At 38.3% G+C, this 144,179-nt stretch overlaps 1 protein-coding gene and 1 long non-coding RNA gene across 3 annotated transcripts; one reads left to right on the top strand and one right to left on the bottom strand.

Moving 5' to 3' along the window:
• Window positions 1-40,772: 40,772 nt before the first annotated feature.
• LOC125752530 (uncharacterized) lies at window positions 40,773-57,172 on the bottom strand. The gene is made up of 3 exons (XR_007402283.1): window positions 56,880-57,172; window positions 43,681-44,048; window positions 40,773-40,908 (listed from the first exon to the last, which is right to left on the bottom strand). It is a non-coding gene; the product is annotated as an uncharacterized LOC125752530 (long non-coding RNA).
• A 6,680-nt stretch (window positions 57,173-63,852) lies between these two features.
• On the top strand, window positions 63,853-94,850 carry LOC112654589 (glycophorin-A). Of its 2 annotated transcripts, none has more exons than XM_025439161.2 (7): window positions 63,853-63,979; window positions 68,158-68,208; window positions 84,499-84,594; window positions 87,046-87,084; window positions 88,746-88,831; window positions 90,266-90,340; window positions 93,608-94,850. In XM_025439161.2, exons 1-6 carry the CDS (start codon window positions 63,943-63,945, stop codon window positions 90,323-90,325), a joined length of 369 nt encoding a protein of 122 aa, XP_025294946.1. In that variant the 5' UTR covers window positions 63,853-63,942; the 3' UTR covers window positions 90,326-90,340; window positions 93,608-94,850. The 2 variants fall into 2 exon arrangements, with proteins under 2 accessions (XP_025294946.1, XP_025294945.1); XM_025439160.2 differs by having other exon boundaries at window positions 68,158-68,229.
• Window positions 94,851-144,179: the final 49,329 nt, after the last annotated feature.

Raw genomic sequence — 144,179 nt, 5'->3', positions numbered from 1 at the left:
CTTTCCCTTCGTTTCACATTTAAAGTACATTTGTTTTCTATTATGAAATAGTTTGTAAAAAGCACCAAACCAGAAACTTAACTGTCAACAAAATGTTTTCACCTTAGTCCAGCACTGTTCGCTAGAACATGTTTCACAGGCAATCGTACCTATGATTTTCAGAGACTATAAAGAAGTGCCACCACCCCTCTAATGTCATCTAAGCCTTCTGTGAAGGAAGTAGACAAAGTAATATAAGATCTACAAGAACCTGTGATAAACTGAGGACACAGACATCACCAAACAAGTCCTTAAAGTAGCCAACAGTGGTAAGGAGAACATATATTGGATACACTCTTGACCCCAAATGTTGTTGCACTGTTTGGAACTAACTAATATTACCAAATATAGCCTAATCATTTTTTAGCAAAAAGAGGATGAATATGAATAATGGTATGGGTAAAGCAGTTTCTTATTTCAAAATGGGTTTTTACCTCAGGACTCTGAGGTGGTTCAGAGAAGACAGATCAGTGTGTTCAACATGAGCCCTTGGAGCAAGTCCACAGGGCATAGTGAAGATGGTGCCCTGAAAAGCACTCAGAACCAGGAAGAGAGTAGGAAGACCTGAGGTCCACTCTCACTGATTACTCTGTGCTCCTGGATAGGTTATTTAACCTCTCTGAGTATCATACAGTTGGGTTTCAGATACAGAATATAAATGAAAGTGCATGGTAGCAATAGGAATATTATGTCAATCAAGAAATTTTGTCCTTGAAGAGCAACCTGTAAGTGTTCTCAAAGATGTGTAGTTTTATCCTAGATAGTTAAATCTGATCCTTTAAGAATTAGAAAGATAATCTAGAACATAACTTGAATTTTCGTTAGCACGATTGTCAGCAAAAGTGTTTAATTTGAAATTTTGCAAGATATACATGTACTTTTTGGAATTTAATTTTCTGGGAAGAAAACACACAATTGAAACTTATAGTAACATAACAGACATTTAGAATAAAAATGGAACTTAGGGAGCGCCTGGATGGCTCAGTGGTTGAGTGTCTCCCTTCGGCTCAAGGTGTGATCCTGGGGTCCTGGGATCGAGGCCCACATTGGGCTCCCTGCATGGAGCCTGCTTCTCCCTCTGCCTATGTCTCTGTCTCTCTCTGTGTATCTCTCATGAATAAATAAATAAAATATTTCTAAAAAATAGAACTTAAGTGATGAATGAAAAAATAATGAGAAATAAAAAGAAACCAAATAATCATTAAATATCGGCTACATATGGAGTCAAAAAGATTGCTGCCATTTTTATGTTTATAAATTAGGCAAATCAATATAAACCTTCTAGCTTTGTTTCTATCTCTGTGAGAATTCACTCTCATGAAAAGTGCTTAGTGCAGTAGCTACTACATAGTAAACATAGTAAACGTTCAATAAATTATTGAATATTGCTATTATTATCATTATCCTTATTGCTAGTTTGTGCAGGTTTAAACAATAAGTGCTCCGTGAGTTTTGACTGACCATGATGATTACCAGTGCACTATAATAGGATCTACATAAACATAAAGTTGAATACTGGTATTACCAAAATGGCAAGCTGACCTAGCAGAAAGAAGAGTATTAAAAGATCAAATAATAGGAGCACCTTGAGTAGAAGGCAGAAAAGAAAAAAGTAGGAAAAAAACTGAAAGTGGACTGAGTCCAATCAGTTTAGATGAAGTAAGAACTTTCAAAAATATCTGTAGTTAAACCTTTCAAAATTTGATTCTATATATTCCTTATGAAAATAGGACCTTAAATTCCCACTACCATTAATATCAGAAATCTTTAAATTTAGAATTTTTATTTTATTTTATAAAATGTTTGTATGTAGGGAGAAAGTCATTTTTAATGCAGTGGTTTATCATTTATGATCAATACTATAGAAGAAAGAAACAAACAGGAGAATTTACACCAGTTAATAAAGAATTCAAAATTGAACTTTAAATAAATATAAGTAATATTTTAGAGAGGAAAGGGAAGATATTACCTTGATCTAAGAAGGAAGAATTAAGTTACAAAAGTGAAAATATAATTGTTAAATTAGTAATTTAAAAACATGATAGACCAGATGAGTAGCATCATGGATGTATATGAAAAACAAATTGCCAACTAGAACATCAAGTTGAAGAAAAATAAACCAAGAAGCAATGATAATCAAATAAATTACTTGAACTAAATATTGTCTAAGTAAGAATTGATAGTGTAAAAAGGGAAAACCAACAGGGTTTGAAGAAGGGAGCAGAAAATAAGGGAAAAAGATAAACATGCTAGGAATGTTCAAACAGAAATTTATTGTACTGTGGTTCTGAAGGCCTGAAATTCATAATCAAAATGCCTGCAGGGCCATGCTTCCCTTGAAATCTTCAGGGGAGAATCTTTTCTTGCCTCTTCCTAACCTCTGATGGTTTGCTAACAATCATTGGCATTCTTTGACATGCACCTGCAGAGCTTTAATTTTTGCATGTCATCACACAGATCTTCATGTATCTGTTTCCTCTTTTTACAAGGACACCAGTTACAGTTTGAGTTACGGGCTCTCTATTCCAGTGTGATCTCATCTTAAGTGATTATACCTGCAATGACCCTACTTCCAAAAAGGTTATATTCTAAGGTACTGGAGTTAGGAGTCCAACATATCTTGCTCAGGGACACAATTTAATCCATAACACATACCATATTCATGGAATGGAAGAGTCAATATTGTTAAGAACAATTTTCCCAGGATGCCTGGGTGGCTCAGTGGTTGAGCATCTGCCTCCAGCTCAGGGTGTGATCCTGGGGTCCTGGGATCAAGTCCTGCATTGGGCTCCCTGCATGGAGCCTGCTTCTCCCTCTGCCTGTGTCTCTGCCTCTGTGTGTCTCTCATGAGACATAAATAAATAAAATTTTAAAAAAGGACGTTTTCTCTAAATTGATCTATAGATCTAATGCAATCCTAATCAAAATTGAAGTAGCCTTTAAAAAAAAAAAAAAAGGGGGGGATCCCTGGGTGGCGCAGCGGTTTGGCGCCTGCCTTTGGCCCAGGGCACGATCCTAGAGACCCGGGATCGAATCCCATATCAGGCTCCCGGTGCATGGAGCATGTTTCTCCCTCTGCCTGTGTCTCTGCCTCTCTCTCTCTCTCTCTCTGTGACTATCATAAATAAATAAAAAAAAATAAAAATAAAAATAAAAATAAAATAAAAGAAAGAGACAACTTGAATCTAATATAGAAATGCAAAGGAACTAGAATTTACAAACAATATTGAAAAAGAATAGTCAGATGATCTATACTGCATGGTTTCTAAACCTAGGATAAAGCTGCAGTAATCAAGACAACATGGTATTGATGAAAGGAGAGACAAGTAGACCAACAGAATAGAATAGAGAGCATAGAAATGTATCTAATAAATATTGGATGAAATTATTTTTGGTAAGGCTACCAAGGCAATTCAATGAAAATGGTAAATTTCAACAAATGGTACTGGAGCACCTGTATATTTACATGGAAAAGTAACTTTATCCTTTCCTCATATCATACACAAAATTAATTCCAAAAGGATCAGAAACTTAAGTGTAAGAGCTAGAACTGTAATGGAAATTATTTTCATAGCCTTGGGAATCAGTGAAAATTTCTTAAAAAGAATACAAAAAGCACTAAATATACAAGATAAAATTGTTAAATTTGAGCTCATCAAAATTTAAAACTTTTGGTTATCAAAAGAAACAACAGAAACCAGGGAGAAAATATTTACAACACATGTCTGACAGAAGACTTGTATGCAGAATATACAAAAATTAAACTCAACAATAAAAACAGAAAAGAACCCTCACTTTTTTAAAAAATGGGAAAAATAAAGTCTTCTTTATTTATTCTTTAAATTTTTTGAGTATGGTTGACACACAATCTTACATTACTTTCAGATATACAACATAGTGGTTCTAGAAGTTTATACATTATGCTGTGCTCACCACAAGTGTAGCTACTATCTGTCACCATACAACACTATTACAATGTCATTGATCTTATTACTTATGCTACACCTTTTATTCCTATACTTATTCATTCCATAACTAGAAGCCTATATATCTGCCATTTCCCTTCACCCATAATAAAGTCTTTCCTAAAAAGGGTGAAAGGAGAGACACTAACAAAAAAGATACACAAATAGATAATAAGTGTATGAAAATAGGAGCAACATCATTTCCTGTCAGAAAACTATAAATTCAAATGACAAGATCACATTTTACATCACGTAGTAGCAAGTTGAAAACAACTGGCAATACTAAATTTTACTGAATATGCAGACCATCTAGAGCTCTTATATATTGCTGGTTTGGGGAGTAAAATATTAAAACTTCTTTGTAAAACTGTTTGCCAGTTTCTTGAGCAGTGAAACATACATCTATCCCATGACCCAGCATTCTACTCATAGTTGTTTATCAAGAAAAATGAAAACATATGTCCATAGAAAACCTTCTAAATAAAATAAATTTTCATACCTGCCTTATTCATAACTGAAAAACTGTATGCCAGGTGTCTATCAACAGGGGAATTAATAAACTGTGGAATGTTCATATTATGGAATATTAGTTAGCAACAAAAGGAATGGACTACTTAGTGTTCAATAAATATTAAATCTCAAAACAAAAATTCTGAGAAAAATAAGCCAGGACAAAAAATATATGTGGTGTATGATTCTGTTTATATGAAGTTCTAAAATAAGTAATGGAGAGCAATCAATAATGATAAAAAACAGAATCATGGTTTCTTCTGCAAGAGCACAATGGAAATTTCTGAAATGATAGAACCGTTCTATATCTTGATAGGATATAGGTTACCTTTCTATATTCAAATTGGATCCAACTCTTAAGTTCCAGACACTTCACTGTAGGTAAATTATACCTTAGTTTTTAAAAAATAAAGTAGGGCTGGAAAAAAAACATAAAATGATTCTGATACTACAAAAGATCATTGGTGACCATAGGCAGAATAGTTTCTGGAACACATTAACAAAGCATTTTTTCCTAGACTGTGGCTTTAGTGAAAGCTGAGAGCACAAAGAGCTGAGATAACAGGATGGATACTGTTAAAATGCTGATGGGCAGAAGAGAAGATAAGGGGATTCTTTGGCATAAGATCCTGCCAAATTTGTCAAAAAGCATCATGGAATGGAATTGGAAGAGGGTGACATTCCCTCCCTGCCTGCTGAACAATTTTGATCTGGAGGAGAATTTATCGGCAGCAGAGGCTTCATGATGGTTACCATCACCATCACAGCAATTCTTATAATCTCAGTGTCAATCTTCCATGTCTTGAGTACATCTGTTTTTTTCAAAGTCTAGCCTTCCAAGAACAGGATTTCTCTGAACAAATGGGATCATAGCTCCAACAGAGAATTTCAGGGACAACCTACCCTGACACCAATCCCATAGTGAGGTCTGGCACTCTTGGTAGACAGGTAAAGTGAGAACTTAGGTACTTCAACTGGTGATCTCTGTAGGCCTAGAGAATAGGGTTGAGTCTGAAGGGAATGAGATGAAATGCATACATCGAAAAGAATCCCAGGAGATTATGAAAGAAGTAGCTTTCCTTTCTATTTGTTTTCCTTTCTTTTCTCCATCAATTCCCAAATCCTGTCACCAGTCTGAGTCAGCATTATCCACCACTCCCCATTCCAATGACAACTAATGTTATGTTGTGGTAAGACTCAGGCTTGCAGCACTGATGGGAGCAGTGGGGTGAGGATTCGGGTTAGATATTCTGATGGGGGAAGAGGACTGATAAGGGCAGGAGTCGCACACAGAGAAATGGGGTAAGGAGAAGAAACTATGATAACAACAGGTAGTAGCTTGAGATTTTTCCTTTCTTCCCCTTCCCCTTTTCTACTGTTATTTCCCATATGATTCCATTATTTTCCCCAAGCTTTCTCGGTTAAGGCACAGCAGGAGCAAGAACTGGGCCAAAAAGAGCAGGAGTCTGAGTCTGGGGCAGAAACCTGAGAGTAATATTAGTGGGGCCCCTCTGGCCATGGGCCTATTTTAGAGCAGGGTAGGTGGCAGGTGAGAGACCAAGAGAAAAACATGAGGCAAAAGAGTGGCAGACAAAAAGAAGGTATCACAGAAGCCACCTCTGGGATTCCATTGGAAAAGTGAGCCCTTAGCTGAGGTATGGACATGATAGGGCATATACGTGTATGTAATATATGTACATGGTGATTCTAACATAGTATTCATGAGATGGGGTATTCTTGTATAGGTAGGCAGCAATAAATATTTTGATTATTTTTGTTTTTCTCTTTTTACACACAATAGAAGAGCTCTCAGAGACTGATTGGCATTAGGTCACATAGCTTGGATATGGCTTGGCATCTTTTAAAATAGATCTATGTCTTTTGGGTTTAAGACTAAGCCAATTTTAATGGTTGAGATTTCATATTCAATAGAGTTTTACCTTAAATAATTTGCAAATAATTTTTTAACTTAATGAGAATATAGTTTCCAATTGCTTTATAAACTTATGCAAGCTCTCTCTCTCTCTCCCTCCTTCCCCTTCCATCTCCCCTTCCCCTCATAACTCCTTCTTTCATTACTATCTGTAAATAATAATAATTGTACATATTTGTGTTAATGGACAGCAGAGAGAAGGATCAATATTTTTAACTCTATAAGAAAAATATTACAGTCATTTAGTCTTCTTTTCATAATTTTGTTCTTCATTTACATTGTCTACATATCTATGGTATCATGATCAGGATTTTTACCTACCACCGTATTGTGAGTTTCCTGGGGGCAGGAACTTTACTTTCATCTTCTAATTCATCCCTCTATGCCCAGCACCTCACTCATTCTTGAGTGGTATTCCTGAAATGGACAATGCAAGATTTGCAAGGAAAGATGCATTCAAAAGAAGAAAAGAATGATATTTGTAGTCACTAGGGAAATGATACAAATCAAAATGATGATGGGATACCACTAATATGCCCCTATCTATATTACTAGATAGGCTAAATACTTCTAATACACCTGTTAGGGATGCTAAAAGGAAGAATACTGATGGTACCTAGAGCAGACAAGGGGAGTATAGAATTTCTGGATAATATGGTCGGAATGCATAATGTACCGCCATTCGGGAAAACAATTTGGCAGTTTCTCATAAATTTAAACATACACTTCTCATATCACCCTGCAATCCAACTCCTACATATTTACTCAACGAAATGAAAATTTGTGTTCAAAAACCCATATATGGATAACTATGGCAGCTCTATTCATAATAGCTAAAATGTGGAAATTACTCAAATGTCCATACAATGGAATACTATTCAGCAGTAAAAAAAGCAAATCAGTGGTACAGGCAAAAACTTGAATGAATTTCCAGGTATTTTATGAGTGAAAGAGCCAGTCTCAAAAAAGTACACACTACATCATTCCATTTGTGTGACATTCTCAAAAAGACAAAATTATATGACAGAGAATAGATCAGTGGTGGCCAGGGTTGGGTAAGGAGGTGGGTGTAACTATAAAGACAACATGAGGAGGATTTGGGAGTAATGGAACTGCTCTGGATCCCTTTGTGTTGATGGTTACACAATCTATACAATGTGTTAAAATTCATAGAACTTTAAACCAAAAATAAAAGTTAATTTTACTATATGTTAATAAAAAATTATTTTAAAAAAATAAATACAAAACCCCAAAGAAATGTAAAGCATTCATAACTAAATCTGGAAATGTAAGCTAAACACCTCCAACCAAACTTCAACCCCTGAGGAACTGCTCTATACAGGAAGGTCACAAATCATATTGCATCTCTTCTGCTCACAACAAACCTAGAAATGTACCCTGATGTGTAATTTGAAAGTTTCCACTGCGTCTGTATGTTAGTCTCTGTGAGTAGAGGGCTTGATAATGAGCACTAATTCTTAGATACTTGTAAAGGCCCCCGATAAAGCCTAATCAAAAAGAGGACTGACATTACCCAACTGGTAATATCCACATTTTATTTTCACGTGGATAGCCATCCCACACAGGCCATATTACTCACTGGGATTTTGTTTTCTTTCTTCCTGTGGACCTAAAGTCGAGATTACAATGTCTGTGTGAATTAATATGTTTATCTTTGTGAGCTGTGTGTGCCTGAGCCTGTGTGGTGTCTGGGGTGTGTATGCACGCTCCAGATAACTAGATAAATCCATCATTCTGCACTGATAACTGTCTTGGGACATTTTTAAGGAGTCGAGGCCTGAAGTGTCAAAGCTGACACTGCACCATCCTGCTGTAGGAAGTCACTCCTCATCCACCCCCTGCCAATGAGGCTAAACTGCTCTACTCCAATTTCAGAAACTATGGATGTTCTTCTGGGGACACTGTGTCTTCCGCAGTGCTAGATAAAGAGAGAGGAATGAGTCATCAGACAACAATATCCTTGTGGGAGAGGTGCGGATGTTTCCTTAAGAAGAGTCCAGGAGGGATCCCTGGGTGGCGCAGCGGTTTGGCTCTTGCCTTTGGCCCAGGGCGCAATCCTGGAGACCCAGGATCGAATCCCACATCGGGCTCCCGGTGCATGGAGCCTGCTTCTCCCTCTGCCTGTGTCTCTGCCTCTCTCTCTCTCTCTCTCTCTCTCTCTGTGACTATCATAAATAAATAAAAATTAAAAAAAAAAAAAAAAAAAAGAAGAGTCCAGGAACATCTGGGCCAAGTCTGAAGGACTGGCACTGAGAATCAGGGTTTGTCCACAAGGGCATACTTGATGTGCATTCTCTTCTCATGGAAAAGAGCTATCAGCCAACTTATAAACCATGTAGCTTTGCGTTTACATCCTGTGTCTTTGTTTCCCCTAGTGGACCTCAGCCCTTCGTTGAAGTCTGGGATCCCCTCTTATGTTAGCATTGCGTGGCAAGGGAAAACAGACACAAGAGTGGACAGTGAGAGAATACGTGTACAACTCCACATGTCCCCTTGCACCAATACCATGAAGAGAAGGAGTGCAGGATGGCAGGTGGCCCTCCTATGGTTGTGAGGTAAGTGGTGGCCCTTGGCAAAGCCAGAAGCATAGACAGTTTTGAGTGGCTGTCTCCAGGAGTAGACTTGAGACACAACTCTTTCATTTTCTAAAATTGCAAAGCCGCATTTCTCAAAGGGTTGTCTACAGACCTGTGGACTCATATTTTAAGTGCAGTTTCCTAGGCCCTACTTCAGATACCTTGTATCAGAATATCTGGAGGTGGAACAGAGAAATCTGTTTTAAAATCTAGTTCCCAGGCAATTCTCATGCAGCATCAATTCTGAGATTTTTATCCTCAAGGTGAAAGCATGTGGGTAATCTGACCTTTGGCCACCTTTCCTCCCTACCTTTCTTCCTTACTTTGTCTCCTCTTCCTCTTCCTCCTTCTTCTCTTCCCCTCTTTCCTTTTTCTCCCCATACTCATTCTTATTATTATTACTATCATTGTCTTTACCAGAGGAATGAGGGGGTAGGGATTTTTCTACAATGGGCTAATTTACGTAATGAGTCAAAGTTTTAAAACAAACTATGAAAAGTGGTATTACCTAGGACCTCCTCCCCCCTTTAATTAGGGATGAAAAGTTGCTGTGTTGCATGCTTTCAAAAGAGAATACCATTTGTATAATTAGGGGTGCTGCCTCCAGTAAGCTGCCATGGTGGAAGAATCATTTTATACAAAGTCTTAGAGAAAATATCTTGCCTGGTGAAGAAGTCCGCATTAGTTATGTGAACCCAATAAGTGTATCTGTCAGCAAGAAGAGCAGTAATAATTCTGTTTACATGTATTTTTATTTGCCATAATTTTCAAAAATTAAGTTTTGTGCCCTATATTGTCATAATACTGAATATTTCACAAACTAGAATATTTCCTAAACATTTTGGATTGGTGATACCACTTTTTTAAAAAACATTGTAAAACCCATCTTCACTCTTCTCTTAGTGACTCAGGTTATGAACTTCAACAATATTCATGGTAATTTTACTACATTTTAAAGTCTAACGTTTTATCTTTTTCCATGCTTAAAATGTACCCCTTAGTCTCAACAGGGAAAAAGTAATAAAAATATGAAAGAGTTGAACACAGACAGAGAGGAAAAGTGCATCTCTTCTAAATGTGCAGTAGTTCCCAAAGTCAAGTTCAAAATTGCTCATTATTATATGTTTCATTCATAAGAATATGATTCATCCATTATGTTCAGTTCTCTCAGAAACCTAGTGTACTAGAGAAAACTTTTCAAAATCACTTTGAGAGAAATTCCTGTGCTTTAAAATAATATCATTATAGATTTAAAACTTAATGGGTTAGGGAATATTAGAGACATTTGTTTTATTTTAAAATTACATCCGGACATCTTATAACTTTGACATATTTATTGACTACCTCCTATGTGCTCCACAAAAGTATTCAGTGAGTGGGCAATATTTTTTAGACAATTAAAAACACCTGCATATATTGAATGCCAGGCACTTGACATAAAATAACTCTTTGACATTACATCCTAACATTGTATTTACTTCCATTTTACAGATAGGAATACTGACAGTCAAAGAAGTTAAACAGCTTGCCCAAGCTCCCATACCGAGGGTGTGAAGCAACTGAGAATCCTGCTCAGGTGTCTGTATTACCCCAAAGCCTTAACCCACATTTGTCCAACTGCAAAGCCTGTGCATTTTAGGGCTTGTCTGCTTTTAAGATTACTCCCAGGCCTTGTATGCTACGATTTTACTCAGCCCAGGGTATATATTTTTTTAAATTTTTTTTAAGATTTTATTTTTTATTTATTCATGAGAGAGAAAGAGAAGGAGAGGCAGAGACACAGGCAGAGGGAAAAGCAAGCTCCATGCAGGGAGCCTGACGTGGGACTCGATCCTGGGACTCCAGGATCACCCAGGGCATATTTTGAATTTGTGTTTTTTTTCCTAACAAATTCCTGCCATCAGCTGGTTGTCTTTAACTTGCCTTTTCATATGAAATACCAAATAATGAAAAATAATCAGTTAATTAAAGATTCCAGACTCATTGATCAACTTTTTAAGCATACTAAATAATAAAATAATTCACATGGGCTGGGGGTAGGAAGTGGGGTAAAAGCAGAAACAAATAACATTTGTTTAAAGCACCAATTGCTTTTGTTTCAACCCAGCAATGTTGGATTTTAAACCACAGTATGGCTCTTTTGTCTGTTTAGGCTTTTCTTGGTAACTTTTTCCAAAAGTTTAATTCTGTTGATTTTGTTTGGTTTTATGTTTTTTGTTCTACAAAACATAAGATTGACTAGTTCCGCTGGAGGTACGCTTTTGCCATAAGGCTATGTAAAAATAATTTACTAATTATTTTTTTATTGGTTTTATGTCTATTCAAGCCTTTTAAATTGTAAGGTTTAGGAGATCTAAAAAAGTTACATATTTTTGCATGAAGGATAAATTCTTGCAATAGGAAAAAGAATGTTATCCCACTGAGGTATGGAATATAGGAAAGAGAGGTTATGGGGAAAACTCTGAGTCAGTAAGCTGCTCCAAGATGGTAAACAATTTCAAAATGGTGTCAGCAAATCAAGTGAGGCAGCTTAATGTTTCTTTTTAACTAGAAAAGTCTCATAATCCCAAACAATATGTCTCAATAGATCTATGAATGTCACCAGTTTCATAATTTTTTTAAAAAAAACAATGTGTTCTGGTGTTCATTTCTTTTTTACTATCTGTGTTTATGTCTCATTAGGCCATACAGGAAATCCGCTACTTGTTTATATTGCTGTGCCTTGGGAAAAGACAAAGAGACAACATTTTTTTCTAAAGCTATTTCACATTTTTTCAGCCTCTTACTATAACTCCCCCAAAATTATCTTTGCGAAGTTTTTTTAAAGTTCTGTCACTTCAAAAGACTAGTCATTGACTCAATTTGAATCTCTTGTTAAAAATTGAATGGAAGGAACCAGAGCCATGTTGAGGAGTTTCACTTAATTTTGTAATAATTTTGGAAAATGTTTTCCCTCTACCCTTTATTCAGGAGAAGACCTACAGCTGGATTTCAGCAGAAATAAAGTAAAAGCAAGAACAAATAACTTTTGTGATTAATTAGATGCTTATTAAGCATCTTTCATCTAACACTCTGTCTTTCCCTTTCTGTAGTCCAGACTTCTCTTCTTTTCTCATTCCTTTAAAACACCACTTCCTGTCTCCTCCCTAATTTGCCTCTACTTGACAGTAGCCATGTTAGCCTTTCACCAAACCTAATACACAGCCATATTCGGTACATGTATACATGTTTTTATGCATTTCTACATTTATACCTTTTTAAAAATTTTTCATTTACTTTTGCACTTGACCCCTTTTAATGTATTTTAAACTTGAGGAAGAGAGAAACTTTGTCTTTCTTGACCTTAAAAACTTGTCTATGCAAGGTATTTTCTTCATCCGTTACTGATTGATTACTAAAGAAAAAAAACCACTCCATATTCTTCAAATAACAGAAGTTAAGCAAGAAAAAGAACATCCATCTTATCAGAAAAGACTATAGTCACCTTTAGTCACTTGATTGAATCCTTATTTTTAACATGTTAGGTACATATTAGGGGAGTCTTCCAAGTGAGAAGTTGTGTGTAATGGGAGCTTATGTAACATAAATCCTGCTAAAACTTAGCTAGATTGTTCACCTCAAGATGGATAATGTGTTAGCAATATAATAGAGGGATTTTGTGCCATGTAAACCAAAAATGCAGAATGCAAACCATTGCACCCACAAGATAGGTTTGTTTTATCTGAGCTTGGAAGAAAACGACCTATGAAAACAAACCAATTTGTTTCCAATCCAAATTATCAACTGGAGATATTCTTCAACAAATACCAGAAACAGATGTGAATGCCTTTTCTCCATGACTGCAAGCCAGTAAATGATTTCTTGCCATTTTATCCCTTTATGATAAAACCTCAAGCTCCCATCCACACCAGGAGAGAGGAAAACCCCAGAAGAAATATAATACTATTTGGGTCTTTTTTTTTTTTTTCATCTTCCCTGTAGATATTGGATGTGTTACTAGTCTCCTGACTGTGGATTTTATACTGACAATGTTTTTAGGATATTTCCTCATTAGAACATATTTTCTTCAGTCTGCAAAAGGAACTTGCTTTCTGAGTTTGGGGAGATGACATTAAGCATCTTTCTGCTTTTAAAAGGGAATGGGCTTCTGTAGGAATGATTTGATGTTTCAAAATGACTGAATTTTCTTCTGAGAATGATTTATTGTTCTGGAGTTTGTATTTTCCAAGAGAAGCTAGGGTACTAGCTTTTGAACCCTTGGAAGCATGAGTTCAAATTTGGCCCATAGTACACAGCAAGCAACAACGTTTGGCTTGGTCTCAAACTATTCCCTTGGTTTCTACATCATCATACCCCACGCACAACTCAATGCCATTAACACAACTGAAAACATCTGCTGGACAAAAATCCCAGATTTGGGAAGAAAGGATAGCCAAATACTCCTAATACCTCACTATTAGAAAACCAAAACTTACCACTGATGTTCGAAAGCAAAGTTAGGAAACTATTTGAGATTCAGATAGATTATAGGACCCTGGCCAAGGGGTTCTAGAATTCTTTATACAAATCTGGATTTTTTTTAAATGGTAATATTCTCTTATGCTTACAACTATTTGCCCACTTGGGTGGGCCTTCTCGAAAGCTAAATTTGTGGAGCCATATCTCCTCAAATAGCACATAGGTTGTAGGTTTCAAATTGGTGCAAAACTTCTTAGGTCCTTAGAAACATGAACACAACAGATGTTCTGGAATGTAGAAAAGTGTTGTATTTAAAAACACCAGAGGATAGAATGATTACAGTTTAAAACTACATGAACTCATTTTTCAAAAACTTTCTTATCTTGTTTTTAGAACCCATTTTCCCCCACATTCCCCATCCTTAAAAAAAAAAAAAAAGAGAGAGAGACAAACACAGAAAAAAGATTAAAAACTTTGGGTAACACTGGGGAGCGAACTGGGGGTGGTGTAAGGGGAGGAGGGCGGGGGATGGGGGTGAATGGGTGACGGGCACTGAGGGGGGCACTTGACGGGATGAGCACTGGGTGTTATTCTGTATGTTGGCAAATTGAACACCAATAAAAAATAAATTTATTATTAAAAAAAAAACAGAATAAGGCAAAACAGAAAAAAAAAGTAGCAGATGGAGGGCATTTAAATTAAATATTAAACCAATAATCATTCCCTAAGAGAGTATATTTTTGAAGTTTGACATTTGCCTTAAGTATGAAGTCCATCATTTTATGGCAGCTTATGAAGGTACTTCAACTCTCAGCTACGTTGCTCATAATTATGCCTATTTTATGGACTATTTCACTTTATATTGCCTTAAAAATCCTATGATAAAAATGTATTCTACTTTATGTGACAAAGAATAGTCAAAAGAAAACAATGGTCATCTCTTTTAAGAAAATGTTCTTACATGATTACATAAGAACAAGTGTACATGGATGTGTGTTTAGGACCAAGGGTAAAGTAGAAAAGAGGAGAGTTCAAATTTGTCAAGCAGTATCCCCCAAAGGGATATATATATATAAAAATCTTTATTAGGACATCAAAGGGATAAGTTGTTGTATTTGAGGGACAAGCTCTGAGCAGAGATCATAGCAAGAAATGGTGGAAAGATGCCCTCATACTGCACCTGTGGGCCAACTTCTTCCTAGTTGGCATAATTGCAGCGTCTGACAGCCGCATCTTTTTCATAGACACAGTTCAGTCTGGAATCTGTTTGGGAGCAGAGAGCAAAAGTCATTCTGTATCAATATCTGTCCCTCGGTGCAAACAAAGTAGAAGAAACAGATATGGAGTTACTGAAGCAAGCTAGTCTATTAAAGGGCCTCCCAACACATTCCCACAGTTCCCCGGCAAGCCCACAGATGACACTAAGCCAGGCCCAAAATTGACTGTTGCTGGGTCCTGGGATGCAAAAGGAAGGGCAGGCTGGTGATCACAGACTAAAATTGAATAGTGGGCACATCCTGGCATCCTGGCAAAACTCTCATCATAAAATCCAAGGAATTTTAGAGCCAAGCAATAGAAAATTACCTATTCTTATCTTCTAACTTTTTGCTCAAGGACATAACAGTGGAGAAGGGACAGAGTCAGCTGCAGAATCTAGTCCCTAACTCCCCATTCAGTGCTATTTCCTCTGCCTTGTGCTTGTGTGATTTAGTGGACACTGAATAGGTCAAGCCAATGGCAGGGCTGGTTTAGCCTCTGGCTAGTGCAGGGTGGCCCCACGTGGCTCTGTTTCGAGTAAGTGAATGGCCCACAGCCCTAAATGTCTCATCTGCCTACTTCGGTTTTCTTTGTATGGTATTGGAATGTGTCTGATTTCCATACCTTTAGGAAGCTGATAAAAACTGTAGTTTAAAAAAGAAAAATATATAGTGAAAGCTGAGTAAAGAAAAAGCCATTTGACAAAAATGGCTTCTCAGAAATCAATTTGTTGGATTTTGAGTTTCCTAAGTAATCTTTAAGTACTTTAAGTTGGGCCCAAGTCAGCTTCAGACAGTTTTCAGCTCCTTGTTATAAAGTGATTATGTCATGTAACATTTCTCTGAGTACTCTATAATAACTCTTATTTATTCCACACTGACGACCAAGGCAACAACCAATAGATTTATACCCCACCAAATGTAAGAAAAGTGAAAAGAAGGCTTAAATGATCTCTTTCCTTGATTAGGTAAGTCACAGACTGATAACTGTGGAAGAATTTTTAAAAATTTCCTTAGTCTATAATGACATTTTCACTAGAATGAGGCAAAGTAAGAAACATAGTGAATTTCTGCAAAAAGTTAAATTTCCCCTGATTTCACTCATCTTACTCCCAGAAGCAAAATGTCATTTCCTCTATGAAAATGTGAAAATAGTAGATAGTAGGCTTGTTTTTAATGTTATACTTGGCAAAATTAAATACTAATATTTCCGTTTATTAGTAATTTCGATTACCTGATCTTCCATTTCCATGATTAGTAATTTTGATTACCTGATCTTCCATTTCCTTACTAATAAGCACATTAATAACAATTTCCCTATCAATCTCATAAAGGTGTTGTATCAATTAAAATGATGACTATAAAAATAATGTAAATGAATTTAAGTTTTTAATATTTAGTTGTCAATTACTATCATTGTGGCAACCAATTAACTGTGTACTATTAGGAGGAGGAAGCGATGGAAACATTCTAGTTGAGATGAATAGAAATATATTCTGTTGGAATTTTTAATGGGGTGGGTATTTCAGTTAAACTTCATCTGGAAAAGCATCATGGAGGCTCTGCAATCTGGGAATGTTTTGGCTTTGTCTCTAGAGGTAGAAGGGCTTGTGCTTCTCTATTGACCAGAAACTCAAGTGTAACGACAAAAGAAAGAAATAAGCAAACTTACTGCAAAGAATGGTGAAGGACTTCCCAGCTGAAGGAAGAAATCCAATATGGGGAGAAGTGGGAGATAAATTTCAATACATTAGGTGAAACCAATTGAAGATGGGCAATAAAAGCCAAACTCGGGCATTGGCACTTGCCATGAAAAACATGAGTCATTGACAATTCTTCTGTCAGAGGGGACAGGAGTGGCATATGGAAGTGATGCTTATGCACATAATTATCATATAGGACATAGGGTCTCCTACAGTATGAGTGTAAGCAAAGAAACTGTGGAGGTCTCTTGGGGTCTCGCCTTTAGGAGACTGGGTGGGAAACACATACAGCAAAAGTGTGAGAGGGCAGATCTAAGAATTAACAAACTCAGGAATATAAAGGGAGGAGGGAATTTCAAAAAAAGGTTAGATCATAATTTCAATTGTGTGAGGATTTTTTAAAAGCCACTAGAAATTCTGTAGCTTTTTCAGTATACAAATTCTCTGTCATACACAAGTCAAACTAACCAACTCTTGATATTCAACAACTTCTATGTATTTTGGTAATAAACATATTCCCCAAAATATCATGTATTTACTCAGGTGAAAAAATACACAAACATTGCTAGTACCTTTCTCACCTGAAGAGTATTTAGAAAAGATACATAAATGAAAGACTAAATTATAATTATCCTGAGTCTTTTCATCTCATTTAATCCTTTTTCTTTCAAGTAATGTAATGAGCAATAGCAGGTATACCAGCAAAACTACCAAGTTGGAAAACAGAAGACCTGAGTTCCTGCCTTAATTCTGCCACTAATTAGCTAAAAGGGAAAAAGTCATTTCATCTTTCCATGTTAGTTTCCTCCTTTTAAAATTATGAGGTTAAAATATGTTAATCTCTAAGGTTTTTTTTTTAAATTATGGGGTTAAACAAGTTAACCTCCAAGATTTGTTTTTCAGTCTTAACATTTCCCGACTGTAATTTCTTAGTCCTGTGACACTGTAGTGAGTTGTTGACTACCTAGTCTAGACAGTTATAGATAAAAGTATTTTGGGCAAAAGGAAATGAAGCTGTCTATAATAATGTGAGAAACAGGGTCTTTTTTTTTTTTTTTTAGTTTTATATAGAGCTATTTTTACAGACTGGTTTCAACATTATTCAGGAGATGAAACCCATGGAATTCACTATTCTAAATAAAATACAGTGCTAAATCTCATTTGAATCTGTGGAGACAGATGATAAAGGAAAGAAAGAATATTTAAAACAAAATAAAGTACAATTTGTAAAACCTAACTGTCGTGAAAGCTAAAGAGTTCTTGCTGCCACAAATTCTGTTTACAGAATATCTTTCCATTAGGGATATATACATATAGGCATGTGTGCACACACATATATACACACAGATGGGCAGAAATTGAACAGAGTCAAAGTGTATGTGTTTGTGTGTTGTGAGAGAGTGTGATATGAGTGTATCATAGAAAATAAAGTCAAACAGAGTACCCTTCGTCCCTTGAGATACGAAGCCTATCAAACTTCTGAATAAAGAGAGAATTATGTACACCAAAGATTTCATTCTACTCAGAAAAATAAAGTCAGTTGTTTACATATAGAAGGTATTAGAGTTTTGGGGTCCAATTTCAAATTGATGGCTACCCTTGTTTTTAATATATTTCCCAAATTTAGGTTCATTGAAAACATATCTAATGCTTTTTAGCTCATGGGAAATTGTTCTAGGAATGTGACTTAATCAAAAGATCAGAGATTATAGTTGATCATAAACTAAATTAGAAGATGTATTTCTGTTGTTATTTGGTTGGTTGTTTTGGTTATTTAAAGAAAATATATCACATTGAAATGCTTAATCTAAACCACAGTTTGTAGGAACTAAAAGGTAAATATCAAAATAGATTTATCACATTATTTTCAAGACCCTGGATACAGTTCTAGACTGTTCACTTTAAACTAATGGTGGTGACTTAGATTGGATTCGGAGAATTGCTGCAGGTATCTATGAGAAAGAGAAAAAAAACAGATTGGTTAGCCAAGGCCTTCCACTCTTCAGCTGTGGCACACTGAGAGTGCCACAGGTCATAGATGCTCCAGAATATCAATGATCCCTGCGTTGTGGGTTGGGCCTGGGGCCTTCAGTAGGTGGGATGCAGCCTCAAACAAACCTATCCACCCATCCCAATGTGCTGTACAAATATTGCCATTTTCTATGTGTTCTATCCACAGAGGATAGGGAAGTACTGGTTTAATCTCTACATGAGAAATACACAGTACAACCTACAGGCCCATGTTCAGAAGACAAGCACAAAGTATCAGTCAAATAAACATTTGTTCTCACTCTTTCTTAACATCTGAACATCCTGAACATTATTGACATCATGTAAATATACATTTGTATTAGCTCCTAGGTCCCCACAGACACTAAGTGTCACATAGTAAATAATGGGGCCAACCGCTTTCATCACTTCATAGTGCAGAACAATAAGCCTATCTTCCAAACGGCTTTTGCAAATCTATGAAAAGATATCAAATTAAGCAGGGTCTTATAGAACTACCATAAAGTATCCTATGTAATAGGAGTTGTTGAGATGTGCCACACTTACTCCAGGAAAGCTATGACTCAGAATCCATACATGCTTGCACACCTTGTCAGCTAATAACTGGAACCCTGATAGGGACTTGCAGGAGGAGTAGTTAGGAGGGTGAAGATCTGAGTTGTTTTCTAGTTGCAAGCTAGTATACTGAGAATGTAGAGCACTTATTAATAATGATTACATTACAAGAGCACATTTTCCATTTCTACATCAGAAAGATTTATGAAGCTGTGTGGTCATGCCTTGTAGCTGATGTTTCCAATACAGAATAATCTAATTTCCTAGTGCAAATCACACTGATGTGACCTAGAGACATTTCTGTTGTGTCACAACAGCATTTAATTTGAACTGAAATTAGCCAGAATTACACCATGTTCCTGGCAAACAGTATGATCCAAAAATATCACCATAGTAACATGTGTATTCTATCAACAAGTCCCCTTTCATTATGTTTAAGGTCTCATTCTATCAATAATTCTGAAATGCATGAAAAAATCATTTTGGAACACCATCCTGTTGCTAGAAGCTATCTGTAACCCAATTTAAATGACATATAGGATTTAAAAAATAGATTTCCCTTTACTTCAAGAAACATTTATGTGCTCATTAGGCCAGATCAACTTTGCAGATGTAGTGAGAGCTTCCAGAGATGTTTTATATGACCAAGTGCTGAAATTCATTTTCTCTTTACTGTTTCTTTCATCACCTTCTAAGAAATTGTATTTTCATTCCAAGGAGTTAGGTCTCAACCGACCACGGAAAAGTAATTTTTAAAAGTTTGTTTCTTTTTTTTAATAATAAATTTATTTTTATTGGTGTTCAATTTGCCAACATACAGAATAACACCCAGTGCTTAACCCGTCAAGTGCCCCCCTCAGTGCCCATCACCCATTCACCCCCACCTCCCACCCTCCTTCCCTTCCACCACCCCTAGTTCGTTTCCCAGAGTTAGGAGTCTTCATGTTCTGTCTCCCTTTCTGATATTTCCTACCCATTTCTTCTCCCTTCCCTTCTATTCCCTTTCACTATTATTTATATTCCCCAAATGAATGAGACCATATAATGTTTGTCCTTCTCCGATTGACTTATTTCACTCAGCATAATACCCTCCAGTTCCATCCACATCGAAGCGAATGGTGGGTATTTGTCATTTCTAACGGCTGAGTGATATTCCATTGTATACATAAACCACATCTTCTTTATCCATCATCTTTCGATGGACACCAAGGCTCCTTCTACAGTTTGGCTATTGTGGACATTGCTGCTAGAAACATCGGGGTGCAGGTGTCCCGGCATTTCACTGCATCTGTATCTTTGGGGTAAATCCCCAACAGTGCAATTGCTGGGTCCTAGGGCAAGTCTATTTTTAACTCTTTGAGGAACCTCCACACAGTTTTCCAGAGTGGCTGCACCAGTTCACATTCCCACCAACAGTGCAGGAGCGTTCCCTTTTCTCCGCATCCTCTCCAACATTTGTGGTTTCCTGCCTTGTTAATTTTCCCCATTCTCACTGGTGTGAGGTGGTATCTCATTGTGGTTTTGATTTGTATTTCCCTGATGGCAAGTGATGCAGAGCATTTTCTCATGTGCGTGTTGGCCATGTCTATGTCTTCCTCTGGGAGATTTCTGTTCATGTCTTTTGCCCATTTCATGATTGGATTGTTTGTTTCTTTGCTGTTGAGTTTAAGAAGTTCTTTATAAATCTTGGAAACTAGCCCTTTATCTGATACGTCATTTGCAAATATCTTCTCCCATTCTGTAGGTTGTCTTTTAGTTTTGTTGACTGTATCCTTTGCTGTGCAAAAGCTTCTTATCTTGATGAAGTCCCAATAGTTCATTTTTGCTTTTGTTTCTTTTGCCTTCATGGATGTATCTTGCAAGAAGTTACTAAAAAACAAAAAACAACAAAAGAAAGAAGTTACTGTGGCCGAGTTCAAAAAGGGTGTTGCCTGTGTTCTCCTCTAGGATTTTGATAGCCACATGCAGAAGAATGAAACTAGACCACTCTCTTTCACCATACAGAAAGATAAACTCAAAATGGATGAAAGATCTAAACGTGAGACAAGATTTGTTTCTTTAAGCTAAGAGAAATCATAGAGGAAACACTGATAGTTCATATTCTCAAAGAGACTTTAGTTCTCACTTCAGCAATTGAAAGAGAAATCCCTTTTGATTATATATCTATGAAACAGTTAGATTTGGCCCTTCATGGGTTTAAAGCACTTCATTCCCACCCTTCATCGGCTTGGTTTGTTAAATGTTTATAGAAGTAATAATTTGTTCAGAGACACATTAGAAAAATGGTAATTACATTTATTACAGTGTCCCAGGTTGATGTGTGGGTGAAGGAATGAGGGAAAAGATAGAAAAAGAAAGAGGGGAAAACATTTCAATGCCATTGATTGCTACCAATGGGCATTGTAAAGTATAACAACTGAATTTTAAAGAAAAGAAAGGCTGATTTTCCTGAAAAAGGAGTAAGAGTTGTATAATGCCAAACACCAATGTTTGTGCATGAAAAATAAATGATGATGATAGAGGATGGGAAAGCATTTTTAAAAAATGTTTGAAAATAATTTCAAGAGACTGAGAAAGGAATGGTCACAAAAATCCTCGGTAAAGGTTTGAAATGCACTCATCTGTGGTAGTGGTCTATCATGTGCAGATCATGTGTGAACACTTTAGTTCTTCTGTGTATAATAAGCTTCAGCTTGATACCATTAAGAATGAAAAAAGGATTGTTTTGTATGGAAAGATTGCATTTGATTAATCATGCTCAGGATGCAGCATAGGAACAATGAACTTTTCAAGGATATTGGCTTTATCTTTATGTTTTGTCACCGTCAGGAGATTAATGATCTAGAAAGCAAAGCATTACATGTAAAGTCATTTATTTTTCAGTTTGACTTGAACTCCTTGACCGTATTGCAGCTCTATGTTGGCATTTTCACTTATCACAACATTGTGAGCTCGATGGCCTCATTTGAAATAACTTTTTGTTTGTTTCTCTCTGTGTTTGTTATCTTTCTGGTTGCTTGTATCTCATTCCATTAAGTTTATAGCAATGAGGACAGTGACCCATATTTTATTTCCTTTAGTAGAGTTCTTCTTTATTCTTCGATAAACAGTCATTCATAACTTGTGGGAAATTTTGACATAGAGAGACAGGATCGTTTTTTGTTTAAACTATGACAACAGAAAGACTTTCTTGGGTATAGTGTTTAATTAATAACTATGTTGCACTAAGTACTATGCACCTCAGTAGATAGACATACATGAGCAAAATAGGCATGATCTCTGCTCACCAAGACAGATGCCAATAAACACCAGCAACATTTCTAATGATAAATGTTGGCAAGTGTCATAAACAAAGGGTGAGGCTCTTAGGATAAAAAGATGGGACATAAGTGGGAAGCTAGGAAAGATTCCCCTAAAGCTTAATCCAATCATTGAAGGTTAGTCAAAGGTAGTCAAAGAAAGAGCACAAATGGTAGCTGGTGGAAGAGAGTGTGTGGGGAAGGTGAGATAGGGATCTGTACTGAAAGTCTTAGAGGGGACCAGTTCAAGAGATGAGTTCTGCAGGCATTGATAAGTTTAAATTTTATTCTAAGAGGGGCATGGAATTATTGGAGAATAGCAAGAGTGACATAATGTGACATATTTTCAAAAATCACACTGGCTACCCTGAAAAGTGAATTAGAAAGAAGCATGAGTAGGGCAGCACAGGTGTCTCAGCAGTTTAGCGCTGCCTTTAGCCCAGGGCATGATCCTGGAGCCCCAGGATCAAGTCCCACGTCAGGCTCCCTGCATGGAGCCTGCTTCTCCCTCTGCCTGTGTCTCTGCCTCTTTCTCGGTGTGTCTCTCATGAATAAATAAATAAAATCTTAAAAAAAAAAAAAAAGAAGCATGAATAAAGACAAGAAAACTGAGCGAGAAGACTTCAGTCCAAGCAAGATACTATGAATGGCAGTGAAGACAGGGTAAAGTAAATATATTTGAAATATATTCGAAATATATTTTGGGGTAAATCAACAGGACTTGCTGAGACAACAAATCTTGGAAGAAAAAAGATCAAAGATTACTCTCAGATTTCTTGCAGTGGTAGGCAGCCTCCATGATGGCCAGCAAGTTTCCCTACCTCCTGATATTCACACTCTTGTGTGATTCCCTCCTACGTTGTGTCAGTCTGTGTGATCAGTAAAATAAGTAGAAGCAATGTCATGTGGCTTAGAAGGCAAAGTCATAAAAGACATTGTAGCTTCTGCTTCTCTCGAATCACCTGATTTAGTGGAAGCAATCCCACAAAGAGGCCCATGTGGCAGGAAATTGAGGCTTCCTGCTAACAGCCATTAAGGGATTCAGGTTTCTTGCTAAAATTCACGAGAGGGGAACAGTTCAGGAGCGAGTCTTCCAGGTCTAATAGAATCTTCAACTGACGGTAGCCCCAGCCAACATAATAACTGCAGTTTCATGACAGACCCAAAGCCAGACCCACCGAGCTGAGCTGCTCTGGCACTCCTCACCCACAGAACCTGTGAGATAACAAATTGTTTTTCTCAACCACTGAATTTTGTGGTAATTTGTCACACTGAAAAAGATAAATAATGCATTTGCTTAAGCAAAGGTTGCTAGTATTTGCTAAGGTGATAAAGCTAGGAAAGGAATAGACCTGTAGGGAAAGATAAAGAGTTGGTTTTAAACATGTAGAAATGTGTGTGCCTTAAAATATTCTATAGCTGATAATATGTAGAGTACAGAATAAATGAATGTGGAATTCAGAAGTGTAATCTGAGAGAATGATATAAATTTGGGAATAATAAGCTTACAGATGATAATTACAATCACAAGAAGAGATGTGATCACCTAGAAAGAGTAAGATTTATTAAGGGAGAAGAGGATCCAGGAACCTAAATATTAGTTATCTATATTTTTGTACCTCTTTTTATCTCTTTAGTCCATTTGATCTCCCTCTTATTCTGGCCACTGGCATGGTAGACCGATTCCATGAGCGTTTCTATCTCTTCACAGGTGCAAGCTGACAAGGTCTCTTAATCAGCCCACACTGGAGCTTCTCTGCTGTGCTGCCTAAGGACACTCTCAGGAATAATTCAGTACCCATGCAAGTGTCCTCTGGAAGTCAGCAACAGTTATTGTCCATGGCATCTCCAATGGGAGACCAAGAGGTAATAGACAAATGCTTCTCCTCCTCCCTGGGTAGACAGTTCTGAGATGAATTTCATAAGGCTCCTCAAAAGTTCCTGTAAGATATCAGACTAATTTCCCAAAGTGGAGGCCAATTCATCTTTGCATTGGTTTTCCTTCTTTTTCTATTATACTCTCCAATCTCTCAATCTTGCTTCCTAGAATCACCACCCAAATAAATGATCTGCCTGCAGGCTTTTATCTCCTTTCTGGGAAATCCAGTCTGTCTGGTAAGAAAGGACCATCTGAGCCAGTTCAGTAGATGTTAAAGTAGAAGCCCAAATGGCAGAGGAAAACCAGAAGATGAGTGCCATGAATACCAAGAGAAAAGGGGGGCTCTGCTGTATTGAATGGTACTTGGAGGACAGTCAAACAAAGAAAGTTGCAAAACACTTTACTTTTCATCAAATTTTCACATCATCTGGCCTTCGTGGCAGCCTCATGAGGTAGATAAGATACATGTTCTTTTTCTCAAGGTCCAGGTAAGATGAAAAAAAAGCTCAGCGATATATCCAAACTATTGTGTTAAGGGCTCACATGTTCTGACTCTAGTATATATATGTCACAAATCATTGCTTATACTGTGGTTGCCGGAAACCAACTTCACTGAGTATTGAGTAAACTCCATAATTTATAAGAATTTAATTGCAGACATATGTTGGCAATCTATAAATAGTTCAAATTCTAAAAGTTCTCTGAAAATTTTATATTGTAGAAAATTGGAGACTTTTTAAAGGGACTTAATTCTGACAAAATAATCATAAGGTGTTATAAACTGCAACTATTTTATAGCTACTAAAAAATCACCTATAAAAATTGTAGGAAAGTAAAAGGAAACACTTTTCATATTCTTACTGAAGACTGAGGCACGTCGTCCTGAGATTTATTTCAACAATCCATTATTTGAGAAAATCCTTAAGCTAAGTAACGGAGTGGAATAACTTGAAAATTTGGATTATACTTGCTCACATAGTTGTTGAGATTTGAGGATGCAGGGTAAATGATACCCCTTTTCCCTGTCTGAGTCCTGAAGAATTGCCTGAATTCTGAATATTGAAAGAGCAATCAGTCAGTCAGAGATGAAAAATACCAACTTTATGTAATAGCTAGATTAGAGGACATGGCTTAAATAGCAGCCCTGGGTGTTTTTTGTTTTGTTTTGTTTCCTTTCAAAACTCAAACCACCATGAATGTTGGTCTTGTGAAAATATGTTAACACAATACCCAGAATTGCTGCATTGGCCTGTTTAGGTAGGGAAGAAAAGAGGAAATCCCCTGTATGTACAGGCTTTTTTTTTTTTTTAATTTTTTTTTATTTTATTTATGATAGTCACAGAGAGAGAGAGAGAGAGAGGCGCATAGACACAGGCAGAAGGAGAAGCAGGCTCCATGCAGGGAGCCCGACGTGGGACTCGATCCCGGGTCTCCAGGATCGCGCCCTGGGCCAAAGGCAGGCGCCAAACCGCTGCGCCACCCAGGGATCCCTGTACAGGCTTTTAATAGATTTATCTTCTGCATGAAGAAATGTTACACCAGTCAGAGAGAGGAATGGCCAAGGAAGAACAGTGTGTAAGGAGTGAGGCTAGGAACCAGGCGTGTTACTCTATTGAATAGCATTTCCTCCAGACTAACCTAATGACATCTAAGTATTCCAGGCTGGTCCTGGTCACCTAGATCTCCATCCTGCAGTGAGAGGATTGGGTTAGAAGGGAACATAGGGCAGGATAGGGATAAGAGGGCATAAAGAATACTATCTAGCCTCTAAAGGAAGTACAGTTTGGATGCACACAATTGCAAATGTAGAAACACAGACAAGATGATCTGGGAACCTCCTGGGGAGTACATATTTCATCTCTTACCAGCTGGCTAACCAGCAAGCCGAGTGTCCCAGCTTCACTTCCTTCATGTCAATAAACATTGCTGGAACATGCTTACATCCAATACTTTTTGATACTACAAAACACATCAGCTTTAATAAAATTAGGTTTGTAAAGCTCATCTTTCAGGCAATCATTTCTGATATTCCAAAACAGGCACTGATTTAATCCCTGCTCAATCTTTGATTTTCAGTACAAGAACTTTTTTGTTTGTTTGTTTTTAAAAAGAAGTCAAGTCTTTTACCTGGGAAATACTAGAACAATAATTGAAATAAAATCATGGGGGAAAAAAATCTAATCTTCACTTTTTAAAATTAACAGTAAAGCCCATGATGATTGAAGGTAGTGTTGTTTTATCCATGCCATAAAACATAAGCCGAGCAAAATATTTCTTCCTATAGAATTTATAGGGCTGTCTCTTAAATATCTTAAGCAAAATTCAAATGTAGTAGTGATTGTCATCTTTGAGGCTACCAACATATTCAAGCTCCCCAAATTACTAATAACATTTAGTATATGCATAATAGTTTTACCTTTCCTTTCTCTGGCTACATTCCAAGGCAACAGATATACACTTATGAAGATGATTTAGTTAAAAGACTAGAAGGAAATACATAGCTGGATGCCTAAAGGCAATTGAAGAAAAATGTCAGGATAAATCTTTAAACCAGGAAAAATTGTGATTATTGTTGAAAATCTGTTTTCTGCCTTTTTAATTTCAATACTCAGTAATATCATCCAGGTATCTCAAGTCCACCATCATTCATCGATGAAAGAAAGGATTTCATAAATCTGTTTTAATTAACTACATTGTATTTATACAAAAAACTTTCTATATACATAAACACATCCAAAGAGTTGTTTTTTAACCAGTGATGGTTGAGGTGTGCTGCTCTCACTGCCCTTTATTATCTATTTTTATCCCCCTCCCCTTTTTTTTTCATCAGGGCTACATCCTGATAGCTGTTTTCTTGTACCTGACAGAAAAAAGCTATGTCTTTTAAGGCCTTACAGTTGCTAGATCCAATTAATAATTAGGAGTCAACAATGATGAGCAAGAATGTTTTCTTTACACCAGTGTGAAGAATACTTCATGTATAAACAAAGTAATTTTTTCTGAATGCTTTATCTGACAGCTTGCCTGCAATTTCAATCCAGGGTCCTGCAGAGTGTTTAATGACTGAGGACCCGCTAAAGACTTAGCTCTGTCCTTCATGGTTGGCATGCCCTGGGATCGTGACATGATGTAGGTAACAGTGTGGGCTCATTGTGGGCTCACAATTCCTGCATTGTGTGGGCTCACAATTCCTGCTTTCCAAAAACTGACTTATTCTTTATTTTCTCAGCACACATGTACAAGATTCCAATCTGAGCCCTAGCAATAGGATATTATATCTTATTCTTGTTTCAAGTCAATCAAGAACTCTATTCACTTTTACTACCTAGTAAGTACATACCCTACATTTGGCTTAGTTCTGAAGGAGATTGGAAAACCCTTTCCAACAGAGCCCCTGACTTTTAAAAAATCTACAATCCAGTTTAGGGGAAAAGACCCTTTTAGTATCACTAAATCACTATACTTTTGTATATATTTTCTTGATATTAATATTAATTGCTTAAAGTTATTAGACTCTGTACTAAGAGTACATACTGTACCTTATTTAACATTCATACTAACCTCTGAGAGAGGTTTCATGATTATCCCCATTTTATAGATGAGCAACTTGTATGAACAATGAGCCTTTTTGGTTAAAAAGACTTAACTCTCGAGGACACAGTACTGAGCCTGTCAGAGGGGTCACTTGGCCCTTGAATGTGTGGAGAGGTGGGAGAGAAAGAGGTCAGGGGTAGGCAGGGTCTGACATGCCAAGCCTATATTCTCTGGATCCCCATGGTGTGGCCAGTGAGATCCTGATGTGGTATCTTGTGAGAACCTAGTAAGCTGGTTGTTCACTTAACCAATGAAATAGAGGGATGTAATCCTAGGTGACAACCATTTAAAATCATGACTTTATCTCTCTCAACTTTGCAGGTTTTTCAATACAGAAGATAGGCTTTCCCAAGCCCCAGTAAAGTGGACCATTTTCTTAAACTTTTCTGGGAGAAATTGCAATGGAGAATCACAGGGCTACAAGCCAGTTTCTTCTTTTTTTTATCATCACTGACCTGAGTACCTTGAATGTTTGCTAATTCTCTCTCTTACACTGTTAGAGGCATTAAAAGGTTTAAAAGCCTTTTATGTTGCAGAATCTTATCTCTAAACTTTCCTTTAGAAAGCTACAGCTGGCTTTGCAAAGAAACATTCCCATCACTCTGAGGTTTTTCACTTATTATATAATGCAAAATTAGTGAGATCACTTAAACTAAAGCATTTAATCCACTAATCCCAGTTATGCTCCTCTGAGCATGTTCAGGATTTAAGAAGATATTTGTTCATTGCAAGGGATTATTCCTTATGTCCTGTGCTTGTTTGTAGACTGGGCTTTAGAGATGCCAAGGCAGGTGGGGTTCATGAGATAAGCCTACCACAATACTAGAGATCCGTGGTAGGAGCTCCAGAGTCAAAGATGCTTATATTTGGGTGGCACTGGCAGTGGGTGCCCTTTCATTAGACACAGCCAGATTTACTGACAAATTCTGGAAAGTGCGATAGGAGAAAGAGAGAGTCCCAGTCTGAGGAGTCACAGGACATGCAGGCCATTCCTAGCCTAGTGACTCAGTATTTGACCAGGGACAAGTAGCTTAACTGTACTCAGACTCTTCAACCTTCAAATCAGATGAAAATAGCAATTAACTTGTTTTAGTGCCTTAGGCATCCCATCTAATAAGCTAGTTTCTTTCCCACTTAGAGAAAGGAAGAGACTTGTCCAAGGTCAAGAATTCCTTAATGTTCAGGCAAAGAGGGGTTCGCAGGATTCCTGTTTTGCAGCCTGGTGCCCTGTTTACTGTACTGTTACCATGGCACCACTGCCAGCCCAGGGAAAAGTTTTGAAGCAGTGGAAGTTTGATTTTGTCGAGTATTCAGCTTGCCATTTTACAGAGTTATAGACCAATGTTTCTTTTTAAGGCAAATGTTAAAAATATATAAATAAGCTGTTTCAGGCTTGTAAGGAAGCTTCGTAAACTTGAATTTCATTCTTTAGAAGTTGACTCAGGCTGGATTTTATGCAAACTCCTTTCCTAACTCAAAAGAAAAATGGCTTCCAAATGTTAGTTTCCTGACACCTGTACTTCACACTGGCCCAGAGGTCCTGGGATTTCAAAATCCATTCAGCTCTGAAGCAGAGAACAGTACCCTAAATATAAAAAGCTGACATAAGGTTTTCAAAGGCCATTTGTCCATTTATCTATAAATCTGTTTGTAAGTCAAGGTTGTCTTGATAGATTTAAACACATAGCTATTAGAGTATTTCCAAGTAGGAGTATGGATCTATCTTTCATATCTTTAAAATCAAGTTAACTTTTCTTTCTCTTCTTTGCTGCTCTAGGATCTAGCAGGCATCATTTTCCAAGAGTCTGGGGTTGTCTACATTACAATCTATAGAGGAGGTTCACTCCTGTTGGTAATTTCCACAAGCTGGCAGGCAACTTCTTGGCCACTTGGCTACCTACACTGGCTGCCTTGCCTCTGACCTGATATAAAATCCAATCAGCAGCATTGTCAACACACTCACTCTTTCAGTCCTCAAAACAATGTCTGACCATTTCTTGAATGAATATTAGGCTCACAGGTACTTGCCATTGATATCAATCCTTTAGCTCATACTTCAAATTTTCCATTTTTTCTCTGTAGTAAATATGATCAGTTGCATTTTACTCTCTGCTTCTTCCTGCATACAGAATCTTACCTGACCCCCAGGAATAGCCCCTGTATCTCCTAGGAAGCTGATTCCTTGCCTCACCCCTGCCGTCCCAGTTTCAAGAATGGAACTGAGTAGTATTTTCAAACTCGCCAATTGATGTGACTGATTCAGAAATAGGGGTGGACAAAAAGCACAGAAAAAGTATGAGCCAAGTAACTACATTATAGGGTAGCTCAAAGCTCAAGTTGAACTGCATGACTACTGGCAACATCTACACTGTTGATACTAACTTAACATCATCTTTCTCTGGAAAGGCTTTTGGCTCAAAAGGTCCTAAGAAGAGGCTGCTGTATACAGTTCTTAGCCTTTCTGTGAGCTTTCATGGGGAATTCAAAGGATTTTTTTACCCTCGGATAACTCACTTTGCTCCAAAGGCTTATATCTCGTATCTGTGGGGTAAAGAAGATGAAAAGTAAGCTATTTGATTGTATATGGTATGAGATTAGCAGGAGGGGTTACACTATAGATTCTGATATGCCTTAAAGGGTAGGGGTTCCTATGTCTTAAAATTGCTGGAATATTCCTATATATTGTGTCCGTTAAATTGAAGAAAATATTTTAAAAATTAATTGTAGAAAACAAAACAATAAATGAGAGAAGGGGAGAAAAAACTATATATATATATATGTATATATATATATACAGCAAAATTATTAGTAGTAAAATATCAGAGAAGAGCAATAATATTTTTGTTTTGCTTTGTTGCATGTTTGCTGGAATAGCATTTAAATGTTAAACATATGGAATAAAAAATAAATAATGACAATATTAACTGGCTCCTTCCGTCCCCCTCCCACGGCCCTCCCCAGTATTTTCCTCATCCCTTTGGTCCTTCACCACTTCAGGTAGTTAGGTTTATCTGTAGATCTTTTTACCTCAGGGAAGGAATGTGACAACAAAAGGCAGTGTTCTTTCTTTCTGCCTCTTTCTGGCTTTTGAGTTTCAAAACACTCAGGCTCTTAATGAATGGAAAGAACTCAGGTGTGGATAAAATATTTTAGACAAGACAGCATGAGTCAGAGCAAATATTCCTCATCCCTTATGTTCCCATCCCACCCAGGGCCTCAGACTATGACAAAATCCTCAGGTTGAAAGGGAAAATGAACATCAGAGATAAGAGACAAGTTGGGTGGTTTTCAAATTTGGCTCCAAAATTCCTTGACATCCTCCTCCCATGGAGAGATGGTCTAGGTCTCCTTGCCTTGAATCTGCATGGGCTTTTAATTTCTACAACCAGTAGAGTATGGCAGAAGTACCTTGTGTGACTTGTAAGGCTGGGCCATAAGGCAGCTTCTACCTTACTTTCTAGAACAAGGGTTCTCAGTGCCAAAAACTGCCATGTAAGAATCCTCGCTAAAACTTGAGGCCACCATGCTCTGAGGAAGCCAAGCCACATAGAAAGGCCGTGGTAGGAGCTCCAGTCAGCAGTCCTAGTCTCAAGCTTTCCCCACTCAGCTCCAGACAAGTGAGTGAATGCATCTTCAGATGACTCCAGTCCCCAGTCTTTGAGTCTCCCCAGCTGAAGACCAGGTGTGGCAGAGCAGAGCCAGCATGCCTGCTGTGCCTGGTCTCAATTCTCAACCCACCCAATTCTCTGAGATTATAAGAAGTTATTTAAGATGCTAAATTTTAAGCTGATTTATTATGAAGCAATAGTAGCTGGAATAGAAGAGATTGTTTTGCTGTCTCTGAGAAATTTCTCATGAAAGATAAAGGTCTCAGATGTCTGTAGAACCTGGGAGCAAAAAAGACTTGTGTCCATCTCTGGGCACAGCCTCAGGAAGACAGAAGTCTCCAGTGAAGAAACACTGCAGTATGTCTAGGCACAAAAGGCTAGAGATAGGCTCATAGAGTTGTCCTCTTCTCTGTGGCACAGGTTCCCGAGAGGGACCTCTATATATCCACAAACAGCATGGAGTTAAGAGAGTGAACTGCTAGACCTTTCACAGCCTGAAGACATATGCCAGAGGAGCCTGGGTACCCTTTGTACTAGGTTAGCCCTGCAAAGCCTATACACAATTCTGAAGTAAAGAGGTAGCCAAAAAGTTACTGACCACTTTTTTCTTTTGTCATCCTGTACAATGGAGGTATAAGGCAGAAATTATGTTCAATTTTAGAAAAATTAAGAAAATAATCTTACTTATACACTCAAGTGTGTGTACTGAGATACATTCTCTCCTTGTGCCTGCTGGAGTCACCTTCTTGTCCCACCAAAATGCTGCATTGGGTTCATCTTCCAATGTCACCAATTGTTTGACCACCGATATTCTGAGTACCCTGATAAAGTATATTCTCTGATCCAACATTGTCAATTTATTCCTAACTCCTTGGCATAGACTTTTATCATCACCTGGCACTACCTATGTGTGCAGCCCATTTCGCAGTACTGTCTACTAAAACCTCAGTATGATTAGGCTCTTCTGAACTCCCACACAGGCCATATTCTTTCTGATTTCCATCTTTTTTCATGTACTCTTACTTTCCCTTTCTAGACTGTCCTTTCTCCTTTTCCACAACCAAGTCATGTACTCGTGGCACTCCTAACAAAATCCTCTCATCTTCCGACAGCCAGCACCAAAATTACCTTATTTGTGTAAGTTTTGCCATGAGGCCCAGGCTAAGCAGAGTTAGCCATTCCCTTTTTGAGTGCCCCCGTAGCATTGTTCTCATGCTTTGGTTCTAATGCTTCTCATAAGAGTATTGTAATTATTTATATGCCTCTCTCTTAGAATTCTGAGCTCGCTAAGAGCAATGTACTCATCAAGCGTGGCGTAGTGATTGTTAAGCTGCTAGCTCCTAGGGAATCACGTTTCTCCATAGCCATAATCTTGTGCAATGTGCAAATTGACTCTAAGCCTGGCTATATGATTTGTTTGGGGCAATAGAACACTGGTAAACATGATTCATGCAGAGGCTTTAAAGGTGCTTAGAAAGTGAGGCTTGCCTTACCTCTCAAAGAAGTCCAGGCTAGCATGCTGGAAGCATGGCTGAGCAAAGAGCCAGCACCAACTCTAGACTCATGAGAGAAGCCCATTGGTACTGGTCAGCTTCTAACTGACTTACAAACTGACCGTGAACCCTTGAGTAAGCCTAGCAGTGCCTTGAGGAAAACAGATGATCCATCCTAGTTGACCATGTTCAAACTGCTAACACACAGAATGCTTCTGTTCTAAGCCACTAAATTTGGAGGGTGTTTGTTATATAGGAAAACTTACAGTTAACTAACTGCTCTAATAAGCAGTTAGAGCATCTTAGTGGCCTAATGCAATGAAATTTATTTCTTGTTTAATCACATGCAAATGTAGATTGACAGGAATGGGAAGAATCTACGTACTACATAGCCAGGAACCCAGGCTCCTGTCTTCTTGTGATTCCTCTCTCTCTATTCCAGGCCCTTTGAGTCCTCTTCATTTATGTAGCAGATGAAAAGAGAGATAGAGGTGAGAATCACACATGGGATATATTTATGGGGAAGGTCTAAAAGAGGCACATGACACTTCCATTGCATTCTGTTGGTAGGAACATGGTAAAGGAGACTGGAAAATGCAATCTAGCTGTGTGTCCCAAAAGAAGAGGAGAACACAAATACTGGTAAGGATCAATGGTTACTGCCATAGGCAGAAATGTCTTATTCTACTTTCTATGTTCCTCAGTGCCTAGCACAATACTTGGCTAATAATAAATACTTCATAAATACTTATGGAACGAATGAATGAAATATTCAGTGATGTTGTAGTGCCTTATTTAGGATAAGATCTGAGAATTATGCATGAAGGAACATCTGTCTCATCCAGGCTCCTAAATCTTTGAAGCACTAATTTTATGACTGAGTACTCATCGATTTAAAAGCCAAGCCAAGAAATAGATGTTGATGTTGTACTGTGGCTGGCTTCCTAATACTGAGATGATGACATAATAGTTATTTTCTTATCCTGGAGTTTGTATGAATATCAAATCTAAAAGAACACATTGAAAGTTTATTGACAGTTAAATCTCCGAATAAGAATTTAAGGAGGGCACCATGTTGTGATGAGCACTGGGTGTTATACTATATATTGGCAAATTGAATTTAAATTAAAAAAAAAAAGTTCTCTGATTCCTCAAGTCTGTGTGTGTGCGTGTGTGTGTGTGTATAACATTAGCATTCTATTCAACTGAGCTACCAGTAACTTAAGCACTTTTAATGAAATATATTACAAGTAATATAGTTAGAATATTTATACAACATAATTTTCACTGAAATGTATGATCCCATATAAGCACAAGGATTTGAAAAGCCAAAAGGTCTTGAGTTCTAGTCTTCATTCTGTTATTATGTCTTATGTTCCTTTAGTTTCCTACCAGCTGTAAAATCCTAGAATTCTCTAATTCTTCATTATTAAGTATATTTTGAAAGTGCTCTTCATTTTTCTCTACACATAAGTGAAAACAAATATAGACCAAGCTTCTTTATTCAAACTCCAAAGAATAGTCTCTTTCCTGTTTTATTTTACTTGATAAATGAGAATATGAGTAAATAAACGATAAGATGTAAACTCTAAATACCAAGCATTCAGGTAAAGAAGATTAAATGGGCTCCAGGCAACATTTAACAGAGAGTCAGGGCAGCTACTCAGCCATGAGGTAGGGCATGAGGGGTAACCGGTAACCTTCCTTTTCTCCTTAACATCATCTTCAATGCTTGTCAATTATGATTGATTAATGCATTGTAAGGCATGATCTTTCTAAGCATCATATTTTGAAATGCACAAAAGATAGTTTGAACAAACTGTTATCATCTTGGCCTGACAGAGCATTTTTAGATTATCAAGTACGTTAGTAGGAACTTTAGAGAAAGGGATAGCAAGTAGGAAAGTTTTAGACAGGAGGAGTAGTGGGGGGTCCGCCTGGCAAGTCAGGACCCTGAAGGGCCCCTCCAGAGAGCAGAGGGAAGATGCCGGGCACCCGACAATGGTACCAGGAGCCCCATGCTGCTGGCTATGCCATCCCCCAGAGGAAATTAACAATAAGGACTGCTGCAGTAAGTAGACGGGCCACACAGATCACAGGGAGCCTACCTGGACAAGTGGGAGGAAGAATAGGGAAGCAATGTTCTTGGTTTTAAGGCACTGTGGAATAGAGATCAGAAAAGAAACAAAGAGTGGAACAACAGTGAGTGCGAGGGCTAAGACTTATTAATCGATTCACTTGTTCATTAGTGCATATCCAAACTTTTTTTTTCCAATATTGCTCTTAACTGTTGTAAGACTCTCAGCGTAATTTCAGCCTGTACTTATGATGTTAATTTGTCAATTCAATGAGGGCAAAGTAACCCAGGTAATTCAAGGAAAAGAATAAAGTCCAGCATGGATATGTAGTTTAAGTTTTTACCTTTGATTGGCTACTCTGATCCCGTTAGTGGCAGTGATAATCTGCTCCTAAAAACTTTTGATATTTGGAACTGTTTTGATAATACTGGTATCACTCTGAAATTAGAGTCTGTCCCTCATTTCCTCACAACTTAATTCCCTTTCAAAAGAACTCTACAGAACAGATTAACGGTACATTGTTCTCCTGTAATTCTCTGGTTACTCTCACAGAGTCAGGATAAATTGGAAGAGAAGAAATGCAAACCAGCTTGAGGCAGCACTGCCCAATTTGATCAAAATGAAATGCAACCATCGTGGGTTCGAGTTTGGTGGTCCAAAACATTGGAATGTTTCAAAGACATCTAAAATGCAATGCCAGTGTTGTTTTATTTGGTTTGGGGTTTGCTATCCCTTTATGTTAAACAGGAGTTTGGAAAAATTGCACAAAAGACTCACTGTCTATTTTCATGGATGCCTACATACTAAGTAGCCAGTGTTACTGATAAAGGAAAACATCAAATAGACATAGACAAAGTCTCCACTCACCTACCTCATGAGGTCAGAGGAGGAAGCTGAGGATAAATCACATCTGATCTTTATTTAGCACACTACCTCATGGTAGCAATTTCTATCTGAGGAACTAGATTCTGACTCTTCAAACTGCATATAAAACAGACACTCACCTGGAACCTCCTGCAGCAACCCATGTAATAGCTGTGTTGAGGTCTTTGTGCATCAGGATGGCTCTCTTTGAGGCTGGACCAAGGGTTGAATTTCACACCATCCAGATCTTCTTCAGGAAGATACAGGTACTAGATACCGTCTTCGAACCCTGGAAAAGTATTATACTAGAAACCAAGTTTGGAAGAGGGGAAGTGAAGTTCAGGAACCAGAACGGCAATTATATCTTTGTGATTCACCAAAACATATTCTTCCAATATACTAGTTTAAATGTTTTATTTTGTTTGTTTAGCCCAGATAGCAAAATACAGTCTTGTCAGTCAAGACAGACTTCAAACTGCCTGCGCCCGTTAGAAACGTTTCATTAATAACATGTGTTTACCATTGAGAGAAGTCGACTTTGTGTGCTCAGATTTTGTTTGTCAGTCATTCATTGGAACCCCACTGTTAATAGCATACAATGGTTTGTGGTTATGCCACAATTTAACCCAGGTTTAAAAATACAAACTAGAGCCCTGGTGGTCTAGAAGGAACAGGGAATGAGTGAAGGTATTGGCTCAACCTGCTTTGTGGGCTGGTGGCTTGGAATGCTTTACAAACTAATCAAATTTATTGACTATGATCCTGAGGAAAAAAATATCACATGCTGGGGTGTGCATCCTGGTTTGACTGCAGTTTGGTGAGGTTCTGAATGTCTGAAGGGGGAAACGAGGCAACTACTTGGCATTCCTTTCTCCAAAGAAAAATTAGAAACAGATATCACAAAATATGAGATTCTCTTTTTCAACAGTCTAATTAGAAAAAGAGATTTTCTTTTATAGTTTTAATTCCACTGTATGTCGAGGATAAGTAAACAGAATTAATATTGCACTAGGCTGAATAGGCAGTGAAAATTCTATTAATTCAGTAGTTTGAACAGCAAGTGTTCTAAATGCAGCACATGAAAAAGAGTCAGTTTTGCCTGTAATATCAGTTTACCTTTGTAGGGCTGACCGAAAGTTAGCTGGGATTGAACACTGCTAACTGTACATGCACTTCTGGCAGATATATAATCAGAGAGAAAAAAATTACATTTTGTACAGATATGTGTGTAAAATCTCATTTAGAATACAACAAAACATAGCTGTCTCAGTAATGGATAGAAAATATCTTCATATTTAATAAACCGCCCATTATGTAGAAGTGAACTGAACAATAAGTAGTTGCTATATGATGTTTATGAAACCTCGTAGTCATGGAAATAACACCATGATCCTAAACATTTGTGAAATCTTATATGTGCTTAAAACCAATTTTCCAGTTATTTGTAGTGTATGCTTTTAAAAATGTTGTATTTCAAAATAAAACAAGATCACATTTAGAGAAAAAGTAACCCATAAAAAAATTGTGTTAGCCTGTCCTTAAGTTATCTCTTTACACATTCCTAGAGGAGAGATTTGATACCTTAAAACTTTTTCATGGTTTGAGGGGTTTTTTTCCTTTCTTTTCATCATTTTTTGTTAACAGAAAGAACATACCTGGAGAGACAATATCCATCTTCCAAGTTCTGAGTACATAAAAAATGAAGAATAAGAGACAACATCTGTTAAATGCACACTTTATGTTTTCAAAAGTTGAAGTTGACGTTCACTTAGTCCACAAATATAAGTTGGGCATGTGGCAATATGCCAGGGATAATGAAGGACAGAAAGCTGAATAAAACTGGATCTACCTCGCAGGACCTGGTGTTCTGGCAAAGTACACAAATGCCCAATGGTCCTTAAATCCTTTGGTATTGGAGAGAGTAGTGTTTCGATCTCATTTTTACTTGCATATGATTATTGGAGGTATTTCCTTTGACACTTTGGGTGTTTGTTTTTGCCAGGACTTTGTATATAACAAAATTTTCCTGTAATTGATCTGATGGAAATATAAAAAGGGCACAAATAGGTGGTTCAGTGGTTAAGCATCTGCCTTTGGCTGGGGTCATCATCCTGGGGTCCTGGGATCGAGTCCCACATCGGGCTCCCTGTGTGGAGCCTGCTTATCCCTCTGCCTATGTCTCTGCTTCTCTCTGTGCCTCTCATGAATAAATAAATAAAATATTTTCTTTAAAAAGGGCACAAATAGTATTTAGGGTAAATGGCCCTTTCTCCAGGGAATGGTGGGGAGGCAGCACACATAGACAATAAACCTGCCGAGCGGTCCATGATATCCGGACTGAAGGAAAAAATTCTAGAAACTATGTCCTCTGCTTAAACTCTGACCAGACCATAATACAGTCGGCTTTAATTCTAAATTTTAGTTGGTCCACTATAAAACAGCATTTGAAGTTGTAAAATGTTTAATAATATGACAAGAATTTATTTTGTCTTATGAGGAAAATAATCATGTCACTAAATCACTTTACAGCCAAGAGTTTTAAAAAATATCCCTTATTTATAAGATTTCACATAGTAAATTCCATTTTTCTAGGGAATATGTCCACTAATTTATGTTATTGCATAGAGAGCTGTAATTTGCTTTATTTGTTTTTCTCCAGCATGAATCTTATGCTGGATTTGAACCAGTTCTAGACATTAAGATAACACTATAATACTATTTCATGTACTGATTTTCCTTAATTAAAAATATCACTGATTACAGAATCCTACAACTCAGGTCCTAAGAAGAGTCTCAGAGGTAAATCTTTGACTTAAAATTTGTCAATTTGTTGGGACGCTTGGATGGCTCAGCAGTTGAGCATCTGCTTTTGGCTCAGGATGTGATCCTGGAGTTCTGGGATCAAGTCCCACGTCTGGCTCCTGCACGGAGCCTGCTTCTCCCTCTGCCTATGTCTCTGCCCCACTCTGTGTCTCTCATGAATAAATAAATAAAATATTTTTTAAAAATTGTCAATTTAATACTAAATGTGGCTAGTATCAAGTTAACAGTGAAAACTATATAGTGCCCTTTACCGTTCTAATCATCTTTGCTAAGATTTTCATTGTTTAAATCTTCAGATGGGAATCCTTGAGTAGTAGTATGATTTCAAAAACCTCCCCTTTATTCTAATTACCCCTATGAACAGCTACTGCTTTTCCAACATAATGGCTGGAAAGAGCAAGTTGCAGAAAGATGTGAATTTTTGTGAGTTTGATACACAGTCTAACAGTGCTGTGAATCCTAACCCCAATTCTACACATGGAATCTAATCATCTCTTTTCAAGTCTTAGTATAGTATCATTTTTGCTTAATAGTTTTGCCTAATTAAAAATAAGAACTTCTGTTCATCAAAATATAACATTAAGAGACCAATAGGGCAACTCACAGAGTGGATAAAGATATTTAGAAATATATATCACAAAGGACTATTATCTAGAGCATACAAAGAACTCCTACAAACCAATAAGAAAAATGTGGACAGCTGAATAGAGAAATGAGCTAAAATTTAAAGAGGTACTTTATAAAAGAGTCTATCCCAATGGCCAATAAACATAGGGAAAAATCCTCAAGTTCATTAGTCATCAAGAAAATGCTGATTTAACTTCAATATAATGCCATTAAATGACTAAAACAATAAAGATAAAAAATATCCAAGTATTGACAAAGATATGAAGTAACTCAAATCTTTATCCACTGCTGGTAGTGGTGTAAATTAGCTAGTAAAACTGTTCAGTAGTATCAGTTAATTCTTTTAGGAATATATACATATCTTTTTCAACAAAAATACATGCTTGGATTTACCAAAAGACTTAACTGGAGTGTTCATAGCAACACTATTTGTAATAGCTCCAAACCAAACTGGATACTATCCAGATGTCTATTAGCAGTAGAGTATACAAATAAATTGCGGCATATTTACTCAATGGAATTTTGTACAGCCATGAGCATGAATGGTCTGCAAGTACATGCAACAATAGGGTAAATCTTGCAAAAAAAAATATTCAGCAAAATAAGTCAGGCAAAAAAGAGTACCTACTGTATGATTCCATTTGTATAAATTACAAAAAAAGGCAAAACTAATCTGTGCTGCTAGAAGTCAGGATAGTGGCTCATCTTATGATTGGAAAGAAGCATCTGAGGGGTTCCACAGTGTTGGTTCTGTTGGCTTGGTTTTGTTCTTAGGTTCTAGTTTCAGAAGTCTTTTCAGTTTGTGAAAAATTCATCAAGGATACACTTAAGATAAATACACATTTCAATATATGTATTTCATATCAATAAGAAGTTTTTAAAATAGCTTTGCCCCTTCAGTTTACATTGCTTAAGAAAAGAGATGTGCTCTATCTTCTGTATTATCAAAGTAATAATCATGAAAGATGCGCCTGCTGACTGACAAAATTAAGCATATGGATTCCCAGTTCATTTTTTCTTTAAAAATTTTCCTTCCTTCCTTGTTTCCATTTATTTACTTATTTATTTACTTAATGAAAGAGCTACATTAAACAAATTTTGTCTAATTCTGAAAGGAATATTGTGCCAACTTACCCACCTAGATTAGTCTGATAATAAGTCATTCATAAACCAGCTGCCATTTCAAACCAGGGAGGAAGCGAAGGTTGATGCTTGTGGTGAGGAAGATGACAAAGCAGCAGCAGAATTGGTATGAATATTTTCTTCCTGCCTGCCAACTTTATAAGGAGACAAGGAGAACACCCTTTTCCCATAAAGAGCCTTTGCCACAGTAACACAGGGAATCTACCAAATTAATGCTTTCTTTCTCAATGGACCTATTTGATCTGCACAAAGGTAAGTAATAATTCATTTACTGAAAGGCAAGCCATGAATTTTATAAAATTAATAGACTTCTTTTCAAGGTTTATAACACAAGTAACAGCAAAACAAATTATGTAGAGTAACTACGACACTATATTTATTTACGTGACAACTGGAGTCCTGGGGGTATCCCAAACAGCTGAGTCCAGTGACCTCAATCACATTTCAGGGAAAGGCATTCATACATCCTTAATCCTGGAAAGCATGAGACATAATATCATCAAGACAAGAGTCAATTTGACCTGATGAGAGAATTCTAACTACCTAAGAAAATCTTTATCCACAAATTCTTCTCACTTGGCTCTTTTCTGGATAAAAAGGGACCTGTTTGTACATCAAAACAACAACAACAACAACAACAAAAAACAGCAAAAGAGTTGTACTGATTGCTTTTACAAGATTATACTGAAACTTAGAAAAATAAAGTATCTCTGACATTTCTTTTAGTCCAAAACATCTGCAAACCTATTTCAAAATTTCCACCAAATCCATATCACCTAAAATTTTACTGAGCTATTCACAAATATAGGTAACAGATATTTAAGCAAACCCTAAATTTGCAGAGACTTAATCTAATGGAAGTTTATTTACAATTATTCGAAATGTCTGTTACTCCTAAGGATAGCAGGTGATTTTCCTCCACGTGGTGATTCAGAGACCTGAACTTTTTCCATCTTTTGGGTCCACCACCCTTGGGATCTTATCACTATCATCTTCACTGAGTTGGAGGGAAGGAAAAAAATGTAAAAATGTAGAAGGCATACTTGCTGCTCAAAAAGCCAACTCTGAAACAACCTCTTTTCATATTCTATCATTGAAGACTAATTGTGTGGCTGCCTCAAGGTTCAGGGAGAGGGTTTAGGGAACTAGCTTTAGCTAACCAGTCACCTCAGAGCCATATGCCTCAATGTGGAAGGAGAAATGTGGGTTCTGCTGAACGTGTGGCCATCTGTGCCACAATTGTCTTCCCCTCCACTGGTAGTAAATTTTGCAGTTCAACAAGGTGATGAGTAAATTGAGGCTTGATATTTCAGTTATATATGGAAGGGGAAATGGAGGGAGGGTAGAAGTTAGAATTAGAGATTTGAGGCTAGTCATGATTTTTTCCCTCTGCTTATGGAATATTCATAGCAACACTTAACTGATTCATTGACCAAACAAGTACATATAGAAATGAACAAAACAAAGTGCTTGACTCCATGAAGCATACATACATTTCAATATGAGTAAAAAAATAAACAACTATGCAAATAGATAATATCACATACAGACGAGTTCTGTGAAGAAAAGTAGGGAGGAAAAGGTGATTGCAAATAACAGAAGTCACATATTCAGTGGTGAGGTCAAGGAACATCTCTCTAGGGAGGTAATAGCTGAGTGGAGAACAGAATGAAGTGAAGGAGGGACTTATTAGGACACCTGGAGGGAAAAGTAGAGTCCTCAGGTAAAAGCAAGCCATCCAAAGAAGGGCAGAGTAGCTGATTCCGTCTTGGCAGTGCTACTAGGCCAATTCATGCAACTCATGCAGGGCTGATGAGGAAAGAGGCACTGGGGAATAGAAAGAGATGGGACTTTCCAGAGAAGTCATGGAAAAAGACATGATTCAAAACTGAAGTCTGCCACTCACAGCTGGTATGAGTTTTGGCAATTCATTAATATAATTGACCTCTGATTTTCTCATTTGCAAAACGTGGATAACTCTCTCTTTGAATTGTTAGGTTTACATGAAGTAATATACATAAATCACTACTGCTATGCAGTACCGCAAACATTAGCTAAATATTAATTACTCCTCCTTTATACCTAGTCCTGGGGGTGGCAAATGGGAAATAATCTCTTTTTTCTTTTCCATTCCTCTTCAAACTGCCCAACTTTCATGCTTTGTCCATCTCATGAGTTCTGACATCTTTTTCTCATCTCAGAGAACTGGCTTTGCTTCACAATGATGATAAGGAGGAAAGAGTGACTAATCATTCTAAAAGGAGATGGACATTGAGAGAGTCATCCACCCAACTGTGGTCCCATCCCTAATAATTCATGCCATGTATATATATATATATATTCAAGGATTTGGTTGGGAGAAGCCAAAAGTTCATGGCTATTCAGCACAGTTTGAAGGTCAAACTTCTAAGTAGGCCTCTTTCCTATCTTATTCTATCTCTGCTCATTACTCATTCATTTAATTTAATTTCTGGGGCAAGCTGTTGTCCTTTGGAAAGGTGTTGAGGAAAGATGAGGTCAGTGGCTTTGTTGTTGTTGTTGTTGTTTTCTTCCCAGATTCACCTTTATGGTTTCTCCATCTGCCTTGTGACTTGAACATGGCCAAGAAATTTCTGCATTCCTTGGTAGACAAATTTGGTTTGGTTTAGCACAAATACATATTTAAAAGCCCTACTGTGCTTCTCTTGGAACAGATCTGTATTAGTCCACAAGCTACAGTATGAACTACTTTGTGTGCATTGCTTTACGTACCATTTTGAGAGTATGGTCCCCATTCTTTCAGAATGCATTTATCATCACAGTGTATACATGTACTTCTGAATTTGTCTTTTTGACTTAGTCAGTTGATGGTAATATCCTTAAAGCATTCCTCCCTCTCTAGTAAGTCCTCAACTCCCTGGGGAAACACTCAATGCTTCCCATCTTCAGAGAAGCACCTAGTCACTCTCAAGAGTGCACTATACCACAGGTTATTAAATATTTACTTATGTACACTTGTAGTCACCTACATCCTAGAGTTTTGGTTGAAATCCCCTTTCCAGAGTGGTAGCGGCTTTATCATATGCATAGTACTTTGAGAACTGTTTATAGAGCTCCTTTGACTAGAGTTTACAATCACTCATTTATTTTACTTGCTTGGAGTCAAATCAGGTCTTCCTTTTCCTTGAAACTATCTGTCCTATCTCCAGGCCTAGTGTATCTCAAACACAGAAATGTTTTAGTAATTTCATTTTTAAAAACACTCACCAATTGAAACACCAAATTGCAAAATCAGGGCCTCAGTGAGACAAACAGAATATCCAAGAGTGTCATCATAATAAGGTTATTTGGATGATGAAAATTTGAAAGAGTGCTAGAACATCTCTGGCCTCTGTAACACCAAGAGATCATTCTCATTTAAAAAAAAAAAAAGTGAAGCTGTTTCCTAGACAACAGGTTACGCTTGTAGCCTGGAAAACCCTGCCCAGCTGCCTTCCTCTGTCTTCTCTCTCACTCTGCCAGCTCCCTTCAAGTTTTACCGCTTCTCTCAGCATCCTGCTTCAAGTAAATCCTGCAAAGATGCTTTTGGGAACATCTGCACTCTCTCATGCGGGAAGACAAGCAGAGCAGATATCCTGCAGAAGGAAATACCAGTAAACATTAAAACACCAGGAAAGACATTGTTGGGGTATCTGCAGAAACTTCTCAGGACAAACTAAGTCCACAAATATGCCCCACTTCATGTAGTGAGCTATTGAAACTCTGTAAATGCTTCAGAAAACTTCTGTATTGCTTTTTATATCTCCAAATGCCAACCTCTGATGTGTTGGGGCAGGGCCTAGATTTCATGGTGCAAATAAAAAATAAACATTTGTACCAACTTTTCTTTCCAAAAACACCTTCAGATTCCTCATGAATCTTGGACTGTAGTACAGTTGACTAAGAAAGCACTGTGCCTTGCACTTACAAGGTATTTAATAAATATCTGCGAAAAATCAATGAATTTTAGAATTAGAAGTTTCCTTAGAGACTCTCTAGACCAGGCACATAGTACCTTTGGTAAAGTGGGCCACCCGAAAAGCAAAAGCATCTTAATAGTCACCAACCAAGGAGCCTAGTTATTATATTTGAATCTCTACAAAATACTCCAAAAAATACTTGGACCTGTTTAAAAAGAAATCAAAGTATAATCTTTCTATCCTAAGATTAACTAATTGAACTAAACTTAGAATACTTCAGTATATTGTCTGGTAAATGACTTGAGTTTTATTAGAACATCTTCGAGTCAATATAAAACTAATTAGTATTAAAAGCTCAATATATTTTCTGAGTTTTTTGGCTTGGCATTTTGAACTGTATCTTTTATAGCACCAAATGTTCTTGATGTATACTGCTGTATATTTGATTGCTTTTTATTTTTAATGTTATTTCAGAGAACTAGATCTTAATATCTATTTGCATTGGTTATATCTGATGATTCAACCATCCAAGGCAAACACATTAGCTTTCCCTTCATACTTACTCTCTGTTGTTTTTTTTTTTTTTCCCCCTCATTCCAGGGAATAGCTCCACCCCCTCACAGTCTACTCTAGAAACCCAAGAGTCATCTTCAGACTCTCCCATCTGGGCGCCTGGGTGGCTCAGTTGGTTAAGCCTCTGCCCTTGGCTCAGGTCATGATTCCAGGGTCCTAGGGTTGAGTCTGCATTAGGTTTCTTCTCCCTGTCCTTCTACCTGATACTCCCCCTGTTTATGTAGTCTTTCTTTCTCTTTGTCAAATAAATAAGTAAAATCTTTAAAAATAAAAAACATTCTTCCATGTCACCCCTTACATGCACTCCACCCCTTATCTTTAAGGGATTGATTCCCTTCTCTATTCCAGCCCCACTGCTACTTGCCTTAGCACAAATTTTGTTCAATCTCCCAGACTGTATCCCTGTCTTGATTTTCAATCTTCTCTTACCCATGGCTCTCTGTTGCCATGATGGGCTTGCTACTTACTCTTGGAAACACTAATGATAATTTGATTTTATTGAGCTGTAATCATGTACTTTTATCTTCTATGACTGCTTTACTGAACACTGTAATGCTAATATTTTTTGAACAAAGACTGTAATTGTTTTCATGAGAAAACAAATACCTGGACAAATTATACCTACCCATTGTGAAAAGTCATGGCTTTTAACGACCAATTCAATGAACCATCCAAGAGGATTTAGGGATTGTAGATGCAAATCTTGGCAGTATCAAGAGAAAATCTGCCTGAGGAAAAATCATCCCTTCCTCTGCCTCTCTTGGAACATTCACTCTAGTTGGGGTTTTGTTTGGCCTTCCTTTAGGAAATCCCCTCACCCTTCCAGGTAGACTTCACAATACACTTGGCACAGGCTGTCAGACTAGGGGCAACCTCAGGCAGCCCCAGAGTTAAGTGTAGATGATGAAGAAAAATAACAGAGTGAAGATGATGCATCATTTTCCCCTTGGCTATCAACAGTTACCTACTTTGGAGCATTTTGGTATTCAGAGGAAAAAAGTTGGTAATTGTTCCAAATAATAAAGTTAATTTTTTGTTAATTATTATAAAATTTTTCTTGGGGAAAAAAATGAATGCCGTCTTGAATTTGGATTATCTGGTAAAATTACCATATCAATTCTGGGCCATCAATTTTGTCAGCTGAAGTAACCAAAAAGAACTAAGATCAAGTAGGAGTTTGAATGTATTTTATATATATTTATAGGAATATAGCATTTTTAATGTAGCTCCTCTAGCTGACTTGTATAAAATAAAATAAAATATTTTTTATTTTAGCCTTATTTTAGCCAAAGCTAAAAGTAAATAATATGTTTTAAGTTCTCTGGGCACAATACATGATTTCCAAAGTTCAAGGGACACATCCCTTGTTGAGGCTGTTTCTACTTAGTCTAATGTCACTATTATTTGAAGAGACATTGAAAGAACATATTAGAATATGATTCCCATTTTGTTTGGTTCTTGTTATCTAAGCAGTCATTTTTCACTCTCAGTTAAAATTAGCACAGAACATTCTTCAGGACAGCCCCTGCATTCCTAACATATTTCCACAAAGGGCCCTTGGTTGGAGGCCCCTATCTTCATGATGGAGTATTTTATTAATAATATTATTCGTAGTCATAGCTACTTATTTGCTGAATACGGTACTAAAATTTTTAAACACACTTTCTCATTTAATCTGCAAGCCAATGCTGCAACATATCATTATTATCTCCATCTTCTAGATGAAGAAATTGAAGCTTGTAGTTTGAACAAGTTGACCAAAGTCACAAAGTAAGGGGCAGGAACAGGCTAGTTTAACACTAAAGCAAGTTCTCTCAGCCTATTTGCTGTTTCTTCTCTTCTGACTCATTGCCTTGTAATTTCATATCAAGATTGACTTATGACCTTGATTCTTCTAAGATATCTTCTAAGACTTTGCACAAGTCACTGTACATTAGGACCCTGATTTATGAAGAAACATCCCCGCAGAGAATTAACCTGGATTTAACGAATTCCAATTGCTTCCTGCTCAGAGGAGAAAAGTCTGTATATATTCTGTGTTCTAGTGACTTACATATTCAGTTTCTATTTTTAATGTCCCCTCAGAAGTACACAGTAATATTTCTTGAAGAGCACTAAATTCTCAGGGTCTATCCTTCAAGTGGCATTAGCTTTTACCAGGATGGACTTAGGACTTCGTCTGCACAATTTAAATTTTTCCTATACACAGGTGGGAACTTCCAGAATAGCTTCTTCCTCAACAGTATACTTTCAGGCTTTTCCAGGCCTATTTACTGATATGTATTTACTTGTAGGTGTCAAATAGACATTTCTTTCAAAATAAACTACATTTTAAAATGGTTTTCCATTCTTTTTTTTAATAAAGATTTTATTTATTTATTCATTCACGAGAGACACACACACAGAGAGGCAGAGACACAGGCAGAGGGATAAGCAGGCTCCATGCAGGGAGCCCGACATGGGACTCGATCCTGGATCTCCAGGATCACACCCTGGACTGAAAGCGGCGCTAAACTGCTGAGCCACCCGGACTGCCCATGTTTTCCATTCTTTAAAGTAATTAGGAACACAGGCCACATTTAATCATCCACAAAGTAGATTGTTCTGCTTTCTTCCTGATTTCCTTCTTTTCTTTCTTTCTCTTGCCCTCCCCCCCCCACCCTATGTATTTTCTTATTTACCTTTGGAGCATTTTGGTGTTCATAAGAAAGATGACAGCTATTCCAAAAAAATAAGGTTAGTTCTTTGTTAAATCAGTTATGATTTTTATTGGGAGAAAATGTAGATTCTAAAATTTAGTTTTGGATTATTTGTTAGAATATAGAATATTTGTCCAGTCTAGGCAGTATATTTATGCCTGAAGTTGTCCAAAAGAAGCAGGTACATATCAAATACAGCTTTAAAAAAAACCATTAACAATGATTGACATTGGATTAGCATTTTGTAGGTTACAAAGCACTTTCACAAATATTAAGCTATTTAATCCTACAACAACTTTCTGTGGAAGGGAACACATTTTTATTAAGCATTTACTACAATCTAGACATTATGTTAACGCTTTACATTGAGATTCTCCTTGTCTTCACAATAGTCTTCTAAGGCATGTATTATCTCCATTTTGCAGATGATAAATTGATATGGAAAGAAGTTAAACTTTTTAGTATCACAAAGCTTTAGGATCAAGCTAAGAGCACTGAGATCCAAAATCCAGTGCCTGGCCACATGCTATTCCAGATATCATAGCCTACTAAAGTGGCTTCCAGTGTCATCTCAAAGAACACAGTCAAAGCCATGAGAGACTTAGCATCTACCATATATCTCATTCTACAGCAATGGTTTTCATCCAGGAGAATGGGTAGAGAGGCTTACACATTTTTACCTACATCACCATTATATCTCTAGATTCCCTTCTTTAAAGTTTCTTCCCTAAGTTTCCTCATTATAGACAAGTGAATAAATTCCTTTCTGTTTTTCCTCCTGATGTCCATGGGAAGGTAAAGAGTTGATATAGGAATGAGACCTCTTGTCTCCAGATATATGAAGAGTATATTCCACTCCAAAATGTTCCTCAAACCCACGGGTAATTCAATTGTACCAAGTTCTTAAGTGCATCACTGTTCAGAATACATGTCCAATAACAATTCTGGTTTGTATTTTGACAGAATTAGACTTGCTCAAAAGAGAATTAACTCTTCCAGATGACCCGAATGATAACTCACACTCTTTGCTACTTGCTGGAAAAGCTCCAACATAGTAACAAGAAATGCCCCCCGGACACTGCTAAGAATCTGGAATAATATAAACGTGCTGGTTCTCTTTAATAGAGGAAAGTTCCACTTTGCAGATTTAGACAAAAGAGAATGACTACGTAAGCAAAGCATCACAGAAGAGAGAAATGGTACCTGGGTCGGCTAAATTTCAAAATCTCTCAAAAAAAGAAATTTTCTCCCTAATACTTTCTAAGACAAATTTTATAAACAAAACAACTGATTCTACTTTTGTGCAAATGATCACTTCATACACATACACACACATATGCATACATATGTACCCGTGTGATTGTATATATGTACTTCATTATTAAATAAAATTACTGTATCATAATGAGAAAAAATAGTCCCATAAATCTGAAGCATAATAAGAGTAAAACAAAATTAATGAGTGCTCTGGATCACTTAATAAATACAAATGCAAACCTGGATGTCTAGTAGACTTTAGAATACATAGTCTGTGAAATTCCATAAAGAAGCAAGCTTTCAGGTATGAGATCTACAATATTAGAATCCCTATATAAATATTTCCTTTAGGTTAACAGCTATTTCTTGGTAATGATTTTCAGGACATCATTAACTACTATCTGTAGATAGAACTAAATTTTCCCCTGAATCCTACAACAGGTTCCCAAAAACATGTTTTCCAATGTGTCTCTGAAGACATAACAGAAAAATGTGACTTCTATTTACAGCTTAATAAATAATGTAATGATATGAAGTGTTTTACGTACAGCGATGTGCTACTTTAAACAAAGTGGTGAAAATATATAACTGTGTCTAGTTGTTTTCACTTCTTTTAAAGGTTTAGATTTCCCTTGCCTGCCTGTCGGATTGAACTTAAAAAAAAAAAAAAAAAAACTTATGAAATGTGGGAACCTTGGATACCTCAAAGTTAACCAAGATCAAACGCAAATGAAGTCCACCGAATAAGGAACAAGCCTGAATGCAAAATGTATCACGTTGATATTGGCTTGAAGTCTCTTAGTTTATGGTTGTACCAAAGCCTTAACCTTGGATTTGTCAGGTATCTGAGCACTGAGAGTTCTTATAGAAAAGAATGGTTTGCTTAGTTTCTCTGGGAGGCTAATTCAAACACAGACTCATCAACATGACCAGGTAACTAATTTCACTATTGGTAACTGAAACACTGAAAATATGAGAGGCTTCTCATCTATTGCATTTCTGTCCTTTGTTTGTAACTCCTGACAAACATACACCTTCCATATGCCACATCTTGCTTAATTACAGAAACCTCATTTTTAAAATATGAATTACGGGGGCATGCTAAGCACATTGAAAGTGGTTGTTATATCTTCCGCTGCTTGATGCACCTTCTGGAATGAGACAGTTTCTTTCAATGTTTGCAAGATTCCAATCAAGCTTTTAAATCTTCCCCAGTTCTCCATAATCTTAGGGTCTCAGGATTTAGGCTTATGTTGAATTTAAAAAGTGCAGAATTATTGATGTGCAAAAAAGTAGTGTGGTCTGTAATTCAAAAGATGCAATGGGTGTTCTTGAATGTTCTGCTTCATTAAAGCCCTCATACACCACACATGTTACCAGTAAAGGTACAACGTTTTTTCCTTGAAATGGTCCATGCTGTTTCATTTGAAACGATGTGTGCTGCTGCTGGGTGTTCTGTGGTTCTGTCTCAACAACATTGCTCAGAACTCACATTCAGCAGGTATCAGCCAATAGGCCCTTTGGTATCAGAGGAGGAAATAAATCACATTCTACAGAAACACCCATCTGTTTTGAATAGTCCCATAGATAGATGACTCTCTGTTTCAGGGAATATTTAATGTTAGAAAAAACTAGTCCAAACAGTTTACTCTCCTTAAGACTAGGCAGCAAGAGGCCTTCCAGTAAATGCTTCAAAAACTGCGTAACAGGAGAGGCCAGAAACATCCCTCTGTGACTCAGGAAAAGAAAAAATTTTACTAATAATCTTTGTGACTTTGGTGACCTCTAGTGATCAAAATGGGAACAAACCCCCAGGGTTCCCCCCCCCCTTTAGAAGAGAAGGATCTTCTTAAATCAGAAATTATAGATTTGTTTTGTAATTTTTCTAGTCATTATTTAAATAAATTAACTGTAACTAATTTTTATTATTAGCAAAGAGCAGTGTATTCTCATAGTAGAATATTTCAGATGCAAAAAGAAAAAAAATCCCATTATTTGAGAATATATTCTTTGCAGTCCTGTTTCTATGCATTCACATACAGGTTCCCAGCAACATACAAAAGTAAGTAATTCTCCACAAAGGATCATATGGGACATTTATTTTGCAACTTATATTTTTAACAATAAATTGTGACTTTCTTTCCATGCCATTAAATATCCTTCTATGATAATTTTTTTTGCCCATTTAATATTTCATAATAATGGATTTAAACATTTCTCTACTACTGGCTATTTAGGTTGTTTTACATTTTTTCTCCTGTCCTTGGGGCTAATTCTTTGGGCTCCACCAGCATTATAGCATCAAAATAAAGTCTCAGAAATGACATCTCTGGTTCAACAAATGTGCCACACGGAATGGTTTTCAATTCATAGTGTCAAATTGCCAAATAATTCTAAGAAAAAAAACAGTCACCTAGACACGATCAAAGTGTCATCCACAGGGAACATGTGGTAAACTGGAAACTCTCTGGCAGTCTACGTGCAGAGCCACCACACAAGCATTCCTTAAAGCTTGTGGCTAAAAAGGGAAGCAAGAGAAATGCTGTACGAGGGCTACATAATAGCACTTGTTCGGTAATGTGAGCTTATGCCACTTGAGGAAAGGAACATGCAGATTTTCAGGTTCTGAGGAATTCCGTTTTGTAAACACATATAGACGTATGGTTCCCACATCAGTGAAAAACCCTAATTGTTCTTAAGTTACTTATTTACTAGCTATCGACGAAAAATTCTACATGGAAAATTGTTGCTAAAGGCTTAATTTTTTCAATGTTTTTTTGCATTCATAGAGTAAATACACAGTTAAATAATGCCCAGGTAAAGTTTGCAGTATAAGGGAAAGCAAGGAGAAGAGGAATTCTGGACATCTGCTTTCGCAATTAGCTGAGTAAGGGTAGCACATTCTGAAATACTTTCTGAATGTATAAATTAAATTTCCTGGCTATACTGCTTTATGAGTTTACATTGTCAAAGAGATGTACCGTATTCAGCAACTACTCTGCACACTCCCTCTCCATCCCAGGAGGATGCATTAGAATCTCACAGGACTGTCACTTTTAAAAACTGTGTTCATATACTTTTAATTTCTCAATACTAATTACAGAAAGTAAAAATCAATAAAATCTCCTGGGTTAATTAAAAATGAGGAAGGATAGAAGGGATGAGTGGCATGACCTAAAAAAATTGAGAGACACTGCCTCAGAGCAACGTACATAAACCAGTCTTTGTGGCAGAAGTATCATTTGGTTAAGTTGAAGGACATGTATTAAGATCTAACCAACTTGCCCTTGCTTTCAAGCCATCCTTTCAAGGCACTGCTGGTCTCCCAGTAGCTACCAATAGCATGTTGGCTTTTTCCCAAGATTGAATAACAAAAGTAGAAACACCTCCTCCACAGCACTGGGGCTTCATGGGCTGTCTTCTCAGTCTTCAGCCTTCTCCCCACATGAAGATACAGATGCCACAAACATGACAGTGCTTTGATTAAAAGATGCCCAGCTATATTGGGACATGCTAGGGTCCTGGGGCATAGCATAGCCTCAGATTCCAAATTTCTAATGTGTGCCTTCTATTTGCCAATACTGGCAAGTAATGAAGCCAAAAATTAAAATTGGGGGAAAAAAGGTGAATAAAAAGAGTAGCTCAGAGGATCCAGGAGAAAGGTATTATAGGACAGTTTCTCCTGGGTCTGGATAGGAAGAACCAGCTCAAGCGATATTCTCTGCTTGAGTCTCTCTACTCAAAATACCATGTGGAATGCACACAGTTACCTCTTCGACCCTGCTCACCCAAGGCAAAGACTCTATAGAGAGCCAAAGTAGTTGTTCTTTACTGAATAGTACATGTCATCAAAGTGAGACATTTACTTTGTACTTTAATGTTCTCCCCAGATAAGCAATGATGTCAACTAGGTGTCTCATTGACAGTCTTGTACCTTTTAAGGAATAATGTTTATTTCTAGGTTTTAATTTTTAATTAGTTATGGCATCTTGCAGAATCATTATAATCTATAAAATTTAAACACAGAGATCTCTAAATCACCACGGAAGCTATTGCAGGACCGCATTCCTGTAATCTTGTTTTCTTTCTTATGACACAGTATTTTCTTGTATATTCTTTCAAGCTATGTCTAGCATCAGTCACAGTTTTTATACTGAAGGCATTAGGAACATTCCATATGACTCATTTATTAAATCATACCAGCTAATAGAATGTGAGTCTAGTAACATAGTAATTAGCTGTGTGTTTGAAAATGCCTTCTCCTATCATTTCTTGTTCCAAGAGTTTTTGTCCTATAAAGCCAGACATCGAAATTTTCCAGTAATTTCTTCTTCCCTCTTCTGTCCAGGATCTGAACAGAATGTCTGAATAAAAAGGATGCCGGCCTTCTGTACTGTCACATTCTATGAGGGAAAAAACCAGCCCTGGCTCTTTGGCTGAACCACATAAATGAGAAACAGATTTGTGCAATATGAGCTTGCTCCAAGCCACAGAAGGCCAGCACCATCCTTTGGCATATTTTTAAGGCTATAGGGTAATTGAATCCCTTCTACACTAGACAGATAGTTAAAAAAAAAAAAAAACACAAAAACAAAAACAAAACCCTTCTTGTCTGGAAGAGACAGTGCAGGCTCACATCTCACTTATGGGAGTGTCAAGGCAGGACTAAGGGGCCTATATGGATATGGCCAGAACATCCCAGCAGTTCAATGGAGCTCAGGACACTTTTGTTGATGTTCACCCAAGAACACCATCATTAGTAGAGCTTAACCTCTAACTTCTACTTTTCAGTGTTTCTCAATAAAATATTCTCCAGAGGGGAACCAGATGGTTGTATCAGGTGTCCATGTGTGAGCTAATCAGCTATGGTCAAAATTAGTGGTCACGTAATAAAATATATGTCATCTGTGGGCCTGCCTCTGAAGGGAAGAAAGTCTCCCCAAGAAAAGGGTTGAATTCTTGGGCAGAAACATGTCTTCTGTAAGGTTTCAGCTGGATGTTCTAGAAATCTGGAACTTATTTGACAATATAGCTTGGGCCACCTCCATGACTCCAGTTCCTGAGGGGGAAGGCTTAGCGATATTCTAGGACCTGACCACTCAGCTAAAGACTGTATGAACTTTCCCTTGTCTCCTGTCCAGTAGTAGTTCCTTCTCTCTATAGGCTGACAGCTCTGCACCTTTGTCTCCATTCCAGATTCCTCTTCTGAGTGCCAAATTTAATCATCCATTTCCTCCTTTACCTCTCCATTTCCTCCTTGGCTCCTTGATCTTCTAGAGAAATATCAATCTCAGCATAACCAAATGAAACTCATGATCTTCCTTCACAAACCTGGTTTTGAAACCTGGTTTGCTTGTAGAATCCCCTAGAAAGCTTGAAAGCACGTGTGGCCTGCCTCTCATTCCCCTCATCCAGTTAAATACAAGAGCATTCAATATTGAGTTCTAAATTGTTGTTGAATAATTTCAACTAACTCCTCAAAACACCTGACTTTTCTGTCCTTCAGTTTCTGCTAAGGCCTTCTTACTCTTCTTGGCAGCGGAGTTGTCTCCCTAGCAGCTGTTTTCCATCCTGAGGAAGTATGGCACCTTACTGCTGCACAGCCTGCCATGGCCTAGCAATTGTCCATGGTATGAAACTTCAAATTCTAACATGGTTGATGATCTCACTGACCACCATCTTTAGCCATACCTCTTGCCATTCTCACCTCTCACTCTCTATTCCCTGGCCATAATGAGTCCAGTCCACTCATCTGAACAGTATGCACCTGTCTCAGGGCACAGAGAAGTCTCTATTTAAAATATCTTTACCTGCCCTTGCATGCAAATAAGGAACAATGCCCTAATTTTAGTATTTGATCTCTCCCTGTCCTTCTAGACCATGCTAACTGACCTTACATTCTATGGTCCAGTAAAACAGGAGGGAATATAGTTTACAGAATATAAACCTGGCCCTTGGTGACAGACTGCTTGGATTCAAATCCTGACTCCACCACATTCTAGGGGAATGGTAGTTAATTCATAGAATCATGATGAGGATTAATAAATTACCCACTAGAAGTAATTAGTAAAACACTTGATCCTTGGTTAGTATTCAGTAACTTTTCATTAATGTCATGGATTTATCAGACAAAGCCAACAGAGTAACAGTATAATAGGTATCCCATGGTTTTGTAACCTGAAAATAAATGCATTATTTGTGGTTAGACTGACCCCAAATAGAAGCTCATTTACAGAAGCTCTTCTGTATTTATGACTACAGCAAGCCCCACAGTTTCTGTCCTCTGACTCTAAGAATGTAGTCAAGAAAAAAACAAAATAGGAGGGATATTGGGATGAATAATCCCAGAATTTTATCAAATACCACCAGTTTCTTTGGGTTAGTTTTTTAAGTTTATAAAAAATTGGAAGTCCATTACAAAAATGACTCTTGGCTATTTGCTCATTGACATTTGAAACATGTGATCCAACTACTCTTCCACATTCCGCATTTTGGGGAGAAAGGTGAGAACATCATCGAACATTCTGCTATTGGTGTTCTAATTCTCTGCAGATATGAGAGATAACAGGGAGTTACATAGTTTCATAGAGGGAATTTTTTCTTTCCCTGGTAGAGGTGGGGGGGCCAGGGGTGTGCCTTCTCCTATCTGTTGATTTCTTCCATGGGAAGATTAATAAGCTGCAAGCAGAAGGACACTATAGGGAGGAAAAACCATCAGAGATTTTGGTGGTTGATCAGTGCTGGCATAACAGGTTGGGGACTAGAGGAGCCCCAACCACAAAGCCTGTTTCTCCCTCAGCACACCGCAGAAATCTAGAATGGTACAGTAGTCTGGGGAGCTACATTGGAAAAAACAGAACAAACTACTGCCAGAGGGAAGTGCCTCCAACAAACCATAATGAATCTCTTCCTTGGGACATCTTCATTGAAACTGTATAGATGGGAAGCTGAAAAGCTTGGCTTTTTATATGTCCTACATTAAAAAAAAAATTATTAGGCATGCAAAGAGATAGGAAAATGTACCAAAAAATTATTTTTAAAAACAAAAGCTTATAGTTATATAACACTGTGAATATACTTAAGTATGCCATTCAAAAGTAAGCTTAAAAATTGTTAAAATGATAAATTTTATGTGACACATATTTCACCATAATAAAAATAACTAAGATAAAAGCTGAACTACATCTGTCCAGATTTTAGAGTCAGCAGACAAGAACACTAGAATAACTATGATTAGTTATGTTCAAGAAATCAAAGTAAAAGTTACATAGAACAGATGAAAATAAGCAGAATTTTAGCTGAGAATGGGAACTTACATCAAGAATCAAATGCACATTCTGAATTTAAAATGTAATATCAGAATCAAAGAACTCATAGGTTTTTTTTTAAAAAAAGATTTTATTTATTTATTTTAGAGAGAGGGAAAGAAAGCACAAATAGAGGAAAGGGCAGAAGAGGAGGGAGAAAGAGAATCCCAAGCAGACTCCCCTGAGCATGGAGCTGGTTGTGGGGCTCGGTCTGACAACCCTGAGACCATGACCTGAGTGAAACCAAGAGTCAGATGCTTGACTGACTGAGCCACCCATGCACCCATCATGATATACATTTAACAGCATAAATGGCAGGCTTATTAAAGGTCATTAGATAATATCCAAACTAAAGCACATAAGAAAAAAAAAGGAATGAGGAAAAAAATATGTAAAATGAGTGATAGTTAAAAAAAAAAAATCTAACGTATACTTAACCAGAATCCCAGAGGGGAAAGTGAGAAACAATAATTGAAAATATTTGAAGGAACAATGGTCAAGATGTTCCAAAACTGCTAAAAATGTCCATTCACAAATTTATGAAGCTCAGATTCCCTTTCCCCCAATTACATGCAGACATATAATAACCAAAATCCTAAAAATATAAGACAAAGAGAAAAATCTTAAAAGCAGCTGGAAGACAAAAGCACACATTATCCTCAGTGAATTACCTTGGGAATAGATGATCTTTTCAATAAGGTGTGCAGAGTCAATTGGGTAACTATAATGACATAGAAGAAACATCTCCTTAGCAACCTGGGTGAATCTCTTAGACTTCATGATAAGCAGGGAAAAATCCAGACATGAAAGAGTATAACTGGATAATATGTCATTTGATTCATATGAAATTCAAGAATTGACAAAAACAATCAATGATGTTAGAAGTTAGAGTAGTGGTTACCTCAGTGAGCAGGATAGGGACCGGGAAGGAGAAAGAGAGAAATCACTGGGAATGTTGGAAAGTTCTATATACTCATCTGTGAGGTGGTTTCACACACACACACACACACACACACACACACACGTACGTATGTGTGTATATATATATAACGGATCCATCATGTTGCACACTTAAATTTTGTGTATGTTATATCTCAGTAAAAAATAAATAAGAAATTACTATATATTTGTCTTTTATCTTTTGCTGATACACTTCCCCCAGTATTTCTTTATGTAGTGAATGAGGGCCAAATTCACGTACACAGAGGTAAGGGGCAGAATGAATTGACATCCTAGACACTGAAAAGCATAAACATGCACATTTGTGTGTATGTCCTTAGAATTTCAGTTTTGCAAACCACTGTGATGCTGTTTCTCAATTCCAGACCACTATTTATGCTATTTTCTTTGCCTAAAATGTGCTTTCTTCTCCCTTGACCTGGTTACGCATCCTCTATGTCTATTTGCTTCATCTGGAAAGTCTTTCCAGAACCCGATGTTTGAGTTAGAATTTTTATTATTGAAATATGATTTACATACAATGCTATATTAGTTTCAGGTGATACATTATCCAGTGCTCACCACAATAAGTGTAGTCACCATCTGTCACCATATATTATTACAATATTTTTTAGGTGTTATTTATTCACTTGAGAGAGAGAGAAAGAGAGAGCATGAGTGGGGGGGAGGGACAGAGGGACAAGCAGACTTCCCACTGAGTACTGAGCCCAACATGGGGCTTGATCCCACAACCCTGAGATAATGACCTGAGCAGAAATCAAGAGTCAGATGCTTAATCAACTGAGCCACCCAGGCGCCCCTATTATTACAATATTATTGACTATGTTTCCTATGATGTACTTTTCATCTCTGTGAGTTACTTATTCTATAACTGGATTTTGGCACATATTAATGCCCTTCATTTTGAGTCTGGAGCCTCTCTTTGTGTTCCTATGGTGCCCTTTGCTCACTATTATGTACTCTGGTGCTTCAGAATATGATTGCCTTCTTACTTATCTGCCCCCCAGGTGAGCTGGAAGTTCCTGAAGAGGAACCTGAGTTACTGATCATTGTATTTCTGGCACTTGATACAGTGCCTGGTAGGTGCTCACTAATCATTTGTTGAATGGTTGATCAGATGCAGAGCCAACTGGACCTGTCAAGCCTCCATGGAAAGATCATGCCTGATACCAGATTCCAGTGGGATGGCTCAATGGAAGTGGAAACAGCCTGGAGCACTTGTTCATGGCATACTCCTCATGTTGAGATGAGAATTTCTGACCTCGTGGGCATTTACCCAGCACGCCTCCAACACACAGCATATTATCTCATGGTTGTAAAGAAAGGAAATGGGACCTGGGTTAAATCTAAAAGGCTCTAGACAGGTGTCCTAACTAAACTGGATTTATAAATTCAGATGCAGACCGGAGCTGGGCCCAGAGTATAAGTAGATATGGTCAATTAAAATTATTGTCCTCAATGATTACTGCCCTTCTTGAAAGTGTGTTATATATCCTCACCATTACCGTATGACTTGCAGAACTTCCCTTTGGAGGAAGTATATTTCCTGGCCCCACTGATGTCAGCTTGGCCTGTGATATGCTTTGGCTGAAAACTGTGGGCAAAAGTGGCATGTTCCATGTGTGAGCAGAAGAGTTAAAAGCCATTGCCCTGGGGCAACCTGGGTGACTCAGTGGTTGAGCATCTGCCTTCAGCTCAGGGCGTGACTCCAGGGGGCCTGGGATCGAGTCCCCCATCGGGCTCCCTGCATGGAGCTTGCTTCTCTCTCTGCCTGTGTCTTTGCCTCTCTCTCTCTGTGGCTCTCATGAATACATAAATCTTTAAAAGAAACAAAGAAACAAACAACAACAACAACACATTGCCATCCTGTTTGGCCATTTTTCTCTCCCCTCTGCACCAAGAACAGCATATTCCAAGTTGGGGCTGCTCCTTCAGTCTCCATCATGGAAACCCTAGCTTTTCAACAGACAAAAAGTAACGTGAGTAGGAAATGAACCAGCACTGCTGAAGACACTGAGGTTTCGACATTCCTCCAGATTATAACGTAGTCTAAGCTGACTGCTGCAAGCTGGTGAAAGGAGGAGGCTAACTCAAGAAAGACTATCAGTCCCAAGGGACAGCCAGTCCTCCCTCAACTCCAGGGGATCCTGGCTATTTGGGAACACAAGCTCACTCTTGACAAATGTTTGATGTCTGATGTTTAAGAGGGGACAGACTTTTAAGTAAATCCTCTGCTAATAAATGCCTAATATGTACAATAAATCATTTTCATTAAAAAATTAGTAAATCCTTTCCCTATTTTTTATTTTTTTTTTAAGATTTTATTTATTTATTTGAGAGACAGAGCGGGCCTGGGTGCCGGGCCGTGTGGGAGGAGGGGCAGAGGGAGAAGAAGAAGCAGAGTCTCCGCTGAGCAGGGAGCCCACGGGGCCACCGGGCCTGGATCTCAGGACTCTGGGCTCATGACCTGAACTGAAGGTAGACATGAAACCACCTGAGTCACCCAGACACCCCCCTTTCCTGATTTTCAGTTAAAATACACCTCCTCCTAAATAGTGGCAACTAAATCAATATGCTTAAAATCAAATTAAGGAATACATTTTCAATCTCTTATCTGCCCCTTTATTTTCTCATGTATAAAGCAAGAATGATAAGACCCGTATCCCCTGCGTTTTTGAAAGTTCGTCTTGCAACTTGGCTTTTACAAGGGCCCTATGGTAGAACCTGTTTCCAGGAACCACAAGAAATCTGAAAAGCATTTTTGCTTTTAGGAAAAAAGACAAGTGGAACTAGTATTGGGTGTGTGTTTGGCAGCTGACAGCTGTGGAGGCCGCAGAACCCGGAGCAGCCGGAGCAGCCCTGCGAGCTCCCCACGGGGACCGCACGCAGCCCGAGCTGTGTCTGTGAGCTCCAGGGCTTTATCTCAACTTGTTTTGTGCATCCGATAGCAAGATGTGTTCTAAGGTATTAGAAAAGTCTGAGAGAGGTTTTTTGGGGGGGGATTCTGGAAATGCTCAGATATATTTCTATATAAATTAATGGTAATTGCTTCTTTGGTTATTTCTTTGGTTTAGATATATTTCTATATAAATTAATGGTTTGCTTCTTTGGCCATTTTGATCTACGAAAAGTTTCACAAAAACACTCTACTTTTGGATAGCAGGGGAAACCTGACCCTGTTGTGCCTCTCTAATACGGTTATTTTGAGGATCAGATTCGTGGAATTTGTGTTTACTTAATTTTGAAATGCTAAGACAATGAAAGAAGGTCAGGGAAAGAAGTTAAACCATTCTGGCAAAGTAGGCTACGGCTTCCTAGGGTGACTAATGAGGAGCCCATTAGCGCAAGCCCGGTCGCCCCTTCCCATCCTCTTGGGTTCTCCGTGTGAAATAAATACAGTAGACCTCGCCACAGACAGCTTAGACCCGCGTGCAACCAGCTTGAGGAATAACAGTCTGATCCTGAGATAGCTGGGACAGAAGTCATTGGCAAAAAGGCATACTTCCCCATGGTGAATCAAGTTGGGGCTAGACTGGTAGATCCAAACTGATTTTCCTCCTTTGCCCATTGTAATCCATCCTTCTTCTGGACTAGTGGCAATGATGAAAAAATAGCCCAAAGCCATACAGTACCTCTCAGCAGTTGAGTGTCTGCCTTCAGCCCAGGGCATGATCCTGGAGTCCCGGGATCGAGTCCCACATGGGGCTCCCTGCATGGAGCCTGCTTCTCCCTCTGCCTGTGTCTCTGCTTCTCTGTATCTCTGTGTCGCTCATGAATAAATAAATAAATAAATAAAATCTTTTTTAGAAATTGAAATAAGCTTCCTATGTTTGATTAAATGTCCCGAAAGTTTTTGTTTTACTTTAGGCGTTGACTCAAAATTCTCAAAAGATAGGTAAATTTGTCTGGCACATTTGCATGATGTATCTCACAGGTGGGGTTTTACGGCGATCTGGAATACGTGTTTCAGTAAGAATGTAAAGAAAATTGGGGAAATGCGTGGAAGGGAGAAGTATAATCTGATGCATGTTTTTTTCTGTTGCTTTTTCAGGTCTTAACATTTTCCTCTCCATTATGCAGACATGCCACAAGAGGTCACTATGCAGTCCTGCTTCCAGGCACCTCGGGTGTTAGGCCTGGGCTCACCTCCACTCTCTGTCCTGAGAACACTCCTGGTTTTGCCTGTCCTTAATCCGGTCAGGTGGAGTCAACAAGTCTGCCTGAAGGATGCTACAAATCAATTTCCAAGATCAATTCCCGCTCTTCACATTAGTAAGAGCGAGCAAGTCCTTCCCGGTGACCAAGAGCGAAGCATCCACTCTGCCCTGCGGCCTCACGGTCACGCAAGGGCGGTCTGGGTCTTCCAGGGGCCAGCACTGGCGATGGCTCACCGACTGCCCGTCAGCTTCTGCAGGCTGTCCTGTCGGATGCTGGAGGTGGAACAAGGGAGACAAGACTTAGAAATACGATGAGATAGTCACGCAGGACAACAAATGAACTAGTGCTGAGTTTACAAGAGCTCCAAGAGTGGATAATCAAGGGATTATCTAGGAAAGCAGGAGGTCACATTAAGAAAAGTGTTCTCGGAGGCCAATCAGTCCACGCTGAAGAAGGCACGGATTTTAGACTGATTTTCCTTTTCTCTTTCCGCCTTAGTGAGAGATTTCCATGTTGGGGGTAACCTGAATCTACCACACTGCATAGGAGATAGGTAGATAGATAGGGGAGAGAGCACTGGAAAGATCTGCCTCTGCTCCCCAAGATTGCCTGAGAGAAATCGCTTCTCTCTGCAGTGCAATATGCATTTATCATTTATTGATTTGACAAATATTTTTTGTCAGCTGTGCTCCCAGAACCCAGTGGTAAATAAGATAGCCTCAAGCAGAGCATGCACGTTTAGAATTTATAGTCCACTGAGGACACAAAGATGACTGTAGTGCACTATGGTAAGTCCCATGACTTACAGGGTACGATATGAGTACACAGCAGGGACCCCTGACCAAGACTTAGGAAGTCATGGAAGACTTCCTGGAGGAAATACTCTTAAATTGAGATCCTAAGCAGAATAGAAATAGATCATGTAAGAAGATAGTAAGTATGTTCCGGGCAGAGGTAACAAGTACAGAAGAAAAAAAAATCAAACAGGATTTTATTTTTGTATATACAGTTTTGGATCTTGCCATTTTCTATCTTTATTCTGAGTCTCCATATCAACTGTTTTCGAAACATGATTTTATTTTTTTTGAAAACATGATTCTAGTACCTGACTAGTAATCCATTGTGAGGGTAGTGACTAATCTATTTACCTATTTTCAAAGGGAAATAGCATTTTTAAAGGTCATGCTAATTGTTCTCTCCTTAAAAATATGAAATCATGTGAAATAATCTTTATTGCTTAGATTAATATCCAAAATAAATCTCCTTTATTTGACTACCTGTTGAAAACAATTTCTGCAACCCAACCTGATATCCATCCATAGCAAATACTAAATTTGAGCAAGTTATTGGTTTCCTAAATATTGGTTACATTTTAACTATTTGTAAACTTTGCTGTAATTGTTTACATAAATTGGCCATGTCTTCCGAGAGCCTCCAAGATTCCAGGGCTTTAACTCTCTTGCACTGTTCCTCAGAGCCCCCTGTTTGGGATGTAAGCTGACATTTATCTCCATCTTTTCCCCAGTAAGGGTGTTGTCCTCCCCCACCCCCACCCCCGCCCCCTCCATGGCTCCATTTTCTGAGGCTGCAAACCATTAGTTTCATAAATAGTTTTTTAAACCACATTTTGGGTAAAAGTATACATAAAGTTTATTTGACAAGTTGCTGACTTAGCAAGTTGATTTTCTGGGGCAAGCAGGAAAGATCGTCACGATTCTAAGAGGAAGATTTAGGTAGAGTACCAAATCACCTTCTTTTGAGCTGTTTCAGATTTAATTCAGATTGTGGGGTGTTTTTTTTTTTTCTGCATCCCTTTAAAATGGGTCTTCCTCAAGCTGCCATACTCCTCATTTTAATCTGCTTTACAACAAGGTCTCAGGGGCATCTGTTTTTATTTGTGAGTGTTCGCATTTATTGTGCTGGCCCTCACTTGTGCTTGCTGAGGGAGGTGTAATTTGGAGGGGAATGATGCTCTGACTGCAGCCATGTGGGCACTAGCTGTTCAGCTGAAACGCTGTTTTGAATTAAAATTGTCTTGTGTCTCATGTATTCTCCTATCACTGTGTGACTTGTCAGGAGTTTGAAAGTTCTATCAAACCTCAGAGCTCTCAACGGTAATGTAAGTTCTCCAATACATTCATTTCACACCTAAGAAGTCACTTTCATCCTGGCCCGCAAGAATCTCTGCATGAAGAATGAGGAGCTATCTGGCTCCCACACAGCTACTCCGGCCTGAATCAGGACCCCAGCCTCAGGCCTCAAAGGCAAAGGCCCAGTTTTGATTTGTCCTATTGGATAGATCCTGAAGACCACTGCCTTGCAATGCCCACTTAAGCAAAGGAAGTTTAACACGTAGCAGCAGCCGGTTGCCTGCAGTAAAGATTTTACTTAACACTTTAATAATGCCAGGTAGCTACCCATGTATCTTCACTGACAAATGTTTGACAAATGTGCATAATTTAAAATACCTCCCAGGCCTATCAACTGCTGCCTCAAAAATGTGTGTCTGAAAGATAACAGCACCCGGGCTGGGGCCTTGGACCGCCACAGCAGCCCGTCCTTGGTGGGTTACAGGCACTGAGTTTTGAGTTTTGAGAGCCAGCTCCTCATCTCAGGATGTATGAAAAAATAGTAATTGTATTACTACTCTCAGGTAAGTGGATTTTTTTTTAGCATCATGCTGTTATAGAGGATATTAAATTATAGATTAAAATATAAACTGCCTGCTTTTAGTTCTTACTTAAACAAATAACTAAGTGAATAGTATTTCAGATCCCAGTCTGGTGGATGGATCTTTATTGGGCCTGAGCTGGTAGGGTGGAAGGAATTGGATTGAGGTGGTTGGTAATCATGGCTGGATCACAATTTTCTAGTATGAAAAGCATGCTTCAGTGCTAAGCCTAGCTGGAGGGAAAAGAATTGCATTAAATATTATGAGAAATATCTCTGTGTGAATAAATTTGTTGCCTTGTCTTCAACTTCTAAATGGTTATTTGGTCCTCGGGTTTCAAAAAGTTTTATGAAAAATTCGAATTTCCTCCACCTGCCAAAAGAGTCCAAGCTACAAGAAGGAACTCTGAATTCATGGGGGGAGTTGTTTCCCACTCTGGGGTCTGTTACTGAGGTATGATTAGAGGAAAAAGAGAAAGCAATGCTTATTGGTTTATTGGCTTATTATGTGGTTTGGGAAGAAATCAAAATATCAAAATCAATTCATTACAATAAATAAATAACATGGAGTATTATTATTTTTTATTTTTTTATTTTGAGAGAGAGAGCGAGCAGGCAGGGAGGGGCAGAGGGAAAGGGAGAGAAAGAATCCTGAGCGTTCCATGCTCAGTGCTGAGGCCAATGAGGGGTTCCATCTCACGATCTCTGAGATCATGACATGGAATATTGTTAAGTTGTATTAAATTAGCAATATTTTTGGCCTCTTCCTGAGAGTAATATAGTCAATGTCTTCTCAAATGCAGTGTTTATGTGCTAAAAATATTAGTAGTGCCTGGCACAGAGGTAAAGAGCAGGCAGTTACTTGAAATGTCTCAAATTGGAGCACATGTCAAGGACCTCTGTAGGAGACATGGAAGGGATCTAGCATTTTCCAAGATATAATTAGAGGATCAAATAGTGTAATGGTGGGATGCCTGGGTGGCTCAGCGGTTGAGCATCTACCTTCAGCTCAGGTCATGATCCCAGGGTCCTGGGATCGAGTCCCGCATTGGGCTCCCTACAGGGAGCCTGCTTCTCCCTCTGCCTGTGTCTCTGCCTCTCTCTGTGTGTCTCTCATGAATAAATAAAATCTTTTTAAAAAATAGTTTAATGGCTAAAACGTAAGCATGAGGAACAGACGGAACTAGCTCAAACCTTCTTCCACACCTGAAAGGCTGGGGAATATTAAGGCAAAGGATCCTCTCTTTGCTTCAGTGTCTTCATCTGTAAAATGTGCATGATGTTGGTACCTGCCTGCTAGGAATGGAGACTAAACAAAGTCATAGCAAATTAATAAATAACTTAGCTATGAGAGTAATGATTGATTAGAGAGCAAATCTGGGGACGGGATGATGATTTCTGAGTGTTTTCAGGAAAACAGAAAACTAACACAATTGCTCTCATTTGTTCTCAAGTCATAAAGCCTAAGGACATTTAGCTTGAAGAAGAGGAAACAAGCAGAGGGGATGTGGTAATATTTAAATGTAGCCCCATACTTGGAGAGCTATTACACAGAAGAGAGAAGAGGTATTCTCTGTGTTGTTCAGAGGGCAGAGGGGGCCTACTCCATCAAACTGGATGCATTGTTCCTTTTTTTTTTTTTTTTTTTTTTTGCGGTGGTGGTGGGGTGGGATATTTGGAAAAGTTTCCTGGTAAAGAAAGAACTTCTTCAGGTCTACAACTGCTCAAGCAATAGTGTACTAAGACCTTTGATGACACTTCCTGAGAGCTCATCAAGGCCACGTGATCCCAAAGACCCCCTTGGCCATCAGTGCCAGTGCTGCTACCATCTTTGCCTTTTCTGAAACCTCTGAAGAAATTCTCTGGATGTGACTACTTTATAGAATAATGGAAGGTGTTTGAGCAGGATCCTGCCCCCACTCCCCACTCCTTATCAGTTGAGATGAAGAAACTGGAAAGTGAGAGGCTAATTCAACATCTTTGGTTAGGGAGGGAGAAAAAAAGAGGTTATTTTTCTTTCTCAAGGAATCTTAAGGGTAAAACCAATATTTGAGTCTTTCAAAAATACATTTTATTTAAGTTCAGTTTGCCAGCATGTAGTATAACACCCAGTGCTCATCCCATCAAGTGCCCTCCTTAGTGCCTGTCACCCAGTTACCCCAACCCCCATGCCGATATTTCTAATTCTAAATTTATCAGATGTCATCCTCCAAATGGAAAGCCAGTTCTCGTGAAATTATGGGATTCCTAGTCCCTGAATTCAAGTGTTCTTTTGGCATTTCTGTGCCAGGGGCTGGATGCTGAGGCCACAGCAGACCAGTGAGCTCCACAGGAGCCACTCAGGGTGGGTGGGGGCACCCCACAGTGGGAGGGATCACCAACACTCCACCCAATACGTAAATTACTCACACAAGAACAATGATAAATACCACACAGAAAATTAAACCAGGAAAGGTGATACACATAATGCAGAAGGCTAACTTGCAAAAGGGTAGCAGGAAATTTTTGTCAGAGCAAGTGACATTTATGCTGAGAACTGACCCCCCCCCCCCACCAAAAAAAAAAGGCAACTTAAGAAATCTGGGGGGAAGGCATGGAAGGAAAAGGGAAGGGCAAGGACAAAAACTCTGACATGGGAGAAAACTTAAGTGTGTTCAAAACCTTTCTTTGAAAATCAAATTCTGACACTAAGAAGGATTTGAGAATATGATATTGCAACACTCCCACCAGCAAATAATGTCATCAACCGGGATCCTCTAAAAGTTCCCTGATTTTACTTTAAAATATTTGCAAAAGTTTGTATTCTAGGCCATAATATACTAATTTAATTGTAAGATCCAAAGGGGCAGGTATTATGGCTGTTTTCTTCATTAGGGTATCTCCAGAATCTAGCACAACTCTCGACATGTAGTAAGATATTGGTTGAATAACAAGGAAGCAGGTAAAGGGAGGGAAGGAAAGGAGAAGGAGAAGGGAGGGAGAGAGGAGAAGAAAAGAAGGAATATTCATTGTCATTTGCTTAGAAAAAATGAGAGCTCCATGGAGATAAACCCGGATACCCTGAGCCTCTTACTACAAACTGCAGGTGTAGCAGTTTGAAAAGCACATGCTTAGAGTGACTAAGTAAAGAAACAAGGCATCTCCTTTTTCTTCAACAATCCAAGAACTTTCCTCCTTATGCCTATTGAATAAAATACAGAGTAGATAGTACCTAAACTCCCTTCCATCTCTAACATTCAGTGACTTCTCAAAGCTCAGCCTGAGATGGCCTGTAGTAGAGTTCCCAAACCTATGAATCTCATTAGCTTGGTGTGAAACTGGGTTTTTTAAAAAATATTTTTATTTATTTATTCATGAGAGATACAGAGAGAGAGAGAGAGAGGCAGAGACACAGGCAGAGGGAGAAGCAGGCTCCATGCAAGGAGCCTGATGTGGGACTCGATCCCAGGTCTCTAGGATCATGCCATGGGCTGAAGGTGGCACTAAACCGCTGAGCCACCTGGGCTTCCCTGAAACTGGGTTTTTAGAAAGAAATGGGCACCCCACTATGAACACCTGGGGAAAGATCTCTAAGAGAAGGGAAAGAAGAGATGGTACCTCAAAATTGACAGACACTTGGGGTGCCTGGGTAGCACAGTTGGTGAAGTGTCCCACTCTTGGTTTTGGCTCAGGTTGTGGAGCTCCAGGTCAGGCTCTTCACTCAGCAAGAAATCTGCTTGAGATTCTCTTCCTCTTCCTGCCTCTCTTGCTCGTGTTCTCTCTCTCTCTCAAGTAAATAAATAAACTTAAAAAAAAAAAAAAAACTGGCACATACTAATTTTAAATTGGGAACCAGATTTAACACTCCTGTGATGAATTTCTTTTTACTTTGGTTTATAGAGAATTCTTGAAAACATTTATCTTAAAAAGAAAAGAGGTCCCTGGGTGGCCCAGTGGTTGAACATCTACCTTTTGCTCAAATCGTGATCCTAGGGTCCTGGGATCAAGTCCCACATCGGGATCCCTGCAGGGAGCCTGCTTCTCCCTCTGCCTTTGTCTCTACCTCTCTCTCTCTGTGCCTCTCATGAATATATAAATAAAATCTTTTTTTTTTTAAAGAAAATATCTACAAACCAATTTGGGAAGCACATTTTAAGCAATTTCTCCAACTTGTTTTTATAGGTTATATTTCTACTCAAGATGTCACTGAAATCATTCCTCATGAAATATCAAGTAAGTTACCGACACAAGCAGGTATGTAATAGATTTCCAGCCATTATCAACATTTCTGCATATTTAATAAGTACCTGTCTGTGTGGTCTTCTATGAGACATGACCTAGGTTGAAACTAACACAAAAGTCCTGAGGAGAAACATCCCAAGGTTATTTCTGCGTGTTGGGATTGTAGGTGACTTTTTTAAATTGTTTTCTAAGGCTTTTTAAATTTTCTGCAAAGAGAATCAATAAAATGTAATTAGGAAAAGTTAAAAAAAAAATAAAAGTAAACTGAACAAATAACCTCTGCTTTCTAAGGCCTCTATCATGAAACGATGCTGACAAATATTAGCAGGAAAACCAAGATCCTGGCAGATGCATTTCTTTTTCTTTTTTTTTAATAAATTTATTTTTTATTGGTGTTCAATTTGTCAACATATAGAATAACACCCAGTGCTCATCCCGTCAAGTGCCCACCTCAGTGCCCATCACCCAGTCACCCCCACCCCCCGCCCACCTCCCCATCCACCACCCCTAGTACATTTCCCAGAGTTAGGAGTCTCTCATGTTCTGTCTCCCTTTCTGATATTTCCCACTTATTTTTTCTCCTTTCCCCTTTATTCCTTTCACTATTTTTTATAGTCTCCAAATGAATGAGACCACATAATGTTTGTCCTTCTCCGATTGACTTATTTCGCTCAGCATAATACCCTCCAGTTCCATCCATGTGGAAGCAAATGGTGGGTATTCGTCGTTTCTAATGGCTGAGGAATATTCCATTGTATACATAGACCACATCTTCTTTATCCATTCCTGCCAGATGCATTTCATTGTGGTTATTACTCCTCAAATAAACTTGGCTACAATGCCTAGTGAAACTGATTTCAGAGATCTGGTAGTGAAAAAAAGCAAGAATTATTGGTGAACAGATGAAATAAACCATCGTTGATAATTTTCCCATTTTCCATTATTTATAAGGTTTGTGTTTTCTGTTATGATACACAATTCATACACATGTGCTGTGACACACAACTCTGTTATGATACACAACCCAAGTTGCCAGCTGCCACGTTCCAGCAGCTGAGAGTACCAGAAAAGTGGCAGCATATAGAACCTTAGAGCACTTTGTTCGCTAAGAGACTTCTATCCCTCATGGGAGTCATGGAGTGTTCTGGCCCATGTCTGTCTCGGAAAAGTACGTGACTGTAAAATCATCGTAAGCCCCAAACTATAAAACACTGCACATTCTTCTTTCAGTCCCTGAGCTCGATACCAGCCTCCAAAGCAAAAGTGCAGGAGGAGATTCTACCCTCTTCCAGCTGGAGTCTCATTTCCCTTGGCATTTTAGAATCAGACCACATTTAGCAAGTGGCTTTTAAAGATCCAAGCAAAGTGCCGGGTTTCTCTCTGAGGTGTGCATAACCAACCGGTGGAGGTGTTAAGTGTAAGCGATTAACTAGGTACTGCAGGAAAAACAAACTTGCTTGATGTAGGGAAGAAGAGTTTAGATCCCTGGTAGTAAATGGAGAATGAGTCAAGTTAAGGGTTTTCTGCTAAGCTATGTTTCTTCTAATCCAATATGAGAACCAGACTTCTTTGTGACTGACATTAGTCTTTTGTAGTATTAGCCTCCTGTGGCCCTAACTTGTTACTGTGCCTTCAAAGTCTCCATACAAATAGCAATCACAGGTCTACTTTCACTGCCTCTGACCCTAGGTACTGTGAGTCCAGTGATACAAAATATTTACTCAGTGCTACAAAGAGTTTTCCACTCGACAAAAACCATAGGTAAAGAGAAGACAAGGGTCAGGGCCTATATTTAACTTTTCACATATTTATTAGATGAAAGATAAGAATTGGAAAATATTAGTGGCTCAGACTGAACACTTTCTATACAGGCACCATGCTAAGCCCCTTACATGGATTTTATTCTGACAATAACCATGGAATAGATATTATCCTCATTGTGCAGATGAAAAAACAGAGGTTCAGAGAGTTTTAAAAACTTGCCTCAGAGGGGCACCTGGGTGGCTCAGTTGGTTAAGCATCCATACTCTTGATTTTGGCCCAGGTCATGATCTCAGAGTCATGAGCTTGAGCCCGGCGTTGGGCTCTGTGATCAGCAAAGAGTCCGCATGTCTCTCTCTCTGCTCCTCCTGTCCTGCCTTCCGCTTTCTCTCTCTCTCAAGTAAATAAATAAAATATTTTTAAAGTGCCTAAAGACATATAGTGAGCAGGAAAACTGGATGCAATTCCAGGAGGTTTGACTGTAGAGCCCTCAGCCTTAACCAACATGTTCTACTTCTTTTCTCAAGAGAAGAGAACAATCATTCCAAATCTGCTATCTAGAGAGAAGCACTGTTGACATTTTGGTACAAATATTCCAGAAATTTTTTTCTAGGTATGTTTATAAACATATACTTTAAAAAGTTACTCTACGCAGTATTCTGAAACCTGAAAGAGCATATTTTCCATTTTAGTAAATAGCTCTTATAAAACTTCTTAATGGCTTCACAATATTACATCTGATGCATAATCAGAGTTTATTTAACCTATGCCACATTTCAAATACTTTAGGTCATTTCTACTTTCCGGCCTTTTGTTTGTTGTTTCAAGTTTTTATTTAAATTCTAGTTAGTTGGGACACCTAGGTGGCTCAGCAGTTGAACATCTGCCTTTGGCTCAGGTCATGACCCCAGAGTCCCGGGATCCAGTCCCACATCAGGCTTTCTGAAGGGAGCCTGCTTCTCCCTCTGCCTATGTCTCTGCCTCTCTCTGTGTCTCTCATGAATAATTAAATCTTTAAAAAACAAAACAAAAAAACAACACAAACTTCTGGCTTCGGTTCAAGGCAAACCAGCTTGTTGCAGACCAAGCCTCCTGTCCATAATAAGTAGAGAAGCTGAGCAAATGTAAGGCATCTAGGGAGGGCATCACAGCCTACCATGACAGCAGGCTCTGCCGATGCGGGACTCGATCCCGGGATTCCAGGATCATGCCCTGAGCCAAAGGCAGATGCTCAACCACTGAGCCACCCGGGTGCCCCTGAAACCAGAAGTTTTTGTTTATTCTTCCAGATGAATTTCAGAATCCTTTGGGAAAGTCATCCTTACAGCAGCATAAAAATACTCCTACGTTATTTGGTAAGAATAAAATGAATGATGGAATTAAATGAATAAATTGGCTCATAGCAAATAAAAAATTTTGCAATTATAAATCTCTGAATTTGGAACATATCATGTTTTTCCACTGAGTCCTATCTTATGTCCTCCAAAGAGTTTGAAAAGAATTCTGAAAGAAACTTTAGATAAATACACGTGTCTCCTTTTTGGAGAGGTATTTTACATGTTCTGTTACTGTCTTTTTTTTTTTTTTTTTAGTATTTTATTTATCATTCATGAGAAACACAGAGAGAGGGAGAGAGAGAGAGAGAGAGGCAGAGACACAGGCAGAGGGAGAAGCAGGCCCCATGCAGGGAACCCGACTTGGGACTTGATCCCGGGTCTCTAGGATCACACCCTGGGCCGAAGGCGGTGCTAAACCGCTGAGCCACCTGGGCTACCCCTAATTTTTTTTTTATTGTGGAGATATACATGTAACAAATTTCACCATTTGCACCATTTTAAAATATGCAACTAGGTGGTATTTAGTACATTCACCATGTCGTAAACCCATAGTGTCAATCTAATCACAGAACATTTTCATAACACTAAAAGAAAATACCAGATCATTAAACTCTCATTTCCTCTCCCACCAGCCCTTGGCAACCATTAATTTACTTTCTGTTTCTACCAGTTTTCCTATTCTGAATATTTCATATGAATGTAATCATCCAACCCATGGCCCTTTATGTCTGGCTTTCCTCACTTAGTATGCCAAGTGCTTTCATCCATGTTGTAGCAAGTGTCAGTATTTCATTCTCTTTTATAAATGTTGCATGGATATACCACATTTTATTTATTCATTCATCAATTGATGGACATTGGGTCATTTCTACTTGTTTGGCTTTTGTAAAAAGTGCTATTATAAATAAAGATTTCTGTACTTTTTTTTTGAACTCCTGTTTTCAATTCTCTTTTGAGGTTACCTAAGGATTAGAAATTTGGTGTCTTGTGGTGTTTTATGTATAACTTATTGAGGAGATGCCATACTTTTTTCCACAGAAGCTGCCCTATTTTATAGTCCCTCCAGGAGTGTATGAGGGCTCCAATCTCTACATCTTCGGCCAAACTTGTTATTTTCTAGTGGATGTGAAGTCGTATCTCATTGTGGGTTTGATCTGCATTTCCTCAGTGACTGATGGTATTTAGCGTCTTTTCATGTTGGCCATTTGTATGTCCTTTTTTGAGAAATGTCTACTTGAGTGCTTTGCCCATCTTTAAATTGGGCTGTTTGAGTTTTTGTTACATTGTAATGGTTCTTTATATACTCTGGATACTAGCCTCTTAGTAGACAGATGATTTGCAAATATTTTCTCCCACCCTGTGGATTATCTTTTTACTCTCCTAAGAGCATCCTTTGATACACAAAAGTTTGTAATTTTGATGAAGTCCAATTTATCTATTTTTAAAAATTTTTTTGCAGGTGCTTTTCGCATCATATTTTAAAAAAGAAAACCACTGACTGCAAATCCAAGGTCATAAAGACTTACTCTCATGTTTCCTTCTAAAGGTTTTATAGTTTAACTCATATATTTATGTCTTTGGCCCATTTTTTTTATTTGATTTTTTTAGATGATGTAAGATAAGAATCCGACTTCATTCTTTCACATTAGCTTACTAGCTGTCCCAGCACGGTTTGTTGAAGAGACTATTCTTTCTCCATTTGATGGCCTCGGCACTGTTGTTGAAAATCAATTGATATATGTATGGGTTTACTTCTAGACTCTTGATTCTATTCCATTGATTCTCTGAGCAGCAGCATACTGTTTTGATTACCGTTGCATTGTAGTAAGTTTTGAAATTTTGAAGTGTAAGTCCTCCACTTCTGTTCAAGATTAGTTTGGTTATTTGTGGTTCCTAGCAATTCCATATTTAAGAGCAGCTTTTCTGTTTGTGTGAAATTTAGACATATTTTAATTAAATGTCATTTAATTCAGTCAATAATTTTTAAGATAGAGACAATTATTATCCCCATTTTACAAAAGATGAAACAAAGGTATAGAGAGATTAATCCAGCTGCCCAAGGACTCAGCTAGTAGTTAGGGAAATTAGTTTGAACCCATGCAGGCTGGCTCTAGAATCCGTGCCCTTAATCAATACATTAAATTGCCTAATTTGTCTCTTTCAGAGCAATAGTCCAGGTTTGACTCTTCCTCACTCTTGCAACGTTGTCACTCAGTGCTCTGCTTGTGCTTTCACTAAAGTGGAGACTGTAATGAAGGCTGATGGTCTTCTGGTGCAGTTAAAGAACTTGAATTGTGTGGCTATAATATTAGCCTTTTGTTCCTTTTAATCTGGGCTAGATAAGTCTTTTATCTCAGGATCTCCCTTTCATGATTATCACTTCAAATGAAATAAAATAATCCCAAAGTATTAAACATGAATACAGTACATGGGTTGAAGGCAACTGGAAAGATGAATCATGGCAGTGAAGTTGCATCCTGCTAGGAGAAACACTGCACAGATATGTCTCTTGTGTCCTCTCTGAACTACTCTGTCAGGTACAGATCTGAAAAGCATCCTGACAGGCAATTCAGCAATGTCACTTCAAAATGAGTGTATAGGAATATAGGAACACACAATCACTTGTGGTTGCAAGCCAGATGTTTTTCAGGTCCGGTTAGTGTTTATATTTTTGCTTCATTGACCTATCACAAAACTGTTAAAACTTTCCACTAATATTGTAATTCTGTCAATTTCTTCTTTTGTTCTGTATATCTTGTTGTTATAGTTTTGGGATATAATGGCCCATATTTACCTAAAAGTCCTTGTGCAATATATCCTTTAATGGTATAAATTAATCCTCCATGTCTTTTTAATTGTCTTTGCTTTTAATTGTACTTTTTCTAATTTTAAAATTTCGATTCCTGTTTTTACTTGTCTAATATACCTTTGCATTTATTTTTTTACACATCTTGCATTCTTTTATTTGTGTCCCTTGTGATCTAGCATACATGCATTGGAGTCTTTTTTCCCTTCTATTTTGACTCAATTTAAAAGTCTTTTTAGTTTAGGCTGGAAATTTAATTTATATGCATTTATGGATTCACAACTCACATTAGTATCTTTTGTTGTCTTTTCCATACTTTCTTTTTTTAATGATTTATTTCTGATGTTTTGACCTATATGCTATGGTCAGTTTGCCTTTATTCTCTGATATGTTTTGAAGGTATATAGCCTATTTGTAATTATCCTGTTAGCTAACTTTATGTGCTTAATGAATTCTCTCTCAGAGCTCTCTAATCATTTTAATGGCACAGTACACATAGAAACTCTGCTTTAATGGACCTTAGAAAATCTGGATAATATTGTTCTATGGTGGAGTCAACTACCCCGTCAACAGCTCATTTGTGCCTTGAATGGATTTCAGTTGTGTCATGGGCTGTTGATTCTCTTAGCCCCTCTGGGGGCCAGGTGTTCAAGTAGAGTATAGCAAGGCATATTAATCTACAGATGTATTCAAATGTGGTTAAGACATAGTGAATGTACATTGCAACTCACTCTACACAAATGCATAAACATATATGAATTAAAATTCCACAAAATAATAACTGTCCTTATTATGTGTGATGCACTGTCTTCTGTTTCATATAATTTAATATTTTAATGCCAGTAACGACACAATGAGTTGATTTTAAGGCTGATTACTGTAGGAATTCACTATCTTGACTAAATGTTGGAATCATCTAAGAGGCTGTCTTAAAAAAATAGTGATGTTGGGTTCTATAGCCAGAGATTCTAAATGCATTAATGTAAGCACCAGCAAACTACAGCCTGTGAGCCAAATCCAACCCACTACCTGGTTTTGTACAACCTTCAACCTTCAAGGTAACAATGGTTTTTGCTTTTTAGGTGTTTTAAAAAATCAAAAGAATAATATTTTGTGTCAAGCAAATATTAGATGAAATTAAAATGTTAGTATCCATGAGTAATTATTGGAACAAATCCATACTCATTTATGCTTTGGCTTATGTATTGTCTATGGCTGCTTTTGTACTGTAATGACATCATGAAAGATTTGTAACAGAGACTAACCATGATGCCTGCAAAGCCTAAATATTTATTCTGTATTCTTTGTCCTTTTACAGAAAGTCTGCCAAGGGATATCATTCTGCAATTTGAAAACTAAGTTTTAGACTAAAGAACAATAAGTTCTTGTGGGGTTTCTTGGAACTGCTCCCAGCTGGCCGTGGACACAGGGTGTGAGGCTCCAGGCCTACTACCCATGTTTCCATCCAAGCCATTCTGCTTTCTCTGTTCCACACTTACCCTCGGAAAATGCATAACTTTAAATCAAATGTGGGGGAGAGGGGCTTTTCTAAGACAAAACCACAAGAAATATCATCATTTAATATGGCAAATGGTGTACGTTTTTATTTCTCAAGCAAATCAGGCTAATATCTAGTTGTTTTTCTGAATTTGTTCAAGCTCTAGATAAGGGTGATGCAAGAACCTTAGAAAATGTAAGAGGGGCATCTGGGTGGGTCAGTTGGTTAAACGTCTGCCTTCGGCTCAGCTCAGAACGTGATCCCAGAGTCCTGGGATCCACCCCTCACTGGGGCTGAGCATCAGCTGAGCAGGGAGCCTACTTTTCTCTCACCTCTCTGTCTACCTGCAATATGCTCTCTCTCTCTCTGTCAAATAAATAACTAAAATTATTTTTTTAAGAAAATGTAATAAGAGATCTTAAAACTCTGGAAAATGAAGTTTCTACGTGTGACTTTAGTCTGGAGCAGTGGCTCTCACTGCTGGCAGCCCCCTGGAATCTCATATCTGTGTATCACAGATGATTGATTCTAATATGCAGTCAGGACTGAGAATACTGAACTAGTTTCTATTGTTGCCATTTGTCATTGTTCAAGCAGGGGCAGTGGTGTGAGAGCTTTGAGATAAAATTTTCACTTTTCATTAGAATTTTTCTAACCCAGTCTAACCTTTTTAAGCTCAAACCTAATGTGTGGAGGAGCTACCAAAATGCCAATGCCTTAAAGCTGGCACACTTGAAGTATGTGAAGTCCTCTTCTGTCCTGAGAATTTGAAATAGGCAATGGTAATTGGATTGGAAGATGCTTGGCTCAAAAAGATGATATTTCAGCTAGAAAATTGTTGCTTAACAGAAACACCTGTCTTTCCATAATGTGGCTACATTCTATTCTATACACTCTACACTTCTATGTTAGGGGTATGCCCCTCCCACCTCAGTTATGCACAAGGTAAATTATTATTTTTGTATTCTTCAGTTAGCCCTGATTTGCCATAAATGAAGGTTTGCTTCAGAGTTGTTACATAATTTTTTGAGAATTTAATCTCTGAGAACAATTTATTTGGTGGTCTCTTTTCTTTTTATTCTGCATAGATCATGGTAGACCTTCACAGATGGTTCTGCAGTCAAATAGATCTGAATTCAAAACCCAGCTCTGCTATTATTCAACTATCTTAGGCAAGCTAGGCAATGTTTCTGATCTTTGTTTTTCTCCTCTACAAATAATGACTAATATATAATAATATGTGCTCAGGTAATTGCTTTGAAGATAGCAAAAAAGGGTACCCAGAATGTGGTAAATACACAATGCGCTAAATATGAATATTATTATATCGGCCATATAAATATCCAGGGACTAGTGAGGTTCCTTAGAGGATATCTGTTCCATTACTCTCGTGTTAGAAGCAAGAAACCGAGGCCCAGATGAGTTCAGTGACATAATCATATCATCAACTAGTTAGTGGCAGCAGCTACATCAATCATATCAGACTGAAATCTGATCTCCTTTCTCACTAAGATAATAGACATAAATATCTCTTGCTTTCTTTCTGTCTGGGCCGAAGAAAACACAATGGCTGAGATTATAGGCTGATTTTTCTTTCCATCCCTGCTGCCTGCCTCACCAATAACTTGGAACAGTAAGGATGGCCAGAAGCTGGGCCATCCAGAACCAGGCTATCATGTTCAAGGTCCCTTGAGGAAAGCTGTTGTTATCCTAGTCCACAGCAGCTTCAAGGCAGACTCAGTGAGGAGCTCTTATTCTATCAAGTTAAGGAAGGTGGAAATATGATTACCTAGCTGCATGGGAACTGCCAGAGGATGCCACTCTGTAAATGAACAGAAACTGGGTCTTTGCATTGACACTTCTCCCACTAACTGCACCAGTTACCAGGCTGCTTCCTTCTTTAAGAGCTGTCTATCAGAGAGTTCAAACAAAATATTGAGGGCTATCCAAAACACTAGGCTCAGATGTTATCACAACAACCACTTTATTCTTTAGAAAGCTCAATTTTTCTAAATCATAAGGGCTATTTTAGCCTACTAAACCCTTCCAAAAAAGAAAAATGAATGACAATGGACAGGATGAACATCTAATTATATTATTATAACTCGAGCCAGATTGAGTTTGTTAATGCTTTGGTTCAAGAGCAAAACCAAATACTTCCTTTAAAATATTGCTTCACAGCAATAGTCTTCTCCAAATATTTTTTGGAGCACACAGATCCCCCATGTATACATTCACTCTGTATAAAACAATAGGGCCTGACAGAAAAGATACTGAGTTGGAAGTCAAGAGATGTGAATTTTTGTCCCTATTTTACCACAAATGAGCTGTGTAGAACTTCCAGAGATAAATTTATCAATCAGTTTTTATGGTCATTACAATGCCAAAATAAAAACTACAGCACTTAGAGAATTTAGTTTTCTGACTTGGAAACTACTTACGGGCATTTCATATGCAGGGTGTGGCCTTGTTAGAGTTTGTTCTTGCAAGATAAGACTTCTATCAAATGCAAGTCAGAAAGGAACCAAATCCAAACCAGCAGCTGCAAGAGCTGGCTTTATCACATCATGACAGGAGTTCAGCTACCTGAAGCTTGGGCATTAAGCAAGACTATAGAATATTTGTCCAAAATTGCACTTTGTTATTTTTTTTTAAGATTTTATTTATTTGAGAGAGTGTGTGAGAGAGCACAAGTGGTGGAGAGGGAGAAGCAGGCTGCCCATCAAGCAGGGAGCCTGATACAGGGCTGGATCCCAGGACCCTGGGATCATGACCTGAGGTGAAGGCAGATGCTTAACCAACTGAGCCACCCAGGTGACCCTGGATGTGTTCTTCCTAAAAGAAGTGAACAGATTTAAAAAAATGACCCTCATGTGAATGTTACTAGAACAGAAAATAGTTTCTCATAGTGACTATATCAAGAGATCACTGAAAGCTAAGAGATATAATTAGTTCAATAAATTAGTATGAAAAAATCAAAATGAAGAATATATGACTATTTTAAAACTCCTAGCCCCTGGGATCCCAGAATCTCAAGGAATTTAATTGTTTTTTGTGTGTGTGCACAATGCACCCCAATGTTCACCAACTAATATGCTAAAACATCCAAGAAATCTTGCTGACAAGATTTGACCAGGCACAGATCTGGAAATGGATATATTATTGGAAATCAGCAGAATTAGGTCACCATTCTGTTCCTTACCAGCTGTGTTAAATTACGCTTATCAGTTAATTTTTATGATATCAAATTCTTATCTGTAAAGTAAGGAACTTGGATTATATGTTCCAAAAGACCTTGTAATAGGTACGCCTGGGTGGCCCAGTGATTGAGCATCTGCCTTCCACTCAGGGTGTGATCTCACATCTGGGGATTGTGTTCCACATCGGTCTCCCAGCAGGGAACCTGCTTCTCCCTCTGCCTGTGTCTCTGCCTCTCTCTCTGTGTCTCTCATGAATAAATAACTAGAGCCTTAAAAAAAAAAACAAAAAAAACCTTATAATATAAAGTATAAAAGCACATTCTGAATTAAAGAGGACAGTATTTAAGTTGACCTTTAATTTGCAAATGATGCAATAGGATTTGTTGAAACCTAATTTAGCTATAGAAATCTAGAGGCCCAGAGCACGGGAGAAAAAAGAGAGAGACATTTCTCATAACCCTAAGAGGTGTAGGCAACTCACATCTGTTATTTAATGATTACAGATTTGCTCGGATACTTTTACCTCGTCAACCCAACTAAAGATTCTATTGTAAAAAACCCTACTTAAAATCCCTGTATTCACAGAAATTTTGCTGCTTTGCATCACTGCATATGTCCACAGATATCTCTTAGCTGGTTGGGGCTCAGGGAATGTGGGAGAGCTACACAGACTTAAGGGGCTCTTAATGTTAAATGTAAGCATCAAAACATTCCTTGGTGGTTTTTAGGGGTATCGTGGGATTTTGGTTTCCTTACCCTGAATTTTGAAAGTAGCCTAAGCACCTGAGAATGTACAAAGAGATACTTCTTTTGTCTCTCGTAAGTGACATTTTTCAACCAGCGGCTAGTATATTTAATTTGAACTGATTGATAAAATTCTTCAGATTGTCTTATGTGAATTTGTCTTAGAATAACCAGCAAGTTCTTTAAAACTTAACTGAATTCCTAGAAAATAGAAAACGTATGTGAGTGAGCAGAGCTATTGTTCCTTCAAGCCGACTTTTTTTTTCCTTTGGGAACTGTGTATTTTAGTAAGAGATGTCTAAGCCCTCCTCACACTGCTAAGCAAGCACAGGTATTAACTACTATTGAAATACTTATATTTTTATTTTATTTTATGCAATTTTTGAAAATTACCTCAAGGACTTTGTTTCTCTAAACAATGTGTTGTCTTCAATGTTTGATATTCCTGAGTTCTGACTAGTTGGGAGCCTTGAGCTTCAGTCTCTGCTTCTTTAGAACAAAATTTCCATTAAATGCTCGCTTCCTCTGAGAAATAGCTGTTGGAGAAGCTGGACACCTATTTGGTAGAGGTTGAAAATGGTTTTGATAAAGTTCAAAACTTAATTTAATGCGCTCTGTCTCTCTAATCATCTTCTCAATTTTTATACAAAAAAAGTTATATATACTTTACTTCTACATTTAAAATACTTTTTTCTCCTTCTCTGCCTTTGTTTAAAATTCAAAGCCCTAAAGTACCAGTTTTGTTTTGTCTTTTAAGATTTATTTATTCAGGAGAGACAGAGAGAGAGAGGCAGAGACACAGGCAGAGGGAGAAGCAGGGAGCCGGATGTGGGACTCTGGACCCCGGGATCACACCCTGGGCCACGGCAGACACTCAACCGCTGAGCCACCCAGGTGCCCCTAAAGTACCAATTTTAAGAGATGTTAGATCCTATTGCTGGATCTTTGTTATATATATATATATATATTTACAATTTTCTAGTCTGTGAAGCTCTCAGAGTATAGGTCTTCTCCTCCAGAAGCAACACCAAGTAGTGATAAGGACCCTGTGGGAGGAGGAGTGTCTGGTTTACAAAGGGACTGCTTATCTTGGCCACTGCAGAACACAAGATGGGGTCCTCTTATGATAAGTTCTAGGCATGCTGTTTTTCCCCACATCATCCAACCCACCATTGACAGTGATCTCCCCAAAATGAAAATTTGGTTCAGATCTTTCTTGTCTCTCCACTGGTTTAAGGATAAAGTCTGACTTCCCTGCCAGGGCCCAGGGAACATGGCATTCCACCACCTCTTCAGCTGTTTCCCTTGCTCACTGCATTGCTCTCTCCACATCTTACTCTGCAGCCCCATAGATGCTTGCAGTTCCCTCAATGATGTCTCAGATTCCAGGGCATTGCTGGCACTGCTGACTGCACCTAAATGTCCACACAGTCGAAATCCTACAGTTCTTACAAGATGAGTTCAAAGAACACCTCCATGAGGTCTTTCCACCTCCTCTTCCTCCCCATAGAACTGACCACAGCCTTTTTTGTGTGCCACATCACCACCACACTAAAATACCTTATGAGACTTAGATCAAATTGTTGTGTCTCTTTACTAAGTTGGAATTTCCCTGCAGGGAAATTTATTATCTATCTATTTATTATCTATCTATCTATCATCTATCTATCTATCTACCTACCTATCATGTTCTTTGTACATAGCACAAAGTAGGCATGCAAAAACACTTTTGTGAACTAATGAATAAATGAATGAATACCCAAAGTTCCCAGTAACCACCAGAGCCCTTGGAAGACATATCTGGATTCCAAACAGTCAATCATAAGATTTCATTGAGCCTTTCTCACACCATGCCAAACACTGGGGACTTGGTGGAGTTTGTGGTCTAAGTAGGGGAGATAAGAAAGAGCCTCCAAAAGGAAATGGTATTGGGCTAAGACCTGAAAAGCAGACAGTTAGGCAAGATGGGAGTGGGAGGGGATGCTTCAGGCAAAGAGAAGAGGAGGAACAAAGGTGTGGACATGGGAAAGAGTGTGGTGCATTTGAGGAAACAAGAGGTGTCTAGTGTGGCTGGAGCCTGGAGAGAGAAAGTTGAGGGGCGAGCAATGAGATGAGGAGGTGGGGGGGGGGGGCGGGGGCTGGATCACGCAGGGTCTTATAGGTGTTCAGAAGGAGGAGGGGCATCAACCCATAGACTGAGCACCTCCCTAACTGACCCCTGCTAATCCCAATTCAGGCTGTCCCTGATGACCTGCAGAAGAGTTAGGAAGCCTGGAGGAGGGCATATTTGTGTTCACAAAGTTCCTCAGTGGCTTTGGTTACATTTTTAACATTTTAACTCTTTAACACTTAAAAACTTTGGTGTGGTTTGCTTTGCTTTTCAGTTTAAGTTTGTTGTTGTTGTTGTTGTTGTTGATGTTGTTTTCCAGTCTTAAAAGTGTGTGTGTACATGTTACTGAAATGTTGAAAATATTTTGTTAGTCTTCTATGAATGTGTGATTTTCAAATATGCTTGAACTCATTCTGTACATGCCACTTTGCCATATGGCTTGTTTAATTCATTGTTTTCATTTTAGATGTAATCTGGAAATTCATTCAGTTGTTTCTCTTAAGAAATTAGCTAAAAATTTATAACTATTAGTATTTGACTGAATACCTCTTATGTACAAAGCACTGTTCTAATGCTGAGGAGATTCAAAAGGAGCTAGCTCTGGGAACTAGCAGCCCCAGAAACAAATTTTATGTCTCAAAAGAGTCCATTTGGTATCCTAAAGTGATTATAGGTTTATGCCCTACCTGTAAATAATTACACTGAACTGAAAGATGGAAAGGAGATGTAACATTAACTAAGAAATATAGATTATTTTTGTTCATTAGTTATCCCTTTTGATATTTTTTACATACTTTCATTGATTCTTAATAAAAAATTCCTTTCTTTACTTTTGATTTTAATATTTGCCAAAACTTAAAATTTCTATTATCAATTTATTTTTTAAAGTAGTTCTTCTTATATTATCTTTGAAATCTCACAACTGAGTGTTGAAGATGAGCTTAGAGATATATGTTATTTTTCATGCTATTTAGTTAATTTGTGTAGCAATTGCTTAAATACATGTGATGAATCAGGTAGTAGGACCAAGTCGAGGAACAAGATGAAAACAGAATTTATAAGAGAGGAGAAAACATTGCAGAGTTTGAGGACAATGATTTCTGCCTGCACAATTTATATGTAAGGATGAGTTGGCAGCTGATAGAAAGAGGCAGGTCTTGGTACTTGATCCTCGAGTAGGTTGACTAGAAATGTCAAGGACATTTTCAATTCTTTGTGGATTCTCCAGGAAACATCAAACATTTAGCTGAAGAGCCAAGGTGACAGTCTCTTTGAGTAATGTCTGCAGGTGCTCTTCCACCCCCTCTTCCTCATACCTGCACACCACTTCCCTCACTAGAATGTCTCAAAGGAATGAGCAGAAATACATCCTCAGAGTTTAGCTCACTGATGGTCATCTAAGATGATTTACAACTCTCAAAAGCATAAAAATAACATAAATGCATGAAGTCAGAGATTGATAACTAAACTATGGTACATTTATATAATGGAATACTATGCAGCCATTAAAAATCTTGTCATAGGAGAATATTCAACAACATAGGGCACATGTCTATAGCATATATATAAAATACTATGTACATATTTATATATACTTAAACACAATGATCCTATATTTGGATGCAACAGCTTAAAGTTCAGATGGCTATACATCAATATGTTTAAAGTATCCATCTCTGGGTGGTTTTATTCCCAACTTTTCTTTATTGAATCTAGATTACTTTTTTTAAAAAAATATTTTATTTATTTACTTGCGATAGAGAGAAAGAGAGAGCTTGAGAGAGCAAGGTAAGTGGGGAGGGACAAAGAGAGAGGGAGAAACAGACTCTCCACAGAGCAAGGAGCCAGACACAGGGCTCGATCTCAAGACCCTGAGATTATGACCTGAGCCAAAGGCAGATGCTTAACAGACTGAGCCACCTAGTTGCCCCAGGTTACTCTTGTAATTTAAAAAATCCTATTTAACTTATAAAAATTTTATAAAATAATTCATAAATTTTATATTCATAAAATTTAAAAATGCAAGCATAATTGTGTAACTATAAAAATCAATTTACAATGTAATGAGATTTTAAAAGGATATATGAGAATACCTACCTTATATTCATGTTTGTGTGCCTATATGTTTATTCTAAAGAATAACCATGGCCTAGAACCCAATGTATCACTTGGTTGTCTGGATCCCCAGCCAGTAATCTTAGAATGGAGCTATCATTTCCCACCATTCCATTACAATACTAAAATGCTATTTTTGAAAAAGAAAAAAGAAGTATGGGTGGGGAACTTTAGAAATGACTCATCCTCTATCAAGTGAGAAGAAAATTGAATTTAGTTCATGTCTCTGTTTTAATCTTTACCAGTGAAATAGAATGGTACCAAGGAGGTGGAGACAGGAAGACATGGGGCAGAACCTACGTCCTACATAATTGTCATGGGTCTCTTCCTTTCTTTAACACTGACAATTATCCAAAGTTATGGAAAATGCCATGCAAAAGCAGCTTCCAGCCTCTCCTTCTTTTATAAGAATGATAATAATAACCAACATGCATGTAATGCCCATTAGGTGCCAAGTACTCTACTAGCGTGTGTCTGTATATGTACACACCTGCACAAAACTAGTTCAGTCCTTACAATGACATTTTGAGGCAGATTTCATTATTTTAAACATGAGGGAATTAAGATATACTTTTCTGTGAGCCCTTGCTATGTAGAAATTCTGGATCTGCTACTGGAAGGGACATGGGATAAATTTGCATTATGATATGCTCTAGAATCCACTCATTCAACTCATTGCTGTTTTTTTTTTCAACTTCTGTTTTATACAGGTTTCATTTCCACAGAAGACCCATCATTCAACACTCCTAGTACAAGACAAGACCCTTCAGGCACTATGTACCAACATCTCCCAGATGGGGGACAAAGTTAGCTCACCAATTTTTTTTATTCAAGTATAAATAACATACAGTATATTAGTTTTGGATGTACAATATAATGATCACAAGAAATGTACTTGTAATCCCCTTCACCTATCTCACTACTGGTGGAAACGCAAGCTGGTGCAGCCACTGTGAAAAACAGTATGGAGTTTCCTCAAAAAATTAAAAATAGAAATACCACATGACCCAGTAATTCCACTACTGAATATTTTCCCAAAGAAAATGAAAACACTAATTTGAAAATATATATATGCATCCCTATGTTCACTAGAGCATTATTTACAGTAGCCAAGATATGGAAACAGCCCAAGTGTCCATCCATAGATGAATGGATTAAGGAGGATATGGTACATATACACAATGGAATGTTACTCAGCCATAAAAAAGAGTGAAATCTTGCCTTTTGCAACAATGTGGATGGATCTAGAGAGTATAATGCTAAGTGAGATAAGTCAGAGAAAAACAAATACCATATGATTTCACTCATATATGGAATTTAAGAAACAAAGAAAAAAGAAACAAAAAAACACAGGGTTTATTCATGTTTTAAAATAGTTGCTTCTGAGTGCACTGTTATGATGCAACTCTATTTAATTGAACCTGTCACTGGTGAAACTCTGACCAACACTAAGAAACACCGCTAAGTGGATGCAATCCTTACTCCAAGGGAATTCTCACTTCTGGAATATCTCACAGAAATAATACTGTGGGATAAAGCAACTAAAACCATCTAGCAGAGTGTATAATTACTGAAAGTGACCATGAAATGGTGGGCCAGATAGAAGGGATCTTATTGTACAGTGGTGATGAGGGCCTTGGGTCAAACCATGCAGGGCTCAGCTGTCCCACCTGCTAACGCTGAGGTAGTTTCTGCAAGGGCTTTCTATCTTCTTCATTTTAAAATGGGCCCATAATATTCATCTTATGATGAATGACCTCTAGAGGTCAAATAAGAAGCTGTATGCAAAATTGCTCCACCCCGAGCCTGACATATCATAACTGCCTGCTAAATGAGAACTCTAAGCCACGCTGGGTATTAAGAGAAGTGCAGTCAGGCTACATTCACTGTCTCTATTTTTCTCAGGAAACCATGACTTCACAAGAGCTGGTTGAAAGTAGGAAGGGAGTGTCTCTTGTAGGGGGGGTTAGGCAGGATACTCCAGATTTTTTTTTTTTTTTTAACTCAGAAAATACCTAGAGTGACTGCAGGATCATTAGTTAATAGAAACATAGAGAAAATGCTCTGGGATAAATGGAAGCAGCAGATTTTAAGAACAGAGACCAGGGGAGGAAAATTAGGTTAAGTGCTTGGAACTAATTATTAGGCTTCTGCATTCAATGAAACAATCTAATTTTCAAAGTGACTTCAATGTGAAGCCAATATGATGGTGTCCAACCAGAAAACATTTAAAAGTCAAATACAGACACACAATGCTATATGCCCTGAATTTTAGAAATAATGGCTAGCATGGTGGGGCATTGCAAGTGTTTTCATGCATTACCTAATTTTATCCTCACAGGAACCCAAAGAGATAGGTACTATAATCTTTGTCTGCCTAAGAAATTACTAAATCACAGAGAAATTAAGTAATGTGTCCAAGGCCCATAACTAGTAAGAGAGATTCTTATGAATGAAAACCCACCTATCTTGCTCCAGAGCTCATACACTAACCACAACCATCAACTGCCATGAAGAAAGAGAAGATAAGCCCCAATTAAACTTTAAACATAACCTCTAAAGAATGACCAAATATAACCAAGTCCTTGACTACATGATACCATGTGGTATAATATGTTATATTCAAGAAGACTGTAAGGCTGTAGTAGTCTTACTACTTCATGACATAAAGGGGTATTGGTGACTGCAGAGAAAGAAATGTAATCAGATTAATGCTAGTGGTGCATTAAGGTACATTAAGGCAACAACACTAGAAACCTCTGCAGATAGAGAATCCAGACAAAAGCTCAGAAGAGACACAATAAGGATTTGGCTTCAGATGGTGGCTCTGGCATAAGTCTGGAAAAATTGATACCAACATAACTCTGTTGGCTTTGGACTGAAGTTCATGTGGGGTGATGGCTTATTGTGTCCCCTTTCTTCTCCATTTTTACACCTATTTTTAAATGCACTGCTTTTTTGTAGAAGTCAATAAGTGGTTCTTCCAGTACTTTCTCATACCCTTTCCTTCATTTAAGGAGATGGTTTGCTAATTTCTGCCCATGAATATTTGTTGAATAGTTCAAAGTAGATAGTGGAATTACTAGTGTTAAGATTGACACAGTTCTTCATGAGTTTTACTAGCTAACTACTTAAATTGAACAGTAGCTCCCGAAACACAGTTAAAAAGAGACCCACTAAACAATCTAATTCCAATATGGAAGTTTAAAGACATACCTTATGTATTCTGACTTTATTTTGAAATTTTGTCTTTTTAGAAGCAAGACAACAACTTGTCCACATTTTCTCTGAACCAGGTAAGTTAATATTTGACATAGAATAACAATAATTTCATCTTAAATTATACATTGCTATTCCCAATGTCTAAGAAAATAAGAAGCATCAATTTTTATCTTTTTTATTTTTAAAAGATTTTATTTATTTATTTCAAAGAGAGAGAGGAGAGCAACAGAGGGGAGGGAAAGGAAGAGCAAAAGAATGCCAAGATGACTTTGTGCTAAATATGGAGCACAATGTGGGGCCCAATCTCACACCCCCTAGATCTTGGCCTGAATCGGAATTAAGAGTCAGATATCTAACTGAATGAGCCACTCAGGTGCCCCCAAAAGCATCAATTTTTAAAACAGAATAGGGTATATTATTAACTTTCATGATATAAGATTGTAAAGGCAAGCAAAATACGCTCTTTTTAAAATTGAAATATGCATTTCTTATTTTCCTAAATATTTTGGAACTAGCAGTACATAATGCGATAATACTTTTTCTTTTAATTTAGGTTTTTTTAGCTTTATAAGCAACACAGTTACTTGAGAAAAGTTTCGTCGGAACTTATAAAACAATTGAACTTCCTTCTTTCCTACTTGTAAAGAAAGCAAGAAGCTTAAAATCATCTGATTAATTGGCACATGTCAAGAATAAATATGAACCATTTATATCTCAATTCTGATTCATTTTGGTCCTTATGCTACCACTTTGGGGTTATTCTCCCAGCCCTCTGTGCCTGGAGGACTGTCACTCCTCTTCTTTGGTGCTGCTGTGGATCAGGCTTTAGTTGATTTATGAGCTCATTTACTATTTGGCCTTTCTAAGTCTCCCTTCACAGTTGGCTTGTGTCCATACTTCACACAAGAAAAATGGGTTGTAGAACCGAATTACTAGCTCATGAGTTACAGCTACATGGACAGGAAGGTTGGGTAATATTAGTGGCAGGAAAAGCTACTTTTACTTTTTAAAAATCAGTAATAAGTATTTTAAACATAAATTAGCCAAATAAATGTGCCATTTTACTTGTATGTCTTGCCTTCAGTTCTATTGACTTCATTTGAAAGCACGACAAATATGCACAAATAGGCAAGACTACTTCTAACTTAAATTTTGTTTCATTTTCAACATGTAAAACTTAAGAAATATTTTAGTATACATCCAGTATAGTCTATATTGTATATTACATTAGAACTACACTTATTAGTATACACAAGTCATAAAATATTAGTGTATATTATATTTAGTTTATTTCCTCCAAAACTTTCCAACAAGATTCAATATCTGTCCAATATCCTTTTGTACATCAAGACATTATTTTCTCTCATAGTTTTGAAACCATGAAAGAGTGTGTGGTTTTTTTCCATATCGAGGTAGAATGTCCACATGGCTCTTATCCATAATTATGCCTGTGAGGTCCTGTAAAGAACAATGGGAGTGAGTTGGAACTCTGGAGTCTTGGTTGTCATTAGATGTGTGACCTTGGACAAGACGTTAGTGCTCCAAGTTCCAGTCTCCCATGTGGTTATGAAAAATCTATTTTTTTAAATATATAATATACATAAAAGAATATTAATGTATTTCCTATAAAAAGACAAAGTGATATTACCCTGATTTTAATTGTTTTATTTTTCAGTTGATATGTGGTAGTTTATTTCACACTTTGGTAATTTTCTGTTCTCTTTTTCTCCCATAGTGATAATAGGGATTATTTATGCAGTAATGCTTGGTATCATTATAACTATCCTCTCAATTGCCTTCTGTATTGGCCAACTGACAAAGGTGAGAATTCAGTTTTTAATTTTGCTGTAAGTGCTTGTTTGAACAACTCTATTCCTCTGAGTTCAATTAAACTCAAAGAGAAGCAAAACTGCATAAAACTCCCATCTTTTTCAACTGGACACATAAAAGTCACTGGGTTATTCAGGTGGAAGTAGTTTTTTTGCATTTGCCCTATGAAGGAACTCAAAATATAAAGGTCTCCCCCACTTTGCAACGAAAAAATTTTCAAAGTTTTTGTCTCATTTGATTTAATGTAATTTGGTGGATATAGACGAAACAATCAAATTTCTAATTATAGTATGTATTTTAACTTGTGTGTGCAAAATATTTAAACTAACATGATGTATTTACATATGTTTAAAACTTTTGCTTTTTTTCATTCTCATATTTCCTGGTACAAATTTTTCAAACCCCACCCATGTGTTTTCCAGCATGAGTGGTTTTTTTCATCACTAAAGCTAACTTTAAATCCATATGATACAACATTCCAAAACATGTAACGTTTACTATAACTTTCTATCTAAGATGTTTAAGACACAACACTTGTGTGTATATTTCTGATGCTATAATTAGAACTATAATCCTAGATCATTAAGTACCTGGTCACCAAAGAATGCTTGAGTTCTCGTTTATTCTCTGTTCTTGATCTCTCTTTGTGATCTCCACACCCTAACCTCTATATATGTAGTCTTTTAGAAAAGGCTTATGTAGAAGGGTAACAACGTTGCAATGACAAGTGTATAACAACAACTTCCATTGGGTGACTTCTATCATGATCCAAACTTTTTTTTTTTATGATCCAAACTTATGATTATCATCACTCTATGTAAATGTATCTTCTCTAAAGAATACTTCTTAATAAAAGTGATTGAGAGTGCCTGTTGTGACACGAGGGATGTACAAACGTGAATGTAAGATGACTCCTCTTGTCTGTGGTATAAATACTAGGGGAAAATAATCTCCTTGTGATTGGGCATATATGGCAAAACGAGTTGTCTTCTCTCTTGACTGATGCTCTAAAATAAAAAAAGTCAACAAAATACTTAGTTGGGAAAATTCAGAGAAAATCTTCTATAAATACATAGAAAAATTGGATCATGATCAATATGCTAAGACATCTTGCCTCTTTTTAAAAAAACTTTCCATTTTAGCTTTTCATTACAGCAGGGAAATATGAAAGTCAGTGTTTGGGGGTAACAATTTACCTATGAAAATATCAAATACTATTTCAAAATACAAATACAAGTGTAAATCAAAGTTTGTAAATATCTATGAAATTGTGCATTTTTCCAAAAGTAACCTTTGCAAAGCATATTTTCATCAAAAGAAAACAAATGTTAGCCAAAAAAAAGTTTTTTGAACTTGAGGCATTTTTTATAAGGTTTTAAGTTTTGAAAATTGTGGCATTAATATTCTTCTGGATTTTACTCATAGAAAAGTTCACTTCCTGCCCAAGTTGCATCTCCAGAAGATGTAGACCCTGAGGTTCTGTAGAAACAAGAAATCCAGGTTGGTGCTAATATTCTTTATGCCTTTTGTCTTTTGGGGAGGGAAATAAATTAGTTACTACTTTCCGAGTTGGGAGGGGTATGCCCAATTAGGATTCTTTTATATTCTATTTCATCAACGCTACCTCTGTAAAGAATTTTTATGTGAACATTTGTCTTTGGCATAGTGAAATTATCCCTTAGGCACAAAGTATCTTTTTAAAAAAAGTGAAGCAAATACTGTAACTAAAAGCAAAGTTAAATTCTTTTGTATACTTCCTATTTTCTAAACTGCAAAGTTTTTATAAGAGACCTTACAGTAGGCATAGTTGAATAGCCCCTTATCTGCAGCTAGACCTGAACTTGCATCCATATTTCAACACTTACTAGCTGTGTAACCAGGCGCAAGCTACTAATATGGAGATAATGATAGTTAATGTGGTGATAATTTAATATGAACATAATGATAATGTCGACCTCATGGAATTTCATGAGGATGAAATGAGCTACAGCAAGTAAAACAGTTGCAATAGTTCTTGGCCATAGTGCTCACGCCTGTTAGCTCTAATAAATAATGCAGGCTCCATGCCCAAATGACCTTCTCTGCACGACTGGCTAGTCACCTGGCCCTCTGTTTTCATTTCTACCTGCAGGTGCTAGGTAGATACACAACATTTGGAAAACTGCAGGTCAATTTTGTTCACACAGAATAGTTTTAACTTCCACAGTGGTTTTTTAAAAGAGCATTCATTACCAACTTAGAAAAATAGGAGATTTTTACATTAAAAAACACACAAATATTAGTACTACCTCACAGAAAAAAAAAAAAAAAAAGTAAACCCTAACAACCCTGTACCAGCATGAGAGTAATTCGTAAAAGCTGAGTAGTGGTCGCTCCCTCAGCTATTGGTTTAAATACCAAGTCAATTTTATTGATTTCATTCATTATGCCTCTTGTACAACCTCGATAATTAAGCATATAGTTCCTATTAGATGTCACCTGAAGCATAAGCCCAAGTGATGTCTATTTTGGGAGATGTCCACCAAGAACAAATCTCTGTGAAATGGGCTTTAAGGCTCAAGCAAAAATGACCTGACTCCTCCTTCTACAAAGTCAATTAGGATTTTTCCATAATTATAAAAAATCATGAAGGGGCACCTGGGTACCTCAGTCGGTTGAGCCTCTGACTCTTGGTTTTTGGCTCAGATCATGATCTCAGGGTTGTGGGATTGACCCTGAGGCAGGCTCTGCACTCAGCAGGGAGTCTGTTTGAGATTCTCTCTTTCCCCTTCCTTCCCTTTGCCCCTCTCCCTGTCTTATAAATAAATAAATAAATAAATAAATAAATAAATAAATAAATAAATACTTTTAAAAAGTCATGATAGAACTGAAGACCTGTAAATTTTTGGATTCTAGTTTTAACCTAGGACTAAGCACTTATCTTCAAAAGACTTGCTAGGTTTCCTAGACTTTGGAATGAGGAAGGAAAGTTTTAAAATTCATTCTAGCTACATAACCTACAGGCAGGACTTGCATCATTAAGTTATCTTATGGATTGTTCTTAAAGCTTAACCATGATTGTTACCTAAGTACTTAGTCCCAGGAAAGTCATGCTTTATAGAGTAAATCGCATATGCAAGGTTCTCAGCAAAATGAATTAAAAAAAACAATTTGTTGATACTTAACAAAATTTTGAGTCATGTGCCAGATTCATTTCACTTACTAAGGCTATCTTGTCATAGGACTTGTAGGTGGAACTAATGTCTGTATTTTTAACCTATATTATGCATTATTTTTAAAAAAGAATGAAAAAAAAAAGAATGTTTTTATGCTGTTTCTAAAATGGAGCGATTGCCACCCAAACCCATGAACATTACGCAGGGCAAGACAAGGCAGTTCCGGGCAGATGGACAACATGACAGAAAGCACAGGAGACGACCAAATATGCTGTACCCAGGGAATTATGTGCATTTCTATATATTAGCAAGATTAATGCTTTGGTTCTGAGTTCATGCCTCAAATATATGGAAAGAGAGGAGAAAGTCAAATGAACCAAATTTCAGACTTTTATTTCCCCATATTTGCACAAGTGAAGTTATTAAATGTGTCTTAGTAAGTTAGTGACATGGGTTATAAAATCTGATCTATCTTACAGGAAATATAGGGAAATATATAAAATTATTTAAAAATACTCTAGTCCTATTTTCATAGCATACTTCTATGAAGAAATGTACAAGTCCAAGACAACAAGAGACAGAGAAACCATGTCACCTCAACGAGAACTAGAAATGTTAGGGTGTAAAGTAGTAATTACTTTAACCACCGTGAACTTGCACATAGTTTATGCCTGATAGGAAGTGAGACTAAATGGATATGAGTGAGCTGCCCATGGTGGTGGCCAGAGGTGATTCTTTTTTTTTTTTATATTTATTTATTTATTCATGAGAGACACAGAGAGAGAAATAGAGGAAGAGACACAGGCAGAGGGAAAAGCAGGCTCCATGCAGGGAGCCTGACGTGGGACTCGATCCTGGGTCTACAGGATCACACCCTGGGCTGAAGGCAGCACTAAACCAGTGAGCTACCAGGGCTGCCCCAGAGGTGATTCTATAGCTCATTTCTCACAGGAGAATGTTTGGGATACAAAGATCCCGTGATACCCAAATAGAAGAAACTGTGGAAAACACTCCATTTTCACAAGGGCAAAGACTCTTCTCCTCCTTTTAACTCACTCTGCAGGAGTAATATAAATCCAACTTTCTAGCCAAGAAAGGTTGAGGGTCAGATTTGATGAAAGAAACCAACCCAGCACCCTTTTCCCACTGCTAGAGAGGAATTTAGCAGTGTGGTGCTGTACAGACTTCTTATTGCTTATGTCCAAAGAACAAAGTTATTCCCAAGAAAGATTGTAGACTAGGGAGGTTGCCTTGGTTCAAAGACACATATGTAATTCAACTCACTTATCAGTTGCTGCCTTCCCACTATATTCAGCCCCTATACAAGTTCTGTGTTAGTTTCTCATCTCTTTAGAAATTAGGAACAGAATTACTATGTTTGTGACTTACCAAAGGCTTTTAGAATAGGTTTTCTAAGAAATTCTCTTTTTCTTCACATATTATTCTCTAATAGTGCTAAACTGAAAGAAAATTCCTTTCATTTCCTAATAATTATATTCAAGGACACCTCCGTGAGAATGTAGAATTCGAAATTAAGAACACATTAATTTCCTATTGTGCTTAAATATGTCTCATACCACTGCTTCTTTTCCCCTCTATAATCCTTCTGCAGAAAAGTAATTCATGAGAATCTGCTCATCAAGCCAAATTTTGGAAGAAGTCAAAGACACAACACTTCAGCCAAATGAAAAATGAACGTGTGAATTACGTACTCTAATATATTGTATTCCTCTCCTAAGTGGTATAACTTGAGGATGAAAATTTCATCATGAGGAGTCCAGTGACTTAATAATGGAAAATGCCTCTGCTCATCCCAAAATGAAGAATAATTATTTCCTTTCATGCTTGCTTTTGTGTGTTAGCATTATTTTTATAATTAATTGATTTGGAATTCTGCTCCCCAAACTTCACCTGGCTTTGTCCGCAGTTCTTTACAACTGACTTATTCTGTTATTGTATTTCAATGATTGTGCTGTCAAAGGAAAGGCTTGTAACATCTAGATGAAATCTAAGTTCTCATTCCAAAGTTTGGAGACTTGTCATTGTTTTAAATATATTTAGGGGACTTGCAATCCTAATATTTCCTTCCATTGCAAGGTAGGGTATTACACTGATGATGATGATATTTTAGTCACATTAATAAACCTTGTGCTTGGAGATTCCCTGCACACATGTGTAAACACATACATTATAGGTATAGATATATAAAATGACACTCACTTTCATCCTCAAGCCACAAATCAACACAAAAAAAATTTTCCCATTTTAAGAAGTGACATGTTACACATGTGTAAATGATCTATTTAAAAGAATTTGGGTGACAGTCCGGTGTTAACTCTTTCAGGGCACTGACTGATGGGTTGTGTTCCACTGGAAGAGTTATTTATGTAAGAGATCATGGCATCCTGACAAAGAAAAGAATTAATGACTTTTCCTTGAAAAGTTAATAACTCTGTAAGTGCAAACTTAATAACTTTATAAATGCAATAAGATGTGCAAACTTGACAAGCAGGTGAATATTTTAATAGGTTGTTCTGTGCTCTCAATTGAATTATTTAATACATCCAGTCCTATTTTCTCTTTAATAAAGCTTTGAAAAGCAGGCTAAATAATCCAAAAGAAATTTCTAGGCATGAAATTAAGGCTTTGTAACCATAGAACTATCACTCATTTATAGTAAAACTTAAAAAGTCATATAAAAACAAAGGAGTACCCTCCTGCAATGCTGTATTTCCGAATTACTAAAAATCCTTGTGGCTTTTCATTGTGTGATAATCAAGTAAATAATATTATGTACATATTTGGGCCTAGCAGCTTAAATTTTTTTAAAATAAAGTACAAAATCTAAATCTTAACCTTCTTGTTTGTTCTGAGAGTGTTCTTGTGTTGAATTGACTATTTAACTGAAAATAAGAATATATATTATTAAAGTAGTTTAACTGTATTATTGGGTTAATCAAGTGAATTACTCAAGCACCAAGGCAACTTTAAATGTACTTTTTTCATAAAAATAAAATGTTGAACCAAGAGAGAACAGGGAATGAGGCTTGTCTCTAAAGAAATTTGCAAGTCAAAGACAATAGACCAGAGTGGCTGTCCCATCTCAACAAGAGTAAGAGAATTCAGAGAATAATTAAAGTATGAATTGCTTTAACCTCTTGGAACTTTTCCAGTTAATTTCTCTATACTTCCATCTATGGACTTTTCACATTTGAACTTAATGATTGTAGAAAGAAATCACCTTTACTCTCTTTATATTTTTATAATTAAATCAGCCTAAGATTATAGATTAGAGTAAGGAAATTAGTAAGATTGTAGTAAGGAAATCTTACCTTGGAGGCCAACGTGAATGGTTCATGTTGAATTTCTTAAAATTGAGACTGAAGTCAGGGTGATTAGAAAATTTTATCCTGAGGCCAGAGTGTTTGCTTGTCGGTGTAAGCAGAGGGTCTACATGAGGGGGAAAGAATGGAGAAAGGTGAGAAATGCATGAGGGAGGACCATAGGGAGCCAAGGAATGACATGGAGGAAGGGATATTTTAGTATATTAATATACAGTAATAGATCAAGAGCCTTCTGTCTTAATTTAAGTATTTGTCTTATCAAATGTAGCACATTTCTCATAAATGTGAGCAAAGCAAGAGCACAATGTCATCCAAACAAAAATCAATACAAAATTCTACCCAGTATCACGCACAGGCCTGTTACTGTGTCAACCGGTACCTATCTAATGAGTATATTGTGCCCTCAGCTGTGTTCAGCTATAATATGTACACTGACAACTAACCAATAACCCACTTCCAGCTTCGAGATTGAAACATGTAGTCTGAATCCTCACAGCCCTCATGCATATTGTCCTGCATTTACTATGATCTGAATCCTATCCCCTACTTAACTATGAGTCCTCAGGAGTAGGGATTTTAATTCATTTTTGCAACTCCTATGAGGCTTCACAAAACATGCTCTTATCTCATGATGCCTTTCTTAATATTTAAAATGACGCTATTCATAATGGTATAAAGGCTTAGTCTGGACTGGTATAGAAAGAGAATCAATTTTGGATTCAGATCAAACCCTTACTTGTTTATCCATATAACTTCAGTTTCCTTATCTGTAATGTGAGTATAAAACTAACTACATCCCAAAAAGGCCTTGACATTCATGTGAAATGAGGTGTATAGGGAGTGCCCCAAACCAGGCAGGTGCTTTATATAGGACAGCTCTGATTAACATCATCTGTGACAAACTCTTCCTTACTACCAGCAAAGCAGCATAGAATTTTGTGGCCAATCCACTTTAACTGCCCTGTGGAAATATTTAGCCTTTAAAGGCTGTTCCTGTATTACTTTTTGCCATCTTGCTTTTTTGTTGTGCAAAACAGGAAAGCTAGTATTTCTTATCTTTCATTGCTGGAATATTACAATGTGTTTTCCCTGATTAGATGCATGAAATGACATCAGCTGCCTTTTAAGATGTCAGTTTGTCATTAGTAACTTTAAAATATTCTTGAAAATAAAATAAAATATTCCTTGAGATTAAATGGAAAAAGTTTGTTTTGAAGACAATAGATTTAGAGAAATTGGATCTCAGTGATAAAAGGAAGTAATATACTAATTTTCATCATTTTAAAAACATCCAACACTCTCTCACTCACTGTAGGGATTTTTAATTGGAAAAAAACACCTTTCCCTCTCATACATCTGACTTGCTTTCTTTCCCTTCTTAGAGAATTAGTTGGAAAGCATATAGAGATTCAGAATGTTATGAAAAACATTCTTGTCATTTGTGCTTAACAGCTAATAATAGAACCAACCTATAAATTAAGTACCGCATAACTTTTAAGTGTCAGTTACAGTGTATATACTTTACCTCAAAGTAAAAATTTCCTCAAAGTAAGAAGTCACTATACTTTGGATATTAAATGATTAAACTGACAGAAGCATAGCCATTCTTCTCAGAATTACTGATTCTAGGGGTACCAAGTGGCTCAAGTGGTTAAGTGTCTGCTTTCAGCTCAGTCATGATCTCAGGGTCCTGAGATCAAGTCCCTGCTCAGTGGGGAGTCTGCTTCTCCCTCTGCCCCTCTCCTCACTGCTTGTGTTCTCTCTCTCTCTTTTTTTGGTATGAGACACATACCAAAAAAAAAATGTACTGATTCTATTGACTTTTAAACCCAGAAAGTTTTGATCATTTTGACATACTCTCTTCAAAAAGAGAATTCTCTTCTCTAATTCCGTGTGCTTCCTGGATTCATAAACCTTCCTAAACTGTCTCTTCTCCCTAAGTGACCTGTTTGTGATTATAACAATGATTTGTTTCATTTTGCTGCATAAATGTGAACACTGGCAGTATATATCTTAGATTTTAAGGTCTTAGCAGAATCAAGATTGAATTTTTTTCCTTTTTTATTACCACAGCATCATAGTACAATTTTGTATTCAATAAACATTTTACCATTTAAATTTATTTTAAACACAAACTTCATGGATAATGATATGTTAACATTTATTGAGCATTTACCATGTGCCATGTGTTTTAAACATTTAGTGTGATCTTCACAAAACCCTTGAGATAGACACTAGTTTATTCTTAAAAATGTAGAAAACAGTATGTTTACTCCTAACTAGAAAAAAAAAATACAGGTGCATAAATTAATAAGTTCAGGAAAAAAGTGCAGCAATATTCAATAATGTCTTTTTTCTTGTTGTCAAGAGGCACTAATTTAAAATGAGGTGGTACCAACATCGCAGGATCCTGTTGAGTATCTGTAAGCTAGAGCTCTATGTTAAAACTGAATACCAGCAACATCTTGATGTCGCATCATTGTCCATATCTCAGGAAACATGTTTTTGGGTGTGCTCAAAATGTGCTGTGACTTGGCAAAAATCATCCTTGAAAGTTGAAGGATAAATGTTTCAAAGAAACTGCAAAACAGAAAAATTCATGAGTAAAATAACCTGGTCTGTATACTTCAAAAGGAATGTGATCCTATTTTTTGAATGTGCTATGGTCTTAACTATTTTTTTCATATTAGGAGATCTATCAGTTTGGTGCAGTGTGAGGTGCAGGTGATCTTCTGTGAGCTCAACAAATTTTACATCATTTAAATCCTTGTTTGAAAGACTCAGGCACTTCTCCCTCTTAGAAACCCAAGGAAGCAGTAGCAGAGTGTCATCCCAACAATGGAATGCTGAATATCATGCATCTGTTTTCCTCTCAAACTAAGTCTACTAGAGGATAGTGTTTATTCCCAGATATCTGAGAGCCACCTCATTCCTCAGTGCCCTTGGTTCCCACAGGGGCTTATGAAGAACACCCAAAAGAATCCACCTCTCTCTTATTGGGCCATTTGAGCAAAAGGTACGGGAGTGATATTATCCATTTATGCTAACATATAACAGTTCTTTTTCACTTCTAAAGCTAAGCACAATCTTCTATGTAATGATAACCATGAAATGATTTTTTAAAAAAATATCTGATAGTTTGTTTTGATCTTCTCACTTCAGGGTTATTACAAAGCTTCCAATATATAGCAGTCCAAGTTCCCAGTCTTCTTCCCTTATTCATGTTCAATCCAGCTATACAGCATGACCTCTCATATCATGTGATTTACTCTTCTCTTGCTTGCAGGGTGTACTGTGAGAATCTCAAGGGCAATACAGAGGGTCATCACATCATAACTCTCTACTGGGCTCAAAATAGAGCCCACCACAATGATATATTATTCATACAGTAACTCTTCTTGAAATAAAAACTAAGGTAGACCAAGGGGTGACTGGGTGGCTTAGTTGGTTAAGTATCTGACTCTTGTTTTCAGCTCAAACATGACCTCAGAGTCATGAGATTGAGCCCCATGTCAGGCACCGTGCTGGCTGTGGAGACTGTTTAAGATTCTCTCTCTTCCTCTTCCCTCCTACATGCCCCCATGCATGTCTACTCTTTCTCTCTTTCTTTATTTAAAAAAAAATTTTTAAGCTAGGACAAAGAGTTCATGTATTTTTTCAAGTTTTCTGTAGACATACTTGGAAGTGAGAATGGTACTGTGTTTCCTGGTAGTTGGAAAAAAGTTTCTTAAAGTGACCAATACAGATTTTTGGATTTATAAGAATGGCTTTTCCCACAATTCTCTACTTGTATTGGAAAATGGACTTGAACTCTTTCATCTCGTTGCTGACCACTTGGATAGCCTTATTCTTGTGAGAGATAACTTCTCTGTATCCTCAGGACCTGATGTGATCATGATTCTAAACCTACCCACACTGTTTGATGCCATCCATTTGAGTCTGAATATTGTCATTGCCTGAAACTACTGCTACATTATCTAACCCACCGGATTGCATGTGGCTTTAATTCAGTCACACTGCCACACTTAATTGCAAGGAAGTCTGGCAAAAGTCAAGTCCTGTGCCCAGGAATAAAGGTATGCTAAGACCCAAAATGCAATGATGCTAACACATAGCAGTCTATTTTTTTGTTCGGATAATGGTGCAGAAATACTCCAGGTCAGTGGAGAATAAAGATTATCTTTTGCATAGTCATTTATGGATCTAAGCTGATAGCATCTTTGCCATTGTCAACACATGGTTTCCAAAGTTTCCCTGGACATCACTATTCCAGAAAAGAGAAAAATAGTAAGTAGGAGCACACATGAGAGGTTTGATCCATCCTTCCCGTGAATCAAGAACTAAAAGGAGGTGGGTAGGTAATGGCCATTTCTCAACTTGCATTCTATTAACATTCTATAGTATTCAGTCACACTGCCACACTTAATTGCAAAGAAGTCTGGCAGAAGTCAAGTCCTGTGCCCAGTAATAAAGGTAGAATGGATTTTACTTGCTAGCTGCCAGTCCCTGCCATGACTCATGCCTCTAGTCATGACATATTCATGTATAGTCTTATTTTCACACATATATCACATTCTTCTCCCCTCTGTTACTGCACATAGCTCAAAGCCCAGGACCTCTTGGTAATGTCCAGTTTTCTCATCGGGTTGATATGTAGTCCCCGATGGTCAGACAATCAAAAAAATAAGAAGGCAAGTTTTCTGCCCACTGCTATACCCAATACATAGTGGCAGAGATAGGCTATCTGCAATAAAAATTACCATCCAAAAAAGAGACGAATATGAAACACACATCAGTCATTGGTCCATGGCACGGTGAGAATCTGCTGGCAAACATTGTGAAGATTCCTGCCCAGGATATTGAAGTGTCTGCTGTTCTCTGTGGGAGTGCACTTTGCTTTTGGCTTTGCCCTTTGTATGTTCTTCTTGGTCATTAAATCACTTGGCTACATTTGAAGCAAGTGCTGAGCAGTGTGCCAGCTTGTGAGCTATTCAAATTTGATAACACATTTTCTAATGGTGCTAGGGTTGTTTTATAGAGAAATAGCCACAAGCTTTTTCAAGCCAGGCTCACACTTACTTTGGAGACAAGGAATCCCTTAGATAATTAAGTGACTTCTAGTCAATTTGTGTTTAATCAGTTATTTCCAAGACAAAACTATAAATTTTTTCATTTATTTGTGTACTTGCATTAATCCTTGCCTCTAACTGAGTGACAGCTCCTTTGGGGCATCTTAAATAATGGGCTATGATAAAAAGCAATATTCTCGATGTGATCTCAGCCCAGGGCTGAGTTCTTTTAGTTAATGAGAAGCATTGATGTCTTTTTCCTCTAAGTCTCTTTTCAGTCTTATTTGTCCTATTGTTTTAGGTCTGGAAGCATTTGCTTTCCCCAACACTCTGAGATTCTTAATTTCTTCTTGAAAATCAGCCAATTCTTTCCTAAACTCACTTTTTGTTATAATACTGTTAAAAGCAAATAACAATGAGCAAACACTAAAACTTGGGTTCTTTCTAACCATTCTCCCATACTCTAGATGCAGAAGGCATGTATCCCTTCCAAGGTATCATAGATACCACTCACCAATCATAGCATCAATAGTCCACTTTCCTGAAGGAATATCTCATTCTCCTGACAGTCAGATACTAAACCAATGCCATCATTTCAGGGTTTTGCTATGGTAGCATCTCTATTTCTGTATTCGACAAGCTAAATGCTATAAAGGTAAGGCCAAAATTTTAGGGCTCAGCACAATTAAAGTTGGTAATTTTGTTCATATAACTGTCCATTGTGAATTGGGAAGGGGAAAGGGAGTGATTTCTGCTCTGCACAGCTATTTAGGGTTCTAAGCTTATAGTTCCTCTTATTCTGCAAAGTCATCTTCCCAATTACCTAGCAGAGGGGGAAAGAATGAAGGATCATTCACATGAGGTTTTCTAGGCCAGACTGGCAAGTGGTATAACTGGTAACCTTCACTTACATGCGATTGGCCAGAATAGTTGCATGATTGCAACTAAAGATCATACAGAAGCTAAGATTTGTTGTTTTAGCCTCTATCTTCAGTAATATGTTACACAGGGGCAGTGATAGTTGGCATCCTTCTTTCTTTTTCTTAAAGGGAATATGTCTGAGCTGGTATGTCCATCAAGAGTAATGTTTTCTTGTAAGTTTCTTTTAATCCATAAACATTATAGTTTAAGAAAGCTCTTTCCTAGTTGCTAGGGGATATTTTTTCATCATTAGTTATTTAATCCTATCAAGTGCTTTTTCTTTCCTGCAGCTATGGAGAATTTGTAAATTTAAATCTTTCTTACTCTTATAATTATTTCTTGAGTATGGCTGCACCTGATTTCAAGCCCAGGTTTTTTTTTTTTTTCCCTACAAAAGGATTTGGCAACTACTCATTAGAAGCTTCTGTGTAACATGGAAATGAAATTATGCATAGAAATGATCGTAATAAAGAAGAAATCATGGGGCACAACACCAGTGAAGTACCACAGTGTTCTGGGATTTGAGATGGAGGAGAAAGAGCATGTACAGCTGCAGGTTTAAAGAAAGACCAAAGGAATTGGAGATGAGAAGTAGATGACCAGAGTCAGAAAAACATAAAGCCTAAAAGTAGGGGTTAAGTTTGGGAGAGCAGGCTGGGGGTGGATCACAAAGTACACCTGATGAACCCTAATGCAAATCCACCTCTCTAGGTCATGTCAAAGTAGACTTTTCATTCAAAATGGTACCATGAGCATGCGACTCTATATTTTCTCTTTTCTAAGACTCCATATATTAATAGTAAAGGGTAAGAAACAAAATTGAAAGAACAGAAGAAAGAATAATAACAACAGATGAATATTTCAGTAAAGATCTAGAAAACTGAAAACAAATGAAATAGTTAACTGATGAATTAGAAAGGAAGAGGAAATGTGATTTGTGCAATAGAATCCCTCCCGCCCCCTGCCAAAACTGAATAAGCTACCTGATGATTTGTTATTTTCAGTACATTTTAAAGATTTTAAACACAGTAGGATAAGTGTGAAGAAATGAAGGTGTGAACAAAGCCAAGAGCAGAGACCCTGCAGAAGGGGGAGGGAGACTTCAGCCTGCATTTTCACTCCATGGTTGTCCAGACACAAGTGAAATAATATGTGAGAGATGGCAAAGGAACGTGGCAGAAAAGCTGATTTAGTCAAGTACCCCAGGTGCCTGGCTGCTGAAATGGCACTGTGATTAAAACAAACAAAAGAGCAAGTTTATTATTCTGTGAGCTCCTTGAGGGCAGGGACTGAGTTTATTTCAAATATTTTGTCTCTAGGGAGGGTTTTTGAAAGACTTCCATTGGTATGAAATGATCTCAATTATAATTCACTTGCCTGGAGCTGAGAGCCCTCCCTTGATAGTAAAGGGAGAGACAGGCATAGGGTAGGAACACACAGAGGAGGCCCTGCCTTCCAAATGATTTCTGGAGAGTGAGTACCTGTCATCTCAAGGACAGGGCAGATCCTGGGTCAGAAATCTCAAAAGGGCCATATGATGCTCTCATGCCTATGACATTAAGTTAAGATCAAAGGGTCTCGTGTTACAATGTGTAGTCCTCCCCCTCCCCATCCTTCACACCAGACACACCATGACAGTCTTGCTCTGGGAGTGAGGGTGAGGGATATCTGAGGTTTCATTTCTCCTGTCCCAAAAGAGACAGGATATGGCAGGGCCCTGGCCATGTGCCACATGCCTTCCCTTGGTAGATGGCAAAAAGACTGTCACAGGGATCCCTGGGTGGCGCAGCGGTTAGGCGCCTGCCTTTGGCCCAGGGCGCGATCCTGGAGACCCAGGATCGAATCCCACATTGGGGGCTCCCGGTGCATGGAGCCTTCTTCTCCCTCTGCCTGTGTCTCTGCCTCTCTCTCTCTCTGTGTGACTATCATAAATAAATAAAAATTAAAAAAAAAAAAAAAAGACTGTCACAAATTTGTTGCTCAGTATCAGCATTTGAATAAACATATAACATGAACTCCCAAAGTGACTGCTCTGAATGTGTAAATTCTAGCATATTTTGGAAATCTCAGAACATTCCCTGACAGTCACATTATGCTGAAATCAGTTGGATTTAATGGCAAGGAATAGGGTCTGTTGAGCATTTGAAAGATTACAAATGGGTCCTATTGTAATTGCTCATTGTGTGTGTATATGTCAATGGTGGTGACCACCCATAGGGGTGTATTTACATCTAATTTTAAGGTTTTCTTCTATTTTACATTTGCCCAACTTCCAAATTTTCTAATAAGCCTGTATTATATCTTTAAAGAAAAAATACAAAAAAATTTACTTTTTCTAAGTTAAAAGAAAAAAATCATGACCAGACAATTGCTAACCCATATTTCCCTAATAGATAGACTGCATTAGTCTACTTGGGATTTTACTTATAAATGATAAAAACAGTCCTCCAGATCTGTGAGTTCCTGGACTGTGATGCTTGCATGCCCAACACATTCCAGTGGCTGTTTAATTGTGATTTACAGAAAAATGTGACTGTCAGTTCAAATTAGAGAAAAAAACTTCAGTCCTGCAATGGGTCTCCCAAAAGCTCTTCAGTTGAGATGGGTTTGGAAATAGAACTTGAGATGATCAACAGGTGCTTAGTGGTTTCTGGTTTTTGGAGATTTGGCCTTGAAATTATCTGCCCCTTAGAGTCATTCTTAGAATTGAACTTTTTTTTTTTTTTTAAGATTTAATTTATTTATTCATGAGAGACACACACAGAAAGAGAGAGAGAGAGAGGCAGACACACAGGCAGAGGGAGAAGCAGGCTCCATGCAGGGAGCCCAATGTGGGACTTGATCCTGGGTGTCCAGGACCACACCCTGGACTGAAGGCCGTGCTAAACCGTTGAGCCACCCGGGGCTGTCCCTAGAATTGATCTTATACTCTGGCCCATCACTTCACAATGAGAAACATACAATTTCTCAAACTTCCCTCTTTCCAAGTCTTATGACTAGAGTTCAACCTAAGTTCACATTATCAGTTGATGAACATCACTCAGTGGAGCTTATTAACTGGGATTATTGTCTCAGTTAGGGTCTCTTCCAGTTGGTTTTGCCAAATGCTGTCAGTGCATCATATATTAGGAGAACATGTTGTTTTAGCCTCTACCTCAGTTACTCATAGAATGTCCTTGACCCTTCTCATGGTTCTTCTCTCATGTGGCTAGTGTTATTTGTAATAAATGTGCTCTTAGGAAAGCTAATAAAGTAATTTTTAGACCGTTTATCAACTGAAGTTGAGTAATTATTTACAACATTGCCAACCATGTGAAAATAATTTCCATTCTCATATGAAAGATAATATTAAATCAAAAGCAATCAGTTTAATGTAAGTCTTACTTAACCTAAATCAATTAAATTCTTTCTAGGCCTACTAAAGTGCAAAAGTGCTGAACATTTTAATTTTCTCAGATCAAAGTATCTCCATCCCTGAGTATTTTGAAATGAAGGAAAAGGAGTGCTGAAAAGTGACCAACACCATTTATTCTTACTACAAAGAATGGATGAGATTGTCAGGAACATAGTGAGAACCCACATTTTATCTCTCTACCTCTATTCTTATTTCCTACCCACCGCCACCACCACAAAGCAATCAGAGTAATTTTTCTAAAAACATAAGACATACATAAAACATAAACATCTAAAAAATAAAAATAAAAAAAATAAAAAAAAACATAAACATCTACTTCCCCTATTTAAAAGTCTCCGAATGGTTTCCCATCCCATCCAACGGGGATTCCCAGAGTAAAATCCCCACTCTTCAGCATGCTCTTCATGGATCTCACCTGTCCTTAAGCCCAATATTTTTTTTTTAAGATTTTATTTATTTATTCATGAAAGACAGAGAGAGAGAAAAAGAGAGAGAGAGAGGCAGAGACACAGGCAGAGGGAGAAGCAGACTCCACGGAGGGAGCCCAACATGGGACTTGATCCCCGGTCTCCAGGATCACACTCTGGGCTGAAGACAGTGCTAAACCACTGAGCAATCCAGGCTGCAGCCAATCTTACCTCTTCCCCCCCACACCCTCTCTAAATCTCTACTTTTTCATAGGCTTTAGCCACTGACTTTTCCTCCTAAAACTCTAATATACTATGCTTCTTCCTTTCTTGTTCTTTTTCTGCTCCTTGTCTCCTATCTTTGCTTGCTTACCTCCTTCATATTCCTGTCTCACACCTTCAGAACAGATTATTGATGGTTTTACTTTTGTCTGCATTGTTTATTACTATATCCTCAAAGCTGGGAGTAGTGCGTGGACAGAAAAACAATAAAATTTTGTTGAATGAAATAAGTCTCTGCTGCCTACTCAAGGCAAAGCAGCTTCTTCTCTCCTTCCTCCATTAAATTCTATCTCATTTTTTCCCTTTATTTTCTTCATAGCACTCAACTTCTGGGACTATCCTCTTTGTTTGTATATCTGGATATTGGCAGGTCCCAATTCAATAGTAAACAATATTTAATCTTTTATTCACTTTTGATGTATGGCATATACATTTCCTATTACTTCCAGAAATCTAAGAGAGACAATAAAATCTCTAGTCTCTTTTGTTATTAAAACTATTTCTTTTTTTATAATAAATTTATTTTTTATTGGTGTTCAATTTACCAACATACAGAATAACACCCAGTAATCATCCCGTCAAGCACCCCACTCAGTGCCTGTCACCCATTCACCCCCACCCTCGCCCTCCTCCCCTTCCACCACCCCTAGTTCGTTTCCCAGAGTTAGGAGTCTTTATGTTCTGTCTCCCTCTCTGATATTTCTCACACATTTCTTCTCCCTTCCCTTATATTCCCTTTCACTATTATTTATATTCCCCAAATGAATGAGAACATACACTGTTTGTCCTTCTCCGATTGACTTACTTCACTCAGCATAATACCCTCCAGTTCCATCGACGTTGAAGCAAATGGTGGGTATTTGTCGTTTCTAATGGCTGAGTAATATTCCATTGTATACATAAACCACATCTTCTTTATCCATTCATCTTTCGATGGACACCGAGGCTCCTTCCACAGTTTGGCTATTGTGGACATTACTGCTAGAAACATCGGGGTGCAGGTGTCCTGGCGTTTCATTGCATCTGTATCTTTGGGGTAAATCCCCAGCAGTGCAATTGCTGGGTCATAGGGCAGGTCTATTTTTAACTCTTTGAGGAACCTCCACACAGTTTTCCAGAGTGGCTGCACCAGTTCACATTCCCACCAACAGTGCAGGAGGGTTCCCTTTTCTCCACATCCTCTCCAACATTTGTGGTTTCCTGCCTTGTTAATTTTCCCCATTCTCACTGGTGTGAGGTGGTATCTCATTGTGGTTTTGATTTGTATTTCCCTGATGGCAAGTGATGCGGAGCATTTTCTCATGTGCGTGTTGGCCATGTCTATGTCTTCCTCTGTGAGATTTCTGTTCATGTCTTTTGCCCATTTCATGATTGGATTGTTTGTTTCTTTGGTGTTGAGTTTAAGAAGTTCTTTATAGATCTTGGAAACTACCCCTTACCTGATACGTCATTTGCAAATATCTTCTCCCATTCTGTAGGTTGTCTTTTAGTTTTGTTGACTGTTTCTTTTGCGTGCAGAAGCTTTTAATCTTTTTTTTTTTTACGTTTTTAAAAAATAAATTTATTTTTTATTGGTGTTCAACTTGCCAACATATAGAATATCACCCAGTTCTCATCCCGTCAAGTGCCCACCTCAGTGCCTGTCACCCAGTCACCCCCACCTCCTGCCCACCTCCCCTTCCACCACCACTAGTTCATTTCCCAGAGTTAGGAATCTTTCATGTTCAGTCTCCCTTTCTGATATTTCCCACTCATTTTTTCTCCTTTCCCCTTTATCCCCTACATTTTTTAGCAGGTGCTACTCCACTGTCTTCAGGCCTCTGTTTGAATTAGAAGTCAGTGGGATGTCAATCATTAGTCCTTCATATGCAAAATGTCATTTTTATTAAGCTTTTAATCTTGATGAAGTCCCAAAAGTTCATTTTTGCTTTTGTTTCTCTTGCTACCATAGATGTATCTTGCAAGAAGCTGCTTTGGCCAAATTCAAAAAGGGTGTTGCCTGTGTTCTCCTCTACGATTTTGATGGAATCTTGTCTCACATTTAGATCTTTCATCCATTTTGAGTTTATCTTTGTGTATGGTGCAAGGGAGTGGTCTAGTTTCATTCTTCTGCATGTGGATGTCCAATTTTCCCAGCACCATTTATTGAAGAGACTGTCTTTCTTCCAGTGGATAGTCTTTCCTCCTTTATCGAATATTAGTTGACCATAAAGTTCAGGGTCTACTTCTGGGTTCTCTATTCTGTTCCATTGATCTATGTGTTTTTGTGCCAGTACCACACTGTCTTGATGACCACAGCTTTGTAGTACAACTTGAAATCTGGCATTGTGATGCCCCTAGCTATGGTTTTCTTTTTTAAAATTCCCCTGGCTATTCGGGGTCTTTTCTGATTCCACACAAATCTTAAAATAATTTGTTCCAACTCTCTGAAGAAAGTCCATGGTATTTTTATAGGGATTGCATTAAACGTGTACATTGCCCTGGGTAGCATTGACATTTTCACAATATTAATTCTGCCAATCCATGAGCATGGAATATTTTTCCATCTCTTTGTGTCTTCCTCAATTTCTTTCAGAAGTGTTCTATAGTTTTTAGGGTATAGATCCTTTACTTCTTTGGTTAGGTTTATTCCTAGGTATCTTATGCTTTTGGGTGCAATTGTAAATGGGATTGACTCCTTAATTTCTCTTTCTTCAGTCTCATTGTTATTGTATAGAAATGCCATTGATTTCTGGGCATTGATTTTGTATCCTGCCATGCTGCCAAATTGCTGTATGAGTTCTAGTTCAATTTCAAAATGCCAATCTCATATCCAATTCAATTTTGTGGCTGCCTTTCCCTTCTAGCTTTAGCTTCCTGAGGGTTAGAAGCAGAGAACACAAAGCAGGGAAAGGACATCATTGTACTTAACTGTTCCAGGTTGTGGTTCTCTGCTTGCTGACTGTAGCTGCTGACCCAGCTTACACAAATGCCACTAATGGACTCTGGGAATCAAAGTCCAGGGCTGGATCTCTCAACGGTGTGGGGGAAATGCAGAAGGCCTTGCCATCACGTGGGGATTCCCAGCAACTCTGCCTCTTCCATTCTTGCTCAACTCTTATCGCCAAATTCTTATCCCAAGGCTCTTCTTGTTAGTGTCCCTTGTTTAGGGGACAGGCCTTTTATGTGGGATATGAGCAAAATAATTCTGTGACCACTTTCCACTTGATCCGTTGGATGCTCTGACATCTGTACACACCAAATGGATGGAGTTGGCTTCTCCAGCACTGCCCTTCTCTAAGCCCTGTAGTCCACTCCAATTTTCTTCTCTCAAATCGTGTAGAAAAAGGGACACGTTGGCAAAATTCTGCCCAAACCGCCCTCCAACAATAAACAAAATGCCAGTGTCCCCCATTTTCTTGCCAGCATCCCAAATCTCTATAAGCTTCGCTTTCAGAGTTTCCATTGCCCTTCCCATTTAGATTCTGGGAATGGAAAGCAACTTTCTGTCCTCCTCCATATTTACCCTACCAAATAAGTAACAAGGAACCCCCAGAGTTTCTTCCCTCGACGTTGCTCACCATATATGGACTTGGCCCATAGAAAGTCTGGTTCTACAAAGCCTAGGAAACTCCTGTGAGGTGATAGGGCCCCAGCAGTGAGCAGCAGTTCAATGGTTCTCTTTAGAATGAGGTGGTATGCAGTAGTCCTTGTTTTGTCATGGTTGCCAATTATGAGAGAATAGGACTATAAGCCACCTACAGCCCCACAGACACCAGGATGTTAAGTTTCCTGAGAGCAATGACTATGTGAGTCTCTATATGCCTAGACTAGTGAGTAGAAGAAAGACATCATTCAACGAATAGGTGTTGGAATAACTTAACAAGAAATTTTCAAAACTTTCTTAGGATGTATAAAAATTGCTAGAGCAATCAGCAGATCACATTTTTTAAAATATTTAACACATTCAATTTTTTTTTTTCAAAACAACTAACTTATTCAAAACACATTCTACCTTCTGGTCAATACACTTCTTTTTTGTGTGTGTGTCTATTTTTTATTAGAGTTCGATTTGCCATAATATAGATTATGACAAGTGCTCATCCCATCAAGCTCCCCTCAGTGCCAATCACCCAGTCACTCCAACCCCCCACCCACCTCCCCTTCCACTACCCCTTGTTCATTTCCCAGAGTTAGGAGTCTTACATGTTCTGTCACCCTCACTGATATTTCCCATTCATTTTCTCTCCCTTCCCCTATAATCCCTTTCACTATTTTTTATATTCCCCAAATGAATAAGACCATATAATGTTTGTCCTTCTCTGATTGACTTACTTCACTCAGCATAATATCCTCCAGTTCCATCCACATCGAAGCTAATGGTGGGTATTTGTCATTTCTAATGGCCGAGTACTATTCCATTGTGTACATACACCACATCTTCTTTACCCATTCATCTTTCAATGGGCAGCCAAGGCTCATTCCACAGCTTGACTATTGTGGACATTGCTGCTATGAACATTGGGGTGCAGGTGTCTTGGTCTTTCACTGCATCTGTATCTTTGGGGCAGTTCCCCAGCAGTGCAATTGCTGGATCGTAGGGTAGCTCGATTTTTAACTCTTTGAGGAACCTCCACACAGTTTTCCAGAGTGGCTGCACCAGTGCCCATTCCCACCAACAGTGCAAGAGGGTTCCCCTCTCTCCACATCCTCTCCAACATTTGTTGTTTCCTGTCCTGTTAATTTTCACCACTATCGCTGGTGTGAGGTGGTATCTCATTGTGGTTTTGATTTGTATTTCCCTGACAGCCAGTGATGCAGAGCATTTTTTTCATGTGCTTGTTGGCCATGCGTATGTCTTCTTTGGTGAAATTTCTGTTCATGTCTTTTTCCATTTCATGATTGGATTGTTTGTTTCTTGGGTGTTGAGTTTGATTAAGTTCTTTATAGATCTTGGATACTAGCCCTTATCTGATGTGTCATTTTCAAATACCTTCTCCCATTCTGTAGGTTGTCTTTTAGTTTTGTTGACTGTTTCTTTTGCTGTGCAGAAGCTTTTTTTTTTTTATTTTTTTTTTTTTTTTTTTTTTTTTTTTTTTTTTTTTTATTTTTTTTATTTTTTTTTTTTTTTTTTTTTTGTGCAGAAGCTTTTAATCTTGATGAAGTCTCAATAGTCATTTTTGCTTTTGTTTCTCTTGCCTCCATAGATGTATCTTGCAAGAAGCTGCTTTGGCCAAGTTCAAAAAGGGTGTTGCCTGTGTTCTCCTCTAGGGTTTTGATGGAATCTTGTCTCACATTTAGATCTTTCATCCATTTTGAGTTTATCTTTGTGTATGGTGTAAGAGAATGGTCTAGTTTCATTCTCCTGCACATGGCTGTCCAATTTTCCCAGCACCTTTTATTGAAGAGACTTTTTTCCAGGAGATAGTATTTCCTGCTTTGTCGAAGATGAGTTGAGGGCCCATTTCTGGATTCTCTATTCTGTTCCATTGATCTATGTGTCTGTTTATGTGCCAGTACCACACTGTCTTGATGACCACAGCTTTGTAGTACAACTTGAAATCCGGCATTGTGATGCCCCCGGCTCTGGTTTTCTTTTTCAATATTCCTCTGGCTATTCGGGGTCTTTTCTGATTCCACACAAATCTTAAGATGATTTGTTCCAACTCTCTGAAGAAAGTCCATGGTATTTTGATAGGGATTGCATTGAACGTGTACATTGCCCTGGGTAGCATTGACATTTTCACAATATTAATTCTTCCAATCCATGAGCATGGACGATTTTTCCATCTATTTGTGTCTTCCTCAATTTCTTTCAGAAGTGTTCTGTAGTTTTTTGGGTATAGATCCTTTACCTCTTTGGTTAGGTTTATTCCAAGGTATCTTAGGCTTTTGGGTGCAATTGTAAATGGGATTGACTCCTTATTTTCTCTTTCTTCAGTTTCATTGTTATTGTATAGAAATGCCACTGATTTCTGGGCACTGATTTTGTATCCTGCCACACTGCCAAATTGCTGTATGAGTTCCAGCAATCTTGGGGTGGAATCTTTTGGGTTTTCTACGTAAAGTTTCATGTCATTTGCGAAGAGGGAGAGTTTGACTTCTTCTTTGCCAATTTGAATGCCTTTTATTTCTTTTTGTTGCCTGTTTGCTGAGGCTAGGACTTCTAGTACTATGTTGAATAGCAGTGGTGAGAGTGGACATCCCTGTTGTGTTCCTGATCTTAGGAGAAAGGCTCTCAGTGTTTCCCCACTGAAAATGATATTTGTTGTGGGGTTTTTAGTATATTTTTTATTGGAGTTCAATTTGCCAACCTATAGTACAACACTCAGTGCTCATCCCGTCAAGTGCCCCCCTCAGTGCCCCATCCCCCCACCCACCTCCCCTTCCACTACCCTTTGTTCATTTCCCAGAGTTAGGAGTCCCTCACGTTTTGTCTCCCTCTCTGATATTTCCTACTGATTTTCTCTCCTTTCCCCTATAAAGCTGTGGGCTTTTCATAGATGGCTTTTAAGATGCTGAGCAATGTTCCCTCTATCCCTACACCCTGAAGAGTTTTGATCAAGAATGGATGTTGTGTTTTATCAAACGCTTTCTTGGCATCTATTGAGAGGATCATATGGTTCTCGTTTTTTCTCTCGTTGATGTGATCTATCAAGTTGATTGTTTTATGAGTGTTGAACCAACCTTGCATCCTAGGGATAAATCCCACTTGGTCATAGTGAATAATCTTAATGTACTGTTGGATTCTATTGGCTAGTATCTTGTTGAGAAATTTTTCATCCGTGTTCATGAGGGATATTGGTCTTTAAAACTCCTTTTTGGTGGGTCTTTGGTTTTGGAATTAAGGTGATGTTGGCCTCATAAAACGAGATTGGTGGTATTCTGTGTCCCTTTCTATCTTTTGGAACAGCTTTAGTAGAATAGGTGTTGTTTCTCCTTTAAAAGTTTGATAGAATTCCCCTGGGAAGCCACCTGGCCCTGGACTTTTGTGTCTTGGGAGGTTTTTGATGACTGCTTCAATTTCCTCCCTGGTTATTGGCCTGTGCACGTTTTCTATTTCTTCCTGTTCCAGTTTCGGTAGTTTGTGGTCTTCCATAAATGCGTCCATTTCTTCTAGATTGCCTAATTTATTGGCGTATAGCTGCTCATGATATGTTTTTAAAATCGTTTGTATTTCCTTGGCATCGGTTGTGATCCCTCATCTTTCATTCGTGATTTTATTACTTTGGGTCTTTTCTCTTTTCTCTGTAATAAGGCTGGCCAATGGTTTATCTATCTTCTTAATTCTTTCAAAGAACCAACTCCTGGTTTTGTTCATCTGTTCTACAGTTCTTCTGGTCTCTGTCTCATTGAGTTCTGCTTGAATCTTTATTAACTCTCTTCTTTTGCTTGGTGTAGGTTTTATTTGCTGTTCTTTCTCCAGTTCCTTTAGGTGGGAGGTTAGCTTGTGTATTTGAGATCTTTCCAATTTTTTGAGGGATGCTTGTATTGCGATGTATTTCCCTCTTAGGACTGCTTTTTCTGTATCCCAAAAATTTTGAAGGCTTGTATCTTCATTTTCATTAGTTTCCATGAATCTTTTTAATTCTTCTCTAATTCCCTGGTTGACCCATTCATCTTGTAGCAGGATGCTCTTTAAACCTCCACGTGTTTGAGTTTCTTCCAAGTTTCTTCTTGTGATTGAGTTCTAGTTTCAAAGCATTGTGGTCAGAAAATATTCAGGGGACAATCCCAATCTTTTGGTATCAGTTGAGACCTGATTTGTGACCCAGTGTGTGGTCTGTTCTGGAGAAAGTTCCAAGCGCATTGAGAAGGATGTGTAATCAGTTGCGTTTGGATGCAAAGTTTGTAAATATCTGTGAAATCCATCTGATCCACTGCATCATTTAATGCTCTTGTTTCTTTGGTGATGTTCTTCTTAGAAGATCTGTCATTTGCAGAAAATGCCATCCTGAAGTCTCCTACTGTTAGTGTCTTATCTATGTCTTTACTTTGGTTATTAATTGATGGCTATACTTGGCAGCTCCCACATTAGGGGCATAAATATTCATGATTGTTAGGTCTTCTTGTTGGATAGACCCTTTAAGTATGATATAGTGCCCCTCTTCGTCTCTTACTACAATCTTCGGGATAAACTGTAATTTATGTGATGTGAGGATTGCTACCTCAGCTTTCTTTTGAGGACCAGTTGAATGGCAAATGGTTCTCCAACCTTTCATTTTCAGGCTGGAGGTGTCCTTAGGTCTAGAATGAGTCTCTTGTAGGCAGCAAATGGATGGGTCTTGCTTTTTTACCCAGTCTGAAACCCTGCACCTTTTGATGGGATCATTTAGCCCATTCACGATCAGGGTAACTATTGAAAGATATGAATTTAGTGTCACCATAATACCTATTCAATCCCTGTTTTGTGGATTATTTCTTTGGGCTTCCTTTTTCTTTTACAGGGTCCCCTTTAATATTTCTTGCAGAGCTGGTTTGGTGGTCACATATTCTTTCCGTTTCTGTCTATCTTGGAAGCTCTTTATCTCTCCTTCTATTCTGAATGAGAGCCTTGCTGGATAGGGTATTCTTGGCTGCATGTTCTCATTTATTACCCTGAATATATCCTGCCAGCCCTTTCTGGCCTGCCAGGCCTCTGGGGAGAGGTCTGCTGTTAATCTCATATTTCTCCCCATATAACTTAGGGGTCTCTTGTTGCTGTAAGGATTTCCCCCTTATCATTGGAATTAGCAAGTTTCACTATTAAATGTCGAGGTGTTGAATGGTTTTTATTGATTTTGACGTGGGGGGGGGGGGGAGTGGGGAACCTCTCTATCCCCTGGATCTGAATGCCTGTTTCTCTCCCCAAGTTAGGGAAGTTCTCATCTATGATTTGTTCAAATATGCTTTCTGGCCCTCTGTCGCTTTTGGCGCTCTCTGGAACCGGAAGTATATGTAGATTTTTCCTTCTGAGGCTGTCATTTATTTCCCTTAACCTTTCCTCATGGTCTTTTAAATGTTTTTTCTCTTTTTTCTTCAGCTTGCTTCCTTGCCATCAACTTGTTTTCTATGTGCTCCCTCTTTCTTCCACCTCATTAACCCTCGTAGTTAGGACCTCCAGTTTGGATTGCATCTCATTTGATTGATTTTTAATTTTGGCCTGATTAGATCTAAATTGTGCAGTCATGAAGTCTTTTGATTCCTTTATGCTTTTTTCCAGAGCTATGAATAGCTTTATATTTGTGCTTCTGAATTGGCTTTCTGACATCAAATTTTAACCCTAATTCTGTAACTCTGTGGCAAAGTACTGTTTCTGATTCTTTCTTTGTGGGGAGTTCTTCCTTCTAGTCATTTTGCTCAGTGCAGAGTGGCTGTATGAGTGGGTTGAGTCAAGAATAGCAACCATCACCTATGTAAATTTCACCCTAGATTATTCTGCCATAGTCAGACACCAGAAATTAAATTAAAGATCAGAACGAAATAAAACATAAGGACCACTAAATTGAAAAACAAATTTTAAAACAAAGTAGTAAAACATAAAATGTCAAGATCCCAAAGAAGAAGAAAAAATACAGAGTGAAAAAAGCAAAAGTAAAGAGTGGGAAAAAAGAAAAAAGAACAAAACAGAAGAAAAAAAAAGGTCAGGCACTGGGAGACGGTGGTCTTGACAAAGTTGTAGTGGAGGGAGAATGTAGTCTACCTGAGGAGTCTTAGAGGGTGATCCTCTTGGTTCTGGGTATATTAGGTTCTGTATGTTATAAGATGGTCAGTCCCAAATTTATATAAACCAGAAATACATATAGAAAGCCCAACATTGACCACCAAAACATAAATAAGATAAAAGAGGGGGCAGAATGCGAATGAAGAGAGAATATAATCTCACAGAATGAACCAGGACGGTATACCACTTGGTTCTGGGTGCATGCTGGTCATGTTTTAGAAGATATTAATTTCCCGGGATCCCTGGGTTTGCCCAGTGGTTTAGCGCCTGCCTTTGGCCTGGGGCATGATCCTGGATTCCCGGGAGTCCGGCCTGGGGCTCCCAGCATGGGGCCTGCTTCTCCCTCTTCCTATGTCTCTGCCTCTCGCTCTCTCTCTCATTAATAGATAAATTTTTTTAAAAATAAAAAAAGAAGATATTAATTTCCACTATTGTAGATCAACATGAGGCAGAGAAAACAAAAACACAAAACAAAACAAAACCGTATCTGTTATATCTCTCAAAATTAGGTTGAGTATGTTGGAGGGAATCTAGAAGTGGAAAATATATCTAAGACCTGTAATTTTAGAAATATGAAAGTCAAAAAGTGAGAAACTTAAAAATGAAGAGGTGGTAAAATATTGTAGTTAAGGTGGGAAAAGAGAAAAAATATTGGAAATTTATAATCTGATATAAAAACAAGTTGTACTGGAAAAAAACAAACAGGAAAAAAACAACAAAAAAGGGAGGGGTACCCTCCTGTTCTATATACTGTAAATCCCTCGACTTCCCCTGGAGCTTTCCAGCGCTGCTCCGCCAAGAACTTGCTCTTCCCGCGTCCTTCCGGCTGGTCTTCTGGGGGAGGGGCCTGCTGTGCTCATTCTCAGGTGTGTCTTGCTCCTTGCTGGGTGCCGGGCCAGTGGGACCTGTTTACCCTGTGAGGCCTCTGTCCCCTGGCAGCCCCACCCCTCCCAGGCACAGGGCGACACAAGGAGGAACAACACTGGCAGCGGCCAGCTCCCCAGCCCTGGAGTCAGCTCCCCCCAGTAACCACCGCAGCTCCCAGTCCGCACTGGCCTAGGTGCTCCCAGGGGGCAGGGGCGCTGACCTGCACAGCTTGGGGGTGCCCCGCGGCAGGAGAGTCCTCACTGTCCTGTGCCCTCCCGGCCTCTGCCCCTCCCGGGGGAATGCAGGAGCCTGGGCTGTGTCTCCCAGTGCCCTGGGATCTGGGGCTCGTGCTGCTGGAATCGCGCTCCCGGGGCCGTGGCTCCCGAAGGCAGCAGGCTGCAGCCCCCTGCATCCGGAGCCCCCCCTGACCGACTGGCTTCTCCCGAGGCCCCGCCGGTGCGAGCTCCAGCCCTTTACGGAGATCGGCCTGTGGTTTGTGGTGCGCTCTCCCTCGGCCGCACTTCCCCTAATAGTGACTCCGGGAGCCTGGAGGCTTCCTGCCCCTCCTGCGATTCTGCTCATTTCCCTGCTCAGCGCCTTTCCCTCCGGGAAGAATCCGGTGTGGATTTTTTAAAGTTCCCGCTTCCTGGGGCTGGGCTTTCCCGTCACAGAGACTGTTGCCGCCCGGCTTTAGCCTCGCTCCTCGCAGGCCCCAGCCACCCCCCCCTCCCACGTGATTCTCTTTTATCTTATTTTTTTTCCACCTTCCTACCTTGTTAGAAGTGAAAACCCTTCTCTCTATCATGTTCTGGCTGTTTTCTCTTTACATATCAGGTGGAATTCATAGGTGTTCAGGATGGTTTGAAGGTTATCTAGGTAGGTTGGTGGGGCCGGGTGGGTAGAGGACCCTACTCCTCCGCCTCTTGCCCCCCCTCCGCATACCTGATACATTTTTATTGAATACCAGACACTGCAAATGAGAAATTGGACATGATATGGATTTGTTATCTCTTCTCAGAGTATTCTGTTTCTTCTCATTGGTGTCTCTAATGGAGGCAAAGCACCATAATCAGGTGAACCTAGAAGATCAAAAGCTGAATTTCAGCCTTTTAAAAATTTAATCTCTTTCCCGAGTGGCACAGCAGCATCCCAACGGTTTCAAATGAGAACATGCAGTGTTTATCAGAACACCTTTCCCTTGGTGGATCATGGCCGTTAATTTTATCTTCTCAACACTAAAAGATTTTTTTTAAATCTCCAATTTTCAACAGCATTATGTTTGGCTTCTTAGCTTCTTGTCCTCATCATCTTAATTCACAAAATGCCCTGACAAAAAAGCTCAGCTGAGTATCATTCTTACTTTTTGCACCTCTCGTCCCTCTATGCTTAAACTCTCAAATTCTGGCTGCCTTGACAACATTAAACTCTAATTTTTGTCTACCTAGCTTTGTAAAATTACCAAAAATTCACTTAGATTTTCTGCTCTTTAGCAGTGGTTAAAGATTCTTAACCTCTCAACCAACATCAAGAATTGGCAAAGCCCTGAGGGGTAAGTGGCATTCAGAACTCGTCTTATCTTTCTGCATTTTCTTTCTCACTGGGCTCTTGATATCAAAAGTTCTGGCTATCTTGAAATCTCTCCAAAGCCCTCAAACAACTAATCTTTCTTTTTTTCTTTAGAATTTTAGCCAACTTTTCTTGTTGTTCTTGGCATAAGGAATGATCTACAGTCACCAACTTCATCAAAGGTCAACATAGGGGGATCCCTGGGTGGTGCAGCGGTTTAGCGCCTGCCTTTGGCCCAGGGCGCGGTCCTGGAGTCCTGGGATGGAGTCCCACATCGGGCTCCCGGCATGGAGCCTGCTTCTCCCTCTGCCTGTGTCTCTGCCTCTCTCTGTGTGTGTGTGTCTCTATGAATAAATAAATAAAATCTTTAAAAAAGAAAAAAAAGGTCAACATAGAGTGCCTTAGCTTGGATACTCCCATAGTTCCCCAATTTAAAGCACTGAATAGGGATTTGGGGGGCACATATATTATCTGAGCAGGGAGTAATCCCAGAAAACTGGAGAGAGAACAATTAACCAGGGAAAGAAAGAAAGCAAGTTGAGGGTTTGTTTGAATACTAAACTGGTTTAGTGGTATAGGTACCTGGGGTTCAGTTCTGCTGGGTTCCTCTGAGAACTATGTAAAATGCCCCCCAGAACTGCCTGCCCAAAGGACACAGGAGAGGAATATTTATCTACTGACTCTTGCCCTCAGGGGTCAAAGATTGACCCAAAGGGAATTAAATTCTCACATCTCCAGGGTTTCACATAGGCCTGGACAGCTGAGCATGTTGCTGTGGTCATCCTACGTTGAGGAGGTAGAGAAACACAGAGGAGGAAAGCAAGAGGAAAGGGGTCCAGCTGAGGTGAGGGCATGTCAGACCAGCAGTGTTTGCAGCTTATTAGCATAGCAATGGCTGAAGGATAGGCCTAGAGGTTTTACAACCCTATCTTACAATAGGGAAGAAAAGATATCCAGCATGGGGAGTAAATAAAAGCACATTTTAGCACAACGTGGATGCATTTGTTCAAATGCAAACACAACAATATTTTAGAAGAAAGACAAATAGGAGGAGAAACAATCACACATCAAAAAGAGGGAGCAAAACAGTGAAAAAACAGATGGGTCAGTTTATCTCCCATAGTGTCTGTAAATTTTAAAAGGAAAGTAATTGTCGGGATTTTTTGCATAATTTTGGTGACAGAAGTAAAATCTGATTTGTGCAAACTTTAAAAAAAGTGAACTTGCATCAGGGTTATAGAGCCCTGAGGGAGAAACCTGAAAAGAGTAACCACAAATTTGCTTGGCCAGCCTCTGTTTCTTTCTCTTCCTATGATTATTCTGTCATTCTTATTACACTGAAAGCCACTTCTTCTACACTCTCAGTCTGTATAATTTGAGGTGGGACAGGTCCCATCCTTGGGACCTGATATATGAAGGTAGATGTGTGGGTATGGCAGGCAAGTGACCCACGCTGGCCAATGAGTGTGTTCCATCCCTCAAGCTGGTGAGCTAAACTCTGGAAAAGACAGGAAACCAAGCTCAGCCCAAAGAAAGTCAGCCCTGGGCTTCGCTCAGAACTGTTGAGAGAAAGGTACTGTTTCCATTGAGTTTGCTTAGCCTGTGGTAAGGCCAGAGCAGCTGGTGGTCTTACTGCCTTCACCTTTGTAGGACCTGTGAGTGAAAAAAAGGAAGAAAAAAGTAAATATTTGATGGATCCAGGACAGGATTAAGTTAGATTTACTTCTGAACATTTTAGATATATGAATCGATTAACTCTTTTTCTCCCCAAGCCACTTGGAACTAAAAAAGGTCTGACTCCCTGGAGAGTACCAATATGTGTGAAGTGAGGAGAAGAAGTGACCTTTCAGCAGTAGTGTCAGGAGGACCTGGCAACTTCATGGACAGAATCTGGAGGGTGTAGGAGAGACAAAAGCAAATTTGAAGGAATCTGAGGATTACTTTCACCAAAGGAAAAATATGACTGATGAAGAAACAATTTTCCTTTTACATATCCAATCCATGTAGAAAAATATTTAAATAATAAACTATAAGATTGTAAATTAGAATACACAGCTGTTACTTAGTGTTGTTTTCCTTGTTGGCATAAATTTTTTGATAGATTATGTTTCTGAGGTTATTAGAAGTACTTTGTTGTTGAGTTTGCACAGTGCTATATAGTTTTCAAATAATTTTGGAATTTTTTAAATCTTATTTAATCCTCATAAGAACTTTATGCTGTAGGTGGGATAGTTTCCATTATTCTCCATTTAGCAATGAGGGTGTGGAGGCACAGAGAGGTTAAGATAATTAAGGAAACCCAGCAAATAACTTGCAGGAATGGCGTAAGAACCCAAATTTCCTAATCCAGTTCTTTTCCTATATATTATCCAGCTTTACTACTCCTGGTAATTGTATTTAGTTATAATCAGTGACAAAATTATAGATAGTGACCAAGATACAAACAGGTGGCATTCCAAAAATAGCATCTCATTTTCTTTAAAACATTACAAGATATATTTAGTCCAATCAGAACTATTCTAAAAGAATGCTCAACTAGGGCAATCTTGGGTGACTTGTTTAGCCAGAACCCTGATGTGTATCTGAGTGCTCACTGTGGGTCAGATTCACTATCCAATACCTCCAAATTCTTCTGGAATTCTGGAAATGGGGAGGACTCTGGCTGTGAAGGGAGGGTCCTATAAATTGGGAAGTGTCATTCTGGGGGCAGGGGCAGGTGAATCTTTCCTTTCTAGAGAAGTAATTCTGATACTCGCTTATTTTTCAGTTCCCAGGAAATGGAAGTTGTTTTAATCTCACGAGGGAAGCATAGAGAGACTCTCAGGAAAGGAAGACGATAAGCAGTTGCTTGCCAAATTGATGATATGAGTCAGCCACCTCACAGACAATTGAATAAACAAGTGATTATATATATATATGAAGTTTTGACCAGGAAGGAAATGTAGACAGATTAAATATGTGATAAAGAACAATGTATTGGCCCACTGGGCAAAGCTCATCATAGCAAAACATCAATGGAACTCATCTTCTTAAATAACCACATGCTTAGTTTTCAAGTGCTGGCAAATTGGGGTCTGATTACAAGTAATACTGAATAATTTTATATTATTTTGAATTTTCATTTCTCTGTAGAAGGGTAGGAAATGTTGAGACTAACACAAAAAACTTTTTGGACACACAAAAAGACTGGCTTTATAAAATTATGTGGTTTGATACTCCGTTGCTTTAGTGAAACTGTTGTTTATATTAGGTGGCTCTAGAACCAGAATATAATATGGAATTTCATCCAAGTTGGATATTAAGCCCATGCTTCCAAATTCTGGCTCTATTTAAAGGAGTTGATTCTGAATTCATAAGTATGTCAAAATGTGATTATGCATTCTTCAATTTCTACAAAACTTTGTTACCATTACCCCTGCAAAGAAATCTTTAATGTATCAATTCTTCATTTCATCTTAAACCAGTACTTAGGTAAGAAATTTGGTCATGACTCTTTCCCTTCCTGAGAAAAAAGGAAATAATAGACGAATCTAATAAGTCAGTGTTACTCTAAACAAACCAAAAAAAAAAAAAAAAAAAAAAGCCAAATTCTAGTAATGTATCTGCTCTCTAACAAGAGGAAACCACTGTTAGGTTTGATAAGAACTTCTGGAATTTAGGATGATTGAGATCTGCCTAGTATCTCAGATATCCTCTGGAATTCTTGGAGGAGAAGATGGTAGAAATGGAAAGAGGACTCTAATGTGTATCTGAGGGGGGAGGGTTCAAAGGGGTGCTTCAAAGGGGGAGGGTTTTACAAATTGGGAGATGTTGCTCTACATAGTATTGAACACAAAAAAAGCCTTGCTTTGTAAAATCTGTGGTTTGATACTCTGATGTTCTGTGAAACTGTTTTTTTTTTTTTTTAGATTTTATTGATTCATGAGAGACACACAGAAAGAGAAAGGCAGAAACATAGGTAGAGGGAGAAGCAGGCTCCCTGTGGGGAACCCAATGCGGGACTCGATCCCAGAACCCTGGGATCACACCCTGAACCAAAGGCAGACACTCAACCACTGAGCCACCCAGGTGCCCCATGAAGCTGTTGTTTGTAATAGTGAGATAGTGAGATAATGGAATGTATGTGTGTGTGTGTGTGTGTGTGTGTGTGTGTGTATGACTTTGTCCCTAGTTCCTGGCACAGAACACTTCAAACCCTTGTAACTTCCTGAGTGCTAAAAGTGCTAGGATCATCTTTTGTTCTAATAGATAGTTTTTGACCCCCATTCCTGGCACAGGGCTCATGAAACCCTTGTGATTTTCTGAGTAATGGCAATGCCAATGAAGTGACTCTGGGTGGGCTCCTGGATGAGAGCTAGTCAGCAGAAAGACCAAGCCATAATTAGAAGCTTAGAATTTTCAGTTCCCTACTCCCATTGTCATGAGAAGGGTAAAGGACTGAAAATGGAGTTAGTGTGGCTACCTACATACACGCTGAACCTCTGCAATAGGGTGAGGTTCGGAGCACTTCCAGGTCGGCAAACACATCCACACCAGGAGAGTGACACACCCTGGCTGCATGGAGGCAAAAGTTCCTGCACTCAGGACCCTCCCAGATTTCACCTGTGCATCTCCTCATCCAGCTGTTCATCTGTATCCTTTCTCACATCCTTTAATAAACTGGTAAATGCAAGTAACTATTTCCCTGAGTTTGTGAGCCACTCTCACAAATTCATCAAACCTGAGGAAGGGGCCATGGGAACCTCCAAATTTTAGCCAAATAGGACAGAAGTCATGGGTAACCTGGGGGCCTACTCCTAGAGGCCAGACTGAGCCCTTCACTTGTGGCCTCAGATGCTATCTTGAGGTAGATAGTGTGAGCATTGAGTTAAATTATAAGACACCCAGCTAGAGTCACAGAGAATCGTTTGGAATGGGGGGAAAACTTTCCACATCTGGCGTCTGAGTGTTGTGAGTGTGTTGGTGTGAGAGACTAAGAGAGACACACAGGCAAGAAAGACACAGGCAGGAACAACTAGGTGAGCTTTTTTCCCCTGATTCAATCCTACCTACATAATATAGGGTATTCTATATTATATCATGGGAAGAGGGTCAGGAAAAGAATTGCTTTCTTAGCACCAACTCTCCCACACATTTCTGCCTTTCCTGCTTCACCTCAAATCGGGTGTGTGAGAGGTGGAGAAGAGGAAGCAGCTGGGAAAGGTAGAGGTGGGAACAAGAAGGAAAAGGTGGAAGCAGAGGTAACTTTTCTTTTCTAATTAAGTAGCATCTGCTCAGAAATAGAGGCACTGAGATTGCCCAAAAGATGAAGTGCAAGCTCTCTGACTACAGTTTTAAAAATAAAACGTTCTTATCATACACAAAGTAGGATGCGTCTCGAAAACATGTTGGGTGCCCAGGTATCATAGTCACACTGTTCAATCAGTGGTTACTTCTTACTTTAGGAGATGCTGATATAAGACACTCCTGCCCCCAATCAAAACACTGGTAGTAGCTGCTTCTGAGTTTGTTGCCATCCTATGTATTTCTCATTTTATTTTTTTTCTAAGATTATATTTATTTATTCATGAGAGACACAGAGAAAGAGGCAGGCTCCATGCAGGGAGCCCGATGTGGGACTCGATCTCGGGTCTCCATGGTCATGCCCTGGGCCGAAGGCAGGCGCCAAACTGCTGAGCCACCCAGGGATCCCTGTATTTCTCATTTTAATACACTATGCTATGTATACATAGCCTTTCATTGTTGGTGTTGTCCACTCAGTTATACATGTGGAACACATGATATAATATATATATATAGTATAAATCTATTTTACTTCTCTTAATTGCATATAATCTTTGATTTAAAAAGTACCACATTCTATTTATCCATTCCCTGTTAAACATTTCCAAGTTTTGAAATTAAAAGAAGGATGAAATGAAGTTTTTGTGTATAAAATCCTGAATGCTTTAAAAAAAAAAAAAAAAAAACAGGTATTTTTCCGAGTGTTTTGGTTTTATTTTTTAAGCATGGACATCTAAAACTTAAACTGTTGGTTCATAGAGGAGAATATTTTCAACTATACTACTGTAGAGGTGACTTCCCTATTTTAGTCCTCATCTTCTGTCAGCAGTCCTTGACAGATCTGCTTCCCCACAATCTTACCCACACTTGATATTGGCAAAAAAGATCAAATACATGCAAACTGTTTCCTATATTACATATACAACTATTTTGATGCTTTGGGCATTTCAAACCTCATGTCTTTGTCATCCTGTCTTTACTTGGGAGGTTCTGTTGCTCTAGCTCCCAGGCTTATATGTGTCCAAACCTCACCTACTCTGGAGACTCAGGAGGGGCCTGTCCTGGGGATGAGGGAAAGTTTCTGTAGCATAAAGACTGATTTTTTTTTTTAATGAAATTAACATGAGTTTGTCTGGGGCTGTGAAATATCCCCCAAATCTAAGTGAGCATATCCAAAATGACCCATAAAACACCTAAGTGAAATTTTCTACTTCGATCTTAAATTTTTATTTTATAGTAAGTATATTTCTCTGAGGTAATCTTTAATAGTTGCCAAGTATTTCATTTTATGGATGTTCCAGAACTTAATAAATTCCTAATTATTTGTTTGTTTGTTTGTTTTCCAGATAGTTGGGTAGACTCTAATTGTAGCAAAATCTCAGGGTGCATTCTTAAATTTCAACACTGGACTTACTGGTCAAGTGAGCCTTGAGATACATTGCTCCAAGCGCCTCAAAAAAATTTGGACTCAAAAGAAAGTGGAACATTTTTTCCATGTGTTTAGGCCTAATTGTATTTCTTCTTTTTATGATTTTTCTGTCAACATTCTTAACTTTCTCTGACTTTTCTCTAAGAACAATTCCTTGGATTTTCTGTAAAAACTGAACAATTTTATTATGAGGCAAATGGATTTTGAGAAAGATAGTTTCAGCTTCATCTTTACAGAATTTGTTACCTGGATAATAGGGTTAACTGGACTTATCTGCAATATTACTTTAGTTTTTGTCCTATTCAGGATAATACAACCCACTTTGCTTGACCTCCACATGGCAGCTATTTCTATGGTCTTTATTTCACTTGTTAGGACCTCACTAACTTTTTCAATTTAGTTTCTTGCTCAAAAATAACATTTTTCATCATCATGATAGTAAAATACAAGAAAATACTATTCTCACTTTTGCTGTTAACCACAACTGAAGGTGATTGATCCCTGGGTTAGCTGTTAAATATGCATGTATTGCTCCTTGTAGAAACTGCCTTCAAGTGAAGCAAGCAATGAAATCTATTGAATGCCTGACAAAGTGAGATGCTAAAATGTGAGAATAGCAGGGCTTGTGAGTTCTAGAACCCTGACACCAGAAAGTTCTTGCCTAGAAGGGTATTTTTTTCTGTAAACTATAAAAGGGTAAAAAGGATGGATTTCTGCAGTTGAGTTTCCTGACTTTAAGAGGAACCAAATCTCAGATTTATTTCTCCAGGATAGGGAACACAAACATAGCAATCATCTAATGTTTCTTCTCACTTAACTTGATCTGTGATTGGTTGGACTTTACCTGTTTTTGCAAGCAAAGTTTTGTTGCCACATTTCTGAAGTTTGAAATTAGAAAAATCATGTCCCGAAGCCTCCAATACCTAGAGTTGTGCAGACTCTATATTCTGTTTTCACAAGAAGTTCTACACAAATTTTTATCAGATAAAATAGAATTACAAGAAATAAAGATCCCATATGTACATAATACCTCTTGATAGACTGTCCTTTATGGGATGGGGACAGGTGGGAGGATGGGATAGTAGGAGGTCCATTAGAATAAAAAGTGTTAATAATTATTGTGTTTAATTGGGGCTACAGCATTTCCATGTCTGTGTCCTCACCCACAAAGGTACTGAAAGTCCTAAAGTATGAAGGACATAAAAACAGGATTTAGCCAATTGCTGCTCTTTTATAGACTGGGCCCCTATTCTTCCGTTATTTTTCTAATATATATATCTTCATCACCATATATTTTGCAATTTCTGTTTAGACTAATGGCAAATAGTAGACTCTTTGTAGTCTGACTTTCAGTTTGAATCCTTATCAATCAAATGTTTAAGGAAATTCCACAACACAGAACTTTGGCATTTTATGTTATCTTTGTGTCTCTGCAAGACTCAATTCCTATACACTGACAGATTACATATGTCAAAGTAAAAGCATCGATCCTCTAATCGGCTTCATCTTAGGAAAAAATAGTAAAGAAGACCAGAAAAAAAAAAAAAAAAGAAGACCAGAGTGTTTCAAATCGGTAGTATAAGGCATACAAAGAAATGGCATGATCATCTAGATAATAGAAATCGATTTCCTATCCTTGTAGTAAAACTTAGACCCCAAACAGCAGCCTGATGTAATTCCATTACCATGCTAAATCACTTGGCACTTGCAGGGCATTTTTATTTTTGTGTTACTATTATTCCTGGCAAATGAATAAATTTAACTCAGCAGAAATAAGTTAGACAGCTTGTCACTCAAGCTTATCACTATGGAGCTTTCCTTTCCCTGCTTAAAGGATAGGTTAACACCTACTGGGCATTTGTTTAGTCATTTCTTGATAACAGAGCATCCATTTGCACATGGTTATGAGTAGAGTTATAAAGATTTTAAAAGTAATTATCTCTGGGTCTCCTTAGGATTTGAAAGTCTAGTTAAAGCAAGTTTAAGTCTTAAAGAAGTAGGTTTATAGCATGCAAACCAGTTTGCCATTAAACCGGGAACCAGGTATGCTAAATATTGCAGAAATATTAATCTAAGCCAGGATTTAGTTGCTCACAAAGCTGAAGTTTCTATAAAATAGATGGAAAGTGGTGCATAGAGTTACTCTGGTCTATAACTATGCTAAACAAAGAGAGTTAAGTCCAGATTCCCCTTTCTAACTGGCATTAGGAATATACTGTGGCACATACTTGTGTCAATGACATACGCTGCCTTGTTGTGTTATCCTTGGTAGAGAATGGCCGTGTAAGAAACAACTGGAAGCAGTCATGGGGGAAGGGCAAGGATGTGGGTTTGGATACATCTACTCCTGCTAATGGCATCTATACCCATGCATAAAATTCGCTCTGTTTATTCCTATATCCTCTTTTTGATTTACTTCTTTTTTTCTTTTTTTTTAAAGATTTTATTTATTTTTTTGACAGAAAGAGAGAGAAAGAGAACACAAGCAGGGAGAGCAACAGGTAGAAGCAGTGGGAGGCCGATGTGGGGCTCCATCCCAGGACCCTGGGATCATGACCTGAGCTGCAGGCAGATGCTTAACCAACCAGGTGCCCCTCTTTGCTTTGTTTCTTTTAGGTTATACACTTTCTTTAAAATACATGAACAAACTTAATGGTTTCATGTATGCATTAAGCTTAGACCTAAAGGACATTAAGATAGGATTTGGCTGTGTACTGAAAATAGTCCATGTTTTTATCTTGGGAATATAAAAATTTTATTTTATTTTATTTTATTTTTTTTTTATTTATTTACTTATGATAGTCACAGAGAGAGAGAGAGGCAGAGACACAGGCAGAGGGAGAAGCAGGCTCCATGCATCGGGAGCCTGATATGGGACTCGATCCCGGGTCTCCAGGATCGCACCCTGGGCCAAAGGCAGGCGCCAAACCGCTGCGCCACCCAGGGATCCCGGAATATAAAAATTTTAAAGGTGAAAAATAAATAACTGCGAGAAAAGGGTAAAGGAGAAATACTTTTTTTGATCATATGTAAACATCTAAAAACAAATCCTATCCTAAAATACCAGTGATACTAGTAATACAAATAAACTGGTGTGGGATATGTCCAGAAGAACATGTCTTAGCAGAAAAAAAATTATTCAATAAATTTTATCTTAAAAATCAATTTTTGGAAATATATTTCTTTCAGGCAAATGCATTATGACTTCTTGGGTAAAAAAGCTGTAGAAGTGTGTGAAAGTCCGGGAGGAAGGGTGATATTACTTCAACTGGGGCCAGGGTAGGTAAACAAATTCATTTTAAATTTTGGTGGCAGAAGGATATTTGAAAAGGACTCATAAAGCTATCTTGTTTTCCAAACAATTTTCTTCATGTTCTACCACCTTGGGGGAAGCTTTATGGAAAAGAAGGAGCTGTGAATAGACTCTGTATTCGAGGGGAAGATCTTGCTGTTAGCATACGAATTTACTTGTATTACTGGTGTTTCAGGAGAGAAATTGCTTGTAGATATTTACAGATGATCCAAAAAAGAATTTTTCCTTCATCCTTTTCTCTCAATTTTTTTCACCTCTCAAATTTTTACATTCCCATGGGAAAGACATGGATATTCTCAATATTCAGCAAAATTCTGCCTTCTTTTTCAAGCCCAGTGTTTCAGGCTTGACCCAACCACAGCAAAGGAGATATGTTTTATCCTACATCTATCCCATCAGCAGCACTAAAAGACATATGCAAAGTCTTGGGAACAAGTTAAGCCTCATAGAATTTACTTAAATGTCTTTGAGAAATGCAAAAATGCACACCCATCAGGAAAAAAAGAGACGAAAGAAGAATTATAATTTCTCCTTCATAGATAGTTTTCCAAAAAATTTCTTTTAATCAAGCTTTGAATTATTCTGTTTACACTGAAGTGCATTCCTCAGTGCCATGGTAATAATCAGATACAGAGCTCAACAATATGTAAGATTCTTTATCCAATATAAATAAGAGTTTAATATCAGTTCAATCTCTTGGTGAAAATAAATTGCTCTGAAAAGTTGATCATTCTCATTTTCTTTCACTCTAGGCCTGTAATAGTTGTTTTATGTCATTCCTGTCAGAGCTCTGATACAAACTTGGATTGTATGTTCCATCTCAGTTTTCAGACTTCACTGAAAGTTAAATGAAAGATGCCTTTGCTAGCAATTCCGAATTCTGAATTGCCAGTCTTCCTTGGTCTCAGTTGCCCCTCATCAACCAGCCTGCGGTAGACTCATGTGCAGACTTTGGATTTAGACAGATTGCGGCTTGGAACTTTGCTCAACCCCTTATATTTTTATTTAGTCAGGTAACTTTTGAAACCACTCTCCTGCCCCCATCAGTAGAATGGGAATAATGAATATACCAGCCTCACAGAGTTGTGAGACATAAATGAGGTAGCTTTAGTGGTGAACCTAACTCAGAGTCTGTTAACCAGAAAGGTGCTCCAAGGAAAGCCATCATATTTTTGTGACATTGGTGTTGGTGTGATAAAGGGGTATTTCAGGTCTCCTCACAGTTACCACCCGTCCTCCTCCTTGGGGATGAACAACCAGCCAGAGGACTCTGAAGGCCAAAGAGCTCTAGTACTGAGAAGTGCTCAGGAGGTGTGGTCATCATTGTCTGGTTAAGTAATCATCCAAAAGAGTGATCACTTCTTAGAAAAAAGTGACTTATAGCTCCAAGGCTCTCAAAGATTATCACCAGTAGACACTGTCCTCTGATGCATTTGTCTAATTACACATCAGCTGTAATTAAATACCTTAAATCTGATCATTTCTACCTAAGAATGTATATTACCTAGTTACCTAGCTAATATGTTATCAAAAACCCTGTACTTGGCACAGAGCCTGGCAGGGAGTAAGTGGGTATTTAGTATATGTTCATGGCTTGTGGAATAAAGCCAGATGTTTTCCTTGGTTCTGGGCTAGAACTGGGAGCCTACCTTCATGAGCTTTAGCTAACCTAGAAGCAGCTGAATATTCTTTGAGGTAATCTGAAACACTGTTATTCCTTTATTTCTACTAACATTTATTGATTTTATGTAGAAATGCTATGGTTGGCAGTCGTATTCACAGTCTCATTTAATCCTTACCCTAGTGCTTCAAGGTAAATACTATTCCTATTTTCAGATAGGGAAACAGAGACTTAAGAGAGAAAATGACCTACTGACGTGACTAGTGATGAATGGACTTGTATAACAACTTAGCTACTCTCTGGATAATGGCACACCTTACCAAGAAAGGATTTGAGGGCACTAAGTGCTGTATATTCAGTTGCCCCCAAAGTATTTCTTTGAGAGCATATTATTTAGATTCATTCTTTTTAGGCTTGCGCAATGTTATGGACTGAATGTTTGTGTTCACTTCCCAAATTTATATGTTGAAGCTATAACTCCCTATGTGACTATATTTGGAAATAAGGTCTTTATGGGAGTAATTGAGGACAAATGAGGTCACATGGGTGGGACCTTGATCTGATAAGGTAAAAAGATACCAGAGAGCTTGCTCTCTGTTTTCACCTTATGGTAACACAGAAAGAAGGCAACTATCTACAAGCTAAGAAGTGAGCTCTCACCAGAGGCTGAACCCCACTGGACCTTGACCTTGAACTTTCAGCATCCAAAATTGTGAAAAAATAAATTTCTGTTGTTTAAACCATGCAGTCTGCAACATTTTGTTATGGTAGCCTAAGCAGACTAAGACAGGCATCACAATGTACAGATGCTTGGATGTTCTATTATATGCTTAACTGGTATAGTGGTTAACAGAAAGCAGATATGCATGTTTTCTTTTCTATTTATTGATTTAGACTTTTGGGGGATTTTGGGCACTTTTAGGTTCACAGAAAAATTCAAAGGAAAGTATAGAGATTTCCTCTGCCTCTTGTATGCCTATGTGTCTTCTCTGAGGTGCTGTTCTCCTCTTTCTAGATAATGACTTTCCGGTTTTAAGAGCCTGATGCTACTTGCCACACAGGACCCTCATGACCCCTGAGGTTAGTGATGAAGATCTCCCCTCCACTGGGCACAGTGAAAATTTTAATGGACCTGTATGATGAGCAAGCTGCCAGGCGGGTGCCATAGTAGTCTAGCTGGGCATCATGAATCATGTCTTCATGGAAGGTGTCCACAGTGTTAATTACTGACACCATGGCTCTGAAGGCAGCAGCTCCTGGTCGTAGATGTAGCAGCTCTTGGTAATGGCCCTGAACAGCTCCCCCAGAGCAGAAATTTTTAATTTTAGTGTCTATTCTTTCATCAACACTATACTGTATTGTTTACTAGAGCTTTATAATAAATCCTGAAATCTGATACTGTCAAGTCCTCCAACTTTTTCTTCTTCAATACTGTGTTGGCTATTCTGGGTCTTTTGCCTCTCCATACAAACTTCAGAATCAGCTTGTCAATATTCATAAAATAACTTCCTGAAATTATTGGGATTGCATTGACTCTTCAGAACAATTTGGGAAGAACTGACATCTTGACAACATAGTGTCTTCCCATAGATGTGGAGTATTTCCCCATTTATTTAGTTCTTAAATTTCATTCATCAGAGCTTTGGAGTTTTCCTTATATAGATCTTATACATATTTTGTTAGACATATACCTAAGTATTTAATTTTCTTAGGTGCTAATGTAAATGGTATTGTGTTTTTAATTTCAAGTTCCACTGTTCATTGCTGGTATATAGGAAAACAATTGACTTTTGTATATTAAACTTGTATCCTGCATCCTTAGTCTACTTGCTTATTAGTTCCAGGAATATTTTGGTCCATTCTTTTGGATTTTGTTCATGGATGTTTTCCTTTTATTTTTAGTGTGTAAGTTTCAGGTCATTATTTACTTATTTGCTGTAGACAATCATACTAATTGTATATGCTAGTGTTGGTAAGAACTTACTTACAAACTTAAAATGCTTTTTAAATCCTAATTGATTTCTAGATATTCAAATGAAAAGACAGTATTTCCATATTATCAGAAAAAATTAAGAACAATAAATTAATAAAGTAATAAGTATTATATGACATACATATGTATAGTATTAGAAGGACATACACAAAAATATTAATATCATAATATGATATCTTTGTGGAGATGCTATATGTAATTTTCTTTGCCTTTGTTTATATGAATTCTTTTAAAGATTTTATTTTGAGTGTCTGCCTTTGGCTCAGGGTGTGATCCCAGGGTCCTGGGATAGAGTCCCAGCATTGGGCTCCCTGCAGGGAGACTGCTTCTCCTGCCCATATCTCTTCCTCTCTCTCTGTCTCTCATGAATAAATAAATAAAATCTTTTTTAAAATAAATAAATATTTTATTTTTTAAAAATAATTTCTACATTCAACATGGGACTCAAATTTAGAATTCTGAGATCAAGGGTTGCATGCTCCACCAACTGAGCCAGGAACTCCTGAATTTTTTAATGAATTTTTTAATATTTCTACTTTAAGATATGTAAAAGAGAATAAAAGTCATTATCAATCAAAAGCAAGTCAATTTTACAGATGAGTGAAATACATTTGACCCTTGAGCAACATGAATGTTAGGAGGCACTGACCCACCATGCAGTTGAAAATCCACATATAACTTTTGACTAGCCAAAAACTTAACTACTAATAGCCTACTGTTGACTAGAAGCCTTACTGATAGCATAAACAGTCAATTGACACATATTTTGTCAGTTATATGTATTATATAATGTATTTGTACAATAAAGTAATCTAGAGAAAAGAAAATATTATTAAAATAATAAGAAAAATACATTTATAGTACTATACTGTGAAAAATGTCCATGTATAAGTGGACCCACACAGTTCAAACCAGTGCTGTTCAAGGGTCAACTACACATACCTTCTTCCATAGAGAGGCAAAGAATTGTAAATGAATGTTTAGAGATATGAGAAGTAACAAATAGTATGTGTCTTTTGTCCAGAAGATCTATGGCATTAATTCACAAATACAAATGTAAAAAATGCAAGAAATAAACCATTCAGAATTTTTTTTTAAATGTTGCTGAAGTAAATATATACTATTAAGAATAAATTTAAATAAGCTGTGTGCAAGATATCTTTTAAATGGATGGCTAAGAGAGTGCCTGGTTGGCTCAGTCAGTCAAGTGTCCAACTCTTGTTTCAGCTCAGTTCTTGATATCATGGATTGTGAGATCAAGCCCCAAGTCAGGCACCACACTCAGTGCAGAGTCTGCTTAAGATTTTCTCTCTCCTCCTTCTGCTCCTCCCCTTGCGCCCCCCCCCCCCGCCCCCGTCTCTCAAATAAATAAATAAATCTTAAGAAAGAGTGGCTGAGGGCAGCCCCAGGGGCTTAGTGGTTTAGCACCGCCTTCATCCCAGGGCATGATCGTGGAGTCCCGGGACTCCCGGGAGTCACATCAGGTTCCCTGCATGGAGCATACTTCTCCCTCTGCCTGTGTCTCTGCCTCTCTCTTGCTCTCTCTCTCTCTCTCTCTCTCTCTCTCTCTCTGTGTGTCTCTCATGAATAAATAAAATCTAAAAAAAAATGAGTGGCTGAGGTGTTCATATTTTGCTATGCTGACAGGCATTACAGCACAAATTTAGTTTCATAAAGGGACTCTCTGGGGAAGTTATTGGGGTAGAATCCTGAGAGAAAGTGCAGTGAATTTGGAGTTAGTCTACCCAGATTTGACTCAGGTACCAACTGTGTCATTGAAAAAGTAATTTAAACTCTCAGAGATTTAGTCTTCTCATCAGTAAAATTGACATCACAATTCTATGTCCTGTGCATTATTTTATGTCAGTATCAAGCCAAATGAAATAATATGTGCAATGCTTTGTGACCCATAGCACTCTATGCAAATGCTAGCTGTCATTATTCTGAAGATGATCATGATAACAAAAGTCACAAAAATTATAGAAATACAACAGAAGTCACTGTCCTGGAAATGTTACCCCTTGATCCTGGAGTCCTAACTATGTTAGGGCATACCCTTTGCACATTCTTAATTTCTGCTCTGGGGATGCCTGGGAGGCTCAGTGATTGAGCCTCTGCCTTTGGCTCAGGGAGTGATCCGAGGGTCCTGGGATCAAGTCCCACACTGGGCTCCCCGCAGGGAGCCTGCTTCTTTCTCTGTCTATGTCTCTGCCTTTCTCAATGTGTGTCTTATGAATAAATAAATAAAATCTTTTTATTAAAAAAAATTTTTTTAATTTCTGCTCTGATCTTAAATTGATGTTTACCAGTATAAGTACTTTATATTTCTGGCAGACAGTAAAATTTGAGGTTTAAGAAACCTTTTGAGCAATGGCAGTGTAACCATGATATATTTTACAATTCCAACTTTCATTCATTATTTCCCACTGAAATCTATTGCTTATGGTGTTCCAAGTCTTGTGGTGATAGCAGCAAATAAACCAAAGTACCTGCTGAAATGGAGCTTATAATTTAAAGAGGAGGGAGGTGTGGTCCCCCATACTGTAGAAAATGAATATCTAATAGATCAGTAATGGATGTATGATAGAGCAGTAAGTGAAAGAAGTGCTATGAAGAACAATCAAGTGGAATAAGGGAGGAATGCTGTAGGTCAGACGTCTAGGAAGCAAAACTTGGGATGGAGGTTAAATCCAGAAAGTTTATTGAAAGGATCAACACTAGTCAGAAAAGGGTAGGAAGCAGGATTGGGTGGAGGGAGAAACTGGGCTAAAAAGTAGATACAACAAGGCCTCTGCCAACCCTCTGGAAAGTGGAGACCAGCCTTTAAGGGTAGTGTTGAGTTGGGGCCAAGTAATGTTAGGTCTTTATGTTCCTGCAATGACCAGAAAGTGCTTGCAAGCTGTCCCCTGGGAAAGGGGTATGGCCTTGTAAGGTGGCTTTCTTCTGCCCTGGGAAATTCCCAGAAAGGATTAATGGCAGTTCTAAGCCAGCAGCACTGTATTCATGACAAGGTGTGCATGGTTGGGGTTGGAGAGCAAGGGATTGCTTATTTTATAAAAGATGGTCAGGAAAGCCTCTCTTAAAACTTTTTTGAGAGTACATTTGAAGGACATGAAAGAAAAACTAACTAGACATCTGGGGGGAGAGAATTCCTAGGGAATATAATTTTGACCTTCATTTTTAAATTTTTCTCAATGTAACTTCTATGCTCATCTATTGCTTTTTTTTTTTTAATTTTTATTTATTTATGATAGTCACAGAGAGAGAGAGAGAGAGAGAGAGGCAGAGACATAGGCAGAGGGAGAAGCAGGCTCCATGCACCGGGAGCCCGATGTGGGATTCGATCCCGGGTCTCCAGGATCGTGCCCTGGGCCAAAGGCAGGCGCCAAACCGTTGCGCCACCCAGGGATCCCCATCTATTGCTTTTCTACTTGCATTCTATCATGGACAATAATAATAATAACAGAAACAACAATGATATCATTTTTCACCATGTAATTTCAAGCTTTACTTTTAGAAGCTGAGGTAAATGTCTTTCATAAGATTTTACTAGAGTACTAATAAACCAATCCATTTCTTCATTCAATTACACACGTGAGTATCTCTAAGTGCTCAGTGTACGTCCCTTATTGTGTGAGGTGCTACGGGTACAATGGTGACAGGTGAATCAGTCCCTGGTTTCAAAGCTGTTGAGCTAGGAAGACAACTAAAACAGGCTATTTAAACACACTATAGAGAGTGGCCTGGTATGGTTAAGCACAGGGAAGAAGGGTGCAAAAAGCAAGACATTAAACTAAACCAGGATGAAACCAGCATATGAATAGATGGGGAAGGATGGATAACTAAAGCAAAATAAAAAAAGAAGCTTTCTTTGAATTAGGGCAGAATGCTGTGTTAACAAAAAAGCTAGTCACAATAGGTGAGGTAAGCGACTCTGCAAAGGAAAATGACGCTTTGTTCATTTCTTAAGTTGTAGGATGTGTTAAATACACAAGGGTCCAGAAATCTCAGCCATCTATGCAGAAAACAAACATTTCTATGACAAATCAGTTACGCGAGGGGTTTTCATTGCTGAAGATGGTCTCTGAGCATAAGAGACCTGGCAAAACTTGCCTCAAGGAATACGCTGGCATCTCTAATTAGAGCGGCTGTGGGTTTGAATAGAAGTGTATTGATCACAGGTGGGGAGAGATGGCAGAGAAGTAGGGGTCCTCAACTCACCTGGTTCCACCTATTTACCTAGATTACATTCGAATCATCCTGAACACCCATGAATTCAACCGGAGCTTTAAAGACAGAACAGTCGGAACGCTACAAAGAGAAGGGTTTTCGCTTCTAGAAAGCAGGGATTGCGGCATCTCCGCCCAGGCACAGACACCTAAGAATCAGCACAGCAGACCCCTTCCCCAGAAGACCAGCTGGGAGAACAGGGGAAGAGCAAGTTATTGACCAAGCAGGAATCATCTATGGTGAGATTTACTTAGGTCGTGGTTGATATTATTTTTTTATAAATATCGATTTTTTTTATTTTTATTTATTTATGATAGTCAGAGAGAGAGAGGCAGAGACAGGCAGAGAGAGAAGCAGGCTCCATGCACCGGGAGCCCGACGGGGGATTTGATCCCGGGTCTCCAGGATCGTGCCCTCGGCCAAAGGCAGGTGCCAAACCGCGCCACCCCGGGATCCCCGATGTTATTTTTTTTTAATTTTATTTATTTATACATGATAGAGAGACGGAGGGAGAAGCAGACTCCATGCCGAGAGCCCCAAACGGGACTCGATCCGGGACCCCAGAATCACGCCCTGGGCCAAAGGCAGACGCTGAACCACTGAGCCACCCAGGGATCCCACGTGCTTGCTATTCTTGACTCAGCCCACTCATACAGCCACTCTGCACTGAGCAAAATGACTAGAAGGAAGAACTCCCCACAAAAGAAAGAATCAGAAACAGTACTTGGCCACAGAGTTACAGAATTTGGGTTACAATTCGATGTCAGAAAGCCAATTCAGAAGCACAAATATAAAGCTATTCATAGCTCTGGAAAAAAGCATAAAGGAATCAAAAGACTTCATGACTGCACAATTTAGATCTAATCAGGCCAAAATTAAAAATCAATCAAATGAGATGCAATCCAAACTGGAGGTCCTAACTGCGAGGGTTAATGAGGTGGAAGAAAGAGGGAGCACATAGAAAACAAGTTGATGGCAAGGAAGCAAGCTGAGGAAAAAAGAGAAAAAACATTTAAAAGACCATGAGGAAAGGTTAAGGGAAATAAATGACAGCCTCAGAAGGAAAAATCTACATATACTTCCGGTTCCAGAGAGCGCCAAAAGCGACAGAGGTCCAGAAAGCATATTTGAACAAATCATAGCTGAGAACTTCCCTAACCTGGGGAGAGAAACAGGCATTCAGATCCAGGGGATAGAGAGGTTCCCCAACTCCCCACCCCCCACCCCCCACCCCACCCCCGGCCCTGCCGTCAAAATCAATAAAAACCGTTCAACACCTCGACATTTAATAGTGAAACTTGCTAATTCCAATGATAAGGGGAAAATCCTTACAGCAGCAAGAGACAAGAGACCCCTAAGTTATATGGGGAGAAATATGAGATTAATAGCAGACCTCTCCCCAGAGGCCTGGCAGGCCAGAAAGAGCTGGCAGGATATATTCAGGGTACTAAATGAGAACATGCAGCCAAGAATACCCTATCCAGCAAGGCTCTCATTCAGAATAGAAGGAGAGATAAAGAGCTTCCAAGATAGACAGAAACTGAAAGAATATGTGACCACCAAACCAGCTCTGCAAGAAATATTAAGGGGTACCCTATAAAAGAAAAAGGAAGCCCAAAGAAATAATCCACAAAACAGGGATTGAATAGGTGTTATGGTGACACTAAATTCATATCTTACAATAGTTACCCTGATCATGAATGGGCTAAATGATCCCATCAAAAGGCGCAGGGTTTCAGACTGGGTAAAAAAGCAAGACCCATCCATTTGCTGCCTACAAGAGACTCATTCTAGACCTAAGGACACCTCCCGCCTGAAAATGAAAGGTTGGAGAACCATTTGCCATTCAACTGGTCCTCAAAAGAAAGCTGAGGTAGCAATCCTCACATCACATAAATTACAGTTTATCCCAAAGATTGTAGTAAGAGACGAAGAGGGGCACTATATCATACTTAAAGGGTCTATCCAACAAGAAGACCTAGCAATCATGAATATTTATGCCCCTAATGTGGGAGCTGCCAAGTATATCCATCAATTAATAACCAAAGTAAAGACATAGATAAGACACTAACAGTAGGAGACTTCAGGATGGCATTTTCTGCAAATGACAGATCTTCTAAGAAGAACATCACCAAAGAAACAAGAGCATTAAATGATACAATGGACCAGATGGATTTCACAGATATTTACAAAACTTTGCATCCAAACGCAACTGAATACACATCCTTCTCAATGTGCTTGGAACTTTCTCCAGAACAGACCACATACTGGGTCACAAATCAGGTCTCAACTGATACCAAAAGATTGGGATGGTCCCCTGAATATTTTCTGACCACAATGCTTTGAAACTAGAACTCAATCACAAGAAGAAACTTGGAAGAAACTCAAACACGTGGAGGTTAAAGAGCATCCTGCTACAAGATGAATGGGTCAACCAGGGAATTAGAGAAGAATTAAAAAGATTCATGGAAACTAATGAAAATGAAGATACAAGCCTTCAAAATTTTGGGGATACAGCAAAAGCAGTCCTAAGAGGGAAATACATCGCAATACAAGCATCCCTCAAAAAATTGGAAAGATCTCAAATACACAAGCTAACCTCCCACCTAAAGGAACTGGAGAAAGAACAGCAAATAAAACCTACACCAAGCAGAAGAAGAGAGTTAACAAAGATTCAAGCAGAACTCAATGAGATAGAGACCAGAAGAACTGTCGAACAAATGAACAAAACCAGGAGTTGGTTCTTTGAAAGAATTAAGAAGATAGATAAACCATTGGCCAGCCTTATTACAGAGAAAAGAGAAAAGACCCAAAGTAATAAAATCACGAATGAAAGACGAGGGATCACAACTGATGCCAAGGAAATACAAACGATTTTAAAAACATATCATGAGCAGCTATGCGCCAATAAATTAGGCAATCTAGAAGAAACGGACGCATTTATGGAAGACCACAAACTACCAAAACTGGAACAGGAAGAAATAGAAAACGTGCCCAGGCCAATAACCAGGGAGGAAATTGAAGCAGTCATCAAAAACCTCCCAAGACACAAAAGTCCAGGGCCAGGTGGCTTCCCAGGGGAATTCTATCAAACTTTTAAAGGAGAAACAACACCTATTCTACTAAAGCTGTTCCAAAAGATAGAAAGGGACACAGAATACCACCAATCTCGTTTTATGAGGCCAACATCACCTTAATTCCAAAACCAGACAAAGACCCCACCAAAAAGGAGTTTTAAAGACCAATATCCCTCATGAACACGGATGCAAAATTTCTCAACAAGATACTAGCCAATAGAATCCAACAGTACATTAAGATTATTCACTATGACCAAGTGGGATTTATCCCTAGGATGCAAGGTTGGTTCAACACTCATAAAACAATCAACTTGATAGATCACATCAACGAGAGAAAAAACGAGAACCATATGATCCTCTCAATAGATGCAAAGAAAGCGTTTGACAAAACACAACATCCATTCTTGATCAAAACTCTTCAGGGTGTAGGAATAGAGGGAACATTGCTCAGCATCTTAAAAGCCATCTATGAAAAGCCCACAGCTTTATAGGGGAAAGGAGAGAAAATCAATAGGAAATATCAGAGAGGGAGACAAAACGTGAGGGACTCCTAACTCTGGGAAATGAACAAAGGGTAGTGGAAAGGGAGGTGGGTGGGGGGATGGGGCACTGAGGGGGGCACTTGACAGGATGAGCACTGAGTGTTGTACTATATGTTGGCAAATTGAACTCCAATAAAAAATATACTAAAAACCCCACAACAAATATCATTTTCAGTGGGGAAACACTGAGAGCCTTTCTCCTAAGATCAGGAACACAACAGGGATGCCCACTCTCACCACTGCTATTCAACATAGTACTAGAAGTCCTGGCCTCAGCAATCAGACAACAAAAAGAAATAAAAGGCATTCAAATTGGCAAAGAAGAAGGCAAACTCTCCCTCTTCACAGATGACATGAAACTTTACGTAGAAAACCCAAAAGATTCCACCCCAAGATTGCTGGAACTCATACAGCAATTTGGCAGTGTGGCAGGATACAAAATCAGTGCCCAGAAATCAGTGGCATTTCTATAAACTAACAATGAAACTGAAGAAAGAGAAATTAAGGAGTCAATCCCATTTACAATTGCACCCAAAAGCCTAAGATACCTTGGAATAAACCTAACCAAAGAGGTAAAGGATCTATACCCTAAAAACTACAGAACACTTCTGAAAGAAATTGAGGAAGACACAAAGAGATGGAAAAATAGTCCATGCTCATGGATTGGAAAAATTAATATTGTGAAAATGTCTATGCTACCCAGGGCAATGTACACGTTCAATGCAATCCCTATCAAAATACCATGGACTTTCTTCAGAGAGTTGGAACAAATCATCTTAAGATTTGTGTGGAATCAGAAAAGACCCCGAATAGCCCGGGGAATATTGAAAAAGAAAACCAGAGCCGGGGGCATCACAATGCCGGATTTCAAGTTGTACTACAAAGCTGTGGTCATCAAGACAGTGTGGTACTGGCACATAAACAGACACATAGATCAATGGAACAGAATAGAGAACCCAGAAATGGGCCCTCAACTCATCTTCGACAAAGCAGGAAATACTATCTCCTGGAAAAAAGTCTCTTCAATAAAAGGTGCTGGGAAAATTGGACAGCCATGTGCAGGAGAATGAAACTAGACCATTCTCTTACACCATACACAAAGATAAACTCAAAATGGATGAAAGATCTAAATGTGAGACAAGATTCCATCAAAATCCTAGAGGAGAACACAGGCAACACCCTTTTTGAACTTGGCCAAAGCAGCTTCTTGCAAGATACATCTATGGAGGCAAGAGAAACAAAAGCAAAAATGAACTTTTGGGACTTCATCAAGATTAAAAGCTCCTGCACAGCAAAAGAAACAGTCAACAAAACTAAAAGACAACCTACAGAATGGGAGAAGGTATTTGAAAATGACACATCAGATAAGGGCTAGTATCCAAGATCTATAATGAACTTAATCAAACTCAACACCCAAGAAACAAACAATCCAATCATGAAATGGAAAAAGACGTGAACAGAAATTTCACCAAAGAAGACATACGCATGGCCAACAAGCACATGAAAAAAATGCTCCGCATCACTGGCCATCAGGGAAATACAAATCAAAACCACGATGAGATACCACCTCACACCAGCGATAGTGGTGAAAATTAACAGGACAGGAAACAACAAATGTTGGAGAGGATGTGGAGAGAGGGGAACCCTCTTGCACTGTTGGTGGGAATGGGCACTGGTACAGCCACTCTGGAAAACTGTGTGGAGGTTCCTCAAAGAGTTAAAAATCGAGCTACCCTACGATCCAGCAATTGCACTGCTGGGGAATTGCCCCAAAGATACAGATGCAGTGAAAGACCAAGACACCTGCACCCCAATGTTCATAGCAGCAATGTCCACAATAGTCAAGCTGTGGAATGAGCCTCGGCTGCCCATTGAAAGATGAATGGGTAAAGAAGATGTGGTGTATGTACACAATGGAATAGTACTCGGCCATTAGAAATGACAAATACCCACCATTTGCTTCGATGTGGATGGAACTGGAGGGTATTATGCTGAGTGAAGTAAGTCAATCAGAGAAGGACAAACATTATATGGTCTTATTCATTTGGGGAATATAAAAAATAGTGAAAGGGATTATAGGGGAAGGGAGAGAAAATGAATGGGAAATATAAGTGAGGGTGACAGAACATGTGAGACTCCTAACTCTGGGAAATGAACAAGGGGTAGTGGAAGGGGAGGTGGGCGGGGGATTGGAGTGACTGGGTGGTGGGCACTGAGGGGGGCACTTGACGGGATGAGCACTGGGTGCTAAAGTATATGTTGGCAAATCTAACTCTAATAAAAAATATACAAAAAATATATATCAGTTCTGCAAAACAAAACAACAGCAATACAAGAACAAATAGGAATGATAGAAAAATAGATAACAGGAAACGCCTCAGAGATGACCCAGATATTGGAATTAGCTGTCATAGGCTTAATACAGCTATGCTTAAAATGTCTAATGAAATAGAAGACAAAGTGGGAAATTTCATCAAACACCTGGAATCTCTTAATAAGACTCACATATAAATTTTAGAACTATGAAATACAGTACCAGAAGTTAAGAAATCAATATGTAAGTTTAACCTCAGATGATTGGAGCAGGATAAAGGATTAGTCAATTATAAAATGGCAAATTTAAATAATGTAAATGGTGTTTTATTATTGTAATCAATGCTAAGTTTTATTTTACATTACAGTCCATAACTTCATTTTGGTGGGAGAAGGAAAAGCCAAATGAGTTTAACAAAATAAAAACAGAAAAGATAGGGGGAAAAAATAATAAAATCAGTTGGGAAGAAATATTTCTCTGAACTGGGACCATTTACTTGGTTCAGATTAGTGGTGAGAACCTTCACTACATATCTGCACTTTCTTTTTTAGATTTATTTTTCTGTATGATGATTTCTACAAGCTGAAAAACCAAAGTAAAACTAAAACTTAGATCATAATAATGCTAACAATTAGGTTATGATAACTGTAAAGCTTATCATAATTAAAGGACTCTTACTAATGGAAATAAAAAGCATGAGCACTAAAAAAAAAAAAAAAAAAAAAAAAGCATGAGCACTATAAATACCATAGAGTTAAAACCACCCAAAGTTAATAAATGTGCACACACTGAACATTGATTCTGGTGTACAGTGTAAATACATAAAGTGAACTTTACTGAAGAAAGTCATATCTTGTATTGAAAATTAGAAAGAAAATAAGAGTTATGTAATATAGTATATTAATTTAGGTGCCCACCAGACAAGATTTCAAGTGTAAGCAATTTATTTCTACAAAAATACATAGGAGAATACATAAGTGGAACTGATCAGGGATAAAAGTTATACTATCAAAGCTAGCTACCACTGTGGATGTTTAATATCTATGAACTCTGGCTAATGGTATAAAATAATGTGCCTACAAGTTATCCCACTAAAAGAGCAATAGGGCTGGGATATTTACACACCAACTCTTACCACTCATTGTTTGAGGGTTGCTCATAAGGAGACAGGGCCAATTTCCCAGAACTTCCAGGTTGGAGTTTACATGCACAGAGCCAGAACCATGTTCTGCTCCTTTGCCCTTAGCAAAAAGATGCAAATATTGTTAGTTGGGAGTCACCAACTCACTGGAGCGGACTGCAGTGGTAAGACCCAAGAAATAAGGGTGAGGCAATGTTAGCATCTGCTTCAGGCAGGGTTTGAACATGTGAGTAATGTGCTAGGTTGATGGCACGAAGGGCCCAAGTGTTCACTTCTTCTTGGATCTATGCCTTTTGCCAAGTGGCTTTGCATTTCCTCTCATATTGAGGAGGAGCCCACTTCCCTGCTTCTTGAGCCTGAGGTTGGCTTTATCATCTGTTTTGGCCGATGGGTGGACAGCAGATGCATGCAGACATAGGGGGAAAGTATTTTTGCACTTCTCCACTACCTCTCTTGCTCTTCTGACTTTGCCATGAGACCTACTTGGGCTAGCTTACTAAAGGATGAGACAAAGTAGGGCAGAGCCAGGTTATCCTGATCATCCCAAATAAGGTCACACCGGATCAGCCAATGTTTAGCAAATCTCCAAGCATGTGAGACAAGAAGAACCAAATGACCCACAGACTATGCCCTAAATAAATTCTTATTGTTTTAAGCAACCAAAGTTTGTAGTTGTTTGTTATGTACCATATTGTAATGACAAATAGACAATTAGTGTCTAGAAGGAGTGTGCTACCATAGCATAAATCAAACATGTGGAATTGGTTTTGGACAGGCTGGAAAACTGGAAGGAAATTGCTAGAACAGACTAGAAATATGGTAGTTCTTGTTGTATAGTCATGAAACATTTGGTGAAACCATTATGGGAGGTAACTTGAAGGTATGAAATGTACCTTATGAATTTTTAGACTTCACTTCCAGGCAGAATGTTGAAAATCTCAGCTGACTCTTATTAGTTACATATAAGGTATACAAGAAGAAGGAGTTAGAAAAGAACATACACACAATTTACAGAGAAAATTTTGTGGGAATCCTGAAAGGCCAAAACTTCTCAGATAGAAACCAGAACTGTTTCTTATCCCTACTTTCTAAAGCCAGAGAAAGATCCTCAAATGAAGGCATGGCCCCTCAAGATAAAGAAAAAATCAAGGGTGTGGCAATTATACCTTTTGTTAATACCTTTTTTTTTTTTTTTAAAGATTTTATTTATTTAGGGCAGCCTGGGTGGCTCAGCGGTTTAGTGCGGTTTAGTGCCGCCTTCAGCCCAGGGTGTGATCCTGGAGACTGGGGATGTCATAAATCATGAGAGACAGAGAGAGAGAGAGAGATGGAGATACAGGCCGAGGGAGAAACAGGCTCCCTTTGGGGAGCAGGATGTGGGACTCAATCCTGGGACTCCAGGATTACACCCTGAGCCAAAGGCAGACGCTCAACCCCTGAGCCACCCAGGCGCCCCTTGTTAATGCCTTTATTTATTTATTTATTTATTTATTTATTTATTTATTTATTTATTTTTGTTAATGCCTTTTAAAGAATGAAATCAAGGGCCAGTAGGTGCTCTCAGCTGGTCAAAAGAACTTTCAGGGGCATCTGAGTGGCTCCATGGTTGAGTGTCTGCCTTTGGCTTAGGTCGTGATCCCAGGATCCTGGGATCAAGTCCTGCATCAAACTCCCCGCAAGGAGCCTGC

This window comes from Canis lupus, chromosome 15, assembly GCF_003254725.2.
Source record: "Canis lupus dingo isolate Sandy chromosome 15, ASM325472v2, whole genome shotgun sequence".
Lineage (NCBI taxonomy): Eukaryota > Metazoa > Chordata > Mammalia > Carnivora > Canidae > Canis > Canis lupus.
The sequence above is the reverse complement of the archived record's forward strand: the minus strand, read 5'-3'. Positions and strand labels throughout refer to the sequence as shown.

Bases quoted from the DNA above. Each gene is read 5' to 3' on its own strand.
- LOC112654589 (XM_025439160.2), top strand. From the start codon at position 63,943: ATGTATGAAAAAATAGTAATTGTATTACTACTCTCAG. The intron at 68,230-84,498 runs GTATGTAATAGA...TGTTTTATACAG, and splicing joins TAAGTTACCGACACAAGCAG to GTTTCATTTCCACAGAAGAC. The intron at 87,085-88,745 runs GTAAGTTAATAT...TTTCTCCCATAG, and splicing joins CCACATTTTCTCTGAACCAG to TGATAATAGGGATTATTTAT.